At 43.7% G+C, this 105,615-nt stretch overlaps 2 protein-coding genes across 5 annotated transcripts; one reads left to right on the top strand and one right to left on the bottom strand.

The window, feature by feature from the left end:
- Positions 1-45,993: 45,993 nt before the first annotated feature.
- On the bottom strand, positions 45,994-88,934 carry WDR53 (WD repeat domain 53). Of its 4 annotated transcripts, XM_088466661.1 has the most exons (4): positions 88,805-88,934; positions 86,498-86,991; positions 48,147-48,203; positions 45,994-47,717 (listed from the first exon to the last, which is right to left on the bottom strand). In XM_088466661.1, the coding sequence occupies exons 1-4, from the start codon at positions 88,920-88,922 to the stop codon at positions 47,331-47,333; spliced, it is 1,056 nt and encodes a 351-aa protein (XP_088322787.1). In that variant the 5' UTR covers positions 88,923-88,934; the 3' UTR covers positions 45,994-47,330. The 4 variants fall into 4 exon arrangements, with proteins under 4 accessions (XP_088322787.1, XP_088322788.1, XP_088322785.1 ...); XM_088466662.1 differs by lacking the exon at positions 48,147-48,203; XM_088466659.1 differs by lacking the exons at positions 45,994-47,717; positions 48,147-48,203 and adding an exon at positions 82,635-83,700.
- Positions 88,935-89,079: 145 nt separating this feature from the next.
- On the top strand, positions 89,080-95,647 carry FBXO45 (F-box protein 45). Its single transcript, XM_088466862.1, has 3 exons — positions 89,080-89,564; positions 91,129-91,485; positions 92,033-95,647. The coding sequence occupies exons 1-3, from the start codon at positions 89,271-89,273 to the stop codon at positions 92,216-92,218; spliced, it is 837 nt and encodes a 278-aa protein (XP_088322988.1). The 5' UTR covers positions 89,080-89,270; the 3' UTR covers positions 92,219-95,647.
- Positions 95,648-105,615: the final 9,968 nt, after the last annotated feature.

Raw genomic sequence — 105,615 nt, 5'->3', positions numbered from 1 at the left:
ACCAATTGCTTAATTAGTCATTAGGAGGGGTGCTGCCAGGGTTCCAGAGCATTTCCCAACCTTTTTTCTAAAATTGTAAATTTTAGGAAAAATTGGTCATGCTCTATAGGTGCGCAAAAAAACCCTCACATTCACTCAAAAAATCAAAAAGCCCACTCCTAATTGAAGAGCAAAAATCCTACACCTGCAGGAAAACCCAGCGGGTGCGGGATTTTTGCTACTCTTGCCTCCAATTGAATATGCCCCTTTGAGCCACCAAAACTCCAACCTCTTTCAGGGCAAGGTTTTGGCCATGTAGCCCTTTTGCAGCAACATAACTATTTTTTTCTGAGGTTAAGTATAGTTTTGAAAATAATTGGCAAGTGTAGAAGTTATGTGCTATTTAAGAACATTTTCGGAGACTATACCTACTATACTTCATCTGATGGACCCATTGAGTAGTAATTATAGTTTGTACCAGAGATTAAGCATTACACAGAAATGCCAAAGACAAAGGATACTGATTCCCCAGGGGAAGTTTAGAGGCAGTTTCAAATCTTTAGCCTTGAAATAATTACAGTATAACATTTTTGTAGGCCACTCATTCAAATTACTTGCAATAATTAAATTTAATGTATTACTGCCTTACTGGCACACTGAACAATGGCTGAGGGCCTAATAGGGCACATATCAAGCTTGCATTATAAACAAAAAAGATTGGAGCATTAACCCTACTGTATTTACAGTACTTGCCATCAGCCTCCGTCCATCACGTACTGCCCATCATCCTCTATCTCTCTTCATGACTCTCTGCCTCTGCCCATCATCCTTTGCCTCTCCATGTCACCCTCTGCCCAACACCGTCTGCATCTCACTGTCAGCCTCCGCTTTTGTCCATCATCCTCTGCCTGTTACACTCTACCAGTGATGTGCGGTGAGGTCAATGGCTTGGGAGGCACACATGTTGATGGGTCCCAGTGCTGGGAGCCTGTCTCACCCCCTGCTCACTGTACCTCTCCCCTCACTACACTAAGCTTCAGTGTCCATAGATTATCCTACCTGCTCTTGCTGCTGCCCCCCATTCTCAGAGGCATGCCTCTATTAGCTCACTTTCTGTGCAGTTTACTGCATGTGGTGTGGCCCCTCCCCAAGCTCTGCAAGCAGTGTCTGACTTACAGAAGCAAGGCCAAGCTGTTACTACCTCATCTCTCATTTCCCTGCAGTCCCAGGGAGCTCCACAAAGCTGGTGACTGTTACCTATAAAAATGATTACAATAAACAAAGAAGATGTTTATAAATTATAAATATCATCTTTGTATTATTCTAATAATTTTTATATCAAATCTCAGGAGTATGACAGGGGAAGTCCCGCCTCCCCTGCCTACCCTGAGTGCCTGTCCCTGTACTCTACCTCTTTCCATCACCCTCTACTTGTCACCCTCTGCCTCTCCCAATCACTCTCTGTCCATCATTCTCTGCTTGTCACCCTCTACCTCTTTCCATCACTCTCTACCTCTACAGATCACATGCTGCCTGTCACTCTCTGCCTCTTCCTGTCAACAGCTGCACAACACCCTCCTCTTCTTCCGTCACCCTGTCACACTCTGCCCATCACCCTCTGCCTCTGCCCATCATTTTCTACTTATACTTTATAATCCTCTGCCAATGCATGTCACCCTCTTCCTATGACCATGTGCCTATCCTCATCACCCTTTGCCTCCGCCCATCACCCTCTGCCTTTCAATTTCAGCCTCTGCCTTTAACTATCACACTCTGCCTGTCACACTCTACCTCATTACATCATCCTCTGCCTCTCCCCAACACCCTCTGCCCATCATACTCTGCCAGTGGCGTCACTAGGGGGGTGCGGGGGGTGCAGCCCGCACTGGGTGTCACCCTTCAAGGGGGTGACACCAAAAAAAGCTGCACTCACACTCGCGGGCCGCACCTCCAGGGCCGCCATCAGGGGGGGACAGCTGGGCCTAAAGTCCTGGGCCCGGTCAGAAAGGGGGCCCGGAAGGCAACGGAGTTGATAAGCGCCGACGATATATGGTATGAGATGCCGCAAGCCAATCAGGAGCCGCCGCTGTGGTGGCCGGCTTCAAATTCAAACTACTGCTGTTACCTGGGCCCCTCTCTCTATCCGGGAGAGTGTTAGCGGCAGCAGCATGCTTGAAGCAGCAGCCGCAGTTTGACAACTGTCAGCCAGCTGGGAGAGGGAGGAACAGCAGCAGCAGCGGCAGGGGAGAGAGCAGAAGTGATGGGGAGAATCAGTCTGCATCTGCTGCCGGCACGATGGTGAAGAGCTTAGATGGGCAGGAGAAGCTGCTGGGGAATCCACTTCCTATCCAGCTATTCCTGTGGTATAGACAGACCAGGTACAGAGCCTCCTGCTCCCACCTTCACCCTGCTCTCCCACCCCTCACCCTGCTCTCCCACCCTCACCCTGCTCTCCCTCCCTCACCCTGCTCTCCTACCCTCACCCCGGCTCTCCCCTCCCTCACCCTGCTCTCCCACCCTCACCCTGCTCTCCCACCCTCACCCTGCTCTCCCTCCCTCACCCTGCTCTCCCACCCTCACCCTGCTCTCCCACCCTCACTCTGCTCTCCCACCTTCACCCTGCTTTCCCACCCTCACCCTGCTTTCCCACCTTCACCCTGCTCTCCCACCCTCACTCTGCTCTCCCACCCTCACTCTGCTCTCCCACCTTCACCCTGCGTTCCCACCTTCACCCTGCTTTCCCACCTTCACCCTGCTTTCCCGCCCTCACCCTGCTTTCCCCGCCCTCACCCTGCTCTCCACTCTCACCCTGCTCTACCACCCTCACCCTGCTTTCCCACCCTCACCCTGCTTTCCCACCCTCTCTCCCACCTGCTCTCCTGCCCTCACCCTGCTCTCCCACCCTCACACCGCTCTCCCACCCTCACTCTGCTCTCCCACCCTCACTCTGCTCTCCACCTTCACCCTGCTTTCCCCACCTTCACCCTGCTTTCCCCGCCATCACCCTGCTTTCCCACCCTCACCCTGCTCTCCCACCCTCACTCTGCTCTCCCACCCTCACCCTGTTCTCCCACCCTCACCCTGCTCTCCCACCCTCACCCTGCTTTCCCACCCTCTCTCCCACCTGCTCTCCTACCCTCACCCTGCTCTCCCACCCTCACACCGCTCTCCCACCCTCACTCTGCTCTCCCACACTCACTCTGCTCTCCCACCTTCACCCTGCTTTCCCACCTTCACCCTGCTTTCCCACCTTCACCCTGCTCTCCCACCTTCACCCTGCTTTCCCACCTTCACCCTGCTCTCCCACCTTCACCCTGCTCCCCCGCCCTCACCCTGCTTTCCAACCCTCACCCTGCTCTCCCACTCTCACCCTGCTCTCCCACCCTCACCCTGCTTTCCCAACCTCACCCTGCTTTCCCATCCTCTCTCCCACCTGCTCTCCTACCCTCACCCTGCTCTCCCACCCTCACTCTGCTCTCCCACCCTCACTCTGCTCTCCCACCCTCACTCTGCTCTCCCACCTTCACCCTGCTTTCCCACCTTCACCCTGCTCTCCTACCCTCACCCCGCTCCCACACACTCACCCTACTCTATCACCATCACTTCTACTGTATATTATAGATTGACATGTTAACACCCAGCCCAAACTTTGATATTTTTTTTTAACTGGTTTACGCACATTATCCTGAGCAACACCCACCTCTGACAAATTGCCCCACCCACCCAAGGGCCCTGCTTATTTTGTGAGTCCCGGGCCCAACATTCTCTGATGGCAGCCCTGCGCACCCCATCCACAGACACGTCAGCAGTGCACCCACCATCTGCGGCACCAATCACTACCGCAGCCCCGCCGACTCCATAAGCTGGATAGCCCTGCCCGCTGCCTCTGGGGATCTGTCTATATGCAGTTTTAGACACCGGCTGCGGTGACGTCAGGCCTAGGTGACGTCATCAAGCACGCGGCACGCCAGCTCTGCTGGTGTTTCTGGGAGGGTGAAGTAGGAGGGGATCGTGACCTTCGGTGAGCGCTGCCAAGAGAGAGGAGGACAGGACACACCTGGACACCACCAGTGCAGACAAGGTTAGGACAGGTTCCCCGCTGGCTCAGCTGCCAGTGTGCATTGAAATTAGTAGTAATAGAGTATGTATTTAGTTACAGACTTGTTTATTTACCAATTATTCTATATACAGTATATATAGTAATTGGTAAATATACAAGTCTGTAACTACATACTATATTACTAGGTATATAATAATCCTCACTGTCTGTCTTTTAACGGAATAGTATTATTATTTTTTTCTGAAGTAGCAATGGATTGTATTGAAATTACCATTTTTTGTAACAAACAAATAGTTAATTTCAATATTAATCCAGTATTATTTCAGAAAAAAAAAATATATATATTTGACCAAGGCTGTGTACATCAGTGGCCTCACTAGCTGGGAGTGAGGGCTGCACCAGCCTAAAACAAACAACCTCCCCCCCATGCAGTGCTACGGGGGTGGGGAGGGGGGGAGGGGGGGTGACACCATGAGTTACAGCTCCGGGTGACACCATCTCTAGTGACGCCTCTGTACTCTGCTCATCATCCTCTAACTCTTTCCATCACCATCCACTGCTCCCCATCACTTTCTGCCCAACACCCTCTTGCTTCTCCTGTCACCCTCTGCCCATCACCATCTGCCTTTGCCCAATGCCCATCAATCTTTACCTGTCTTCATCACCCTCTGCCTCTCCCTGTCACCGTCTGTTCAGCACCCCCTTCTTTCCCCATCACCCTCGGCCTCTCCCTATCACTTTCTGGACCTCATTCAGATTAATTGCTAGATGCGCTCTATCGCATACAGTGTATGCAAATTTGTCAAAGTGACGCCATGGGAAGTGATCGCTCGCCAAGGCATAAGCACACCCACTTTGGCTGTGCGAGCGATCGCTTTGTGTATGCAGACACCCATTAGCGTATGTAGACACACCCACTAGTGCACGTCATCTCCAGGAAGTGTATTAAAACATTGGTACATCAAGCACCATCGGAAGCAATAGCAGCGCTTGTGGTTACCTTACCCTGCTACAAGCACTGTGAGGACTTCAGTGTAAAAAAACTGGCATGTGACATGTACTATGATGCTGCCTGTTTATTATGCACACCTTAAAAACAGCGTTGAAACACCCAGGCATGCCTGCGTTCGCACCTCCACACCCTTGTTATTAGTGTCCTGCCCCTGTTACCACCCACAAACGGCCTCTCCTGTCACTCATTTCACTGGGCTGTCTTTGCTGGTTGAGCGAGGAGCCTGTGATCGCACAGAGTAGTTTGTGCACATGCAAAACAAGGCATGCGCATGTGCCTTCACAAACCATCGGGCCACTTGCGAGTGCACAGCGCTAGCGTGCGGGTCTGAATAAGGTCCTTAGTCACCAGGCCCGTCTGTAGAGCCTCTGAGCAGACACTGTTGATTTTCCCTAGTGCACAGATTATTATTATTTGATTAACGAGGGCACATGTTATTATTGTTTGATTAAAGGGATACTTACTATTACTAGACCAGGGGTTCCCAACCACGGTCCTCAAGGCACACTAACAGTCCAGGTTTTAAGGCTAGCCATAGTTGAGCACAGGTGACTTAATTAGTACCTCAGTTTTTTTTATTTAACCATCTGTGCTTAAGCATGGATATCACTAAAACCAGGACTGTTAGTGTGCCTTGAGGACCGAGGTTGGGAATCACTGTACTAGACACTAAGATACTGTCTATATTGTTTGATGCTCACATGGTGCACTACTATGTGGCATATTATGAACTCAGCATGGGGCCTAGAAAGTCAGGGGACAAAAGCATTTTTTCACATGGGCCCACCACTCGCAAGTTCCACGACTGGAATAAAAAAAAACATATTTTTTTTACAATTTAAATATATACAAGTGTGTCCTTACACAACTTTGCCGCAGTCATGCCAAAAAGTGCCTCTCTGCTCACCAAGTCCCATGAGACTCTGCTAGCTCCGGGCATCTTTTTTGCCTAAAATGTGTCTAAGGGCTCTATTACTACAGTCCGCATTGGGAATGCAGATTGTAGTGTGATATTACTGACTGAATTCACATTGCGAATTCAGCCAATATCACAAGGATTTACTAAAAATCCCTTGCAGTGACAGAGCTTGCGATAAAGCTCTGGGGCTGATTCTGACCCGCTCGTGAGCGCTGGACGCTCGCAAGCGGGTCGATGGTGCCGAATTGTGCATGCGCATGACGGAGTGAGCTCCGTCGTGCACATGCGCGAGACCCGAATAAAGACGCCCAAGCCGTCATTATGGGTCTCGCACCAAAGGGGGCGTGCTGTCGATGGTGAGTGACAGCACGCCCCCTTTGGAGGCCGTGCTGAGGGCATGGCTGCCAGAGGGAGGCGTCCCCAAGGGAACGCCTACCGTCTGAGTCCGGCCCCACTGACATCAGTAGAGCTCTCTGATAGAGCCAAAATCACTCCAAGGCTTGCGGCAGCGAGACCCTACCGCAGGGTCTCGTCACAAGCCCGATGGTCACGATGGTCTTGACAAGTGCCTGCGCATGCACCGACCGGCCACTGCTAAGCCCCGCCCCATCGCTAAGCCCCACCCATCACGATCGCGACCCCCTTCCCTTAATTACACTTACCTCCGGTGACCGGGGCTCCAGTGATGTCCTCCATGGCTCCGTTCAGCTGATCTCCCATCCTGCATTGGGGCCCGGGCAGCTGACCGAGTCCAAGTACAGGATGGGAGACCAGCTGACCGGAGGGAGGACATCACCAGAGACCCGATCTCCGGTCCATGGACTCAGGTAAGTTATTTTATTTTTTTTAGCAGTGATCAGCGTGTGGTCTTTTTAGACCACACAGTTGATCACTGGGGCCGGATCCGGGCTCTGCCTGTTAGAGCGGAGCAGAAGTCCAGTAACCAGAGGTGGCATTATTATCACAGGGCGTCCCACAGTATTTTTTATCACAATTCATTTTTAGTAACTACCAGACAGATCGCATTTCGAATTAGAATTATGGGAAATGCGATTTGATTACTAAAAATATGTGATAATTAGGACTTGGAGTAGAATTTTATGAATTCTACTCCAATTGCCCTTTAGTAACTTTAGGTGATACTAAAATAATGTGAAAAGGGTGTGAAAACACCCTTTTTCACTTTATTTTAGTAAAAATAATGATAATCAATAGAGCCCTAGGTCACAATGCGATGCAGCTAGGATGCACCAGCAGTCTGTACTGATTAATTTGATATGTGATACTTGTATATCTGTGTCCGACTGAGTCATTAAATCTGTATATGCAAAAATATGAGGTGGTAGAAGTGCTGCACAGGACCTGGCAGCTCACTCTCGCCAGGCAATGCGCTGTGTGGCGTATTAAGGATAGGTGTAACAGGACACATCTGTAGCACATGCAATTCAGTGCTGCAAAAAGGTTGTTGGACAGTATATGTTTCTTAAAGTAAACTTCTTGCACTCTTTTTACAAGGATATCTAATTTATCTACACTGCAGTATATAATTTGTATTGTCACTTGTTTATGAGGGCAGAGACAGAGTGATTTAAAAAAAATAGCATACTGTGGTCTGTCTGCATGAGCTCCACCCCAAAAAAGAGTCTAGATGTGTCACCTACAAATCAGTGCTCAAAGAAGACCTAATTTCCTGTTATAATAAAATAAATAGATGCAAAAAAATACATAATTATAATAATAATTTATACTTCAATTTAAGTAGTATTACAAGAAGAGGCAGAGTATATTGTTGTACTTACTCTGGATATTATCTTGTCCCTATTATTTGCACCCCAAAATAATTAAAGTGGAAAAAAAAAATTTCTGGTGTCACAAAAAATCTGCAGTTTTTTAATAAAACTGCATGGTAAATGCAACAGTCCCTCATTTCCCTAACTCATTGTAAATTCACTTGCTGTAGTGGCAGTTAAGTTCAACTACAGTAGCTAGCTCTAATTATGTCCTGGTGTAATAAATAAAATTAATAATTGATTAGTCGATAAAAGAAGAGCAATCCTTACTAGTGCTAGCAGTCAAAGGACTTTAACATCTACTTTTAAAGGCGGTCAAGGGGAAAAAAGGTTTAAGAAAGGGCTTCTCAAATCTAAACAGTATTTCACAATCTTAAAGACAACATCACCTCTAACTATGAAGGGAAAAGTTATTCTGAAAAACATTGCAAACATACCATATACCAGATGCAGTGGCAACGAAAGGTTCAGACCATGACTTTTCATTGTGAGTGGTAGTCCTGCTACTGATTTTCATGCAACAGAATGCCTATTGCAAAAGCCAGGGTAATACAGTGAGGCATCTTCTGTAACCTCACATGCACCACCTTCTCGCTCTGAGACTAGATGTGCCACCTCTAAAACGGCCAAATCATTGCACAACAAGAACACTACGGCTGAAAAAAAACTATATGTTTACAAACTTCATAGATTTCTAAAGAGATTCTAATGGTTCCAGAAGTAATATGTGTGAGTCTGCTATTTCTGATACTGTAATCCCAGAGAAGCCTCCTTCTACCATTTATGAACCCTCTGCAAATGTGAGGATAAGTAGTGGTAAAAGAAGTGATGATGATGATGGTTTAGACATAGAAATTGAGGATGCTACTTTGTGCAACAGGATGACTAGGATTGTGTATCTGACACTAATGAAGATGCTGTGTTGGAAAAGAAGAAGTTGATAAAATTCAGGAGGATTATATGTTTGTGTCAAAGTAAGTCAGCCACCAGTGGCAGCAGTTCAATCAGTGATAAGAAGAAGGACATTGTAATGCCTGGACATAAGACCAAAAAAGCCACCTCTTCTGTGTGGAATAATTATTACCCAAATGCTGGCAACATTTGTCAAGGCATCTGTACCATTTGTGCTGCCAAAGGGCCTTATTCAGAAATGTACATTCATCTGAGCATGAACATACATCTCTGATGTTTGGAGGACTGTGCCTGTGCAGGACCCATTTTGTGCATGTGCAGAACAGATCCTGCAATCTCGCTCGCTGACCCCCCCAAGCAGCACCATATCTGATGACCTCCTACATTTGCGCTGGAGATGGCTGAATTTGAAAGCCATTTGTGTGAGGCTCTGCAAATCCATCCCTCTCTAAATCAGGCCCAAAGTAAGACGAGGTAGGGACGTTAACCATCTAGGCAGTGAGTTCATGCAAATTATTTATCACAATCTGAAAAATTATGTAAAATGATAACAAGCAGATTAGCATCAGCTACTAGCAGCATGGATAGATTCCAGCAAAATGCAATATCCACCATCAACAAGTTCATCATTAACCACCTCATTAATGATTCTATGTAGTCCTAATGTATCCAATTTGCAAAGGCTAACTGACTCCTCCCCTACAAGATTGGCAAGAAGAATCCTTGCACGATAAGACTGCTGCTGCTGGGGGTTAATCTTCATCACAGACAGGGGCACAGAGAGCTGTCACAGGCCAAGTAACTGACAGGGGCATGACCAAATCCCAGGGAGAATTGGCAAAGCTCCCTCAAATATGTTTTCCATATGGGGAGGAATTGGCATTCACACAGAGGGACATCTGTCCCCCTCAGCATGGCTGCAAAGGGGGACAATGTCCCCCTTAGCAGTTGACTTGGACCAGGCTCCTGCTGGGCCCTTCCAACAAGTCTGTGCCCAAATAATTAGTACCCACTGCCCCTCTTAGTATCCCTGATCACACTCATAAAAGATAAAAAATGTTTTGTGCACACTATAAATTGTTTGTTCAGAATTTCTTAAAATATAACAGGTGCATTTAGGACATGCTTACTATAGGCCCCATTCAGCTGAGTTTGCAAGTCTGTGATCGAATGCACCTGGTTGATGTTTGAGTTGTGCACATGCATACGCACCACAGTGTGTGTGCGCGAATGTGAAAGTGAATGCAGTGGACATGCAGAGCCACTGAAATGATTGACAGGAAGTGCCATTGGGGGGTGGAGAGGTGGGGTGGTCGAAGGAACGCAGGCGTGTCTGTGCATTTGAACACCGTTACAGGGGCATGCATATATTAAGCCCCAGTTATGGCATACACAGCCAGAGATCTAGATGGTAACAGGAAGCTTCACAGTTTGTGAGTAAGGTCAAACTCAACCACAACTGTGCATGTGGGTCCGATGTTGGTGAACATCTAGGTATAGTGCTGTGATCACATTCATTTGCATAATTTTGCAACAAGCAAGAGCGTGCGATTATAGACTTGAGATCCAAGCTGAATGAGGCCCTATGGCCTGTAAAATTTCTGGGCATTCTCTGCATTCAGTAACCACATGTAGAAGATTGCATCAGCTGCAAGAATAATTTGCCATGCCACCAACTGTAGGAAAAGGTGCTTCTATGACTGGAGGACCAGCAACAAGCCATTCATGTGTATACACCATCCATGATATAGGAAGAGGGGGGGACAACTTACCAACTAACTGCAGCTCACTGAAGAATATTTTTTGTTTCATGCAAGCTAATGAAAACATTTGATATAGTAAACAATGAAGTGAATTCAGACACTGCCAGTCAGGCCATACCCTTAATTAAACTACAGGAAAAGCAGCAAGAGAAGTTGATGATTTTATTCAACAATGCCTGAGAAAGCGATCAGGTGCTGTGAAATGCATTGCAATTATAAGTGAGAATTTAATATTTATCTTATGCTTTATGTTTTTGAGTCTGATTTTTATCTTGTGATACTGTGTTTATATTTGTATTTTAATTATTCCTTTAACCATTGTTGTCTACAATAGTGAAAAATATTTTCTTTTTACATTTTGTTTATCCATGACAACAGTGATTTGTAAAATGATGCCATTAATCTAACTAATCATTTGATTATTGTTTATCTATTTTTTTGGGTCGTCCTTTATTTGCCAGTTGCATTCCATATTTCATGTTTAGATAAGATGGTGTTTGACCATTTATATCTTAAGTCCTTAATTGCTAGGCTCCCATTTATAGAGAGGAAGAGACTAGTTTTGCAGAGCGGTAGTGTCACAGTGAAGTTTTGATCTATAAAGTACCCTTCTCGGTGCTACTCTCCTGTTTTCAATTCTATTCCCATTGGGTTAAGTTGGGAAACCCACTAGTTCTCCTTAGGTCACAGAGATTAGGCAGCTGTCTGCGCTGCCCCTATAATAATTTATACATAGCTCAAGATTGTGTGTGTTTGACAGTAAGCATATACTTATACCTTGTATTTTGTATGTGCATGATTTGATTTAATTGGGCCTGTGATTTGCTGGTTGGAGAAGTGTGTTTGTAAACTAACATGCTTATTTTTATTTTTTTTCCGACGCCACTAAACTCTTAGTAGTCTACCTCCAATGACTTGTATTGCCCTGAGGCCTGTGATTGCTGTTTGGAGAAGTGGGTTACTATTATATTGTATATTTTACTAGGTTTTCCCCTTTATGCTATTAGTTCTTGATTAATGTAAACATTCTGTAGCAGGGATGGGCAATAAGAGCCCCCCCCCCAGGCTGCTGTAGAACTACACATACCAGCACACCCTACCACAGTTTTGCTATCTAGTCATGCTGAAATTGTTGTAGGGCATGCTGGGATATGTAGTTCAACAGCATCTGGAGGGCCACAAATTGCCAACCCCTGTTCTACAGGGTCATATAGTTTATTAACCTGCCTTCCTGTCTGCCACCGCTGTGCCACTATATATTCTAGATATACTATATTCTTTGAAACTGCCATGCTGCTCTATTGCTAAATTTAGCCAGTCAGCCTGCTGAAGCCTTTCGCCAATATTGGTGAAAACAATATTGTAAGTAAATAATTTATGAACAATGTACTGACTGGATGATTTAGGATATTTACACTAAATTTCATGTATCAGTCTTCACGCCTGATGTAAATTCTCACCTTCTCATTGCTTCCATAACTCGGAATTTATCATAAATATTCAAATATGTACCACCAAGTAATAATAACACAGACACACAGCAGGGACATTTTTGTTTTAATACACACTCTTTAATACATTTCTTACCACAACTTTCAAATTTTTAGCTTCTATTTCGCTGGCCAATGTCCTAAAGAAAAGGACACTTTTAAAGTATACTTAATAAACGTTACATTTTTTTATAGAATTAAAGATAATCTTTGTGCGCCACCTAAAAGACAAAAACCTACTTCTTGTATTCTTAATATCCACAGCATGCAATACACAGCTTCACTGCTGGGTGGCCAGTGCTCCACTGATTATAACTACAGTGGTGAATAATACAGTAGATGGATAGCGTATGGCACTACAGAACACAATAGAATAGTAAGCCCTGACAGGTGGGCCAATCACATACTGGACGGTACTGCAGAGTGTAAACTGTGTCTTTCATACAGTGTACAGTACTGTAGTAATTCTGCACGGCAGGATTTTTTCGGCAGTGATGTGTGGCACTGACACAGTGATGGCATGCCCTGGAAATTAGTAGTGGGGTTTTAGCAGCGCTCAATGAACTCATCACTGAACCACAAATCTCAGTCCAGAAAGAGGTGTTTTTGGATTACAAACTGACTGTGCATTTTATGGCGCACACTTGCGGCAATGTTGGCACTGTTGTGCTGCTTGGAGTTTGTACAACATGAGACAAGTGAGGAGTCCGCACTAGTTCAAAAAGTATTTAAGCAATAATTATTAACGGGATATTATGTACAAATTATTGTATACCAACATTGTGGTCCATCCCAAGTATTAGAATTTATGGATGACTCTCAGTTGGTGGTGCGCCCATGGGATTTGTGTAGAACACATAAATAAGAAAATTTTTGCAAGAAACAAAAAATGAGAGAAAACGACAAATATGCCTTTGTTGGGGCACTCTTGAAAAAAAATTAATATGCAAAGATAAGCTGAAATATGTTAAAACTTACTGTTTAATAAGTAACCTTAAAATAAGTTCTCTCCTATAGGTAACTAATAGTATAAACAATTTACATAAACAAATAGGGTCAAAAGACTGAAAAAATAACAGTTAGGACCAATCAGGATCAAATTAATAGTTAATTAATGCTATAACCTAGCAAATAGGAGCAAATGGTCACAGATAATATAAGTGTAGCACAATCACAATGTTAAAATTGCACAGATGCAACAATTTATAGTATGTATGGATTCTTATGCTGCCCATCCACTACACGATGCGGGGACGATGGCACGATTACGATACCATCGTCTCCCGTGGGGTGAACTGCATACACTGAACGTTCAGACATTCAGTGTATGCAGATCAATCATCCCTGAACATGGCAACCTGACGGTGGTCATCAGGTTGACCGTCATGTTCGGGCAATGATTGATGTTAAAAAAGACCAGCGGGCTCACGCATTGCTGGTCGTTTTTTAACATTTTACTGCCCGATTTGTGGGCAATTGCCAAGTGATAGAGCGATAATGACCGTCATTATCGCTCCATCGCTAGGTTTAATCGCTTAGTGGATGGGCAACATTAGTCACTCTATAAATAGAATTGACAATAAGAGAATTAATGTTAACATATATGTGCCCATACATAAACACTTAATATTGTAATCTTAGCTAGGTTTTCAAGTATCACATAGGCGGGAATGGGTTTCAAAGAGGTCTACCTCAAAGGGGAAGACACTCGTTGTGTGATGATTTAATCAATAAACAAGAAGAACGCAGTAATGGCAAAAATAGGTTGTGACAGTTGATTTAAAGTGGCAGGTGAGTGAAACAGGAAAAAATAATATAGCAAAAAGGAATATACATAAATATATACAGTATACACCTGACAGGAAACACACCAAAGTAAAGAAATAGTCTTTTTTTAAATTATATAATAGTATTATTTATGAATGGTAGTGGTTGTTGAAGGGGCAGGCTGTACTGTTTGAAATCTTTGGTATGGGTGGTGTGATCACATTACAAACTTGGTGTGCCATCTACATCCCATCCCCCAAAGCAAGCAAGAGCCTTTCAGTAACACAGTAAAGGACATTTTGTTAGCCATTTACGCAGTCAGCTCAATGTCTGCCCTTGCAACTACAGTACTTGTTTAATGAAAAGGAGAGGAATGGTGACCATTGGCAGGACACCATCCCCCAGCCGCTAGGAGAACTGCTGTGCTGCTAGGAGTTTGTACAACATGTTGCTAATGGGTACACATCAGTAATTGCCAGTGACTTCGGCACTGTAGACAGTGGTGGCATGCCTTAGAAATTAGTAGTGGGGTCTGAGCAACAGTGTATAAAACCATCACTGAACTACAAGTCTAAACCCAGAAAGGGGTATTTTTTAATTACAAACTGAGCATTTTATGCAGCACACTTGCGGCAATGTTAGCACTGCTATACCACTAGGAGTTTGTACAACATGTCGCTAATTGGTACACAGCTGTAAATGCCGGTCACTGCGGCACTGTAGAAAGTGGTGTGCAGCACTCATAGAGTGATGGCATGCCTGAAAAATGAGCAGTGGGTACTGTACTGTTTGAAATCTTTGGAGCAGGTGGTGTGATCACATTACAAACTTGGTGTGCCTTCTAGGGTCCTTATCTCCAGAGCAAGCAAGCATGGCTGTTGTTTCACAACTATGCAGCTTATAGCCAATCAGCAGCTGTTTACATTAGAGTAGCCTCTGATTGGCTGATGGCCCGGCAAATGAAGGAAACCTGTGTTTGTGTGTCCATGATAATATTTTTTTATTTTGCCATGTCCTGTGACTCTACTGGACAAGGGGATGAGCTATGCCATTCAGGAGAGTAGCGAGGGTGGGAGCACCTGCTCCAGCACCTGCTCCGAATGAGGGGGAGGCTGAGTGAGGGGGGAGAGCTGTGTATGGGGAGGTGAGCTATGTAAGGGGGAGAGATGTGATGGGGTCTGAATGAGGGGGGATCATTGTGTGTGTCTGAGGGGAGGAGATATGTGTGAGATGGGGGAAGATCTGACTGAGTAGGAAGAGCTGTGTGAGAAATTTATACACTGTATGTATTTATATATATATATAATATGGAGTCCCGAGGCAGTACTTTGAGTAGGGCCCTGTGGGATCTAAATCTGGCTGTCACAGACGTGGGATTTTGAGGCTGTTCCCGGGCTGGGCCTTGGACCTGTAGTACTCAGTTCAGATGCTCGCTGGAGGAGACTTGGTTTGACGAAGTTCCTCCGCATGAGAGGGTGCAGACGACTGGTAGGGGAATGATGTAACATAAAAGTTGCTTGATGCGGCTGGAAAGCCGTATAATGGATGGTGGAAGCACGGACTGTAGGTGCGTCTAAGGAGCCGTATGGTAAAGGTGGCAGCACAGGCTGCTGGGTGCAGCTAAGGAGTCGTAAGGTGATGGTGGTAGCTTGGACGGTACTTGGAGTGGCTGGGAAGCCTTATGGAGATGGTGGTAGCGTGGAAACTACTTGGAGCGGCTGGGTAGCGTATGGAGATGGTGGTAGCGTGCAAGCTACTTGGAGCGGCTGGATAGCTGTTTAGAGATTGAGGTAGCATGGAAGCTACTTGGAGCGGCTGCATAGCCATTTGGAGATGGAGGTAGCGTGGAAGCTACTTGGAGCGGCAGGATAGCCATTTGGAGATGGAGGTAGTGTGGAAGCTACTTGGAGCGGCCGGATAGCCATTTGGAGATGGAGGTAGCATGGAAGCTACTTGGAGCGGCTGGATAGCCGTTTGGAAATGGTTGTAGCATGGAAGCTACTTGGAGCAGCTGGGTAGCCATATAGAGTGGTGACAAAACCTATGGAGTGCAGTGGTGAGGCTCACTTAGTTAGACTAAGGAACTTGTTGCACTGGCAACTTGTGTCAGCCATAGGGAGCCTTTTATAGGGAATGCAGGGTGCTGGTAGGCTGAAAGAGAAGGAGAAGCCTCCTCATTGGTGGTAGTGGAGACAGATGGGCAAATCCAAGATCGCCGCACCATGGACCAGAGGACAGCGCTTCCTGGATGTGAGCAGCAGGGACCAGGCAGTCAGCAGGAGCCGGCGTGCTACTGTGGGGCATAACATAAATTGTGGGCACTACTGTGTGGTTTATTTTTAATTGGTGGAATTACTTTAGTGGTTTGGAATATATCTAGCCCTCCATGTCCCAGTTTGATGCTGTCCCTAATGTCTATTTTTATTTCCCTTTAATTTGTCCCTACATGCTAGACACACCCCCTACCTGGCACACTTGGGGGCATGGCTCCAGGCACCATTGCTACAAGCTACACCCCTGATGCCATGAGATAGGTGAGTATAGTTTTTTATTTTTTGTAGGAATACACACGATCAGATTTTTCCTTCAGATATGAACGATAACGATTTAAAAATCGTTCAGTCGTTCATATCTGAAGGAAAATCGTTCATATCTGACATGCCTGAACGATGGACGATCAACGATGCGCGTTCCCGTTTGTCAGATAACGATATCTGACATCTGATGGGTTTGCAGTCAGACTTGGACGATTCCATTCATTTTAATGTAGTCAAAAATCGTTCAATCGTTCAAATCGTTCAAAACTTTGGTAAAATCGTTCAAATCGTTCAAATCGTTTAATCGTTCAATCGTCCATCTGACAAATCTGACAAGTCTGACAAATCTGACCATGTGTACGCTCCATTACACTGACTTTTCTAAAATGAGGTGGTATTGTGCAGATACTTGTATATAGCATAATATAATGTAATAATGGTGGCAGAACACATTTATAAATTGTTTTTCAAAAATGTACTCAGAACTCACACACCGAATGATTTAATCCTATATTACACACTCAATTACAGCTCTCAATCCATGACAACTATAGCGTACCGAATGACAGGTTCAGTCAGCTAATCATCATGCAGTACTGCAGACATTGCATTCGTTTTTTTATGCATGCGCAGTGCAGTTTAGGAAAAGCGACATCTGGTGCACATAAAGTTGTATTACACTCTCTGGCTTCAGTACGCTACGATATGACTCAATGGGGCAGATGTATGAAGCTGTGGAAAGTGATAAAGTGCAGAGTGATAAATGACAGTGATCTGAAAATAAAACTTATTACAGACCATGCATAAACAGTAGTACTGCACAGGCACAATACAGAAGTTAAGTGACTTGCTAATGCTAATGCGATCACTTATTTTCTAAAACAGTACACAAGCTCCTTTCGGATCCCCTGTCCCTGCATGTGTTTTTTTTATACATTCATGCAAAGTTACGTTTATACCACCTGTAAATGCTTTGTGGGTGTTGGGAAGAGCAGAAGGTGACTGGAGAGACAGTGGGTGACTAAGGAGACAGTGTGTGACTGAGGATGCAGAGGGTAATTGGGTGACAGAGAGAAGCACTGGGTGACAGGGAGAAGCTGTGGGTGGCATTGAGAGGTAGATGATGATAAAGAGAAGCAGTGGGTAGTAGGGAGAGGTAGAGTGGCAGATAGAAGCAGCAAGTGACATGAAGAGGTAGAGGGTGACAGGCAGAGATAAATGGTGGCAGGGAGAAGCAGTGGATAGTTGAGAGAGGTAGAGGGTGTCAAGGAGAGGCAGGGAATGGCAGGGAGAGGCAGAGGGTGGCTGTGGGAGGAAGAGGGTAACTGGGGAGGCAGAGTGTGACTGGAGAGGCAGAGGGTGACAGGGGAAGGCAGAGAGTGATTGGGAGTGGCAGAGGGTGGCAGGCTGAGGAAGTGCATTGCAGAGGGTGGCAAGGGAAAGGCAAAGGGTAGCAGGAGAGGCAAATATTGGTAGGGAGAGGCAGATGGTGATGATGGGACAATGGGTGACAGTAAAAGGAAGTTGGTGACCAGGTAGAGGAAGTGGGTGAAAGGGAGAGGCAGTGGTTAACTAGGGAGAGGCAGTGTGTGACTAGAGAGAGGCAGAGGGTGGCAATGAGATGCAGAGGATGTTTAATTATTGTGTGCCACCTGTCCCCTTTTATATTTAATTAATGTGTGTTTTAACTAATTTATACCACATGCCCCTTAAATGTATTCTTAAGTTGTGCCACCTGCCCTCCCTTATATAATATATTTATTTAACTTGCGCCTCCTGTTCTCCATTATATATTTATTGAAGTTGTGACACCCCCCCTTCACTTACCTTATGTCTTATTCATGTTGTCACCATGGGTCTGGAGATAAGGCCAGCCTGTTACACTAACTGGAACAGTTAGTTGTGGAGGAGGCCAGATTGGGTAGATGAACTGGGGCATGCCGATTGCTTATCAACCAACAAGGTCAGTGTCTTGCTATTTTTTTCATGAAAAAGAAAACATGGCAGGGCAGCATGAGGCAGTGGCAGGGCAGAATGGGGGTCAGCCCTAACTCCCCAAGGTAAGGGGTAAGTAAGGGGGGTAGGTCCCTCAAGGCAGTGGGGCCAACCATACTTCCAGCTGGCTGCTAAGACCAGCAATTAGTTTTATCCTGGGCCTGACCATTTTGTGGAAGGTCAGATTGGCCCAGGGGAAATCTAATTGCTAAGCATGGCATCCCGCAACTGTGGGACCCTTAGTCCCTTGAGGAGGAGGGAGGAGAGAGAAGCCAAAGGGCTGTGTCGAGGCACTGAGGGAAATTAACTCATCATAAAGATCAAAGACTAGAATCAAGTTCTCTTATCCCTGATTCACTACAATTAAGTTGGGTTCATCCCTAAGCACCAAGGATGTGCGGTCAGGGTAGGCAGTGGAGGCAGAGCCTCCAATGTCATACACCCTCCCCTATCATGCTCCTTGTCATGCTCCAGAGTTTTGATATAAAAACTGTGTTTTTGTACATCTGTGCCTCCCCAGCCATTGACCTCTCCCCACATCACTGCTATGCAACATGCCAGGAACCATACAAGGGTATCTACAGTCAATACATGTAAATGTTTCCAGGAAATCACTGGCCATTATTCTATTTTCTATTGCTGGAAAATCGTTTGATAGTTTAGAATACTTTTTCTCACACAATTGATGTTCTTGATGATTCTTTTAAATGATTTTCCCAAGCTATTCCGTAACACATCAGCTAGTATTTGCTTTTATAATTAATAAACTATGATTAATAGTAAGATAATTTGATTAATGCTCGAAAAATAAGCATATACTGTATTATAATTGCTTCTAATTTAATAATCTACTTAACTTGATGATTACAGCAGACAAATATCAACACAGTGTGAAAAGCTATTAGCCTGAGCTCACACACCCCTAATGGTGCGTACACATGGTCATACCAAGTAGATGATCAGGTAACGATAATGATCGTTATCTAATCGTCCTGCATGTATTGGATGATCGTTATTGAAATATCCAACACATGCGTGTTTGGCACCCCAGGTATGCCTGCTTGCGCAGACTACGGACGATGGTCGATAACGGCCATACGTGGCCGCGCATCTACCATCACTTTGTCGTTTGCAGGGGCCAAAAGCTGTCAGATGTTAACGATAATGATAGGATCGTTATTGTTATCGTACAAATCTGACAGCTTATCTGACAGTATGTACGCACCATTACCCACCAAACAAGAACATGGAATGCAATAAAAAACATTTTTCATTTAAATTATTCAAAAACACTAATAATGCCGCTTTCTGCAAAACAAACCAGCCAATCGTCTTAAGTTTTCTTTTCAAACACAAGTGAGCCGAAAGAATAGTACAAATGTTTACAGATCAACTTAACCATTGGAAAATATGAATTTTAAAAAAATCTATTTTAAAGCACATAGTTTTGAGACCTTCCCCCCATCTTTAAAGTAATGGAAATGTTAGGTTGTGAACAGTAATTCCGTATAAAGAAAATATAAGCCACCTAAAAATAATCAGCAATAATATTGTGAGTTGCATTATGCCCAGAAAGAAGCATAGTTAAGCCAGTTCACATCTGTATATACATGTTATTTAATTTTATACAGTTTGCTGTCTCTCAAACCATTATATACAGTTTACATTTTAGGGGGTTGAATACTTTTGAAAGCCACTGTACAGTATATCAGGTAGTTGCATCAGCATGGATTTATTTGAATGAAGAGTGACTTCATACTAGTATTATTTTTTTTTTATTGTTTAGCTAGCCTATTGTTTTAAGCTCAGAATTAAAATCTATGCAATTAAAGTTATAGCAAAACACATAGTAAAGTTTAAAGGTGGTCATAAACCTTTTCACAACATAATATAATGGACAGTACTAGGATAGCTGAGAGAACAAAACAAAAACATGAAACACATACTATACAGTATAAAGGAATGTGCCTATCTTTAAAAATTGTCACAATACATTGACTAAAATAAAAATTAAAGAAGTACGAGTAAAATGTGAAGAATAAAAACAAACTATGGGATGAAAAATATATCAAACAGTAGCATACTGTACCTTATGTCTGTAGATATCTATTAAAAGAAATGACCATATCCAAAGAAACTATGCAGGTAAATGAGCATGACAAAAGATCTAAGCTTTATGTCACGGCTTGGCTCTGTTCTCAGCTTACAAGTTTATCTTGTGCTTATTCGACGTGTTAGGCACTATTGACTTTACAAAAATGCAAGGCAGATTGTTTCCATTCATTTAGTCCACAGGTTCTCAAACTTGGTCCTCAGGACCCCAAACAGTGCAGGTTTTCCAGGTCTCCTCACAGAATCACAAGTTAATCTCACAGAATCACAAGTTAAATAATTATCTCCACCTGTGGATCTTTTAAAATGTGTCCGTGAGTAATGAATACACCTGTGCACCTGCTGGGTGACCTGGAAAACATGAACTGTGTGGGGTCCTGAGTACCGAGTTTGAGAACCACTGGTGTAGAGCTTGATTCAGCAAGGAGCGCTATTCTGCTTGTATGCAACTGCATTGCTAATATCAGAAGTGCTATTTAAATGTGTGCATTCACATTGTGTGCAGAGCCTGACATAAGGATGCCCACTTCCCCTTACTCATATCCGTATACTAGGGAAACATAGCGAAACAATCGGTAACATCGAGTAACATCGGACCCATACGCACAGTTAAGGAATCCCAGACCTCACTCAGGAATTGCTAACTTATGTGCATGCTATGAGACCTCAGGAGGCCTCAGGTAATGCAGTGGCAAATTTATGCATGCCCATGCAACGGCACTGAAACGCAGTGGCACGCCTGCGTTCGTCTGACCACCCCCCCATCACCACCCTCAAATTGCACTTCCTGTCAATCACTCAGCTCTGGGTCTGCCTAGCCACTGCAGACGCAGTTTCAATCACAATTGCAAGTTCGCACATGCGCACTGTGCTGCATATGCATGAGCAGTGCAAATTAATCAACCGATTGCGTGCATATACGCAACTGCGTTCCTTGCTGAATCAAGCCCATAGTCTATGTGTTTATTCCTGAAAAAAATTATAGAAAAACTTTTAAAAAAAAGAGAAGCACTACATTATTTTATTGGAGAAACGCACTGTTCCTACCTAGGTTTTACTATACTGAACATACAGACAAATGAACATGAAAAACAGCAATATTTTACATATAGTATACACTACCTCCTCATCACTACAATGATTACCGTACATAGGGCCTGATTCAGACCCGTTCGTGAGCGCATAGCCCTCGCAAGCGGGTCGATGGTCCCCCACTGCACATGCGCACGCCGGAGCCGGCTGGAGCGTGCACATGCGTGAGCGACAGCAGCTTCATCGCTCCTGGGCTCACTACAAGACTGGGCGGCTGTCGATATTGATTGACAGCTCACCCCATTTTGTAGGCGGGGAGGGGGGGTGGCTATGCAAACAGAGGCGTTCCTGAAGGAATGCCTGCCGTTTGGGGGTGGCCCTACTGACATCACCAGCGATGTCAGTAGTGAGCTTCTGGCTCTATTAGAAAATAAGGGTCTCGTCGCAAGCCCGATGGCCGCTATGGTTGAGACCATCGTGACCATCTCCTGGCCGCTTGCAAAAGCTGTGGGTGGTCACCCACAGCTTAGCAAGTGGCCAGGAGGCTGGCTCCAATAAAAAAAAATGTCCCGATTCAGAGCGAGCGCTCTGAAAGAGCGTCCGGCTCTAAATCAGGGCCATAGTTATAGCTTTAAAAACAAAGGATTATTTACTACAGTACTTGCACTGGTTTGAGTGCAAGTAGTCAGTAGCCTCACTTTGAATTGAGTAACTGAGCTGAAGTAATCAGTAGGCAGGGTTTTTTATCAGGTCATTCCTGAGGTGTGAGTTTGGAGGAAAATTTTGGCATACTCTAAACTATAGAATGCTGCAGGAATATTGTCTAATTAAAAGCAAATTAAATTTTAATTACCCAGAAAAAGTAGCTTTAATTAAAGTAGACATTTCCCAGAAGAAGCTACTGTTACTGGGTAAATGAGACTGGATGTGGAAGATCAACAATATTGTATGCCTGCAGGCAGGGCAATGTAATTTAAACGACATTGTTTGGCAGAGGTTTTTTGCCTGGTTTAATTATGAATAACATTTAACTCCAAGTGATCTGGAGTATTGTTACACGCTCACTTGTTCCATAACAAGTATTCATATATCACACTAATACCCCTTTTACATCAGAGCAAAATCCTGGGTTTTTGCTAGGTCTACCCAGTTCGCACCTCAGTGTAAAAGGGTCCCTGAAAAATAACCCGGGTCAAGTGGCTACCATGGTTGGACCCAGGATGGACCCGGGTAATGGTGCTGTGTAAACGGCGCAACCCGGGTTATCCGACCTGGGTCATGCCTAAAATTAGCTGATTGGTGGTTGTGGAGCAGTCAGCTCTCACTTTTTATGAACTCAGAGGTTGACCTGGGTTCAGTGTGAACAAGGTTGACCTGGGAGTAACCCAGATCGAAGGTGCAGTGTAATACCTCTTTTCCACCAAAAACCCAGGTCCGACCTGGGTTTTTGGACATGGTTCCAACCCTGGTCAGACCCAGGTCAGACCCATTTACACTACACCTTCGATCTGGGTTACTCCCAGGTCAGCCCTGTTCACACTGAACTCAGGTCTGCCCTGCTAAACCTGTGATGTCATAAAAAGTGGGAGGTGAATGCCCCACAACCACCAGTCAGCTCATTTTAGACATGACCCAGGTCAGATAACCCGGGTTGCACCATTTACACTGCACCATTACCCGGGTCAATCCTGGGTCCAACCCTGGTAGCTACCTGGGTTGGATTGCTGGGTCACTTGACCTGGGTTATTTTTCAGGGACCCTTTTACACTGAGCTGCGACCTGGCTATAAATGGGATCTGACCATGTCCAAAAACCCAGGTCAGACCTGGGTTTTTGGTGGAAAAGAGATATAATTTTAAAAAACACAGACCAGTTCTTCCACATCACACTCACAGCCAGAAGTTTGTGATATACATGGAGATTACTGTACTTTACAAACTTGGGTAATAAAGTTAATGCCCATAGTAATGATGAGACGTGTGTTTATTTATTTTCCAATTGTATTACACAGAAAGCATAGATTTTACCAATAATTACATAGGTTACATCCACCTTATGCCACCACCTTGCCCATTAATTGTGCCCTCATCCAGGATGGCCGATGCAGTGCTTGGTCGCCATTTTGTTTTTTGCTTAAATTATGGGCCTACACAGTAGCCACTATTGATCCTAAAGTCTGCAGAAGATGATACATCCTTGAAAAATGTAGAACAAAGGTCACTTGTTTCTGATGATCCAGCAATTATCCATAATGATGTGGATCTATAAATATCTATTCCGAATGGGATTACCACCTAATTTATTGCTAGTGTATAATAATGCATATTAATATAAATCAATACCTTCACTTGGTGTGTAGGAAGTTTCCATCTATAGTACAGTGTTTATCTCCCTTTACTCTCACTATGAGCAATTCTGAAATGGTATATTTCAATACTGGCTACTTCAGTATGTTGTATTTACCTTAACAACATACAGTATTAATCTTTTTGGCATCTAGAGATGTGTCCTCATACACTATTACCGCAGTCATGCCAAACAGCCCTTCTCGGCACACCAGGTACTGTGTAACTTGGCTTCCGCTAATCATCTTTCACATCTTTTTTGCTCGAATATGCATCTTAGTCCCAATGAGATGCGACAAAATTGCTTAACGAGACTGCACTGATTAGTTTCATATGTGACACTTGTACATCTGTGTGCGAATGAGTCTGAATCTGTATAGAAAGTGCTATGATACAGCGGCTAAGATTTTTTTTCACTCCAATTTCCGTTGTGCTTCTGCTGTGACCCAGCGTTTCTGGGACATATTGAGTGGTGTTTCACTGCATCTGCGGTGCCAATATGATGCAAATTTAAAAAAGTCGCTATGATACAATGCTCGGCACAGCTCACACTGCACCAGGTGTCTCGCGCCGCATGGCGTATGGAGGCTTAGGGGTAAATTTACTAAGATTCGAGTTTGGTTGAGGTTTTTTTCTTTAACTCATTTTGACTCGCTCTATTAGAGGCGAAAGCTCACTGGAGCTTGAGGCAGACAAAACCCTACCACTAGGGTCTCGTCACAAGCCCGGTCACCCACAGTTTAGTGAGCGGCCAGGAGGCCAGCTTAAAAAAAAAGCGGCTGCCCTCATTCAGAGCGAGCGCTCGTTTTTTGCGAATGAGGGCCATAATGTAATTAAGGGTAATTACTGTGTGGCATAATGTAAATAGGAGGCTCTATTGTTTGTCATAATGTGAATAAGGGGCTCTACTGTGGCATGATGTGAAATGGGCTATACATTGTCATAATATTAATATGGGGCACTACTCTATGGCATACTGTGAATAATGAGCTTAACTGTATGGCATACTGTGACTAAGGAGCTCTACTGTATGGCATACTATGAATAAGGGGCTCTGCTGTATGGCATACTGTGAATAAGGGGCTCTGCTGTATGGCATTCTGTGAATAAGGGGCTTTGCTGTATGGCATATTGTGAATAAGGGGCATTACTGTGTGACATAATGTGATTAAGGGGCATTACTGTGTGACAATGTGATTAAGGGGCTCTAATATGACATGAAGTGAATACTGTATGGCATAATGTGAATAGGCAATATTGTGTAGCCTAATGTGAATATGTACACTAATGGCAGTATCTGCTGTGCATGGGTACATGTGTGAGGATCTGGTGAGCATGGGGACATGTGTGAAAAGCTGGTAAACATGGGGAAATGTATGACAAGATGGTGAGCACAGGATCATTTGTGATAAGCTGCTGTTTATGGAGACATGTGAGACAAGCAGGTGAGCATGGGGACATGTATGACAAGCTGGTGAGCATGGAGACATGTGAGACAAGCAGGTGAGCATGGGGACATGTATGACAAGCTGGTAAACATGGGGAAATGTATGACAAGATGGTGAGCACAGGATCATTTGTGATAAGCTGCTGTGTATGGAGACATGTGAGACAAGCAGGTGAGCATGGGGACATGTATGACAAGCTGGTGAGCATGGGGACATGTATGACAAGCTGGTGAGCTTGGAGACATGTGTTATAAGCTGGTGGGCACGGGGACATGTGTGACAAGTTGGTGAGCATGGGGCATGTGTGACAAGCTGGTGAGCATGAGGACATTTGTGACAAACTGGTGAGCATAGGGGACATTTGTGACAAGCTGGTGAGCATGTGGAAATTTGTGACAAGCTGGGGAGCACGAGGACATGTGTAACTTGCTGGTGAGCGTGGGGACATGTGTTTTTTGTATAGAAGTATTCCGGTGTTCCCAAGGATCAGTGTTATTTTGGGGAAAAAAAGAGAATGGAAAAAAAATATAGTGTAAATCTGTGATAAAAACCAAAAAAGAAAGTATATAGACATATACTCACCCTTTATAGGTGAGATCAGTACAATGGACACAAATCAACACCGTGGTCCTACGGTGGTTGCAATAGCAATGATGAATCGATCTGGATGGGTCTCAAATCCTGAGAGTAGTCATTATGTGAAGGAAATAACACATGTCTCCACAGTGCAAATCGGTTGTCATCAAGTCAGAAAAATAGTAAATAATATCCTGCTCACCTTATTCCAATTGCATAAGCACCTTAGATATTCATTTTAAATCCTGGTGTCAGTCGGATTCCTGATTAGATAATGAACAACCTGTAGAGATGTGCGGTTTGGTTTTTCTGAAATATCAACACACCCGAACTTAGGGCTTCCAAGTTGTATTGAGTCCCAGTTCAGAATCACTTTGGGGATCCAAGTCCCGAGCCGGGTCTGCTGTCAGTTCGGAACTTGGATTTAAAAACCTCAGGTTTTGGATTGCATGTAAACAGGTCCAAATTACATGATTTTAGTTGTTTTTATTGATATTTATTGATTTTCAAGGAATCCAAAACTGGACCAAACCAGAATCTGAGCTAAAACACTTGAGGACGGTTTTGTCAAAACCACAATATGATGAAGAAAACGTGGGGGTTCACACACATCTCTATATTTAGCATAGCTACAATGTAAAGAACTAGCTAATGAGAGGCTGTACAGAGAGAAATCTAATTTGATTGGCTACTTCAAAATATAGCCCTTGTGGTATGTTGGTGAACTTTATTATACCAATGACATTCATTCAAATGAACTTTGATGCAGTGAGTTTCAATCACTCATATAATATGAGGGGTCTTTGTGAAACAAGCGAATCAGAGGCAAGCCACTTTACATGTTCAGGACCTAGTAAGAGCGGGTCTTAACGCATCTCATGTGGTTTGTTTTATTTCTTTCACATCAGATTAAGTGACAATATGCCCAAATTATCATCATCAAATTGATACATTTGATTACATAGTACAACCTCCTACCACTTTAGAACCACCACATTTATTATGAGATAAATTGTCTTTTTAACATGTGAATATCTGGGGCTACATGTAATAGGGTGAGAGTTTAGAAAATGTCAGAGTTTAACAGTAACTCTCACACTAGTACATTGATCGAGTTGTATGGGAATGGGAATGGGAAAATATCTGGATGAGAGTTTAAATCATGAGGGTTTTCTTGTCTGTCTTTATTACATGTGGACATCATGACTGTATATTACATGTAGACATGCGCATTGGTATGCAGTCGGGAAGCCGGCGGACCTAATCCCGACAGCCGGCTTCCAGACTGCTTAATCCCGACAAGGGTTAAATGAGAGGCGTCTAAATATAGATGCCTGTAATTTTACTGACGCCGAGAGGCCGGTGCCCGGCATCCCGATCGAAGTGATGCCGGGCGCCGAGCGCGGACAGCTGTGGGAGGAGGGTTAGGGTTCCCGGGGGGACTTAGGGTTAGGCACCCTCCCGGCAGGTTAGGATTAGGCTAGAGGGAGGGAGGATTAGGGTTAGGCACCTCCCCGGGGGACAGGTTTAGGCGGCGGGGAAGGGGGGGTTAGGTTTAGGCACTTAGAGGGGGGATTAGGGTTAGGCACTGGGGGGGGAAGGTTAGGGTAAGGCACCCCTAAGGGGGGGTTAGGGATAGGGGGTAGAATTAGGTTAGTGAATACTTACCAAGGGACGATCGGGATTTTCATCCTTGTCGGACTGCCGCTGTCGGGATTTGAAGTCATACCGATTCCTGTGCATTGTATTTATTACATGTGGACAAGAATATTTTTTATTACATGTGGACACCTGGACTGTTTTATTACATATGGAAATCGAGACTGTGTTTATTAAATGAGGATATCTGGACTGTCTTTATTACATGTGAACAACATGGCTGTCTTTATTACATCGTAACTATTTATATTACATGTGGTCATCAAGATTGTGTTTATTACATATGGACACCTGGACTGTCTTTATTACATGTGGACATTGTGACTTTATTACATGTGGATATCTGGACTATTTACTACATGAGGACATCTGGTTGTCTTTATTTAAGAATATCAACACTGTCATTATTACATCTGGACATCAAAACAGTTGTTACTGTATTACATGTGGACAACAGGACTGTTTTTATTAGATGTGGACATCATGACTGTTTTTATGACATCTGGACTGTCTTTATTACATGTTGACATCTGGGTTATCTTTATTGTAAGTGGACATCATGACTGTCCATATTACACTTGGATCGTCTTTATTGCGCACACTAGTACACAAAGGGAAGGTTAAAACAAGCATTTGCATATTAATGCTGCTGCTATTCTGCAAAAATTTGCAGCCACATGCATTAGTGTGCACCTGTGAGTCAGACCTAGAGTGGTAAGAAGATTTCTCAAACTGTTACAAGGAGTACTTTTATGTTAAACCCCTGGTTAGAATTTAAATATCTGTTTAAGAGGATCTATATTTTACAGCTTACCCAAGTGGAATATTGATGATTTCTAATAAAAAGCTACAGATGTGTCCTTACACATCTTTGCTGTATTCGTGCCTAAAAGCCCCTCTTGGTGCTCCAGGTCCCGTGAGACTCTGCTAGCGTCGGGCGTCTTTTTGCCCAAAATGCATTAAAGGACGCACCAGCAGACTGTGCTGATTTATTTGATATGCGACACTTGTATATCTGTGTGCGACAAAGTCTCTGAATCTGTATACAAAGTACTAGAAGATAGTGACTGCAGCTTTTCATTCCAAGTTCCGCTGTGGTTCATATACAGACTCAGGTGCACACAGATGTAAAGTGTTGCTTATCAAATTAATCAGCACAGTCTGTTGGTGCGTCCTCCTCCCGACGCTAGGAGAGTTGCATGGGACCTGGCAGCTCACTCACACCAGGTAAATTGCGCTGCATGGCATATTGAGGCTAGATGTATGAGGACACATCTATACCAAGCAAAGCTGCATATTTTACAAACCAATAAAATAGAGCATATTTGGAGATGAGAAAAATTGCAGAATCGCAAAATGAATCTCACAGCAGCACAGCCCATTTTGCAGCGGTACAAAATTCCAGTGACACAATGTTCAAGTTCTGCAATGCTTTGCCATTCTGTAGTATGACATTCCGCACTGTTCCTGTAAAATCACTTTTTATGAATGGAGCTGGGGTGATGATGGACACATTATTGGGGTTGAACCAGAAACGTACAATGCCAAATTCATACGGTGTGAAATTTTGGAGCCAGATGCAAAATAGCTTTGAATACTTGTTCATCTGTAATCATAATATACAAGCTAGATTCTGATAAATACCAGGGTGGGATCTTACCCATACATGTCAAGGTATCAAACCTATAGGTGATTAGCCAACTCTGTAATTTGTAGTGTCTGAATTTAGATCTACAAGTCTAGTGAGCGGATCCCCGTGTTTTGATTTTGGTTCGAATTCATCATAATTTTTTGATTTTGGTTTTGTATTCCTTTAAAATTGTTGAAAAGTTATTTTAAAAAATTGATGTAAAATCGATTAAAAACAGCTAAAATGTGATTTGGAACGGTTCTTAATTCTGACTTCCGAACTTACTGCAGAATCAAACCGGGAATTGGTTCAACTCTGAACCCCAAAGTGATTCTGAACTTTGACTCGATTCAACTTGGAACCCTTCAGTTTGGGGTGTGTGCGTATTTCAGGAAAACCAAACTGCACATCTCTATAAAAGTCTATAACTGATTTCATATTTTCTTCTAACATAAATGGGATTTGTAAAAAATAGCAAATATGTGTGTGCGTATGAACTTCAGAATGGTCTCTGTGGTTAGGAAGATGTGTGATGCAAATATTGTGTGTTGCTATGCTGACACTCTAATGAGTGCAAATCTTTTGTTAATATACATACAGAAATCCACCCTTTGTCATTACCATACAATATTATTCAACAAATAATAGACAGGCTTTGAATAGCATGAAGAATAATGCATCAATCAAGGAATACATATTTGCTCACTTTTGAGACCTTTCTAATCAGTACAGTACATTTATTTAAACAGAAAAAAAAGGCTTGGATTTACTCAGGCAAGATGATTATTATAAAGAATATACAGAGAGCAATTTTCCCTACACCCACATTGTAATAAAATAAATAAAGTCAAATTGTTTATATAGGTACAGGTTGAGTGTCCCATATCCAAATATTCTGAAATACGGAATATTCCGAAATATGGCATTTTTCATAGCATGACTGAGATAGTGAAACCTTTGCTTTTTGATGGTTAAATGTAAACAAACTTTGTTTAAGGCACAAAATTATTAAAAATAAAGTATAAAATTACCTTCTGGCTTTGTCTATAAGGTTTATATGAAGCATAAATGAATTTCATGTATGTACACAAACTTTGTTTGAGCCACAAAATTATTGAAATATTGTATAAAATTACCTGCAGGCTGTGTGTATAAGGTGTACAGTATAGAAAACATAAATGCATTCTGTGTTTAGCTTTGGGTCCCATTCCCAAGATATCTCATTATGGTATGCAATTATTCCAAAATACGGAATATTCCGCTATCCAAAATACCCCTGGTCCCAATATATGCACTTGTACCTGCCCTTGGCATCTGCTTATATACCATATATGAACATTACAGCCATACAGACATCATTTAATAGAGAAACATAAAACACCGCACAAATTCTACTCGATAACCACCTTATGAATACAAAATAATTATTCTTATCTTAAAATTTTATGTATCAAGGAGGTGTGCTACCTACTACCATTGATTATAGATACAACAAAAACGAAAAAAAGGAGTAGTGTATGGGTGCACTGGTCGAGTGATATATTACTAAAAAATAACTTTTATTGATTGTTTATTAAAATATATATAAATCAGTGTAGGGACTGGCTAGATGGGAATGAGCTTGAAGCGGTGGCCAGCTTAACAAATTATTGCAATATTTTGGAACCAACATTCCCTATGTTCAAAGGAGTTGCAGTTTGAAAAGCATGTGAGTGCCGAGTTTGTATGATATTTTTTATGTAGATGGTGTGGTCACATATCAAGGGCAGCCCAGATGGTCAAGTGCCGTGGATTGAGCCTGTCATTTATTTAAATTTTGTGGTCACACTTGCTAGGGCACCCTGTTTTTCAAATGTAAGACAAACTTTTTTCTTTTTCCAGGTGCTTATTAACTGATAGCCCTGGGTGTGGTCCTGTCTCTTTAAGGCAGGACCCAGTTTCATGTTTAAAATGTATGCAAGCTTGAGCCCAAGATGACAGATCAAGTTCATTTATCTGAGAATCAGTGTAGGGACTGGCTAGATGGGAATGACCGTGAAGCGATGGCCAGCTTAACAAATTATTGCAATATTTTGGAACCAACATTCCCTATGTTCAAAGGAGTTGCAGTTTGAAAAGCATGTGAGTGCCGAGTTTGTATGATATTTTTTATGTAGATGGTGTGGTCACATACCAAGGGTTCCCCAGATGGTCGAGTGCCGTGGATTGAGCCTGTCGTATATATATGTATATAGTCCCTCTAAAGATTCATAGATGGCGAAGTATTAAAAATAGAGATTAAAGAAGAAAATAGAATTTAAAGTATTATGCCAAGGGTTCTGTCACCTAATTTAGCAGACCTATATTATTCTCCTCTATGGAAGTCAATTATTATGTCTGTATGTACAAATTATGCATTTGTGTTACTCAGATTAATAAATCTCTTCTTTATCCCTGTGGCTCATGTAAATAAATATTATATTATCCAGGCTCTTTCTTATCTCATTAATTTATATCCTATAAGTAAGAGATACCATAATAACCATGTGATATGGATGGATATAATACACAATTACTAGGACAGTTCTTGTGTCAAAATGTTGCAATTTAAGTTCTCTCTGTAGTATCAGCCATAATGTATCTATCTCTGCTATTAACATTACTACACTCCTAGTGTGTCAGTCAGAAATATCTCTATTAATTGTGTTATTTATTTCTGCTAATTATTTTTGCTGCACTCTTATTGCGCCAATCAAAAAATAGACAAATACACACTCTTACATACGACAGGCCTCAACAGAAATTATAAACTGATACAAGTTATATCATATATAATATATCTTATTCACGTGGTAATCCTTTCGGCACTATTCAGCTACCTTAGTGACTCATTATTTATTCATCAATAATTCATTGCTTCAATACACTGCTATATCCTGCAATGTCTGCTGGTTTAAAGTAGGAATCATGAACTGACACAGATTATATCAAGTGTCATATTCCCAACCAAGAAGTATAGGCAAATATGAATTATATCACATGTGACGTTTTTTATATCCATCCAATAATTGAGTCAGTGCTTTTGAACTGTTTTCATATTTCAATATTTATTCCTCAATGATTCATTACTTTATGGTTAAAATGACAAATCCTGATTCAATTCTTTGTCATATGCCCATATAGATTAGTGGTGACTGTAGCATTGCCACTTAGTGTTTCACATATAAGGGGATTTTAGAAGATTTAATTAATTAGGATCACATTTATTAACACAAATTAACGTACATCAAAATAGCGTGCACACTTATAGCGCACATTACATCAGTGCTCATGAGTGTTATAATACTTCAAACAAAATGCACATTTACAGAGCAGATTACATCAGTGCTCATAGATGTTATAGTACTTTAAACAGCGTGCACATTTACAGAGCAGATTACATCAGTGCTCATAGATGTTATAGTACTTTAAACAGCATGCACATTTACAGAGCGCATTATATCAGTGCTCATAGACGCCACAGTACATATAAGTGCTTGTAATAATATCAGACACAAGTTAGATAGCTTCTAAATATCGGAGGTTGCTGTCCAATATGCGTGTAATATCTAAGCCGTGATCTGCATAATTTTTAGCATGTGGTGAACAGAGCCCTCAGCATAAGCCCGATGCACATTTCGCCTGCGGCTTTATCAAGGAATCCTGATAAAGCTGCAGGCGAAATGCGCTGATATGTGCTCTGTAAATGTGCATGCTGTTTAAAGTACTATAGCATCCAGCAGCACTGATGTCATGTGCTCCGTAAATGTGCACGTTATTTGAAGTACTATAACATTTATGAACACTGATGTAATGTGCTCTGTAAATGTGCATGTTGTTTGAAGTATTATAACACTCATGAGCACTGATGTAATGTGCTCTATAAGTGTGCACACTATTTTGATGTATGTTAATTTGTGTTAATAAATGTGATCCTAATTAATTAAATCTTCTAAAATCCCATTATAAGTGAAACACTAATAGGGGAATTCAATATGGAGCGATAAGTCCGTTTTTTGCGTTAATATCGCACCTATGACGTCATTATCGCAGGTTTTAGTTTTCCACTGTATTCAATTTCAAAGACTTCGCAGGTTTGAAAAGTCTTTGAAAAAAAATGGGGATAACTTTTCACCACTGAATAGGTGGCGAAAAAAAGTGCAGAATTGGGGTTTAGGGGTGCAGGCTTAAAAAAAAGTTATTTAAAAATAACTGTCAACATTTTTTTAAAAAAAATAGGGACACCCCAAAAAATTAATTTAAAAATTGGGGTGAAAAAAAAAATGGGAAAAAATTGTTTAACAATAGGGAAATAGGTTCAGGGCTATTCTGCAAATATTTGGCAGGTGTATTCTAGAATAGATTAATAGCGGCAGGTGCACAGTTGCAGAATTAAAAAAAAATGACGTTAGGGACATAAAAATATGCTAGTACCCATTTTCATGTACCCCAAATTTGATGGGACCACTTACAAAAACAAAAAAAAAAGCTAAGTGCTCTTCTGCATCACTTCTTCAATGTCAGGAAAAAAACACCTGCCGCAGCTATTTAAATCCCCGACTTTCATTTGCAGGCTAAAAATGGGGGTACCCATAGTGATCCCCCATGTTTTTACAGCTTTAGAGGGGTCCTACAATTTTTTTAAGGAAAATTTCGTAATTTAACGCAAATCCCACTTTGCAAGCTCACGTTTTCGTAGGTTTCATATTGAATACGAGGATAAGCGAGCGCGCACCCGATACTTTATCCCAGGTAAAAGCTCCGATATGAAACGTAAACTAAGACAGCGAAGTTTACGTTTCATATTGAATACCCCTCTAAGTGGCAATACTACAGTCACCACTAATCTATATGGGCATATGACAAAGAGTTGAATCAGGACTTGTCATTTTAACCATAAAGTAATGAATCATCGAGGAATAAATATTGAAATATGAAAACAGTTCATAAGCACTAACTCAATTATTGGATGGATATAAAAAACATCACATGTGATATAATTCATATTTGCCTATACTTCTTGGTTGGGAATATGACACTTGAAATAATCGGTGTCAGTTTATGTTTCCTACTTTAAACCAGCAGACATTGCAGGATATAGCAGTGTGTTGAAGCGATGAGTTATTGATGAATAAATAATGAGACACTAAGGTAGCTGAATAGTGCCAAAAGGATTACCACGTGAATAAGATATATTATATATGATATAACTTGTATCAGTTTATAATTTCTGTTGAGGCCTGTCGTATATACAGTCAGTGCATAAATATTGGGACATTGACAGAATTTTCATATTTTGGCCTCTATTCACCACCACAATGGCTTTGAAATGAAACAAACAAGATGTGCTTTAACTGCAGACTTTCAGATTTAATTTGAGGGTAATTACATCCAAATCAGGTGAACGGTGTAGGAATTACAACGGTTTCTATATGTGCCTCCCACTTTTTAAGGGGCCAAAAGTAATGGGACTATCAACTCAAAAGCTATTTCATTGACAGGTGTGGGCTATTCCCTCGTTATTTCATTATCAATGAAGCAGGTAAAAGGTCTGGAGTTGATTCTAGGTGTGACATTTGCATTTGGAATCAGTTGCTGTCGGCTCTCAATAAGAGATCCAAAGAGCTGTCACTATCAGTGAAGCAAGCCATCATTAGGCAGAAAAATCTAAACAAACCCATCAGAGAGATAGCAAAAACATTAGGTGTGGCCAAATCAACTGTTTGGAACATTCTTAAAAAGAAAGAACGCACCAGAGAGCTCAGCAACACCAAAAGACCCGGAAGACCACGGAAAACAACTGTGGTGGATGACAGAAGAATTATTTCCCTGGTGAAGAAAAACCCCTTCACAACAGTTGGCCAAATCAAGAACACTCTCCAGGAGGTAGGTGTATATGTGTCAAAGTCAACAATCAAGAGAAGACTTCACAAGAGTGAATATAGAGTGTTCACCACAAGATGTAAACCATTGGTGAGCCACAAAAACAGGAAGACCAGATTAGAGTTTGCCAAACAACATCTAATAAAGCCATTACAGTTCTGGAACAACATCCTATGGACAGATGAGACAAAGATTAACTTGTACCAGAGTGATGGGAAGAGAAGAGTATGGAGAAGGAAAGGAACTGCTCATGATCCAAAACATTCCACCTCATCAGTGAAGCATGGTGGTGGTAGTGTCATGGAGTGGGCATGTATGGCTGCCAATGGAACTGGTTCCCATGTATTTATTGATGATGTGACTGCTGACAAAAGCAGCAGAATGAATTCTGAAGTGTTTCGGGCAATATTATATGCTCATATTCAGTCAAATGCTTCAGAACTCATTGGACGGCGCTTCACAGTGCAGATGGACAATGACCCAAAGCATACTGCAAAAGCAACCAAAGAGTTTTTTAAGGCTAAAAAGTGGAATGTTATGCAAAGGTCAAGTCAATCCCCTGACCTGAATCCGATTGAGCATGCATTTCACTTGATGAAGACAAAACTGGAGGGAAAATGCCCCAAGAACAAGCAGGAACTGAAGACATTTGCAGTAGAGGCCTGGCAGAGCATCACCAGGGATGAAACCCAGCATCTAGTGATGTCTATGCGTTCCAGACTTCAGGCTGTAATTGCCTGCAAAGGATTTGCAACAAAGTATTAAAAAGTGAAAGTTAGATTTAGGATTGCTTAGTTTGTCCCATTACTTTTTGCCCCTTAAAAAGTGGGAGGTACATATAGAAACCGTTGTAATTCCAACACTGTTCACCTGATTTGGATGTAATTACCCTCAGATTGTTCTAGACAATGGGGACACTTATGCCCTGTCGATTCTTGAGGAACTACTAAATGATAATTGTGATACCCCAAATGCAATTAAATTATTTGATATAAATGAAAATGAGCACAACTTTAAAATCAAGTCGGAATTTTTTCCTATAAGAAATAAAAGTGCGAATATTGAATGCTTTTATAAATCCACATTACAGAGTTTAAAATCTATTTGTTCGAAATCTAAAAACAATAATTCCAATTTAACAAAATGGAAAAAATAGCCCTTCATGAATTAACTAAAGATCAGACACTAGTAATAAAAGAAGCGGATAAGGGTGGAGGAATTGTGGTCATGAATAGACAAGATTACATGAAGGAGGCCCTCCGTCAACTACACGATACTACCTTTTATCGTGTATTAGACAGAGACCCATCAATTAAATACACTATGGAATATTCTACTCTCATAAATACAGCATTTTCGACAGATGTTATCTCAAAGGATGTACATAGGTTTCTGTCAGTTCCTTTCCCAGTCACCTCTATATTTTATCACCTAACCAAAATTCACAAAAGCCTCACCTCACCCCCAGGAAGACCTATTATTTCTGGCTTTAATTCTCTCACCTCTAATCTATCCTATTATGTTGATTTTTTTCTTCAGCCCCATGTTGCTCGATTAAGGTCTCATCTTAAGGATACAACCCACTTTCTCAATCAAATACGAGAAGTGGAAAGAAACGTATGCCTTTCTCACGCTTGATGTGAAAGCACTATACACACATATTCCCCCATGAGTTGGGGATAAATACGGTTGAAAAATATCTCCTTAGAGATGAGTCCTTAACCGACCAACATCAAGATTTTTTACTTCAAAGTATCCGTTTCATTTTAACTCACAAATATTTTCTTTTTACTGACACATTTTACTTACAGGTGGTTGGAACGGCCATGGGGACCAGATTCGCTCCGAGCTTCGCCAACCTATACATGGGGGATTTTGAGTCCTCCTATGTGTGGAACGGGGGGCTCGGGGGTCTCTGGTACTCTATGGCTGTTACATTGATGATCTTTGTATTATTTGGGATGGGGATCTTGTTAGTGCACAGTCCTTTGTCACCTCTCTAAATTCTAATTCTCACAACCTTTCTTTTGCTTACACATATGACAGAAACCAGATACATTTTCTGGATCTCACCCTATCAATTCAAAATAATAAAATAACTACTACTAATTATTGCAAAGATACTGCCAGCAATAATTATTTACACTTCAAAAGTTCACATTATTTACCGTGGAAAACAAATATTCTGAAAGGACAGTTGATGCATATCAGACGCAATTGCTCTGATCTGGAATCTTTCCAGATACAAGCAAGATCTCTGTGTGACAACTTTCTAGAAAAGGGCTACCCAGAGAACTTATTGAAAAAAGCTCTAGATGAGGTAGAAAAGATGGATAGAGAAAATCTTTTAATATCAAAACAAGCATCGGTACAAATTAATGAGAGAGATACATTGATGTGTAGCAAATATAAAAACAATCTTGCCTTTATTTCTACCTATAATAAATCATACTTTCAAATAAAATGTGCTATAGAGAGAAATTATTCCATCTTAAAATATGACACATTTCTAAAAGATATTTTACCTGAAAAACCAACCTTCATTTATAGAAAAAACAAATCCCTTAAGAACATTCTTGCTCCTAGTTGCCTTAAATCCACAAAAGATCCTGATGTGATAGAACATAGGACCTGGTTACCGGAAAAACCAAAAGGCTGCTTCAAATGCGGAAAAACTAGATGTACAACATGCAAATATATTCTACATAATGCAAAAGAAATCACAACAGCTTATAATGGAAAAAACATAACAATAAAACATTTTATAAACTGTGACACTAGTTTTGTTATATATATGTTATCATGTAGTTGTGAAAATATGAGCTATGTAGGACGCACCACCAGAAGCCTAAAAGAACGCTTTTTGGAAAATAGAAGAAACATCCTAAAAGGAAATATGCTCCATAGTGTTTCAAAACATTATGCTAATGAACATGGCAGAAATGATCATTCACTTAGGATTGTGGGGTTAGAACATATCCCCCCAACCATCAGAAAAGGCGATAGGTTCAGATCTTTATGTCGTCAGGAGCTGTTTTGGATCTTCCAAATGAATAGCCTATATCCAGATGGGCTAAATGAACAACTCTGTGTTCAGATTTTTCTGTATTTCTATCACACTCTATATAATTAATTTTCAGTCCATTTGTCTGATATTTATACATTTATTCAATTATTTCCTTTAATATTAGGGTCTGATATATATATATATATATATATATATGTGTATTAACCACTCAGAATACTATATATATATATATATATATATATATATATATATATATATTTTTTTTTTTTTTTGTGGTCCTATTATATGTAGTATAATTTTAGTGTCATTTCATTTTTATTTCTATCTTTATTTTTGTTTTAGTTTTCATTGCTAATATTAATGACATTTGCATGTAACATGTGTCTACACTGATTAAAACTATTCTTCTTTTTATTATTTATAATCTATTGAATACCAACTGTCTTTACCCCTATGATTAGCTTTTTAGATTAATTTCTAATATTGCTATCTAGTATTGGGCAATTAACTTATATCTATGAAATGATCTAATATCTCCTATTTTTAGTGATATATGTAAAGCTTGTTATATATATATTCATATTAATGAGGTTCTATATATATATTTCCATTTTTGGGAATCTAAATGTTTATTTGTATAATATGCTTCTCCTAACCTGGCTATACATATAATTGGCAAGGTTCATTTTTTTCATCAAGTGTTTTGAATTGACTAATCAATTATGTTAAGTGAGCCTGTAGTGCTATAAATTTGAGACAAAGGTAGTTTACCTACACCTTGACAAAGACGCCTGAAGAGCATTGAAACGCGTAGGTGCCAGCATTGGAATTATCCCTGGACTATCACTGCGACACTCTGATACCCGTTTTGTATGGCAATTACCATTAACGCTGCCTGTTATTTACACGCTTGCCCTGAACCACCTTGGCTGACATACAGCACGGAGATCTCCAATGGCTCAGGCTACACAGGCACTTCCAGTTCCCCACACCTGGGTTGAGCTGCGTTGCTGCAAGCCATTTTAACGCCTGTACAGCCCGTTCCCTCTGCCGAATACAACAAGGGGGGGGACAGTAAACACCAGCTGTGCCTCCCGTGCTTCACGCTGAAAGCTGCTTGCGGAGATCGAGTCTCTCCAACACGGGGATCGCTGCCGCTGGAAATAGAGCCGTCACACGGAGATCCAAGCTCCCTATACACAGGTGAGAGCTTTCCATCGTGACACCGTGCTGCAGACCGCTCACCTCACAAAAGGCAATTTCGGCTAATTCGAAGTATTTCTTCTGCTATTCAAAGGGGACATCCACGATCACTTTTTAATACAGTGGTGGCAAGTGTATCAATTTGTATCATCAGTCCCTGGACACATTTTTTTCACAGCCAGCGGGCCCACAGCTATTCATTTTGGACACTGGTAAACTTACAAAAAGATTGCTAATGTGTTTCAATGTACAGTCATTTTATTCAGATTATCCAGGGATATACCCCTATATATATTTTTAATTGTCAATAAATTCATTTATTTTAATATACGAACCTTGTCATATATTACTTATACCCACTGATACACCGGCTGTCTTTTCATATAGATTACCCTCAAATTAAATCTGAAAGTCTGCAGTTAAATCACATCTTGTTTGTTTCATTTCAAAGCCATTGTGGTGGTGAATAGAGGCCAAAATATGAAAATTCTGTCAATGTCCCAATATTTATGCACCTGACTGTAAGAGTGTGTATTTGTCTATTTTTTGATTGGCACAATAAGAGTGCAGCAAAAATAATTAGCAGAAATAAACAACACAATTAATAGAGATATTTCTGACTGACACACTAGGAGTGTAGTAATGTTAATAGCAGAGATAGATACATTATGGCTGATACTGCAGAGAGAACTTAAATTGCAACATTATGATACAAGTACTGTCCTAGTAATTGTGTATTATATCCATCCATATCACATGGTTATTATGGTATCTCTTACTTATAGGATATAAATTAATGAGATAAGAAAGAGCCTGGATAATATAATATTTATTTACATGAGCCACAGGGATAAAGAAGAGATTTATTAATCTGAGTAACACAAATGCATAATTTGTACATACAGACATAATAATTGACTTCCATAGAGGAGAATAATATAGGTCTGCTAAATTAGGTGACAGAACCCTTGGCATAATATTTTAAATTCTATTTTCTTCTTTAATCGTTAATCTCTATTTTTAATACTTCGCCATCTATGAATCTTTAGAGGGACTATATATATATATATATTTTTTTTTTTTAATAAACAATCAATAAAAGTTATTTTTTAGTAATATATCACTCGTTCAGTGCACCCATACACTACTCCTTTTTTTCATTTTTGTTGTAGCCATACAGACATGCACAGAACCTGGCAGGACAATGGATGGATATTTATTAAACACATTTAGTGGGAAATACTGTGGATTCCCTCAAAATGTAAGCATACCCTGTATGCATTATGGGGGTTCTGCAGCAAATATCGGGGATATCTGCTGTGGTTCCACCATTACTGATTGCAATGGCATTTTGCCATATTGTGAGGGGCTGCTATATTGTGAGATTTACCAAGATTGACACCCAGTAGCTAACACCATCTTAAAATGGTGATAGCCATTTTAGACTATAAGCTACATATCACAGATTTTAATTTTGGTGAATTGTCTACAGAGTATTCAATTAGCATTGACCATTTCTCCAGCACCTTGTAATCAGCAGTTGAATAATTAAACTTGTTGGGTCAATCTGAGGGTGAAACCTGGCTGTGGTTAATTGTAATGACTGAAGGATGCAGGTAATAGAAGGGGTTATATCCATAGAGAGTTAGAGCCAAAAAGGTAGTCAGATTGAGCCAGGGAGTAAAAGTAAACACTGATGAGGTTGTCAAGATAGCCAAGCTTTGTACAAAGCGCACAAAGACATCACCAATGTGCTGAAAGCTTTTTAGCCAAGTCACTTGCATCAATATAGGCGAAATGTCGACCGCCGGCTTCCCAACTGTCTAATCTCGGCAGCGGTCTAATGAAAGGCGTCAAAATCCTGATGCCGGTCATTATACCTACGCTGGGAGCCAGACGCCCGGTATACCGAACGAAGGTAATCCGGGCAGCGGGCATGGACAGCCACAGGGGGGGGGAGGGATAGGTTAGGGGCTCCTGGGGGGAACTTAGGGTTAGGCTCGGGTAAGGGGGGTTAGGGTTAGGCATCCCCGGGAGACTTAGGTTTAGGCTGGGGGGAAGGAGGGGGTAGGTTTAGGCACTTATGGGGGGTTAGGGTTAGGCACCCCTAAGGGAGGGTTGGGGGGGTAGGGGTAATAGTTAAAATACTTACCTGTCAGGATCTTCACTGCCGGCCTTCCAGCATCGGGATTTGAATATGTGAACATATTTCACACCGATCCCCTTTTTTATGCTATTTTTTACAGTATTTGGACATTGAAAATTGTATTTTCAAGGTGTTTCAAATTTAGGGAAGCAAATGGTTTTGTGACTTTCGAAAGACACATATATATCACTATGTATCAACTGTTACAGATGTAAACATATAATATTTCATTGATTTTCACATTTTCCATATGTGAGAGGAATGACAACATTCCCCACCATCCCCTAGGCTGGATCTTCAAAGTCCCTCAAAAGAGACACCACCACCACCACCAGATTCATTACTTGCCAAGAAATCTACAGCTCTCAACATTCTTCAGACAGGACTACAGCAATAGAATACTAATGTATACATGGCGATGCTGCGCCAAAAAAAAAAAACTCTGAGACAAGTACTGTGGAAGACCTGCAATGTCTAGAATCTGGAATAATTCACATCTTGAATCAATCACAGATACTGACATTTTTTTAATACACATTATCCCTGAAGAAAGCTCCTACAGAGTTGAAACGCATTGGAACATTAGTATCAGCACATTTTACTCACATATCTTTTTAAACTAATCTAATAAGTGAATTTGTTTATATTTCACAAACAATGAGTGGTCAAATTATGCCACATAATATGGCTTTAGTGATGCAATTGACATTTGTAAACCTTAGGCTCAGTTGTCATAGGAACTACATACTCCTTCAGCTCCTGCTCCATCTGCTGCTTGGCTCAGCCATAGCCAGATACAGCACCTAGAGCCCACTGAAATGTGTGGTAGCAAACACCTGAAAAACAATATACAGTATTTCTAGATAACATTTTATTTTTGACATATGTGTTTTCAACTTAGTAGCCATATATCTTGAATTTAGGAAGGCATAAAGGGATTAATCTGTCAAGCAGTGTAAAGAGTTAAAGTGTGGACCAGTGGAGAAGTTTCCCATAGCAACCAATCAGCTTCTACTTATCATTTTATAGACTGTACTTGATAATTGTTAGCTCGGACCTAATTGGTTGCTATGGGCATCTTCTCCACTGGTCCACTTCTTCACTCACTGGGCGGGATGCATGAAGCATCGCATACGTGACGCATTCCACCAGTCATCACATGCCGGCATTGGTAACGCCGGTATGCATGACGATCACCGCAAAGGACCGCTGTCGGTAAGAGTGGCCCTTTGTTGTGGAGGGACTTCAGGGTCTATGACCCAGAAGCCCCTCCAGCATCCTTCTGCACATGAGCAGAAGGACACGTTTGCCGTGGTGGGTTCTGGGAGGGATCCAATTGGATCCATCTATCAGCACTCTGCGGAAAAAAGCCCATAGGCTTCCATGGGTAACGCCATCAGGTACCCACGGCAACCAAGCCCCGGAATACATAGCATAGCACTCCGGGGCTTGGTGCATATGAGAAATGTGGTCAAACCCGCATTTTCGGGGTTTGACCGCATTTTTCTCATTGATGCATCTCGCCCACTGTTTGAAACATCAACCCCAGAGTATTGGATATATGTACAGTAGGTCCTTTCAAATGTATTTTACATTTATGATGGTAAACTGTCATGTTATGGTGTAGAGTGCAAAATATGGGGTGTGCTTTAAAATTTGTGGAGCTTGATGTAATCTGAGCCTATTATAGTATTCACTAGTAAATAACAAGTGAACATAATGTGTAGCCTGCAATGATTGTATGTCTATACTGTATATATTACTTATTTACATTACTAACTCTTGCATTGTGCCTGATTAATGACCCGCTGCTTAGTAAATTTAGCCTTTATTTTGCAAATCCCTGCGGATGCCTGGAAAACTGGTACATTTACACAAAAGTAAGTATGTGATATCACAAAACAGAATTTACTCTGGAGAATTGTACTTTCATAATAAACCTTATTAGGTATAGAATTTATTTCAGTGTCTTTCACATTTATCTTATACAAGTTAGGAGTACTTTTAAGTTTGCTGTACCATTTAAATATCTACACATTTTTGTTATCTAAGCTCATAACTTCTTGGACACACTGATCCACATCAATCCTCTTAGGGGTAAATTTACAAAGAATAATGTGTGGGTGTGAAGAAATCACGATGGGTATCTCTGAGACGCGCATGTGTTTTTCACGCTCAAACACACAATTTGCTAAGAATTGTGTTTGCCTGTTTATTTTGATTCGATGGTCTATGTCATCATGTTTGACCGTGTGAGAGTTCAGTAGTATCGGCCAGAAAACAATAGACTTGCCTGCGAGCTGCAGCAGCACGGCACAGATCAGAGTGATCTGTGCAGTGCTTCTGTGTTATAGGTGTAATAAAGGGTTATAAATTAGGAATAATAATAGTGTAGGGTCCCACCCAAAAGCAAAACAACTCTGGTCCCCTGAGCCTGATCTGTAACAGGAAAATTGGGGGAAAGACCAGCATCGGGCTGAACTATTCGGGGTGATAATACCATAAGAGGAGGACACACAGGGCCTGATTCAGAGCCGGACGCTATTTGCACTCGCTCGTTCAGAAAAAGGGGCCGTATATTTAAATAGAGCGCTCGCTCTTTGCGGTCTGTTGACGCCTCTATGTTTGAACCAGCGAACGAAACATGCGCTTGCTATTTTTAAAAAAACGCCCCCTGGCTGCTCGCATCCTACGTCATCTCCACTATTTATTAGATTAATCGAGTACATCGAAAGGCGTATGAACTGCTCGCAGTGCTTGTGGTAGGATTTTCCTACCGCAATCATGCGAGCAGTTCAGGCTAAAAGACAACCAAGTGATGTGGTCGATGACGCTGCTTTGTTAATTATGCACACCCTTAAAACGCCCATTTTGACCGTTTGGCACGCCTGCGTTCGGATCTCCACTCCCCGTTTTCAAGCACCTTCCCCTGTTACCACCCACAAACACCTCATTCTGTCACTCAAATTAGCAGGCATTCGCTATTTTGCGAGCACACAATTTCCGACCGCAATGACTGGTTCACACATGCGTATTACAACCCATACGCATGCGCAGTTGTGCGAACATCGCTCGGAGCAAACGAGCGGCCGCTTACGAGCGGCTCTGAATCAGGCCCACAGTGTGGGGTCCCCCTGCCAAAGCATTCACCAACCCCAAACTGGACAGCCCAGAAAATTAAAATGGGGTGACAAAAATAAAATAGGGTACTGCCTTCTGAGGATCAACCAGCAGCCCAGGGCTCTTCCTCGCACCCCTGGTGGTAGTCTGTGTGGGGGTAACGGGTTAAAGATAGAAATATATTTGTTCTTTACAGTGGGACTATATGTTAGCAGAGGTTGTTAGTTATCATATCAAATCTTCTTTCATACACTGTCAGTAGTCACACACTGTGAAACTCGTACTATTTATAAAATAAACTGGTTTGTTTAACAGCATACAGACATGACAGGTTAATATGAACGACATTACACTACATTATCTTCTTCTTCTAGAATGGTTGCGGATAGATACCCTTCAGTAGATGTACCCGGACATCATCAATTACTATGCATGTGGTCATAGAGTGGGAATAGTAACCTGTGGCGAGCGAAGCGAGCAACCGTGACCAAAGCCTACAAGGGTACAAATATCTTCTTGTCCAGTACTTCATCTTTGCTTTGAATCAGGTAAGTGACTGTGGGCCTGATTCAGAGCCGAACGCTCTGACCAGAGCGCTCGCTCTGAATCAGTGCCCTCCTCCATGAAAAATGGAGCGGCTTCCTGGCCGCTCGCATAGCTGTGGGTGACCACCCACAGCATATGCGAGCGTCCATGATGATGGTCGCGATGGTCTTGACCATCGCGACCATCGGGCTTGCGACGGAGACCCTGCGGTAGGGTCTCGCTGCCGCAAGCCTTGGAGTGATTTTGGCTCTATCAGAGCCAAAATCACTCCCAGTGACATCACTAGTGATGTCAGTGGGGCCGGCTTCAGACGGTAGGCGCTCCCATGGGAACGCCTCCGTCTGGCAGGCACGCCCCCGGCATGCCCACCAAAGGGGGCGTGCTGTCAATCAACATCGACAGCACACCCCCTTTGGTGCGAGACCCGGAGCGATGGAGAGCCCGTCGCTCGCCGGGTCTCGCGCATGCGCACGACGGAGCTCCTTCCGTCGTGCGCATGCGCAGTGGGGGAACATCGACCCACTTGCGAGCGTTCCTGCACTCACGAGTGGGTCTGAATGACCCCCTGTGTATCTGGAGTAGTCATCAGTGTAAGTCACTATATCAGTGGTTCCCAAACTTTTTTGAATCATGGCACCCTAGAGTGTCAGCATTGTTTTCAAGTCACAAGTTTGTTATTGAAAAATTCAGAATAAATGTAGTGACGTAGTAAAGTGAAGTAAATTGTGCTGACCTGTCATCCTTAGGTTTAGTTATGTGGTGGTGGACAGGTTTTCTCTTCATTTTATCCACATATTTACCTTACATTGACCACAAATAATTTGATTTGGTCCTGGACAACCAACCTGAGGCACCCCTGCAAGTAATAATATATTACTGCCCAATAATAGCATAATTTTTGGGGGTGAAAAAAAATTATCCTCAAATTACCCCCAAATCAACTTTTTTGTTAGTGTAGGCACCCCAAATTTAATTACATTTTTTTTCATTGAAAAATAAATGTTTGTCATTGTTTTACATTTTTCAAAAAGTGCCCTCAAAGTACCCCAAAATCACCTATTTTCCTACTTTTTTTGCATATTTCGTTAAATCCATTTGAGATTAGTTAATTTTTATATTTTTTTTGCATTTTTTAAAAAAGCACACATCAGCTATTTGACACCATTTCAAAACCTACAGTACCTTCCTAATGCACACAAACAGCCTTCTATACAGTCCTGCTAATGGAATAATCAATTTTGGGGAGGTCCAAGATGGTCTCTTCACTTTTTCATGCACTTCTCTCACATCTCATTTGGCAGTCAATTCGCAAGCCTCCGCTACGAGTACCGCAAATAGGCATTTATAATTGGATTGGAGAATTCTCATGAGCGCACATTGCTGCAAATTCTGTTAGTTTCAAGAAACAAACTTGCTACCTAATTGGATTGAGCCCAAAGTGCTTTACGTTCGCATTTAAAACACAAAATACAGAAAAGAGAAACATTATTGGTGAAATTCTTGTCGGGGCCGCTATGGTTTTTTTTAACAGCATACAGACATGACAGGTTAATATGAACAACCAGGGGCAGATTGCGCCACCGGGACACCGGGCCGGTTCCTGCTGGGCCGGTCACTACAGTGGCCGACGGCCACCCTCCACGGATCGGGCAGCACTACAGCACAAACGAAATTGGCTATGGGGAGCTGCTGCGCATGCCAGCCCCAGCCACAGCAGCTCCCCCACAAGCCTTTGCGGAGCCTGTCAGTCACCACTGACGATAGCTCCACCTCCAGCCACTCCGAGTCCCGACCCTGCCACCAGGACAAGCTCAGTAACAAGCAGCCTGCCCTGCATGGTGGAAACGCTGGCCAAGCCACAGAGATGCAACGGGCAGCCAAACAGAGGAGTAGCAGCAGGTAAGTATTGGCGGGTGGACGGACATGGACAGACACTGGGGCTGAGGGTTGGTGGCTTGGGACTTATGCTTTGGGCTAGGCCTGGTGGCTGGGGACATGCTGGTGGCTGGGGCTTGATTTTGAGTAGTGGGGTTGGTGGCTGGGGAGTGGGGACTGATACTGTGTACTGGGGCTGGTAGCTGAGGACTGGGGCTGGTGGCTTGGGACTGATGCTGAGGACTGGGACTGGTGGCCTGGGACTTATGCTGGTGGCTGCTGCTTGATTCTGAGAACTGGGGCTGGTGGCTGGGGAGTGGCGACTGATGCTGAAGCTGGGGACTGATGCTGGTGGCTGAGGACTGATGCTGAGGACTGGGGCTGAGAGATGCACACTGGGGCTGGGGGGGAATGAGGCTGAGTGACACACTGGGTCCTGGTGGAATGGGGCAGAGAGACACGCACTGGGGCCCGGTGAATGGAACTCAGATACGCACACTGGGGCCGAGGGAATAAGGCTGAGCGTGGCACACTGGGGCCAGCGGAATGGGGCTGAGAGAGACCCACTGGGGCCAGTGGAGGATTGAGCTGAGATGCACACTGGGGCCAGGAGAATGGGGCTGAGACACACTGGGGTTGGGGGAATGAGGCTCAGTTCCACAGATGGGCCCGGGGATGGAGAGATGCAGTGGGGCTTGGAGAGAAGCAGGTGGTCCTGTGGATGGAGATACAAGGGGGCCTGCATATGGAGAGACATGGAGGCCTGGAGGTGAAGAGACACAGGGAGCCTGGAGAACCACAGGGGTCCTGGAAAGCCACAGGGGGACCTGGCGATGGAGAGACGTAGGGTGTCTGGAGTAACACAGGGAGGCCTAGAGAGACACAGAAATTGTTTGATTAGGTAAATTCACATTTTGCCCTGCACAAAACATTCTGTTACTATATATTAACTGGTTATGATGATGACATTGGTTATGTTTCTACGTAAACAGACATCTTCCAGTCAATGTGATCTCCTACATGAATAATGAATACCAGCTGAAGGTGCTGCCCAGTGAGGCTCAAATTCCTCAGAGGTTCCCCGTTGCAGAGAAACCACCATATAGGTAAGAAAAGACTTTCAAACTGACTGGCCTGTACCTAGTGCAGAGGGATGGGGTGCCCCAAACAGAGTGTATCAATGACCAAGATTTATGTTGCCAACCCTGCTCCCCTCAGTGGCTTGCAAAAGCCCCTCCAGGCCCTAAGAGGAGGGAGTATTCTGCCCTCCTCCACAGACCCCACCCTCTCAACATACCCACCTCCATTAGGGCTGCTTCCAGAAATTTCCCGGGCTGGTTTTCCACCCCAATCCATCCCTGTGAACAACAAACATTACACTACATCTTTAGCTTATTCTAGAATACTCCTGTAATAAACTTTCAAATATATCATTGGTTTTAACAAGGTGCAGGAGGGAGACATTCTTCAAAAGAAGAGAAGTACTAGAACACGAGGACATGCACTGACACTGGAGGGAGGTTGGTTCAAAAGGAAATTTGAGGAAAAGTTACTTCACGGAAAGGGTAGTAGATAAGTGGAATAGAGTCCCATCAAAGGTGGTAGATGCTAAGACAGTAGTGCAATTTTTAAATATGCTTGGGATAGGCATAAGAATCCTTACAAAGAACTGAGGATCACATAGGGTTGAGGTTACCAAAAAATAAAAAAGAGAAATCCAATCGGATCCCTCCCATCACAACCCCCATGGTGCGTGCATCATTCTCCGCATCGGCAGCTCTTACGGAGAGAGCAGTCCTTTGCCGTGTTCTTCATGCATACTGACATTGCTAACTCCAGAATGCATGCGAAGGGTGGCCTGATGCGTCGCATACCGAATGTGATGCGTCATGCATACCGCTCTCAGTCTGTTGTTATATCTCAAAACTACAGTTACCAGAAAGCCTGCCCTGCTACACTTGTAGTACCACAAATACCAGCAGGCCTCTGGCACCTGAATTCCCACTGTAAAGAAAATATAAAAAAAAAACACTACACACACACACCATATGATTTACTGTAGTCCTTTACACACTCACTCTCGTACACTCACTTATCTTCTCCCTGAAGGAAGTCAGTCCCCTTCTCCAGGTAGAATCCCAGTTTTTCTTAAAAAAAAATGAAAAACACGATCCCCCAGACACAACAGCTCCTGTAAGTACATACTGTACTTACAACACTTCTCCAGAGATTGCTGGCCCTGCATATGGCCCTGTCTAGTATGTGGCTGAAGTATTGCATACAGGGTCGCCAAGAGCCACGCTGGGACCGGGTGACAGGGGGCGTGGTCTAGTCGCTGGAGGCGTGGCCACGCCCCCTTAGGGAAAAAAACGCTGAAAAAAATGTTTTTGCAGCGCGCAATGCTGCGCACTGGGGGGGGGGGCACTGTGAGCCCCTCAGCCTGGCGCACAGCCAACGGGGGGAGCAATCAGCATGATCGTTCCCCCCATAGGCATAGGAGACTGCTCCAGTTGCTGCTTAGCAGCTGCAAGCAGTCTCCAATTGCGCGTGCTTGGCTGCTGTGATGTAGAAGGGAGGGGGGCGGTGCCAGACTCGGGCCCCCGCCGGGCCCCACCAGCAAGTCTAGGTAATTTGTACCCACTCCTCCCCCTCTCGGCGCCCCTGATTGCATATGCTGTACATGTATGCAGGGCTGCCAAGATAAGTCTTGGGCCCCAGAACAACTACTTCCCGGACTCCCCCTTGTGGCAAAATGTAAACTAGGGGCACAACAATGGCGGCATAATAGGAACTGTGGCCACTGTGTAGCATAATGTGAACTAGAACACTACAATGGGGCATAAATTTAACTAGGGCACTACTATGTTGTATAAAATGAACAACCGCTGCAGAGGGAGGTGTCCCTCTATAAGCATTGCTACAGGGAACTTTAGTATACAACACACAAAGTTCTAGTTACGCCACTGACTTGACTCGTGTCAATGCTATGCAATGCTAAAATTGGGCAGAGGGCTGGTACCTCTAACCGGTATATACACTTATAATTAGATGTGCAAGCACGTTCCTTCGGATATACACACTCTAGCAGGTGTGCAGACTTATTATATAACTAAATAAAAAAATAAGTGATATAGGGAAGAGAAATGTTTGATATTTTGTGAGTATTTTGCATGAGAAGTTTTCAAATGTCCTCGTCATTGAATAAATATAACTTTCTTACACTATGATCATTGAATATGTCATCCAAAACCATCACAAAAGGGCATAAACATTGACATTTCTCCCCTATCTCACTTTAGAGCCTATTTATTAACCCATTTTTCATAAATTTTAGCAGACAGTAGTTTATGCATATTCTTATGTATTCCCGATATGTACTAACGGCCTAATTCAGGAGATTTCACAGAAATCACCTGCAGAAAGCTAATTACTGTAGTGCTGTAGACTGCAGTCTTCGTAGGCTTACGCCATCCTCAGATGGCTTATACCACTTAAACCTATGGTGGCTTACTCGCAGAAGAAGGATCTTCCGTTCCCTCTCACGCGACCTACGTCTGTCTCCAGAATCTAACAGTGTGCGCATGAGTCTTTCACAAATATGCCGTAATTTGCAGGGACAGCGGTTATTGCTACAGCTGTCCCAGTGAGTTACGCTTAGAAGACAGCAGGGATATTTTTATTCTACATTAAAATACTCGTCAAGATACAGTACAGACTGTTAATAATCGCTGCAGTGCTGCGATTATTAATACATAGAGGGGTATTCAATATGAAACGTTAACTTCACTGTCGAAGTTAACGTTTCATATCGGAGTTTTTTCCTGCGTTAAAGTCTGGTGCGCGCTCCCGCTTATCCCCATATTCAATATAAAATTAACGAAAACGGGAAACTCCGAAGTTGGATTTGCGTAAAGTTACGAATTTTTCCTTAAAATAATTGTAAGACCCCCCTAAAGTTGTAAAAACATGGGGGAACACTATGGGTACCCCCGTTTTAGCCTTTAATTGAAAGTCGGGGATTTAAATAGCCGCAGCAGGTGTTTTTTTCCCGACATTGAAGAAGTGATGCAGAAGAGCACTTAGGTTCTTTTTTTCGGGTTTTTTAGTGGTCCCATCAAATTTGGGGTACATGAAAATGGGTACTAGCATATTTTGATGTCCCTAAAGTAAGTTTTAAAAAATTCTGCATTTGTGCACCTGCCGCTATAATTCTATTCTTCAAAACACCTGCTGCATACTTGCAGAATAGCACTGAACCTATTTCCCTATTGTTTAACAATTTTTTCCCATTTTTTTTTTGCACCCCAATTTTTAAATTAATTTTTTGGGGTGTCCCTATTTTTTTTTTTACTTTTTTTGACAGTTATTTTTTAAATGTCAATCTCAGGGGTGCAGGCTATTTTTTTTAAGTCTGCACCCCTAAACCCCAATTCTGCACTTTTTTTCCGACACCTATTCAATGGTGAAAAGTTATCACCGTTTTTTATCAAAGACTTCTCAAAACTGCGATAAGTCTTTGAAATTGAATAGGGTGTAAAACTAAAACCTGCGATGATGTCATAATTGCGATATTAACGCAAAAACGATGTTATCGCTCCCATATTAAATACCCCTGATAGGGTCTAATTCAGTTTAGGACGAAATTGCAAAGCTACATGCAGGCACCTTTGCAATTCCGCCCTTGCTAATATGTATATAGATGAATGATATATTTATTTATTTATAATCATAAAATACTTATAGTTTTATTGTTACTATTATATTATTTTATTAATTACAGAATAGTACCAGTGCACTGTTATAGGTTCGTATATAATGTATATGTAGAGCCAAAGTCTGAACTTATATTGTAAGACCAGCCTCCTGTGAGTGTGTCCCACATTGTTTTGGTACTCAGTAATTATTATTAATACTGTATAATAATACACTATCCAGTGTATAAGGAGACAATATGTACATACTCTACGGGGGGGTATTCAATTAGACTGCGAAAAGTCGATGACGTCATTTTCGCGTGTTTCAATTATCCCCGTATTCAGTTTCAAAGACTTTTCGCTGGGTCGAAAAGTCTTTGTAAAAAAACAGGGATAAGTTTTCACCATGTTTTACATGGCGAAAAAAAGTGCAGAATTGGGGTTTAGGGGTGCAGGCTTAAAAAAAATAGCCTGCACCCCTGGGAATGTTATTCAAAAATAAACTGTGTCAAAAAAAAAAAAAAAAGTCGGGACACCCCAAAAAAATAACTATTTTTGGGGTGAAAAAAAAACACTTCTAAAATAGACAAATTAAATCCACAGGGGTTCCCTTATATGTGGCAGGTGTTTTCTTCATTGCGCAGAGTAGCGGCAGGTGCATTTTTGCAGAATTTGTAAAAATAACTATAGCGACTTAAAAATATGCTAGTACCCATTTTCAGGTACCCCAAATTTGATGGGACAAAAAAGTGCTCTTCTGCATCACTTCAAAGTCGGGAAATAAACACCTGCCGCGGCTATTTAAAAACCCGACTTTCTTTTGCAGGCAAAAACGGGGGTACCCCATAGCGATCCCCCAGGTCTGGACATCTTTTGGGGGGGGGGTCCTACAATTATTTCCCAGGAAAATTCCCATATTTTTTCGCCGATCAAAGTTTCGCCTGTTCTTGATTTCGCCTACTTTGGAATTGAATATGGGGAACAGCGGGCACGCGCGCGATACTTTTCCGCCTGGAAAACAGGCGAAAGAGGCGAAAAGTCCTGCAGACGAACAGTCTGGACTTTTTCGCCTCATATTGAATACAGGCCTATATGGACAAAAGTATTTGGCCACACCTGTTAATTATTTAATTGTGGAGTTTCAATCAGACCCAATGCCACAGGTGTATAAAATCAAGCACCTAGCCATGCAATCTCCATTTGCAAACATTTGTGATACAAAATGGGTCATTCTAAAGAGCTTAGTGACCTCAAGCTTGGTACTGTAATAAGATGCCACTTTTCACATAAGACAGTTCGTGAAATTTCATTCCTGCTGGATATTCCATGGTCAGCTATAAGTGATATTATTAGAAAGTGAAAGTGTTTAGGAACAACAGCAACTTCGACTGGCATTAAGGTAAGCACAAAAATTGTGCAGCGGGAGCTTAATGGAATGGGTTTCCATGACCGAGCAGCTGCATGCAAGCCTTTCATCACCAAGTCCAATGCCAAGCGTCGGATGGGGTGGTGTAAAGCACACAGACACTGGACTGTAGAGCAGCGGAAACGTGTTCTGTGGGGTGACGAATCACGCTTGTATGGTTGGCAGTCAGATGGGTAAGTCTGGGTTTGATGGATGCCGGGAGAGCGTTACCTGCCTAATTGCATTGTGCGAAATGTGATGTTTGGTGGAAGAGGGATAATGGTATGGGGCTGTTTTTCAGGGTTTGAGCTAGGCCACTTATTTCCAGTGAAGGGCAATCTTAATGCTTCAGCATACCAAGACATGTGCAGACAAAAAACATTGCACAAGAAAAAAATAAACACATTACCCACAGGAAAAAAAATACATACATTGGCCCCCACAGAAAACAATAAAACACATTGTCCCCCACAGGAAAAAAATAAATACATTGGCCCCCACAGAAAACAATAAAACACATTGTCCCCCACAGGAAAAAAATACATACATTGGCCCCCACAGGTAAAAAAAAGAAATGCATTGGCCTCAATAGGAAACATTGGTACCCACAGAAAACAAACACAATGGCCCTGACAAGAAAAAAATAAAACACATCGTCTCCTACGGAAAACAATAAGACACATTGGGCCCCACAGAAAAGAAAAAAAACAAACACAATGTCCTCCAACAGGAAATAAAAAATAGTGAATGTCCGTGGGTTGGAGAGGTACTGTGTCTAAGGGATGGGGGGGTAGGTCGGGGAGTGTATATCGCTGGGTTGAGGGGACTGTGCCTTGGGGGCCAGGAAGGGGAGTGTAGTGTCCCCGGGGATGGCCGGGTGGTTGTAGAGTAGACAGTGTATTTCCCTGGCCGGGTGGTCGTAGAGTAGACAGTGTATTTCCCTGGGGCTGTGGGAGATGGTGGTCTGTGTACATCTCTAGAGCAGGGGGGGCGAGGTTGTAGGGTGGGTAGTGTATGTCCCTGGGCTGGGGATACTGTATATGTATGGGGATGGGGGGCTTACTGGTATGTTCCAAAGGTGGGGTTAGTGGTTAGTTAGCTAGCTTACCTGATACAGTACGAGTTCTTTTTTGTTTGACACTTTCCTGAAATACAGGAATCAGTAACTGCCCAGTGTGACAGGCACCGCAGTTTTCTAAATTAATACTAGAATACTCTAATACCTAGAATTAATACTACAATATATGTGTATGTTATAGAGAGCCACCCTGGCTTCTCATGAATTACTGGGCTGTGTGCCCTCACCCCTACGCTTACTTGTGAAGTTGGGCAGAGGGCAGCACTACATACCACTGAGTGAGAGGCGTCTCCTGGCTGCCGAGGGGTTAAGGTAAGCACCACACGGCATCACCTGATGAGAGGAGACTATCCTGCAGACTCCTGAGCAGTTGCAAGGAAACTGCGCCAGGGATCGGCCGCTGACACCAGGTAGCGCTGCTCTGTAGGAGGCCGGCATCATGTCCTCATTGCTGCTGCACTACTACTAGGCTCCATTCATAGGAAATCCCCACACAGTTCACAGGCGGCTTACATTATAGGGAAGGACTGGTGACTTGCCCTGCTGCATAGCTCATGGGGGGGACCCACTGTAACATACCACATAGACTGGGGGTGCCTGGACAGGCCGCAAAGACTGAGGGAAGGGACGCAGGAGCCAGGAGCTTCCAGTTTGCGTTCCACAGTGGAACGCAAATCCCGGAAGAGCGGCAGCCAGCCCTGGCAGACATATGAGCCTGCCAAGGCCGACAGGCAGTGTCAGCCAGCCCGGCAGAGGAGAGCAGGAACCTTTCCCAGTGGCCCAATCCGCCCCTGAAGCTGTTCTACTGTAGCTGCAAAAGGGAGACCAACTCCATATTATATTATATTATATTATGTATTTGAATACAATGTCATTACAGTCCCTGTTGGTGCAATGGTCAGACATCTGAATACTTTTGTCCATATAAAATGCATATGTCCAAGGCAGTGCTAGGTTCTTCTGCTGCTCCCCAAGTCTTCTGGACTTGCTCCAATGCTCTGGAATGGTGCCCACATGTGAAATTAAAACATTCAGCTCAGGCAGGATGGCCCTACTGCCGCATATAATGGCTTATTGTTATCACTGGTCCTATATATGCAGGAATTATGGCACACAATACACTGCGTATGACACAAAATCATGCTGCATAAGTGCTATTTATGCCCTCTTCATGTCTTGACTACACTTGCTCTATAATCAAGCATTTGGAAATCCCCCTCTAGAAACCCTGCGTTTGCCACTGGTTAAGGTTGATAATCAAGAAGCTGCCATATTGTTAGCACTCATTAGTGCACTGGAGAAGGTAATGATCACTGTCTTCCACAATGCTAAGCAAAGTAAGTTTTTAACTCCGTTTGTGCTGGGGCGGCAGAAGGTGCAGCAACACTCCTGTTGGAAAAGCACTCTCCACCTGACTAGTTTCGTCACTTACCACGTGAGTTTTCAAAGCTAATAAAAGCTTTTCCTCAGGGCTGTTCAGATGTGTCAGCATATTTAAAGATCACGCTGCAAACATGAGCACACATTGATCCACATCATTAGCCGCAGCAACATGCGCCATGCCTCGCGCTGTTTGCATCATGCGTTCCTATGGAGTAGTGAGTGCGAATGCAGAGTGCATACCCGTTCGCGGCTATGCAACATGTTGCATGTGTAGCGCGATTTTCCGCACAAGCGACAAGGATGCAAGAGGACAGATCAGTATGTGTTGATCTGTGTCCATTTCTAATTAGCTTGAAACACGTTGGCAACATATGGCATACATCAGTGGGCCTGATTCATTACGGATAGCAAAATTGCGTACGCATGCAGTTCAACTGCGATAGCAAGCCACCCCACTGCGATCGCAATGCAAACTCAGCACCACACAAGGACGCCCACTTTACCATACGCACATCCGTAATACTTACCATCGCAGCCTCATGCACAGTTGCACAAGCCCTGAGCTCACTCAGAGATTGCTAACATCCACGCATGCTATGAGACCTCACACTGCGTATGGCTATGCAGTGGATAATTTGTGCACGTCCCTGAAACGCCGTGTGAAGGCACTGGCACACCTGAGTTTGGCCCGTCACCACCCACAAACTGCACTTCCTGTCAATCACTCTGCGATGGGACTGCGTAGCCTCTGCGATTGCAGTGGCTAGTTCGTGCACATGCCCTGCGATGCAGACGAATGTGCAGTACGCAACAATCGGCTGATTGTGTTGGTATTAGCAACTGCAATCCAAGCCGAATCAGGCCCTGTATCCATTACAACCCTGTGCTTATGCTGTTTGGTACCTCAGGAAGGATCCGTGAGTGAGAACTCCTAATATTAGCCTTGAGGTGAAGAGGTAGGTTCCAGAACTCCCCATCTTCACTTCACTTCTTTGCTCCCTACTCAGGAGCTATCACTGTACAGTTCCACACAGATTACTTATTCTTAATGTTGTTCATGTACAGTATATGTTTGTGTCAGGGGCGTATCTATAATGGGTGCAGGGTGTGCGGGGAACACGGGCCCCTGGTTCCAGGGGGGCCCTGCACCGCACACCCTGCACCCATAATATTACTTACCTCTCCGGAGTCCCACGTCGGCGCGGGGGTCTGGCGCTGTAAAACGACTAGAAAATAGCCGCGGCAGCCATTTTCCCGTCGTTTGCGCATGCGCAGTACAGGGAAAATGGCCGCCGTGGACATTTTCCCGGTGACCTGTGCATACACTATAGTCTCTGAGCACACTCTAGTGCCCAGAGTCTATAACTCCGGCGCTGGCCCCGCACATCTCAGTGCGCTGCCGGCCGCCAGGCGGAAAGGAGTCTCCGACATGGGCCCCCTCCTCTCTAGAAACGCCCTGGTTTGGGTCGAATGTATTACACGTGGTATTCTTTTTAAATTAAAATTCAGTTTTTGTAACATTTCAAACCATATATATCTGTCTTCTCTTTTGGGGGAAAATTTGTGGAGATTGGAGTCCTGCACTTTGAGAAAGATATTTGCTACTGGTAGCTCATATTTGTGTAGAAACCTTGAAGGAAGATATAATATTGGACTGTTTTTATTTTGGGCTATTTGAAGTGGAACTATCAATTTTATTTATTTTTGTTCATTTTATAAAGGGTTACCAGAAGCGCCTATATCGTTTTTTATCTAGTTATATGTTCACTGTATCACTGCTGTTTGTAGCGGTCTCTGGAGTAGCCCATCTCTCAGTCTCTGTGCCATAGAGCATAGATGTTTTGGAATAAGACTCAGGAATGTACTGTTAGAACTTAGGGTCTTGGTCCAGTAACATTCTCCAGCTGTTTGTCTTTTCAAATTAATTTGGATGAGGATGAATAGTTTTTAGTTTGCACGCTGAGTTCTGATTTTTCCCTCCAAAAAAACGGAACTCAGAAAGAGGCAAAACGTCATCTTGCATGGACAAACATCATCATTCCTGGACAAAAGTCCAGGAATGATGATGTTTGTCCATGCAAGATGACGTTTTGCCTCTTCTGAGTTCCGTTTTTTTGGAGGGAAAAATCAGAACTCAGCGTGCAAACTCAAACCTATCCGAGCCTGCACATCCCTAATAAAAACACATAGTTATACAGTAGGTCTATAAGTTTTTGGTCCTAGTTTGGGTGTGCATAGCTAGTGCTTGGAGGGCTCGTAACTGTCCTAACCTTCAAAACTGGGTTATGCTGGTGAAGGATACGGTGGACACAATTTGTGTACGCTAGTAGAAAATGTGTTACAATTCTCTCTATGTAGTAGATAGATTGACTTACTGAATGCTATTAATTTGGTCGTGGACAAAGACTGCTTTGATGGCCATGTGAGCACGCAGAATTCTTTTTTCATTGCATTTGAACTTTATATTTTGTCACCTGTATATTTCGGTGGAATATATGATGCTATACGTTTGTGCCTTATCATGTGGTTTGTGATTTCTTGCAACTGTTGTATATTGGGAATCTGTTCATTGTTGTTCTTTTGTATTTTTTTTAAATAAATTAATTCACTAAATTAAAAAAAGGAACATTTTGTCATTTCAAATAACACCCTAAACTTCCAAATGGTCAAAGGGTCTGAGAAACGAGCAGTGTGGGACTGGAGCGTAAAGGACCCACAGGGGGAATTCAATGGTAGGGACCCAGACAAGAGCCGCAGTTCACCGAATGGGGTGTGGTCAGCTGTTTGATGATGGTTGGCCAGCCACCAGTGAGCAGAAGGAAAAAAGAATAACTGCTCTGGTCACCTTCCTGAGTGATACTTATTTTCTTCTGTAACAGTTCAAGATGCATGTGTATCATTTTAACTAGTGCGAAACTGATCTCCAACCATTCCCATCATTTTAAAAAACATGGACAATACTATGTGAACCACTGCAAGGTTCATGCAGCTTGCCCTTCACAATAATTCATCCCATACATCCTTGCAGTGAGGACAAATCATAACAGAGCGGGGCAGTCGCCCAAAATTTGGAAAGTCCCACTAGTATCAGGAGAGTTGGCAGACTGTCTTTAATATCCCATACCTGTTCTTTCAGATTTCACTACCTGTAGTTGCTGGTCTGGATAATGGAATGTTGGGGTTCTGTTTGGAAAAGGAATTTATATTATTCACCGAGTGGAAGGCTGAGCAACTAGTAACACTGTCTACAGGCCCTCAACCAGCTCTAACATTAAATCAATATAATTAGCATTCACATTTAGCAAAGCAGCCTATATCTTCTAACAAATCCCAATCGAACAGTATAAGCACCCTAATTCACCAATAGATATTAACCATACATACAATACTCTTTACCGAGGCGAAGCAGGAAGCACTACCGGTGAGATGTGTGAACATCTCACCGGCCGGAGAGGAGGAGCGTTAACTCCCCCCTCCGGCGCTACCCGCTGCAGACCACATCGCATCAGCCTAGTGCTGATGCGATGTGTCAGGCCCGGCCGGCTCCAATGAGCATGCGCGGGATCGCGCAAGTATCGCAAGATCCCCGCGTGCAGCCCTGGAGCCGGGAGCCGCCACAGCAGGGACAGCGCTGTTCCTGCTGTGGGTATAGGCTAATGCCAGGTTATCGACAGCTACAGCCAGCCGAACGGTCAGACGATCTGACCGTTCGTACATAGCCCAGGCTGTCGGCGCTGCTATCTTGTAGATAGCAGCGCCGATAATGACAGGGGCGCATAGCGCCCCTGTAATTTACCGCCCAGACCCCCGATCATACATCGGGGAGAAACTGTATCAGCGCACTTAACGTGCGCTGATACCGTTTCTGGGCTTCATACATCTACCCCAATAATAGGAATCCATATTGGGCACAACACACTGACTGATTCAGTGACCGACTGCTGGGGGCAACAGAGTAGCGAGAAGAGGCTGTGGAGTCCAAGTTGCAGGAGGGTGTGTTGAAGCCTCAATGTTACAAAGTGCTAAGTGGAGCAGCCGCCAATATCCAGGGGAGGTCTAGATGGACTCAGGTCTGACTGGGGCACGGTTTTGCCATGATGGAGACAGGTAGCAGCAGCTCACAGGCAGTGGTTTCTCTACTTTTGCATTGGTCTAATGATTTAATGGTGGGTCAAGTGATACCCAGCCACAGCCAGTGTCTCCTTTGAGTTTGCCATGGTCAACCAGGCACAAATGAGACATTCAGCAGATCAGCCCCAGGAGGATTGTCCTTAGCCAGAATAGCTGATCAGCTTCCTTAGCGTGCTAAAGTCACAACCTTGACTTGCAGGTCTGATGAGGTCCAAAGTAATCAATATGCTCATTTGGGTGCAGTAGCAGCTTTGGGGCCAGCAATGGAGCAGGGGATCCAAGAGACTGTAAACATCTGGGAGCCAACATGAGGATGGAGAGGGCGACTAATGCTTGGGTAGACAGAGCCACAGGCTCAAGTTGAGACAAGAGGCTTGGAGCATTGAGGGCCTGATCAACGATCCAGGGGTGAGAAGCAATGCTATGAAAAGTGATAAAATAGGCCTTGGCATCTCCAGCTTTGTCATTAACAGACAGGAAATGGCTCCTGCTTACCAGATCCAGTCAGCTGCTGGTGTCCGCCAAGCTGTTACTCTCTTCTGGCACCATTAGCCAGCAGCTGTTTAAATTTATGAAGTGCCTGATGTGTGACACCACAGGGGGTGTGATCAACGCCGTGGAAGTGTTACTAATGTTTTGGGTGGGGTGACCAATGTTGAGAATGTGTGGTCTGCACAGGGGGCCTGATTCAGACCCGCTCGCGAGCCCTATGCGCTCGCAAGCGGGTCGATGGTGGCCCAGTGCGCATGCGCACAACAGAGCCGGCTCCGTCGTGCGCATGTGTGAGACCCGGATAGCGGGCAAACCATCGCTCCGGGTCTCGTACCAAAGGGGGCGAGCTGTCGATGTTGAGTGACAGCTCGCCCCCTTTGGTGGGCGGGCCGGGGGAGTGGCTGCCCAAACGGATGCGTTCTCATGTGAATGCTCAGTTTGGGGGCGGCCCCACTGACATCACGAGTGATGTCAGTGGGAGAGATTTCGGCTCTGTGAAAGCCGAAATCTCTCTGGGGCTTGCGGCAACGAGACCCTACCACAAGGGTCTCGTCGCAAGCCCAATGGTCGTGATGGTCTTGACCATCGCGACCATCTTCCTGGCCACTCGCTATAGCTGTGGGTTGTCACCCACAGCTATGCGAGCAGCCAGGAGGCCGCTCTAAAAAGCAAGAAGGCCGGCCCTGATTTAGAGCGAGCGCTCTGTCAGAGCGTCCGGCTCTGAATCAGGGCCTCGGTGTGTGGCATGTGCCGAGGGGGGTGACTAGCACCTTTCTTTAAAAACCTCAATCTCTCTCCCCTCTTCGCTTAATGCGATAGTCTACAAAGAGAAAAAAAAACCTTGTTAATGTGACCATAATATAATATGACAAAAAAGAAAAATGGCTCTTATTGATGATGTAAATGTATAACCCCTCTACTAAATAGCATACAGGTAACTTAGTGATGTCATGAATGGGAAATATCTCTATCTAAAAAAAGAGAGACCTTACCTTAGGGGCATATCTATTAAAATATGTGGTCTGTCCCCGAAAATGAAGAATCCTAATTGCTGCAACTCGCAGCAATAAGGATTCTTGTTCCGCTCGGATGTATCCATTTTAATCGCTGGGACAAGGGCCCTGTCCAGGCGATTAGGAATAAGTTAATGTATCCACGATCACTTTACTTCCATCTACGGACCGCCTTTCGGCTACTAAAAAGCCGCACATGCGTAGTAGCTGCAAGGGTGCCGTAGTAGGAAGTAAATCGTGGATATGATGCGCTTTGGGATGTCCTGCAGCCCACGAAAGATGAATTGCAAAATCCTTCTCCAGCAGGGCAGTCCCATGGCACAAATAGATGTAGGCGAGGCAGATAGCTCGCCTGAAAGTGTTTTAGCTTTCCCAGGGTGGATGAAGCTAAGGGGGGAGGAGTGTGACAGGGTCAGCATAATTCCACATGAGGTAAATGTGGAATATCCAGATCTCCCAGGTTTGGCAGAGCAAAGGAATTAGGATTGTGTAATGTCCAATTCAGGCATGGTCTTAATCATAGTCTGGGAAGGCAGCCGATTACAGACACCTGTGTGAGGCTGGTTTAAGAACTGCAGAGACACTGGGGAAACTGAGCCTGACATTGAAATAGTCGCCCACCTTATAGGCCCGGGGTGGACTAGTGTTAAGGATCTTGGACCTGCGAGTCCACTGAAGAAATATTGCTGTTTTGAAGACTTTGTGTAACATCTTGCCTGTGAAACTGCCATAACCTGTGTACCTGCTTGTGGTGAGCAATAAAGCTACTGATGGATTTTACCCGGTCAATGAAAAAGTTGATTTTGGGCAACCCTAAATATGAAGGCCCAGAAATTGATTTATATTTGGAGTTATTACAGTTTACCCTGGAACATAACTATTTCCTATATGATGGCCGGTTTTATAAACAAACCACGGTATGCGCCATGGGTTCTGCTGTAGCACCTTCTTAAGCGAACTCATACATGTGGGGAGTTGAATGTGATTTGTTTTTTAGCCAAACTGAGGTTGCAGATAGACTATCTCTATATTATAGATATATTGAAGACCTCATAATAGTTTGGACAGGTTCTGAAGAGTTTTGATACCCTAATAAAGACCCATAACAACTCCTGTAGCCCGATTAAGTTGACAACCACTAAAAGTACCACTGATATCCATTTTGTAGATATCAAAATTGAAATTGTGAATAATGAGATCCATACTTCACTGTATACCAAACCCACGGTTAGGAATACCCTTCTTAAATTTGATAGCTTCCATCCAACATCTACAGTTAGGGGTCTCCCATACTCTCAGTTTCTGAGAGTGGGCAGAGTTAACAGCAAGCCCGTAGAGAAAGGGAGGCAATTAAATATAATGGTTACAACATTTTTACAGGGTGGGTATCCATTGGATTTATTAACACAGGCTAAAAAGAAAGCCCTACAATGTAAAAGAGAAGATCTCTTACAGCCAGGCAAACAGAAGAGTTTGGACAAAGTGGTACCATGGGTCACTCAATATAATTTGGGCAGTAAATGTACCAGCAAGGTGGATAAGAAACTTTGGCCTTTAGTATCCTCAGATCCAGACTTACCCTTATTGCATTCATCTAGAATTATGCCTAACTACACTAGAAGTAGAAGTATAAGGGATTGGATAGTTAAGACAGACATCACAGGATTCAAGACTACAGCAAACGAATCTTCCAGTTTTTTCCAACATAAAAAAGGTTTTTCAAATGCCTAGGGTGTACCACCTGCAATTATTTAGTTGCGTGTGAGTATATTCTGCATCCATAAACAGGCAAAAAATTTAAAATTCAGTGGAATCTGACATGTACGTCTAAATTTGTCATCTACGTTCTGTCTTGCCCATGTGGGTTACACTATGTGGGCAAGATAGAACATCAATTTAAGGAAAGAATGGCCCAGCATAGGTCAGCCATTAGGGCAGCCTTGCTTTGTGGCCAAAGTGAACAGCCAGTAGCACGCCACTTTTCTAGGTTGAAGCACAGTATGGCGACATTGAGATATCGCATTGATCACATCCCCGTGTCATTGACGGGAGGAAATAGATCCAAAAAATTGAAAAATTGTTACAATGTGAGTCAAAATGGATTTATAGTTTAGATACCTTAGTGCCCCGAGGTCTGAATGAATCCCTAGGACTCAACAATTTTTTATGGGTCCTACATAAGTCTGATATAGATAATCTTCCTTGCTATGTGTTGAAATTACGAGACTGATAGTAATCACTATATCATTGTTTTTGGCTAGGGTAGTGGTTCTTATACACCTCTTAGAGGTGAGACTATAGTTAGTTAGGGTCCTCCTGCAGGTTTAAATTAAATTATACGATACTAGACTAGATTAATTATTCAATTTTTTAATGCTGAAGGCATTATTGATTCTCTTAGAAGCGATATAACATACATCATAGAAAGGATTGAATTTGGCCATTTTTTTTTCTTCAACAACAAATGGTCCTGTTTTTTATCTGTACTTCAAATAATTTTTTAACACATGAAATATTTTTCTCCACACAGTATATGCTCCTGAGGTCTCGTCAGGCCTTACATGTAGTTTTATTGTTTTACCACAAGATGGCGATCTTTAAATGTTTACGATATATGTTGATGTTCCACATTGCTTAAGCACTTTATGTATGCATTTTTTAGATTTGTTGTTCTTATCAGCACAGGCATTGGTTGCCTATTAACATATGTCTGTTTTCTTGTAATTTATTGAAGTGTGCAATTCATTTTGTTTTCAGTGTCCCCATGGCAACCAAGCCGGGTGCTGGATGACGTCACTTCCGGCTTTCGGATGCCGCGATCGGAAGTGTGCAGTGTCAGCGCCTGCGGAGTACAGTGGGAGACGGCACTATGAGTAAGGTATTTATTGTCACTGTTTTTTGTATTTGCTATGATGTGTGTTCCTGAAGAAGGGGGTCACAGAACCCCGAAACGTTGAATAAACAAGGTTGTTTACACCTATTTGGAGAGTCCTGGTAGTGCTGCCTATATTGCTTGTTGTATACCATTTGGCAAAGTCCTCCGTGGAGGGCACCCTGGGGAAGGTATTGGCCTGCTGTGGTCAGCAGAGTGCCAGTCAAATATTGCGCATAATATTATATAATTATATATATATATATATATATATATATATATATATATACACATATATACACACACACACACATACATACATACATACATACAGTCAGGTCCATAAATATTGGGACATTGACAGAATTTTCAGATTTTGGCCTCTATTCACCACCACAATGGCTTTGAAATGAAACACACAAGATGTGATTTAACTGCAGACTTTCAGATTTAATTTGAGGGCAAGTACATCCAAATCAGGTGAACGGTGTAGGAATTACAACGGTTTCTATATGTGCCTCCCACTTTTTAAGGGGCCAAAAGTAATGGGACAAACTAAACAATCCTAAATCTAACTTTCACTTTTTAATACTTTGTTGCAAATCCTTTGCAGGTAATTACAGCCTGAAGTCTGGAACGCATAGACATCACCAGACGCTGGGTTTCATCCCTGGTGATGCTCTGCCAGGCCTCTACTGCAAATGTCTTCAGTTCCTGCTTATTCTTGGGGCATTTTCCCTTCAGTTTTGTCTTCATCAAGTGAAATGCATGCTCAATCGGATTCAGGTCAGGGGATTGACTTGGCCATTGCATAACATTCCACTTTTTAGCCTTAAAAAACTCTTTGGTTACTTTTGCAGTATGCTTCGGGTCATTGTCCATCTGCACTGTGAAGCGCCGTCCAATTAGTTCTGAAGCATTTCACTGAATATGAGCATAGAATATTGCCCGAAACACTTCAGAATTCATTCTGCTGCTTTTGTCAGCAATCACATCATCAATAAATACAAGGGAACCAGTTCCATTGGCAGCCATACATGCCCACGCCATGACACTACCACCCCCATGCTTCAATGATGAGGTGGTATGTTTTGGATCATGAGCAGTTCCTTTCCTTCTCTTCTCTTCCCATCACTCTGGTACAAGTTGATCTATGTCTCATCTGTCCATAGGATGTTGTTCCAGAACTGTAATGGCTTTTTAAGATGTTGTTTGGCAAACTCTAATCTGGTCTTGTTTTTGTGGCTCACCAATAGTTTACGTCTTGTGGTGAACCCTCTATATTCACTCTTGCGAAGTCTTCTCTTGATTGTTGACTTTGACACATATATATCTACCTCCTGGAGAGGGTTCTTGATTTGGCCAACTGTTGTGAAGGGGTTTTTCTTCACCAGGGAAATAATTATTTTGTCATCCACCACAGTTGTTTTCCGTGGTCTTCCGGGTCTTTTGGTGTTGCTGAGCTCTCCGATGCGTTCTTTCTTTTTAAGAATGTTCCAAACAGTTGATTTGGCCACACCTAATGTTTTTGCTATCTCTCTGATGGGTTTGTTTTGATTTTTCAGCCTAATGATGGCTTGCTTCACTGATAGTGACAGCTCTTTGGATCTCATATTGAGAGTTGACAGCAACTGATTCCAAATGCAAAAGTCACACCTAGAATCAACTCCAGACCTTTTACCTGCTTAATTGATAATGAAATAACGAGGGAATAGCCCACACCTGTCCATGAAATAGCTTTTGAGTTGATAGTCCCATTACTATTGAAACTGTTGTAATTCCTACACCGTTCACCCAATTTGGATGTAATTACCCTCAAATTAAATCTGAAAGTCTGCAGTTAAAGCACATCTTGTTTGTTTCATTTCAAAACCATTGTGGTGGTGAATAGAGGCCAAAATCTGAAAATTCTGTCAATGTCCCAATATTTATGGACCTGACTGTATATACATATAGACATATTTACATATATATAGATTGTAGAGATTATAATATATATATATATATATATATATATATATATATATATACACACATACATACATACACACATATACATATATATATATATACATACACACATATACACACACACACAAAACGAAATTGGGATCGGCACTCACGTGTAATAGTCCAAAGTGTGGAATACCGGGGTGCACTAAATTATTTGAAAGCCTGGCACAAGGGCAAGGCACTGAATACAATGTTGGATAGGCAGCACTCCACGAGCAAAAACGGAAAACACAACTTGTTAAAGCGATGTTTCTGATGTTTTGTTACATCTTACTTCAAGCCTTGTAGAAAGATGTAATAAAACGTATCAAATGTCGCTTTAGCAAGTTGTGTTTTCTGTTTTTGCTCGTGGAGTGCTGCCTATCCAACATTTATATAGAGATATATTACACGAATCCACGATCCGGCACTCAGCTGAGAATATTGATAGTGAGCCGGGTGCCCTCAACAGTCAAACTCTTGATGAGATCACTGTAATACAAAGTCCCACAGGCGGCACTCCGGACAAAGAAAGAAGATAACACTCAATGCGGCATAGCACTTTGTGCCTCATTGAGTGTTATCTTATTTCTTTGTCTGGAGTGCCGCCTGTTAGACATATATGTGTGTGTCAGTGACTACATTAAAATCTTCTTGTCAGTACCTGATGATCTGCAGCAGCCAGCAACAGATCCCCTCTGTAACCCCGACTAGCAGCAGCCAACAGGAGGACTGATCCAGTCTGACACCTCAGGAGTACAGTCCACCACGGTCGGGCAGCCCTCACGGTGCTCACAGGTAGGCTATGGCCGGGCATCTTCTTTCTGGGCGCGGGCCTGTGATAGCAGGGCCGGCTCCAGGTATGTTTCTGGCTGTGCGGTCGCACAGGGGCGCCGGGGTCCAGCAGTAGGAAAGTCCCACCCTCCGCCCCGTCAGTTGGAGTGAATATGTAAGCAAAGGGGGAGGGCACAGTGAGACGGCACAGGGTGCCGAGACACCTAGGGTCGGACCTGCCTGATAGGCTGACACTTCTGTGACGTTGCACATGGCGACGTCACACGGCACAGAGGCTGCGTATTGCCGAGCAGAGTGGGCTAGAAAAGCCCTCCTCTAAGCCGCTATGTGCTATTTCTGTCAAAATTTGATCCGCCACGCACGAGAAAGGGAGGCGCTGTCGCGGCGCGTGGTTGAGGGGAGCGGCGTCCCAGACGGCCACTAGCACAGCAGGACAGCAGATGATGTGGGCCTATATTGATTATGGGGCCTGGAGCTACAGCTCCATCCACCCCTTTGTTAATCCAGCCCTGCCTCTTTGCCTGGACTTCAACTAACCTACCTGGTCAGCAGTTTTCTAGCTCCCAATTTCTGGATATCTTTGTGTTTCAGCGTCCTCCCCCTTCTCCTGGAATCCTCCTTTAAGTCTCTTTGTAACTCTGTGCAGCATTCAACTATCTAGAGATCCAGTTACATTAGTGTCTCCTTCTGGAAAGCCTTGTGGCATGGCTGCAGCATCTCCAGTACATTGGCCCTGATTCATTACGGATCGCTGTTGTGATCGTAACTGCGGTTACGCACGCAGGTCTGCTGCGAAAATATGCTAATGACTGCAATCACAAAGCCGTTACAGAGACGCCCAAAGCCAGCATAGATGCCCACTACTGCTTTCGCACATCCGTAATACTTTGCAATCCTGCATATACAGTGTCTTGCAAAATTATTCACCCCCTTGGCTTATTACCTTTTTTGTTACATTACAACCTGTAATTTTTTTTAATCTGAATTTTATGTGATGGATCTGCACAAAATAGTCTAATTTGGAAAAGTGAAATGAGAAAAATATATATAAAAAAGAATCTTTATAAATAAAATTCTGAAAATTTGTATGTGCACATGTAATCATCCCCTTTGCTATGAAGCCCCTCAAAAGTTCTAGTGCAACCAATTACCTTCACAAGTCACATAATAGCTTCCATATCTAATTGCATCCCCTTTCACAGTCCACACACAACCTCACACATCGTCTTTCTTTCACATCCTCCTGATATTTGGCCGACATTCCGGTGGGACTGGATCATGCTGCCCACCAAGAAAGTCTCCATTCTGGCTGGACCAAAATTGCAATATATAGCACCTATCCTTGTGTATCAATGCCTATTTCCCTATAGATTGTAAGCTTACGAGCAGGGCCTTCCTACCTATATATCTGTGTGTTATTACCTAGTTTTGCTCTATTTATGTTTCCAATTGTAAAGCGCAACGGAATATGCTGCGCTATATAAGAAACTGTTAATAAAATAAATTAGTGAGATGAAGTCCACATGTGTGGAATCTAAGTGTCACATGATCTGTCAGTATAAACCCACCTTTTCTGAAAGGCCTCAGAGGTTGCAACACCACCAAGCAAGAGGCATCACACCATGAAGACCAAGGAGCTTTCCAAACAAGTCAGGGACAAAGTTGTTGAGGAGTACTATTCTGGGTTGGGTTATAAAAAAAATAACCAAATCTTTGATGATCCCCGAAGCACCATCAAAACCATCATCATCAAATGGAAAGAACATGGTACCACAACAAACCTGCCAAGAGAGGACCACCCACCAAAACTCACAGACTGGGCAAGGAGGGCATTAATCAGAGAGGCAGCACAGAGACCAAAGGTAACCCTAAAGAAGCTGCAGAGTTCCACAGCAGAGACTGGTGTATCTGTGCATATGACCACAATAAGCTGTACACTCCATAGAGCTGGGCTTTATGGAACAGTGGCCAGGAAAAAGCCATTACTTAGTGATAAAAATAAGAAGACACGATTTGAGTTTGCCAAAAGGCATGTGAGCGACTCCCCAAACGTATGGAGGAAGGTGCTCTGGTCAGATGAGACTAAAATTGAACTTTTCGGTCACCGAGGAAAACGCTATGTCTGGCGCAAACCCAACACATCCCATGACCCCAAGAACACCATCCCCACAGTGAAACATGGTGGTGGCAGCATCATGCTGTGGGGATGTTTTTCAGCAGCATGGACTGGGAAACTGATTCAAGTTGAGGGAAAGATGGATGGTGCTAAATACAGGGATATTCTTGAGCAAAACCTGCTTCAGTCTGCCTGTGATTTGAGACAGGGATGGAGGGTCACCTTCCAGCAGTACAATGACCTGAAGCATACTGCTAAAGCAACACTCGAGTGGTTTAAGGGGAAACATTTAAATGTGTTGGAAAGGCCTAGTCAAAGCCCAGATCTCAATCCAATTGAGAATCTGTGGTCAGACTTGAAGATTGCTGTTCACAAGCGGAAACCATCCAACATGAAGGAGCTGAAGCAGTTTTGCCTTGAAGAACGGGCAAAAATCCCAGGGGCAAGATGTGGCAAACTCATAGAGACTTATCCAAAGCAACTTGCAGCTGTAATTGCCGCAAAATTTGGCTCGACAAAGTACTGACTTTAGGGCGGTGAATAGTTATGCACGCTGAAGTTTTCTGTTATGTTGCCCTAAATGTTGTTTGATTCACAATATAATAAAAACACAACTTCACAGTTGTAGGCATGTTCTGTGAATGAAATTATGCACACCTTCAAACAATCCATTTTAATTCCAGGTTGTGAGGCAACAAAACATGAAAAATACAAAAGGGATGTGAATACTTTTGCAAGGTACTGTACATCAGGAACATTGAGTTAACCTCACCAAGCTGCGTATGCCGTCGCAGTGGCTAATTTATGCACGCCCATGCAACGGCGTTCAGACAGAAAGGTACACCTGCATTTCTCTGACCACTCCGTCACCACCCCCAAACGCTGACATCCCGTCCCTCCATCTGCGATGGCTTTGTATTTGCATGAGTGATCGCAGTGCGATCTCCATGCTAACTCATGCACGCACAATGCGGTACATACGCATGCGCAGTATGCAACAATCGCCCGTCTGCGTACACTTTCGCAATAGCAATCCATGCTGAATCTGGCCCATAGTCTCTCACATTGCTACTGCTGTCCTCCAGCTATGCCTGAGCTTTAACCCTTGCACTGCTCTAGCAGACCTGCAGTATCTCCAGTGCACAGCCTCTCACACTGCTCCTGTAGTTACACCTGTACTTTAACTCTTGCACTACTCCAGCAGACCTGGATAATCTCTGCTGTTTCTACTTGCCTCATCAATTTCATCCTGTACTAGTCTGGGAACGAGCTCTGCAAGCTCTCTCATGCAAAGGCCATCCCGTCTTGCGGAAGTACTTTGTTCGAGTTCGAATGAAACCTCTTGTGCAATCGCAATGCGACTGCTGCGCACGCAGTGTGACATATGCATGCGCACTGCAATCGCTCGTTCTGCACACGTAATCTCCATTGCGTTCATCTCTGAATTAGGCCCTAAGAGTGGACTTCTACCCTAATGAATGGTAGAATATGATGTAAAGTATAATAAATATCACATTATTCAGATTTGGGATATCCCCCATTCTCCACTTTCTGTCTGGAGTGGACATCATCATTGCTCTTTGCAGTAAGACACAAACATTACAACATTCCAGGATCACAACCACAAGCATGAAGTGTAAAACCTGTAGAGAAAATAAAACTTCAGACAAAACTTTCCACAATTTTTGATGGTTGGCTCTTTTCATTGAAACAGGAATTTGTTAACATCTACTGTAGGAATGGGTATGAAATACCGCCGGCCGGTTCGATTCCCGTCAGCGGCAGCCCGACAGGAGCAGAGTGCGACGCAGCGGAAGCCCGACAGCGCTGGAAATCCCGATCGTGGATAGGTAAGTATCCACTAACCTAACCCCCCTAACCCTCCTTAGGGGTGCCTAACCCTAACTTCCCCCCCAAGTGCCTAACCCTAATCACCCCCTTCCCCGCTACCTAACCCCAAGTCCCCCCCGGGAGGGTGCCTAACCCCGAGTCCCCCCCGGGGGGGTGCCTAACCCCAAGTCCCCCCCGGGGGGGTGCCTAACCCTAACCCTCCCTCCCCCTAGCCTAACCCTAACCCTCCCGGGGGGGTGCCTAACCCTAAGTCCCCCCCGGGAGCCCTAAACCTAACCCTCACCACCCGCGGCTGTCCGCTCGCGGCACCCGGCCTCACTACGATCGTGAAGCCGGGCGCCGGGGAAATGCGGGCGTCTACATCTAGACGCCCGGCAATTCACCCTTGCCGGGATAAGACAGTCGGGAAGCCGGCTGCTGGTATATAGGCAGTCGGCTTCCCGATTGCTTCCCCTACTGTAAGTACAATAAGGTTCTCTTTCACAATGGCTGAGCCAAAAATTATATCTATGCTGATGTTCATTTCTCTCTCGGGTCCAGCTTCAGGAAGTCCATGATATTAGGATATGATATGATGTATTTTAGGAGTCAGCGGATTTCTGGTTTACAAGAGGCTGCTGAATCACATTCTGAGGGGTAAATTTACTAAGATGGGAGTTCTATTAAGAAGTGATGTTGCACGTAGCAACCGATCTGATTAAAGGTATTATCTTCTAGAACAGTGATTCCCAACCTCGGTCCTCAAGGCACACCAACAGTCCTGGTTTTAGTGATATCCATGCTTAAGTACAGATGGTTAAATCAAAATAACTAAGGTACTAATTAAGTCACCTGTGCTCAGCTATGGCTATCCTTAAAGCCTGGACTGTTAAGCTGGGCATCCACTATACAATTTTCTGTCAGATATCTGTCCAATCTGGCTGGTTGGAATGAAAACCTGGTAATGTATGGGAGCAAATGACAATCGACCATTTGCTCACAAACACTGGAAAATAGCCAAAAATGGTTGTTCAGACACATTGGTTAAAAAACACAAAATTGAACCAATTTGAACAAATATTTTTGTCCTTTTTTCAGTGTTTAAATCCATATGATCGACTGTCATTTGCTCCCATACATTACCAGGTTTTCATTCCAACCAGTCAGATTGGACAGATATCTGAAAATTGTATAGTGGATTCCCGGCTTTAGTGTGCCTTGAACCGTGGTTGGGAACCCCTGTTCTAGAAGGTGCTAGATAAATGAGAAGTAGAATCTGATTGGTTGCTATGGTCAACATCACTTCTTAAGTAGAACTCCCATCTTAGTAAATTTACCCGAATCTTAATCCAAAATGCAATTTCCATATTTTAATTAAAGTTGGCACCATCCCATCTGATCCTACTGCTCAGCGCCAGGTCCAATTCAGTTCAGTCGAAAGACTGATAGTGGTCATTTGGCTGCAATTATCAATATGCCGATTGCCAATCTCACCGATTTCAGCACATTATTGAGACTCAGATTTCTTTAGAGGCAAGCCAATATTGTAGCATATGTGGATAGTTTTAGCCTTAATGATAACAATGTATTTTTACTATAGATCCAGAAAGTAATTACTAGGTGTAGAGCACACCCACATTGCAGGAATATCAGATTTTAGATAGTAAGTTGTCCATGAAGACACACAGGTCCGTATTCAATTAGAGGGAAAAGCCGAGATCGGCGATAAGCGTGATGTTTTCGCCTCATTCGCCTGCTTTGAGGAAAGGTCATCGTGTACTTTCACAATGCGCACTCTTTTCGTCCTATTCAATTGCTAAACAGGCAAAAACGTGGACGTATGAATGGGGAAACTAGCGAAAAGGACTTATTTTTGGGAGGAAATCAGTCTGTACCCCCCAAAAAAGAGTAAGTGACCCTGGTAATCAATATAGAAGTGTACTCATAGCTGTAACAAAAGTATTTTGGGTTCCTAAATTGAGTCAATTGGTTGTTATATGCACTTTTGCATTAGTGTGAATAAATGATATGAAGCAATTTCTTTGGTGAAAAATAATTGCTGTAGTGAAATTGGGGGTACATGTGTATTTGAGTTAATAACGAGATATGGTAAGAACTTACCTTTGTTATCTCTGTTTCTACGAAGTCCATAGGGTCCACAGGGTTGACCTTGGGGTATAGCTGGATCTGGATCCATGGGCACCACGCAGTTAAAGCTTTAGCTGCTCCCAGGATGCACTTGGGTCCGTCCTCCTCTATACCCCGCCCCCGGCCACAGCACCTCAGTTGGTAAGCAGCCAGGGCCGGAGGAGGAGACTAAACAGAGAGAAGGAAGACTGGAACACACAAGAAACCATACTCACAGAAATGGGAGACAGAAAACCGGTGACCAGCCACACAGCCCATTTGAAGCCAGGTGCGTCAGGGCGGGCGCCCTGTGGACCCTATGGACTTCGTAGAAACAGAGATAACAAAGGTAAGTTCTTACCATATCTCTTGTTTTCTTCTTCAGGGTCCATAGGGGGTCCACAGGGTTGACCTTGGGGATGTCCCAAAGCAGTACAACTAAGGGCGGGGACGCTCCTGTGCTGAAAGGAGTACCCGGCGCCCAAAGGATGCATCCTGAGAGGCAAAGGTGTCAAACGCATAGAACCTCAAAAACGTTTGAATTGAAGACCAAGTGGCCGCCTTACACAGCTGAACAGCAGAAGCGCCACGTCTAGCAGCCCAAGAGGGACCCACAGAACGAGTGGAATGAGCCTTAACAGAGGCTGGCACAGGTAAGCCCTCCTGTGCATAAGCCTCACAAATAACGGAACGAAGCCAACGGGCTAACGTTTGTTTGTTGGCAGGCCAACCCCTCTTGTGAAAACCAAAGAGGATAAACAAGGAATCAGACTTCCTAACCGAAGCCGTCCGGTCTACATAAATTCTGAGCGCCCGGACCACATCTAAGGAAGTCTCACCAGCTGAAAGATCAGGGGACTGAAAAGCTGGCACAACAAGTTCCTGATTAATATGGAACTTCGAGACCACTTTGGGCAAAAACTCAGGACGAGTGCGGAGCACCGCTCTGTCCTGGTGAAAAATCAGGAAAGGAGGGCGACAGGAAAGTGCCCCCAATTCAGACACCCTCCTGGCCGAAGCAATTGCCAGGAGAAAAACCGTCTTAAATGTCAGCCACTTGAGCTCCACCGCCTCAAGAGGCTCAAACGGAGGACCCTGCAGGACCCGTAGCACCACCGCCAAGTCCCAAGGAGCCACAAAGGGACGCTGGATCCTGAGAACACCTTGGAAAAAGGTGTGAACGTCTGGTAGTATTGCAATCCGCCGTTGAAACCACACGGACAAGGCGGACACATGAACCTTCAGAGATGCAAGGCGTAAGCCGAGATCCAATCCTGACTGAAGAAATTCCAAGATCCTAGAAACTCGGAACACCTGAGGATCATAATGTCTGGACTCACACCACTGAAAGTAAGTGTGCCACACTCTGTGATAAATCCGTGCTGAAGCAGGCTTGCGTGCCCTTAGCATGGTACCAATAACCGAACTGGAGAAGCCCCGAGACCTCAAGACGGCTGTCTCAAGAGCCACGCCGTCAAAGACAGCCGACCCAGATCCGGGTAAAGGCAGGGCCCCTGAGACAACAGGTCCCGACGCTGAGGAAGAAGGTACGGAGCGTCGATGGAGAGGCTCCTGAGATCGGAGTACCAAGGACGTCTGGGCCACGCCGGAGCTACAAGCACGAGCATGCCGCCGTCCTGCTTGAATTTCCGCAGAACCCGAGGAAGCAGGGATATCGGAGGAAACAGATACGCCAGGTGAAACGTCCATTTCACCGACAGCGCGTCCACCAGACTTGCACCTGCGCCTCTTGTCCTTGACCCGTAAACGGGCAACTTGTGATTGTGACGGGAGGCCATCAAGTCCAGCTCCAGCAGTCCCCACCTGTCCACGAGTAGCTGAAACACCTCTGGGTGAAGCGACCATTCCCTGGGATGCACGTCGTGACGGCTGAGGAAGTCCGCCTCCCAATTGAGGACTCCGGGGATGAAGACCGCCGAGATCGCTGGAATGTGACCCTCCGCCCAAGTCAGGATACGACACACCTCCGACATCGCTGCCTGACTGCGAGTTCCGCCTTGGTGATTGATATACGCCACCGTGGTGGCGTTGTCGGACTGCACCTGTACCGCCCTTCCTTGAAGAGCGGGGCCGGACGACTGCAGGGCCCTGTATACTGCCCGCAGTTCCAGGATGTTGATGGGGAGAAGTGCTTCTTCCGCTGACCAACGACCCTGAAGCGACAAAGAGTCGGTCACTGCCCCCCAACCCCGGAGACTGGCATCCGTCGTGAGCAGGACCCAGTCTGGGATCCAAAATGGGCGCCCCTCGACCAGATGAGCTGTCTGAAGCCACCAAGCCAAAGATAGCCGAACGTCCGGAGACAACACCAGCACCTGAGAGCGGATCCGGTGAGGTAACCCGTTCCATTCTGATAGAATCAGCCCCTGCAGGGGCCGGGAATGGAACTGGGCAAATTCCACCATGTCGAATGTCGACACCATGGACCCCAGAACTCTCATAGCCGAATGGACCGACAGGCGGTAACGGCTCAGGCAACTGCGTATCCGCAGCTGTAGGGAGGCGACCTTCTCTGGAGTCAGGAAGATCCTTTGCTGACGCGAATCCAGCAGGGCTCCCAAATGAACCATCCGCTGTGATGGAATCAGGGAGGACTTTTTCCAATTTATCAACCACCAGTGTGCTTGCAGGCAAGCGATCGTCAGGTGGAGATGTTGAAGCAGTACCTCCGGGGAGCTCGCCAGCAACAGGAGGTCGTCCAGGTACGGCAGCAGCCGTACATTCTGGTTCCGAAGATGTGCGGCCATGACCGCCATAATCTTCGTGAACACCCTCAGTGCCGTGGAGAGACCAAAGGGTAGCGCCCGGAACTGATAGTGGTGTTGAAGGATAGCGAACCTCAGATACCGCTGGTGTGAAGATGCTATCGGAACATGGAGGTAGGCGTCCTGGATGTCCAGGGACACCATGTAATCCCCCGGTTCCATCGCCAGAATGATGGAACGTAACGTTTCCATCCTGAACTTGGGAACTCTGAGGAATTTGTTCAGAGACTTCAAGTTGAGGATAGGGCGATGAGAACCATTGGGTTTCTGCACCAGAAACAGAGACGAATAATACCCCGTCCCTCGTTGTGATAGAGGAACGGGAACAATGACCCCTGCTTTCAGCAAAGACTCTATAGCCTCCTGAACCTGTAACGCCTTGGTCTTGTCCTGAGAAGGACTTGTGCAGAAAAACTGGTGGGGTGGTCTGTGCCGAAAAGACAGGGCGTACCCCTGGGAGACCACTTCTCGAACCCAGGCATCCATGGTGGTATTGTGCCAGCACTGGGAAAATAGAAGAAGTCGGCCTCCCACTCTGAGGTCCCCCAGAGGGAGGCCCGTCCCATCAGGCCGCAGGTTTATCTTCCTGCTTGGAAGAAGGGCGCCGAGCACTCCAGGCTTGCTTCTTGGGTTTAGAGGCCGTCTTACTCGCAGACTGTCTCGGGAAGGACTGACCTTTCGCCTTACCCTGAACCCGAAAGGAACGAAAAGCCGAACTCCGAACCTTAGCAGGCAGTGCCGCCGAAGGGAGGAAGGCCGACTTGGATTTAGCCAGGGTGTCCACTATTTTGTCCAAGTCCGGACCAAATAGTAATTCCCCATTGAAAGGTAAGGCCTCCAGACCTTTCTTTGAATCAGAGTCCGCTCTCCAGGACCGCAACCATAAGGATCGGCGGGCAGACACCGCTGCAGCCGATACCCGCGAGGTCAGCAGACTAGCATCTAAAGAAGCTTCTCCAATGTAAGAAGCAGCGTCCCTCATTTGTCCCAACAACGCCCGCGGGACATCCGGAGCGTCGTCCGGGAAGGTATCTTCCAATGCATTGGCCCACCCCTCAATGGCCTTGGCCACCCAGGAGATGGCCATGGACGGTCGGGCCACCGCCCCGGAGAGGGAGTAAATAGACTTTAAGCAAGTCTCAACTTTCCTGTCCGTGGGATCCTTCAGCGAGGATATCGACGGTAATGGTAAGGTGGCGCCCCGAGTTAAACGGGTGACATGGGAATCCACCGCCGGTGGAGTTTCCCATTTTTTACAATGTGCCTCAGGGAAGGGGTAATTAGAAGCCAACCGCTTCTGAGGAAGGAATCTCTTACTGGGCGCCTGCCAAGCTACCGCCATATGATCAGTCAACTGATCCGACAGGGGAAACACCGCAGAAGCCACCTTAGTTTTTTTGAAACTAGGAAACTTCGACTTAGGAACCGGTGCCTCATCCTCTATAAGAAGAATAGCTCGCACCGCCCTAACTAGTGCTCGCACATTAATGGACGACTTGGTATCCATTTCCTGGACCGAGGCGTCCGAGTCAGTGTCATCAGGGACCTCCCCATCATCTGAGGAACCCTCTGAGTCCGATACCTGAGCAGCCCGTGTCATGAGTGGGCGTTTTGAAATCCTAGAAGGCATGTCAGTCTGCAACATTGACTGAAAAGCCGAGGAAGCGGCCGCCAAATTTTGCACGGAGTTGGAGAGCACATCCACCCAGGGTGGAGGAGTCACCATAGGGGCCTGAAAAGGTACCACAGGCTGCTGCGGCACAGGGGAAGCCTGCATATACATAGGCAACCCCGCATAGGGACCCACCGACTGAGACCCAGGAGGACTCCGCAATAACTGCGGGACACCCGGGGAATGGGGGATGGTCGGCTGGGACAACGACCTAGTAGGGGGAGTCCGCAATAGACACCAGCACTTGAGAAAACATCGCCCACGGTGGTTCCTGCGCCAGAGAAGGTCTGGATGGGCCAGGAGCCACCTGGCATCGACTACATAGGCCATCCTGTGACAAATCCTCCCTATCTACTCCTGCAGAACAGCATCCGCAGGAGGCCAACACCGGAGCCACTGAGCGCTCAACCTCCTCGTCTGACATGACAGAATATATTATATATCTGGCACCAGGGTAGAAGTAAAACGCACTCACCGGTGTGCTGAACAACAGCCCACAATATGGCACTGAGTAGCACACAACTGTATGTGACGGACCTCACAAATACGTGATCTATATAAGTGAGGTCAGTAGAAACGCCCCTCCCCCACACACCTGTAGGGCTTGTAGGAGAAGTAAAGGGATAGGTATAAGCTGACAGTAAGCGGAAAATAAGCACAGACACGCAGCACTAGCAAAAGTCACATACCATGCAGGAAGATATACTCACTGCACCTTTCCACTACAATCAACCTGCCCAGATTCAGTGTCTGGGAGGGCTATAGTGCTGTGTACGCTGTCCTTAATCAGGGGAGAGGTACACAGGGGGACCGGTCCGCGTGCTCCCTGAAGATCTGCGCTGCCACTGTGAGAAAATGGCCGCTGGAGACCTCAGAGGAGGAGTGGCCGAGTAGCTGCAGCTCAGCGACGCCAGACTCCGTACTGAAAGGCGCGCTGAGCTGAGGGGAGGAGCCGCTGACAGGGAAGGCTTCCTCCCCTGGCTAGCATATTAACCCCAGGGCTTGCCGGCATCCCGCTTGCCATATATCCCTGGTGGTCTAGTGGTCCCACGGGTTATTCCTCCTCAGAGGGGGAGCCCGCCGCCACCGCTAGCGGCCCCCGGTCTGTCCCCTAGGACCGGGGGCAAAGGACTGCATCTGCAGGCAAAACCCGCGAGCCGCCGCTAATCGGCGACTCGCGGCTTACCTTGTCCCCGGCGACTCCGGCAGCAGTCCAGGGAGGGACCCAGAGTCCGGCTAGTACGGACTCTGGCCTCCCGCCGCGATCCCCAGTGCAGTACTGGCGTCGCGGGGCGCAAGCGGGGAAGGAGAGCGGCAGCGTGGGCGTCTGCATAGACAGCCCGTCGCTGCCACACTAGAGCCTCTGTTTTAAGATAAAAATCTAACAGGCTCTTTTTTTTTTTTTTTTTTTTAAATAAAAATAGAAAGCTTTTGGGGGCTGCTCCTGCAGCCCCCCTGCGCAGGTGACCCGACTCCGGCCGGGCACCAACTCAAACTGAGGTGCTGTGGCCGGGGGCGGGGTATAGAGGAGGACGGACCCAAGTGGATCCTGGGAGCAGCTAAAGCTTTAACTGTGTGGTGCCCATGGATCCAGATCCAGCTATACCCCAAGGTCAACCCTGTGGACCCCCTATGGACCCTGAAGTAGAAAAAGTGCATTTTAAAATAAACTTTATAAAAAAACAGCTGCTGCAATCCTATAAAACACCTGTCCTATCCATACAGCACCCAAAAAGCCTGATCCAATACTAACAACCCATTTTCAAACACTATTTAAATTTTCACCCCAAAAATTACATGCCTTTTTTAGGGGGTATTAAGATCATTTTAGATTTTTTTTGCCTAATTAGTCATTGGGGAGAGGGGGGGGGGGGGGGGGAAGTGTCCAAAGGGTTCTGCTCTAAGGGCCTGATTCAGACCCAGACGCTAAGCCGCGAGTGTTGTCCGTCTGCGCATGCATCGCAGTGCGCAAACCAGTCACTGCGATCGGGAATAGTGCTCTCGTAGCACAAAGACTGAGCACTACTTTGAGTGACAGCGCCGTTTGGGGGTGGTAATAGAGGAAGGTGCTTTTGAACGGGGGAGTGGTGCCGCGAAGAGTTTAATCGGTGTGCTTAATTAGCATGGAAGTGTCATTGTACACGTCACTTGGTTGTATTTCAGCCTGCAGTGATCGCAAGACATAGAGGGCGTCCTTACACCACACAGTGCGTTCGAGGAATTTCCATACCCGGCCCCTTTTGAAGGTGAGCGATTGCAGCTTAGCGTCCGGCTCTGAATCGCCCCTTAAGTCCCCACATTTTTACTCAAAAATAGGGATTTTGCACATCTTTTCTCCTGCCTCTGGGTGGAGAAACTTTTTCGTCTGTTTTTGCCTATGGAGTTCTCACCCAGGCAAAAACGTCCTGGAATTGAATAGGGCGATACTTCGGAAACTGTTGAAAACTGCACATTAGTGATCCAAATGCACTTTAAGGGGTATATTTACTAAAGTGCAGGTTTTTAGAAGTAGAGATGTTGCCCATAGCAACCAATCAGATTCTACTTAACATTTAACTAGCACCTTCTAGAAGATAATAGCTAGAATCTGATTAGTTGCTATGGGCAACATCGACACTTCTAAAATCCCCCACTTTAGTAAATATACCCCTTAAAATGCATTTGAATCAATAATATCCAACGGGCCGTTTTATAAGTATTTATATTTTTATTGTGTTGTCCGGTTTTTCTAGGACATCTGACACTATTTTAATGTACATGCACTGTTATTCCTACCAGCTGAGCCAGTCCGTGGACCCAGCTAGCGTCACTTCCGGTGTGATCTCATCGCAATAACCGGAAGATAGACGCCAAACAACGGGGACCTGGTCGGCATGCTGCAGGAAATGTCCACTCACCTGTAAGTATAAATTGCTTCATTTGTAATTCACTATTTGTGTCCTGAAGACGGGGGTTGGACCCCGAAACGTTGATGCACTGGTAAAGTAAAGTATGAATTTTTTTTCACTGAAAATGGACTGAGAGTGCCACTTTGTTATTTGGAATTATGTGGTGGGGTTCATAGCAACAGGGTGAGCACCTCAGCAGGATATACATACATACATATATACATACATATATAAATACATATTCAATTGTGGCTACTGAAGAGCACACTTTTTTACAGGTTCCACTTCCCTAGGGCTGGTTGGCATTCCAGCCTTGTGTTGAGCAGCATAGGATTGTTTGGCACTATGGTGGAGGGACCCCATGCCGCGTATTCACTCTGCTATAGTGCCACAAACCCTGTAACAGCCTAACACTTGTTGTTGGTAAGTCATGGCCCCCCAATTTTCTCATTACTGATTTAAAGGCCTAGGGGTAAACGTAATAGGCTGTTTTAAAGTAGCAGTCTTGTAGTAGACGAAACCAAGTGGATTTTGCCTACTAAAAGACTGCTACTTTAAAACATCGGTCTGTCTCACGCGGGACTCGCCGATGTCTAAAAGCCGCAGCATTTACCCCTTAATGTTTGTTATCAATTTGCATTGGAGCACCGCACCATTTTTTTTAAATGTTATTTATTTTCTTACGATCTTATAGAAATCTGCGCAGATCCTAGGGGTCCTTGCAATGCTTCTAAGCCACGTATTTTTGGCAAAGGAATCAGGTTTTAGTAACCAGCCAGGATCAACGGCAGCTTTAGCTTAAAATGTCAAAATGACCTTTAGTAAATTCAGTGATTTTGACTGAATTCACAGCAGGTTCCATCGGATTCTAAAGAACACCAAAATCACCACTTTGTAAATACTGCCCCCAGGAAGGTGTCCCGAACTTCCAGACTGGGCATGTGAGGTTCTTCTAAAACGATCTGTTGTAGAGTGGAGTGAAAAATATTCGACTATTATACTATTTCGTTGAGTCTTGAAAGAGCTACATTTGCCAAATGAATACATTGACAGTGTTCACAAATAAACCAAACGTCATTGTGTTGCATGAAGGGCCTTTATCTTACCTTGTGTAGGGTGGACATTGCAGCGGATGAAGCAGAATATCGCATGCCTGGTATTTACGAACTTATGCAGCTTGTAGAGTAATTCAGCCTTTCACATAAAGCTAAACAGGTTTGCACTGTCTCTGGTTGCCTCACTGCAAACCTATCAGAAGCCTAACATATTTTACAATGCTATTATATATTTGGCATTTTAAGTAACAAAATGTATGTACTTAACATAAACATTTAAAAGAAAACACAGAGCCCACAAAGAATAATATTTCACAGCAAGTTTATTAGATCTGGGTGTACCTGTCACACACCCAAGACACTCAATAATAAGTATTATAAGCAAAGTCATATACCATACGATATTATGTACAGTATATCCTCCATAGCAGTGCTTCCCAACTCTAGCCCTCAAGGACAGTGCATGTTTTCCAGATCTCCTAGTTAGTGCACAGGTGTATTCATTACTGGCTGACACATTTTAAAAGCTCTACAGGTGGAGCTAATTATTGCACTTGTGATTCTGAGAAGATCTGTCAAATTTGCATGATTAGAGGTCCCTGAGGACTGGAGTTGGGAAACACTACTCTATATTATGCCTAAAGCTGGCCACACATCTAAAGATTATCTGTCCAACCAGCCAACTAGTTGATTGGTTGGAATGAAAATCTGGTAACGTATGGGAGTAAATGATGATCAGCAATATGCTCCTAAATGCCATAAAACAGAAGAAAATGGTTATTCAGACAAGTTTGTTAAATGTTTGATCCAAACAATTTGTTCAAACAACAGTCTTTGGGCCTGATTCAGACCCACTCGCGAGCGGCTGTCCGCTCGCAAGTGGGTCGATGTTATGCACTGAGCATGCGCACGACGGAGGGAGCTCCGTCGTGCGCATGCGCCAGACGCGACGAGCGAAGGAAAGTCCTTCGCTCGTTGTGTCCGATCAAAGGGGGCGTGCTGTCAATGTTGATTGACAGCACGCCCCCTTTGGTGGGCGTGCCGGGGGCGTGCCTCCCTGACGGGGGCGTTCCCACGGGAACACCTCCCGTCAGAAGCCGGCCCACTGACATCACTAGTGATGTCAGTGGGAGTGATTTTGGCTCTGTTAGAGCCAAAATCACTCCGGAGCTTGCGGTTGAAAACCTCAACCGCAGGCTCCGGCTCGCAATTTCGATGGTCGCGATGGTCTCGACCATCGCGGCCATCAAAAAGCACGCTCGTATAGCCTGTGGGTGGTGACCCACAGCTATACGAGCGTCCAGGAGGACGCTCCATGAAAATGGAGCCCGGCCCTCATTCAGAGCGTGCGCTCTGCTCAGAGCGTACGGCTCTGAATGAGGGCCTTTGTCCATTTTCCGGCGTTTGGGAGCAAATTGCTGATTGTCATTTGCTTTCATACCTTACCAGATTTTCATTCCAACCAATCAACAAGTTGGCTGGTTGGATGTAAGTTGTTCTAGTGTGTGGCCAGCTTTAGTAGATTTACATTGCATATATAAAATTTGTACATTTCTTAGCTAATGTTTTTCACTACAAAGTGCACACTTTCTTAATGCGGGGTATGTTTCTCAATGTACCGAATTCCATACTGACAGATAGTCTTATATAGGTATATTTCAGCAATTGGACAGAAATTATTGCATTACATCCCACCTTTAAAGGGGTATATTTACTAAAGTGAGAGTTTTTAGAAGTGGAGATGTTGCCCATAGCAACCAATCAGATTCTAGCCATTATCTTCTAGAAGGAGCTAGTTAAATGTTAAGTAGAATCTGATTGGTTGCTAAATCTCTCACTTTAGTAAATATACCCCTAAATATCAGTCTCGGTAATAAGGCACTGTATATCAAACCAGTTTGAAGTATTGATTAAAAGCACTTTAAAAGGATATTTTTCTGCAACCTACAACTCGCCTAGTTGATACACGGATATGGAACTGCTTGGATCTGCTACAAGAAGCACCTTTTCTCCCTGAAGCTCCGCTCCTAGAATCCAGTTTACCTTTTCTCCATGTTCAATACACAGCTTTGAGCTGACCCTTGGTGCAGCCTCTGCCATTTGTTTGAATTTGACATTGGATGAGGATTTCTTGGAATTGTGAAGTTTTTGCTGTCCCTGATGTCGTGTGGGGTCATTGCCAATGTTCCACAGACATACTCGACCATCATTGCCTCCCGATAGTAACAAAGTGTGCCCGGTATTCTGTCCGACAAAACAGACTTGAGAGACTCCTTGAGTATGAGCTTTAAAATGTAGCTCTTCCTCAAAACGGGTTCCGGTTATGCGAAAATATCGGATTTTGCCATCTTCAGCACCGCAGCAAAACACATTTCCACAGTCAGACACAGAAAGTGAATGAGCCAGTGGTGGATTGAAGAGCTGACCTGGAGATTGATCGTAATCCATATCTTCTTCATCCTGAACCAAGTGTTGCAGATTTGTGAGCCATAATGGTCTTGTTTTCTGCACGTTCCAGTGCATCACCTACAGTTTAGAACCCATGAAACGTATATAAAGTATTATAAACGAGATTGTACTATTTTCATTCACCTTTCACAAGATAACAAGTGCGAACAGCCTGTTTATACGAAAGCAATGTTAACAAAAATACAAATCTAAAATGAGATTATGATTGGGACAGCCTCAAACAAAATTGTAACAGCTAGTCCAAGACAAATATCTTACATATAATCCTTATGGAACCTTTAAGAACAGGGTAGCCACATATTTGGCACTAGAATGACTTATACCCCTTTCAGACATACTGAGATTCCCGGGATTTTGGCCTGCCTCAGCCAAAATTCCTGGGTCTCATGTCTATGTGAAAGGTACCTACCCGGGAACACGTTCCCGGGTAGCCGCCCCTGCAATCGACCAGGGTTTTTCCCGGGAAATTACCCTGCTTCTGTCTGAATGGTGCTACCCGGGAATTTACTACTCCCGGGCAGCACCAAGCAGCTTTTGCATGTAGCTGACAGCGCAGAGCGTCCTATAGGACGCTCAGCGCTGCTGCTTTGAGCTGACAGCGCAGAGCATCCTATAGGACGCTCAGTGCTGCTGCTCACCACCCCCAGCACCGGCCGGCTGTGCCACAGCAGGCCGCCCGCACTCCCGCTGGACCACCAGGGAAATTAATTATTAAAATAAATGTTAAAAAAATTATAATAAAAAAAAAAAATGCATTACGATTGGCCGGCTTTTGGCTGCTGAATGATGACATCATCATCATCAGCCAGAGAGGGGATAGGCTAGGAGGAGCAGATGGCAGAGAAGAGGCAGGTAAGCAGAAAAACCCTGCTCTTGTCTGAAAGGGGTCTACCTGGGAATTTCCCGGGTAGACACTGTAGTGTGAAAGGGGGGTCTCGACCAAATACCCGGGAATTTGCACAGAAGAAATTCCCGGGTCTGAGTAGGAAATTTCCCGGGTTGTATATCTGAAAGGGGTATATCTGTGGAAGAGCAGGTCAGTGTAGTGGTGCAGGAATGTAAGACTGGCTAGACGCTGATGAGCTAGGATTTTGCAGGCAGACTAATGCTACAAAGATACAAGTTAACATTCTCTAAAAAGACGTTTGAAGGTTAAGAATCTAAGGGAAAGACTGAAAGTGATGGAAGGCTTCATGATGGAGATGCAGTAATAACATTTAAATATATGTGGGACAAGTAATGATATGGGAAAGTAGAAGGTTATGCGTAGATATTGGGCTCACTAGGTACAGAATTAAGCACTCCTTGTCTCTATGGGGGTGATTCAGTTTTTGTTTTTTTAAGCGCTCTAATTTATGAGCACCTAATGTTGCAATTCAATTGTTTTGGGCACCCATTAAGTATCGTGCTTAGACCTTAGACTATTCTAATTAGACCAGGTCTAGCCACATAAAAAGGGCTAAACCCATCTAAAGTCCTGGTTAGGGAGCCCAAACAGCAGTTGGGTGCCACAAACAAGGACTTTAATCGCACATTTCTGCTAACCTGCTCAGGAGGGGACGGGCAGAAATGTGAGAGTCTATCACGCCCGAACTAAGCAACACTTGAATTGCTCCGTCGGGCGCCAGGCACTGACAATTGAATTGCCCCTTAAGATCTTAAATTTTAATTTTGTTTGCTTTAGTAGTGACTTTATGTAGTTAGCAAAAATAGAAAACAGTTGCCCCTGAACACTGTTTGGGAAACAACATTTTATTCCAAGTGCAGGCAGGTTTTCCTTAGCCAACACCACAGCAGGACCAAGCTATCTAGATAGATTAAGCTTTCAGAATGCACTCTGCTGCTCCCAGGCTGGCTAATACCTCACAGTTTTCCTGTGGTTGAAAGATTTCTGCCTGGGAAAGATCAGTGATAAAATAATTGCACAAGGCACTTTGCAGAAAATAAAATCACAGCACGTGGGTCCATACAGTTATAGGTAATTTAACATAGGATGTTAAAAGTAGGAAAGGCTGGAAAAAAAGCTTTATATTTTCCATTTACATAATTTACAGGACCACAATACATTTGTTTATTTACATATGTATTTCTAGCATTATACCATCCCTACAAATGAAAATAAAATACTGATGTAAATGATTAAATATTCTCTGCACACTGCGGTGCCATATTTATGCACTACATTGCATACATATCTAGTTTTATTTTTTAATTCACATGGTAACGGTCACTTTGTAGGTGCTTTTCGGTTCCGAATTGCAACCTCACATAAAAGTATGTTTTTGTTTTTATAAAGAACATATGTTGATAACAATCTGCAGCTTTTTACTATAGCCTAGTACAGGGGGATGTAGTCAGCATGTCGACATTTACAATGTCGACAGGGACAGAATATCGGTCAATGTTTTCGACATCAACACTAAGAATGTTGACACATGGGGGGGGATTCAAATAGGCGTGGTAATTTACCACGGGCTAATTGATTCCCTAGGGCAACTCTTCTCGAGTATGCATGCGCAGTTTGCAACAATTGTCCATCTGCGTGCGTAATCGCCGTTTTTATCCGTAATGAATCAGGCCAAAAGACCACTATTCTGCCAGGATCCCGGTAACCTGTTCTACAGTCAGATATTTCAAACCCGATTAAGGAAAAATGCAAAGCGTGAAGCAACTCTCAAAGATACTGGAACGGATAAAGAGTGAAGATACATTGCGATTAAACGTTTCACGTAATAACCTAGCACCCAGATTGCTGTTACCTTAAGACTGGTACTCCCTATTGAGGAGATTTGAAGTGTTCAGATGTGAATGTGAATCATGTACATGAAAGATCAAGGGACAGAAATGAACGTACCTGCATGTCAAGCCCACATGAAACAAGACACTGCGGCCGGTGTGGTCTAAAAGCAACCGCGGAGCAGATATTAGTATGCCTCTGTAATGTTCTGCAGACTCTCTTACTATCGAGATCCAAGACTTTCACTGCACCAGAGTCATCAGCAGCAGCTAGAAGGCTGTCCGTTTCATTGACAGAAACGTAGTTAATCTCTTCTTTGTTGACACTGAAGTTTTCCACGGGTTCTCCAAATACCCTAGTGTCCAGCACACTTATAGTCTCCCCATGAGAAGCATAGAGCTTAGTGGAAGAAATTGGGGAAAATACAACACCAGTTACGTCATCGCCACCATTCATGTGTAATTTGCCTACAGGATGTCCTTGCTCACTCCAGACAGTAATTTCCCCATCTTCAGCCCCAGAGGCAACAAGTCTGTCTTTGCTGATAGCCAAGCTCAATATCGCAGTAGAGTGACCAGTGTCCCACCTTGCCGTCATTGTACCACTCATATCTAGGTAGGCAGAGGATATTAAAATAAGTTGCATTTTTACGACTTAAATACCATATTTGTTTTTGGTCAGTAAGATGCACTTTTTTGCCCCTCCCCCAAGGCCAGTGCCTTACAGTAAGAATTGGACTTAAACTTTTACCAGCTACCAGCAAGTGAGGTTCTCACTGATGAATACCTCCCCAGTCTTCCCCTTTCTTTTACCTAAAAGTGCTCTGATCGCATGCTGACTCATGGTTGATCCTTCATCGTGGTTAGGATTATGATCAGCATATATGCAGCATTAAAGAGCTACAAATACCTGCACAAAATAGACTATTCCACAGGTTTGCAATTTCTATAGTTGCCAATGTGCTCTCATTTCTATGCATGTAATCTACAGTACTAAAGAATTTTCAAAATATAAAACAAACTAATGTACACTTAATGTAACCTGTACACTATTATCCTCTTTGCATGTACCAAATAAGGGGGGGTCCCCTGCCACAGAACCCCCTTTCTTACTGGAAGTCTGACTCATCACACCAGCTCACTTTGGGGCAGCTACCAGATAATATAATGAGCTGTTCAAATCCTTCAATAGACCTCTAGTGAAGGGTTATAGAGGTAGTCCTCCATTGTATTGCAAGCACTGCGATCCAGTGACCTAACCACATATAATGGAAGAGTCTTGGAGGGACAGTTAAATTAGCCATTTTAACAACAGGCATCTCTTTCCTCTCCTGTTACATTAACAACATAATATTACCAACAGCATTAACATGAATGTAACACATCAAATTCTATCAGCCTCTACTTCTAAAATCAGCAATATTATGCCAGCGATAAGGGACGCTCCTTAATGTTAGACAATAATTAAAGATGCTCTTTGCCTTTAGCAACAGACACCTGAGAAGAGAGCAACCATTGCTGAGAAAAACTAAAATTAAATGCAATTAAATGTCTCGTTATTGGCCTCAAAGTGGGGCCGAATCAATTCAACAAGATGGGCTGCGCACATATCAGCCATTTCCGGCAGTGCCGACTCCATACGTTTTCCCTTGCACCCAGAAAACCTGCGATTCTGACGGGCGCAATGTACTATTCCAGAACAGCACATCGCGTAGAATTGAATTCCCCCCTTTGAGACACACGAACACGACATTGCAAGACAAAATTTAGAGGAGGTGCAGGTAGTTGGGATAAAAAAAAAATGAATCACAAACCGAGCTACCAGGCAATAAATAAACTTAGACATTCAAAATACATTCCCCCTAACTTTTTTTGTATTTTATTTCCAAATTACTTATTTACATCACAAATATGTCAAAGTGAAGATGATCAACAAGTGCTCTCCGAAACTTTCAGTATTTACAGATGTTAGGTGTCACATGGCTGTATGTATGGAGGCCCAGGCTGTGGCTCAGCCCCTACAGCATACTGTGACTTGTTATTCTTTTTATATACTACAGCACATCTACCAGACTGCACAAGTGCCCCCACACCCAGCTGTTGTAGAACTACACATACCAGCATGCCTTGCCAGTTTTGCCATTTGGCTATGCTAAAAGTGTTGTCAAACATGCTGGGATTTGCAGTTCAACAACAGCTGGAGGGCCGCTTATTGCCCACCGCTGCTCCATACAGAAATTAGCATTGACTGTGGCTCTCAAGATGTTGTGGAACTACAAATACCAGCATGCACTGGTAGCCAGAGGCTGACCACGTCTCACAGCACCAGCATGCACGGGTTTACCACAAGCCAGCTATAGAGGAGGGTGACGGTGGAGAGCAGGCGCCTGTCAACGGGCTCTGAGCTCCGGAATCGCACACAGACCTGACCTGGCTCCAGGAGAGTAGCAGAGCAGACTCCTCGCTGTCACAGACTGAATGGCGGCGGCGGCAGCAGCTGACTGTGTTCTTCTCTCCAGAGAGCACACGCGCCACGCCCACATTGGCCAGCTCCATGCTGAAGTCATTACAGCACGCTCTGATTGGTAGACAGTCACACATTTTGTGTGCGACGCATGCGCAGCAGACCACCTCCCTGTGATTGGCTGTCGCACTGTCATAAGGAGGCCGGCCGCGCAACGTAGAACCCGGGAGGGTGAAAGCAGGAAGGAAGAGTTTGGTAGATCCTCTGGTCACCTAACGGCTGATTGGCTGCTCACTGAGTTATTTGTGCGGGCTCGGCCGTCGATTGGCTGCCGATTACGTGATGCAGCAGGATGCTGTTGCTCGGCGCCTGGTGATGAGGGAGTGTGGAGGTAATTGAGCCGCCGGTACCGGGAAATACGGAGGGAATGGCGGCCGCCGCCGTTCCCTCTGCTGCTCCCGCCGTGCCGCTTCCCCCTCCTCCTCCACCCCCGCCGCCCGCCTTAGGCACCGGACGGCTGCCGAGCCGTGTGCTGGAGCTGGTCTTCTCCTACCTGGAGCTGTCAGACCTCCGCAGCTGCGGCCTGGTATGTAAGCACTGGCACCGCTGCCTGCACGGGGACGAGAACAGCGACGTGTGGAGGAGCCTGTGCTTGCGGACCGTCAGCGAGGAGGCCCTGCGCACCGACGTGCTCTGCAACCTGCCCAGCTACAAGGCCAAGGTGAGGGCTCTGCCTGACACTCATGATGCTGGGGCACGGTGCCTGCACACTCCTCCCCCCTGGGCATTGTCAGTAATGGGAACCTTCGTCCACCTCACTCTTATTCATAGCTCTTATGGGAAACGTATCTATTCCTATACAGAAGGTTTCGTAGGGTGATATCTGGGCTCTTGGGTATTGGACAGGGTGCTGCTACCTGGAAAGAATTATTGGGTTTAAACTGCCCAAAGGGTGGAACTCATCAGCCACTGTCCAATGTCATACCCTACCGTCCACATGGGCATAGAGGGGGAATATAATCTGCTGGCGAACAAAGCAAACCCGCGAGGGGACAACTTTTATTTTTGTGGACTGTATGGGTAGGAAAACTCACTTCTGCCCTCACCCCACGTCACTTCCAGGTACAGAAACTGAAGGGGAAATATACCTTCCCTGCGCAGGATGGGTATCCACTGTAGGAGGTGTTGTGTTGGGTGATCCTACTCCCTTATTGGGTTCATGATGGTAGTGTGTTTAACGGTGAGTTCTGATGTTGCCGTTAATTCAAAGCACTGGTATGTTGTAAGGCTGTGGTTGCAGGGGTGCAACAGGTTGGCGGTCCAGAATCACATCACATTATCTATGGTCAATGTGCTAGGCAGAACCAATATAAAAGTACTGCCAATCATAACGTGTGGACAAACAGGAGCAGAATCCTGTCCAGCACCATATAGCTGAACCCAAAGCTGGGTACACACCTTACGACTATGCAACCAAGCGATTTGGTGTACAATATAACAATACATAGTGCTCTGCACAATTAGCCGTATGACAGCGCAATGTCTCGTTACATGCTGCATGCATCCACACCGTAGTTTATTGAATCGTCTCATTGGACGTGCAGGCTGCAGATGGGATTACTCAATAAACGATGGGTCGGACACACATACTATACTGTGTATACGATACATCATTCCGATCAGTGTCGGGATGGTATATCGTATAATGTGTATCCAGCTTAAGGATTACAGGTAAGCACAATTGACTTAATTTAGTTCTTGAATTTTTCAATAAGAAACTTTTGGTCTAGGGCTGATTTGCAGAAAATGCTGATACTCTAGGGTGTCATGATTCAAGAAAGTTTGAGAAATACTGTTGAAAAGAATAAGTTGACTTGAAACACTTAAGTTGCAGGATGCAAGTTGCATTGCCTCAACCTGGATGATCAGTTGTGGTAACTGGCATGCTCCAACTATAGTGCCAACTGCGAGTCTCGTAGCAGCACGCTAAGTCGGAAAACAGCATCGCGGCTGGCACTCAAGTCTGATTTCTGATCGCACCTCAGGAGGCTGCAAGCAGATTCCTGTAGTCTGACTTGATAGCACAGTCAATTGAATATCTCTGGGAGCTCCTTTCTGGGGCTGTTCAATGGTGCATGAATTGAATCACCCCCTATGTGTTTTTATAATTAATAGAACTGGTTTTCAAAAGCACACTTCAGTTTCCTGTAGAAGCAGTGCTCTAAAAAATATGTATTGTCATCCTCAGTGAATCTCTTCATGTAGAACATTCTTTTTAAATGCAGGTTCGAGCCTTCCAGCATGGTTTTAGCTCCAGCGACTGCTCTAGGAACGTTTACATTAAGAAAAACGGATTCACTCTACACCGGAATCCTATTGCTCAAAGCACTGATGGGGCACGTACCAAAATTGGCTTCAGTGAAGGGCGTCATGCCTGGGAGGTATGGTGGGAAGGGCCACTTGGCACTGTTGCAGTTATTGGCATTGCTACAAAACGGGCTCCCATGCAGTGTCAGGGTTATGTGGCACTTCTTGGAAGCGATGACCAAAGTTGGGGCTGGAACCTAGTTGATAATAACTTGCTGCATAATGGTGAAGTCAATGGAAGCTTTCCACAGTGTAATAATGCACCCAAATATCAGGTGAGTAAAAAAGTAGCTCTTTAATTGTAGTAATTCTCATCATAGAGAAACATTTCAAATTAATTATTATGTTAAGCAAGTGATAATTATCTATTTCTTTTTGTGTAGTTACTTTTCCCTAGAGATTTTGGTATTAATCAAGTTACCTGAATAATTTGCAAATAAACTATATTACAAAGCTTTTTATTATTGGTTTTCCATTACCATGCCAAGAATACATTGAGTAATTTGAATTGTGTTGAATCCCTCATGCACAGCATATTGGGGGGGGGGATTAGTGTTGGGATCAATACATCTTCTTTTTATTTTGGGAATCCAGTATTTCCATAATTACATTGTGCATCAGGATATTCTTTTAATTGATGCAAGATAGACTATTTAACATTATTTGTCTTGAACCAAACAAAACTTTATTTATACACTTATATTCTGTAGCAATAATTACAAATATTATAATCCTGTTGATAAACTTGCTAAAAAAAATATATTTTGTTCTTTTGGACAATGTCACAGATGTATTTTATTTATTGTTTTTCTTCAACTGCAGATAGGTGAAAGGATCAGAGTAATTTTGGACATGGAAGATAAGACCTTGGCCTTTGAGCGTGGATTTGAGTTTTTAGGAGTGGCATTTAGAGGACTTCCAAAGACCTCTCTATTTCCAGCAGTTTCTGCAGTGTATGGAAACACAGAAGTGACTTTGGTCTACCTAGGAAAGCCACTGGATGGATGATTTCTCTCCTGGAGTGGCCAGACAGGGGAGGCTATGCATGCAAAGGAGCAGAAAGCATGACCCTCTGTATGGGTACCAAAAAGACAGAAGCAATCAAGGGATCCTCCTACAAAGCCTGGAAGATTTTCCATCTGGTCTTAATATGATTGCGAAGAATCTGTGGGTCACTTTTATGTGTATGGAGATTAAGGGTTTAATTTTTTTCCTACCTGTTGAGAGATTGTTCATTTGTTGGTTTGGTGATTGTGAAACGGAAATGTGTTTTACTGATGGAGTACATATGGACATAGTCATGGGGGAAGTAGCACGTGATGCTCTCCCTACCTACCATTTCCATTCAAGAATGAAATGATTGGAGTTTCCGGTTTTTAATTCTGTTTTTTATTTAAAATGCTCAGGTCTTAACATCAGACCCAGAGATTGTATGGTATTTTATTGCAGATGGGTTTTAAGCCTGTATTTCAAAATGGTACCTTATATTTTTGTTTGTATAACTTTTTTTATTTTTTTTTTAATTTGTTATGCTTTCTTTTTGATTCAAGCTTTGAAGCTGGTCAGGGAATACAATTCTGCCTTCCCCCTTATCTTTTATCTTTTTACTATTGGCTCAGGTCTGGCTTACTTAAAGGGAAATTATCACGTAACCATACGGAAGTATTTTCAAGAGTGTTCTTTATATTCATTAGTGCATCTTTGTCGTGTTTTACAGTGAATAGTGTAGGATTCTCTCATTCCATGGGAAAGTGTATTTTATTAAATCATGCTGTATGTAATGCACAAGTTGAAGTAGGATGGTTGTCCTTTAATTTTAAAGCCGTGAGTCCGAATTAGTGTTTTAGGACATTGTTCACTTTTCATTGCTGAATGTTTCAGAAAAGTTTACAGGTAATATAGGAAGTGTATTAAAAAAAGAAAAAAAGATGAGATCCAGAAACTACATATTAATTGAGACTAAAGACTCGTCTTTGTACTTAAATGACGGAAGTTTTGTTTCTGTAGATCACATTGTAGATTTAACTGAACATGAAGGGGGGATTCAATTGTTTTTTCTTTCGTGCCCAATCTGTCTAAAGTGATGGGATATCTGTGGGCAATATTAAATTTTGTGGGTGGCTCCCATGCCTTTTTCGTCAGTCGCGCCCAGTAGCACTGGGTTTAGATTAGTAAAGCTGCTAAACCTGCACAAAGTGTTTGTTCGTGTCCCCAAACACTAGATTTTCTTTTTGTAAAATTTAGAGCAAAAATCTGCGCACTTGTGGCATTCGCTGCAGATCGGAGGAACAATTGAATTGCTCCATTGGGCGCTCATTACTAACAGCCATGGGCGTCAACAAGTGAGTTTTCCTTCCTAATGATGTAATCTACTGATAACCAACATCAATAGGACATATATATTTTAAACAGGTTCTTTTATGCTATCAATTACAGAGGTTGTAATTTTTAATAACCTTATATTTTAGGCTTTTTTTTACTGCATGCTCTACAGCAGGGGTGGGGACCCTTTTTTCTGCCGAGGGCCATTTTGATATATTTAACACTATTTGTGGACCTGGTGCAGGCCACGCCCCCTCCCTGTGATGTCACAAGGGGGCAGGCCACAATCTCCGGTGATTACAGCAATGCCCGGAGCGTCCTGAGCTGTAAGGGCAGCGTTTTGACCGTCTGAAGCATCCTAAGGACGCTCCAGGCAGCACTGCTGCATAGATTCTGGCTGCAGGGTGCCATTCTAGGCAGCCTGCCAGCCAGATGAGGCTAGCAGAGAAAAGCTCAGAGGGCCAGACTAAATGATTCCGCAGGGCCTTATATGGCCCCCGGGCCTGAGGTTCCCCATCCGTGCTCTACAGTGTAGCCAGTCACTGTTTGTAGTAAGGTAATGTAGAGTCTGCACTCCCCCCTGCTGGTTTAGTGTAATGCTGGGTACGCACTGGCAGATATATTGGGCGATCAATTGACCAGTGTGTACTAGCGATATGTCTGTGAGCAATGTCGTTCAGACATATTGCGTTGGCTATGCTGCGCAGCCGATGGTGGTTATATCTGCAGATATATCTGTCCATCATGCTGTGTGTGTGCCCGTACACTTTCAGGTGTGGGGAGGGGGTCGCAGCGGGAAAAGGTTGTGGTTCAGTGTGTATGAACAACCATCCTCTGCAGATCACTCGATCTGCAGATATATCTACTAGGTGTGTACCCAGCCTAACTGAATTTGGTTCCCTTGACTGACAGTAAAAGACCAATCGCTGCTAGGATAAAAAAAATTCTCCTCCCTTCCAAAATGTATTAGATTTTTAATGCCATGTCACAAGGACCACTGTATGTGGAAGTTATTGTAGGTTAATCTGATTCGATCAGCTAGGGTATGGCATGTCTACTTACAGACCCAGTAAAGGTGCGTATCCATTTGCTGACAATGAAGGACAGAACGTTATCGTTCAGTCGTTCATTATACTCTGCAGAGCCCACACTGAACGATATGTCGTTCAGTGCAGGCAAGCTCCCTCATCCCCGAACATGCTCAGCCTGACGATATAGTCAGGTTGACCGTCATGTTCGGGTGATGAGCGATGCCGACAAAGACGACCAGCAGGAACGCGCATCACTGGTTGATGCCGACATTTTTCTGCACGATTAATGAGCAATTGAACTATAACTGTCCTCTTTCAATCACTAATCTTTCTCGTGTAGTGGATACGCGGCTTAAGACAGGGTTTGCAGGTGGGTTATAATCGTAAAGTTTGTAAAACTGGTCTGTCTTTGCTGGGGGTCACGCCTTTTGAACAAAATAAGTATCTCAATTCTTTATACGGAGGGTCACGTTTCATCCTAATTAGTTTTAGCAGAGCAGGTAATAGACTTAGGGCCGTATTCAATTAGAAGCGAACCGCAAAGATCTGCGAAAAAGTATCGCCTATTGCAACTTTTCGCTTGTGGGAAACTTATCTCCGTATTCAATTCCATCCGCTTTTCGCGTACGCGGAAAGTCAGTGCAGTGTAATAGGCGAAAAAGATTCACCTCTGAATAGCAGGAGAAAAGTGCAAATTTTTTGTTTTGGGGTGCAAGGTGGGGAAACCACTCAGAACCCTTGGGACAGCCCCCCAAAAGACAACTGTCAAAAAATTCAAGGAAAAAATCTAAACACCCCAAAAAAAGTACTTTGAATTAGGGGACAAGTTCGCATACTAGCGAAATAACCCCTTCTTAGAGCAGCCCCAGAACCTTAAGTGTTTTGGGGATTGCAGGTGCTTTTATGAGGGCGGAATTTAACTTTTACTAAAACTTCACTTTAGAGACAATAAAAGAAGCTTGCAACTATTTTCAGGTACCCCAAATTTGACAGGACTACTTATTCTCACCAAAAAATACTGCTGTATGCCATCCTTTACCACTTGTGCAAGGATCCCCCAATGTTTCTGCATTTTTTTTTTATTTTTTTTTTGGGGGGGGGGGGGGGGCGGGGGTCAGGCTGATTTCCCCGATTCTGACACCACTTTCCACCTGTTCTGACTTCCCGTGTCGCCGTTTTTGCATCTTTTGGAATTTGATAGGAATAGGGCGAATAGCGAGTGCACGCATGATAAGTTTCTGCGGCTAAAATACGCAATGTAGGCGAGAAGTCCGGCATGCAAAACTTTTTTTTTTTTATCGTTTACGCGAAACTAATTGAATATGGCCCTATGTGTGTATTCTCATTAAATGTCAGTAGTGGAAGCTAGGATAATATCCCTTCCAAAAAGAATGACCTGCTAACCTTTTAAGCAAGCTTTAGTGTGGTGCACTCTAAACTCATTACAAAATGTTCCGTTACTCTTGTGCAGTGACATTGTTGAAATCGGCCTAAATGGCTGTATCAGTGGGCTTGACCCCTGGCACCTAGCTCAGTAAGATGAGATGGTAGAGTGGGAGGACAAGCTCACCTTGTAAATCCATGTAGCATAAATTTAACAGATTTAAACTAATTTGTGCATATCTCTATGTCATGCTATTTGTAGTTTTAAAGAACTGGGTCAAGAATTGATGTGCATTTATGCTGTCTATATGGAATTATGCTATTTACATAACGGCCATATCTGCTGATTAACGTTATCTGTGACAAACTTGAAAAGTGGAGGGAGCAGTTTGCTGCAGTAAAGTGCGGCATATGAGCTGCTTGAGACTAATCCTATACCATCTTCTATGTTGGTAAATAAAATGTCCACCTTTTCAAATTGACTTTATTGTATTGGCAAATAAGGAAGCTACGTTTCATAGAAACATATAATTTGATGGCAGATAAGCACCTCTTGGCTCATCTAGTCTGATATTGAAAAAAAATATATATATATATATATATATATATATAAAAAATATATATATATATTTTTTTTTAACACTTTGGTAACCTCAACCCTATTTGATCCTATGATCTTTGTAAGGATATCATTATGCCTATCCCAAGCACCACCTCTGGTAGGCGGCCACCTCTATTATTGGAGTGCTGACATTAATTGCTAAACTGTTAGTGTTATTTCCCAGATGTGTTCATTCTAAAGATTTCCCCCTTTCAGGATAGCACCTGTCTTGAATGATTGAAATATTGTCTACCTGAGTAGACTGTCATGTTTGAAAAGGAAAGTCATGCAGGTATGATTTGACATTTTATAAAGTTTTGGCTCCAGTTGAGGAGAATGGAGAAGTTGGCACATCCCCTGCCCCCACCCACCCCTCAGTGGTTAAATGGGCTTGGCCTCTATGGACAAAGAAGAATGTGAATGTAGATTCCAGGAGGGTGCTATCAGAAATCCATAAGTGCATCCTCTGGGCTGGTAACCCAAATCCATTGAATTGGCTCCCTGCCACTTTAGACTGTTGCTAATTCCCTGACTATTGATTTGCCCCCCCAACAATATTTTGAGCGATTTGGCCAATTCTGACGCATCGGAACGCCAAAACGCTCATATTGTCTAGTGTGTACACACGATGCCGATGCGCGCACTACCGCTGGTCATCCATCGCATCCTTAGATCTTTTGTACTTGCAGAAAGATCTGAGGATGTCGTTAGTGATGCCATGCTGCCGAATGCTGCATGGCCCCCTCTAATGCCCCCACCCCGCCATCGCTGCCGGCATTAGCAAGTGTGTATGCACTTGCTGATGCTGGCATCCTCGCTGGTTAAGTCCCACACAATAGATCGGCTGGGTACACATCATTTAATATGTAACCAGCTAAGTGTGGTTTTATTTGTTTTTTCAAATGAGTTTAGAGGCCTAGGGTGCTCTTATCTGTGGGGATTATTAGGCGACAGCTACACATGCAATGCAAATGTCTAAATCAAATTAATCCTCTCTATGCATGGGAACATACTTTCATTGTCTCAACATGTCATTAAATTAATATAACACTTGTACTTTGAAACCAGTTAGAGCTTTGTGTTAACATGAAGAGAAAAGTGTGGCTTATTTACAATAGAAGGTTTTTTTTTTTTTTTTTTTTGTGCTGAACTGTAATTGAAAATGATCCAGGGAGGAAGTCCTTACTGTTTGGCTACTGCGTGCATTTGTATTATAGGACACTTAAAAATATTTTAATTTGAGATTTTGGCTATTTTCCTATATGACTTTTATAGTGCTTTTCACACATTATGTGCAGAAGAAGCATATCAAAAATAGGACATGAGTCAATAGCGCTGCTCCCACCGTTGCATTTTAAAATCCTAAACTCTGTTTTAAACATTCTGGGACACAGAGTTCTTGTGTCAACTTGTGCTACCAGTAAAATAGATTATATGCCTGACAGTGCTTTATATTAAAACTCATCATTAAAGGTCATCTATACCGCATGTTCTACCTTCTCAGTGCTGAATGGGTGAACAGACCATTTTATTTCAGTAACCCCTCTCCCAGCAGCCTTGTGTTTATGTAAGACTGCCATCGCTATGGATGCTGCTACTTGTCTTGTCAGGTTAAAGGCTTTGTTTGGGGGCCTTATATGCTGTAATGAAGAGACTGGTTCAGAAAGAGCTGCTGCCGTCTGTGTGTCTGGCACTATATTACTCTGTCACAGCTGCCATCACTGGCACAGTAGTCTTGGGCATGGTGCAATGAGCACTACTGGAGAGCCTCTGCCTAGTTTAGTTTCTGGAATATATACAGTGATGCTATCAAATGGACATTTATCAGAGGGGAGAATAAATGTAACTAGTGAACTGTGCTTTGATACTTTTCTTTCTGCATTCAACAGCACTACAGATCCAGACTTCAACATCTTTTATGAGCTAATTAATCTGAAGTGAACCTTTTGTGATGATGTAAATACATATTTATTATTTGTCTTGTGGGTTTTTTTTAAGGGAACCTTCTGTTGCTCATTATGTTATTTATCTCTGCCTTTCATTGGGTGATGTTACACTTTTTTTTTTTTTTTAACCTATACTTGGTCATGTGTACAGTCCTGTTGATATATTGGTAAACTTGTTAGTTCCATATTTTGCTTCGATTTCCTAAATATTTCTGTAATTCTGCGCCTGCATTGTGCTGTGAATGCAAAGAACTAAATTTACTTTTGAAAATCATGCTATTAATTATCTGTCCATTATATTTGCATTTATTATACATGGTAAGATGCCAACTACTCTACCTTGCTGTTCCCAATATTCACAAAACAATTTGGCATCTGATTATCCTGTTACACTTGATTGGACACATGATACTGATGTAGTTGGCAAAGGCAGCCATATGTTTTGTTTTGTTTTTTGTTTGTTTGTTTTTTCTCTGAATTGCTTATGGTTTGATACTTAACTTTTTACTGCAGATTCTGTGGTCAATTCAATTAGCAGGCCTCAGATTTTTGTGCGCACCTCTACAGGGGCTAATGAAAATCTGCTATATAGGCGCAATGCGGAATCTCTTTATGGAATGTGATTCACACCTAATGGAGTAGCCTTCTATATGTTAAGCAATGATGAAAGACTGACTCTGAGATACTGTACAGGGTAATGGAAAGTTCTGAGTATTGTCCTCTCTGGCTTGTGCCCTTCCTTGAGCAGATCTTAATTCAAATGAAACGATAAACCTCAGACTGTGCTTTCATATTGAAAATAAAGGGATGTGTTTTAAAGGGAATTTGGTCTGTTCGCAATTATTCATTCTCAATATCTGAGAAGCTATTTGCACTAACTGGTCCTCAATCAAGCTGGCTTCTGGGCAGCACAGCAGTGTGTTGTCAAATTTTAAACAAATTAATTGTACTGCTCTCCCTCATTACTAGCCTCTGGTCCTGCCATGTCTTGCCTTCCATTTCAATATGGAAACCCGGAGGGCATTTGCACAGCTGCCCTACGAACTTTGTTATTGATGTGGTAAGATAACTGCTGTTACATTTTATTAAATAAACTGTGCTTTTCTGTGTCAAATAGCACACACTGCTTGCAATTGTTTTTTGTACTTTCACAAAAGTGCAATATGTTTTTTTTTTTTTTTTTTTTTTTTCCTTGTCACTTGTAAGCAAATAACTATTGACCTATCTCTTGTTTGAATAGGCTTCATAAGACATAGCATTACGGACGAGCTACTGGTAATGAATTGGATGAAAAGCGAAATCCTTACAGTGGATCTATGTCTTAACATACACATCCACTTAGCGATAATACTGATCGATTTGCATGATTATGACATAGTGATCGTGCACAAATCATGCACTTTTAGGTCGGAAATGACCAGCGATGCGCACTCCTGATGGTCGTTTCTGACATCAGTCATCGCACGAAAATGCTGTACAATCTGACGATAACGTCAGATTCAGCCTGGTAGTGGATGATTGATGTGCCTACACTGACTGACTGAACGTTCATTGTAGGCACAGACTGACAAACGACTGCACGATTACACTGTTGTAATCGTGCAGTCGTTTTGATGTGTGCCTTAAGGCACAGTAGAGGCATTTGTTTTGTAGTTTGAAGCAGTATGCAGCCTAATCCTGGGTGTACACTATGCGATATGTCGTTCAGCCGACAAGTGACCTACAGTATCACTAGTGCATGTCTACAGATATGTCTGTGAGTAATGTAGTTCAGGCATATCGCGTTGGGCCCTGCACCACAGCTGATGCCGATATATCGACATGTCTGGCTGTGTGTACGGGCGACCTGCTGACATGTCACCTGGGCAGGCAAATGTAAATGCCTGTTGAGTTGTGATGTCAGTGCAGACTTATTGAATGGCAGATTGGTAAGTGTGTATTGACTTGCCAATCGTCTGCTCTGTCTGTGGAACCCTGGGTCGACAGACAAGATTTCCAGGTGTGGACCTAGTCTAACCAGTTGCTGGCAAGGAGTGGCCTATGTGAGGCATGGCCTGACTTATTCATGAGACTTGATACAGATTTATCACAATTTTTCATAATCTATTGAAATTGGGTTTATTTTGTCACTGATCCAGAAAGAAAACTTAACGAAGTAGACTTGAACGCATCTCTGGACTCCATGCAAGCCCTCCAAAGTAAATCTTGACTTTGTATGTTAAGAAGTTGTATTCTCTGCATCCAGGGCAGATCCCTATAAGTAGGCAATGGTGGGAAGAGATGTCAATGGCCATCCATGGCATTTGCACTCGGTAAGCAGGCCAGTCACACCATGCAGAAGAGGGTGCATCATCGTCCCCCTGGGTGGAATCCTGATTAGCGTACCAGTGAAGTGGAGAGATGTCAACATCCAGGTGGGCATACTGATCAGCAGGCCACCCTGGCCAGAGGAGTTAATCTTCATCTGCTGGCAGCGTATGGCTGCATGGAGCATGATCTTAAACTTTAAGTAGGGACACAGTGGGAGCTGAGATTGTGAGGGTAGAGAGATTTGTGCACAGCTGGCCTACCTGAAGGGTGCTAGTATGCATTGCATGAAAAGTAATATATTATGACCCCACTCACCCCAGGACCAATTAAAACAAAAGGTTACTTACCCTCTCCCTAGAAACAGTGTGATCAGATTTGTGTAGACATGCTAGGCAGGGGCAGCATTAAACAAAAAATACAATTATATTTGTCTTTAACTGTATCCACACTTGTCACAGTCCTCTACCTTACTAGTCACAAAATAAATATAATAGTGACACTGGTGGTCCAGTTATTTTGGCTCTGTTATGGCAGAGGGCTGGAATGATATGGCAGAGGATACAGTTCATATTATATATACAATTTATAAATATTTTCTGTCCACATGTATTGAAATACACCTACATATTACCTCTGTGCACTACATGTCATGTTACACATAATGCCTGAGCGCTGTGCATCTTTGTAACTTTTTACCTTCAAATGTATTATTCTGAAAGTGCCCTGGATACGACCCACAAGCAGTTTCTGCCGATTACAATGATAAGCGGCATGCCTATATTCTGTGTGAGACTGGCTGTATCTTCATGCGTAACGCTATGTTAGTGTCAGCGGCTCAAACCAGACGCATTTGAAGGTAAAAAGTTGCATGAAAAGGCATCTGCCCTACGGAGCCACGGCATGGCGCAACTAGAAGGGCTGTTTAACACACAAGGAAAGATGTAAGTGGACACATCTGTACTGAAAAGATGGGCATAGGTGCCCTTCCCGGCATGTGTAAAAGTGATAATTTACATTATTTTCTTGGGGGGGGGGAAGGTCTGCTGAGGTGCCTAAGTTTTCTGTATATATGTAACTTCCTTCCAAGCCTTAAAGCTTTTCTAATACAAACTTGACTGATTTTCAGCTGCGTTCACACTACCTACCAGCAACCCAGCTAACCACTGCCAGGCTCCAGTACCACTACATAGGTGCGATTTCCAAACAGACCAGCCACCACCAGCAGAGAATTCCTCTGTATGTGTGATTTCCAGACATAGCCATCACCAGCAGACAGTTTCTCATCCTGGGCAGCCAACTCATTGTGGTCTGTAGTGGGTTTATTTGTTTTTCTCAGTCTAACTTCCTTTCAAAGTTTTAATTTTTCTAAAACGCATACAGTACTCTCCATTTGTAGCTCTGCAGCAAGATGTCAAAGTGTTTACTGGAAAATGGAATATTCTGTGCAACTTGTAAAGCAAAGATGAAGAGTTTAATTTGCAAGTGGCTGTAAGTATTTCTAACAGCGTTTTACAGAGACATGTAAATATTGAGCAGTAGAGACCGGGCATCTAGACTGGATGTAGTTTATATGCCAGCTGTTGGGATGCCATCACAGTAATCCCAACACTTGTCAGAATCCAGGTGCTGGCTTCCTGACTGTAAGTATTGGGGTTAGGCTGCAGGGATGGTTAGGATACTTACCGACTGGTCAGTATATGGTCGTCAGGATTCTTGGTACCGGCATCCTGTACCCAACCCATCTGGACAACATGTGAAAGACCTTTTAATTGTGTGAGTATAACAAGTCGTTATACATGCTGAAAAAGTCACATAAATACAGATGAAACTGAAGACAATTAAGAACAGTTTACTGGATAGCTAAGGAACATGTTGCAGAAGCAAAATGTTGGTTCCTGATAGAGCTGCAGGTAGTTAGTGAGTTTTTTGGTTATAGCTTTTGTAGTTAGTGTACAATGACATGTATGTTAATTGCTTACATATTTCACACTTTTCATTAAATTTGAATAAAACAAAATGTGTTTCCTTAAGAAAAGGGAATAGTGTCCTAGCAGGGTTTATCTGCACCATTCCCCAGTCTTGCAAATGATGGACACTGGCAGAAACAGATGGAGAAAATCTAAAAGAAGAACTGCTGTATTTGGCATAATCTGTGATCAATCACGTGATATAGTAAACTACAAAATAAAACATATATAATATAAATTATAAAACGTTACCAGCGAGGGCCTGGGGAAAACAACACTAAGACATATCGCTACTATTGAGGATGGTATAGCTAGTACAATTATTGTTGCTATACTTAATACTTTAAAAAAACTTGCCATTGATCTGAATAAAGGGGTGGGACTAGGCCCAGACAGAGCTGCTGTCATGATGGGAAGAGGAAATGGTGTAGGGGTAAAGCTGGTGAAGGCTGGTGTATTACATGTGAGTCAAATACAGACATGGCCCAATTCATAGTTGTACAGTATTGCACAATTGCTCTATCTTTGTATGCAGTGGCTGTGCAATGCCATAGTTAATATGCTAATGCCGCAGAAGGAGTCCTAAGGAGAAAAGACTCTTCCTGCCGACATTGCAGATACAAGTCTGCCTCCAAAGGTGCAGCACTAGACTGCGACCATCGGTTGTGATGGTCGCAGCCATCGGCTTCCTGAGTAAGACTAATCTAACTGGCTGCTTGAACCGCCCAGCTGGGGTCAGGAAATCTGCGTTGGAAGGCTCAAACCCTGACCTCGCATGCCTACAAAATAGGGGCAACGCCCCCATTTTGTAATATGGACCAAGTCACTCGCAGCCATTGATTGGCACATGATACAGATCCTGCACGTGTGCTGATCAATAAACATAAGAGTTGTATACAAACCATCAAGTTTGTCGACCACTTTGAATCCAGCTCCTAGTTTCTTTTATCCCTCTCTCAGCAGGGCTGGCCCTAGGGGTGTTCGACCTGTGTGGTCGCACAGGGCCGCCAGCCATAGAGGGCGCACCCCTCCCCAACATCCCGATTTTAACGGGACAGTACTGTCACGCTGTTTCACCCGTGGGCCGAAGTGGCCCGCTGGTGGTCAAATTGGGAGGTTGGGGATCCCAATAGCTGCGGTGCTGGACCCCGGAGACTCTGAATAGATGCTGCGCGCGACATCCATTCAGTGACTGGAGAGGGGCTGGGGGAATCCCAGCTAGTGAGGCTCCCCCCAGCCTGACGTTGTTTGGAGGCGGGCATGCCTCCTAATAAAGTCGCTAAGGAGACGTGGCCTATGGTAATTAGGCCACGTCCCAATCGCGTGCGAACATAGGGCACACTGGAGAAGGCCAGCACAGGGTGCTCTGACCACTGGAGCTGGCCCTGTCTCTCTAGTATCCAGAAACTTTTGTAACTGTCCTGTAAGGGAATCCATCTTGAATGAGATTCAAAAAATACATTTCAACACTGATTTTAAATTAAAAACTAAAACCGATTAGGAAGCTGAGCTCCTATGAAACAGTTAGTGCTGTTTTAATATCTTATCTAGCACTAATCGAAGTGTTATACACCTGTTTTTCCTCAGCAATGTGTTCTAACAAGGATGTAAATGGTGCTAAAGCCAAAGGGCTACTTTTCAAAATGAAATTACCTGGTTTTCCTGCTCTTGTTTCCATCATTTTGGATGTCTAGGAGCCCATAAAGAAACGTAATGTATTCGGGTAAAGAAATGTTTTGTTTTCCAAAATCAAACTAATGGTTCGCAGTTGTATATATGCAATTGAGGATCAAAAGAAAACTGCTGGGCAACATGAATTTAAATCTGAAGACTCACTGTGTAATTCAATTCAAATAGTTTATGGTCACTACAACATTAAAAACTGTATTGGTGAAATTACAATGCAATGCACTCACTACTCCAGTAAAAGTTTAAATACACAATAAGAATTTAAACTAACAATTACGGAAGGAAAGAAACTTTTCTGCAACCTACTGGTACGGCATCCAAGACACATGTAACGGTTCTTGGAGGGCAACAAAGAGATAAGCGAGTAAATGGATGATTAGGATCAGAGATGATCTTGTTAGCCGTTGTTATACTCCTCCTAGGAAAGATGTCATCCAACTTGGGCAGAGATTGGCCGATGATTCTCTTAGCAGCTCTCTAGTGTTAAAGCTGCTATCACAACACTTAGAATTCCCATACCACACCGCAATAGCATAAGTCAAAAGACTCCAATATGCAGTGGTAGCAATTCACAAGCGCGGGCTTTGGTAAACCTGCTACTTGAAGTCTTCGCGAGCAGAAAAGGCATTGCTGAGCCTTTCCAACCACAGCTGAAATGTGAGAAGACCACGATTAATTCTCAGTAAAATTCCTAAAAACAATACCACTAACTGTCTCTATCTTCTCGCCATTCAAAAAACAATGGCTGTGGGGTGGTGTTTCTAGATCTTCTAAAAATCGATCACCACCTCCTTAGTTTTCTTACTGAGCAGCATTATTATTCTCCCCTCACTTAACAAGCTGCTTCACCTCCTCCCTATAACCGTCCTCCTCACCCTTACTAATCAAACCCACAAGCGTGGTGTCGTCTGCAAGTTTTACAAGAACATTTGGATTCCATATATGAAGTACAATCAGAAGTATATAAAGAATATAAAAAGGGACTTAATACACACCCTTGAGAGACTCCTACGTTCAGTACAAGTTCAGAGCAGAGTAGGGAAGCTGCTGTCCTTATTCTGACCGTACTATGGTGTCCTGTTCACAAAGACAATATCAAGCATCAATTTGCTGATACTGTCATTGCAAACCTACAAAAAAAAAAAGTTTCCCAGCT

The sequence above is a fragment of the Taudactylus pleione genome, unplaced genomic scaffold, assembly GCF_031769625.1.
Source record: "Taudactylus pleione unplaced genomic scaffold, aTauple2 ptg000066l, whole genome shotgun sequence".
Taxonomy (NCBI): Eukaryota; Metazoa; Chordata; class Amphibia; order Anura; family Myobatrachidae; genus Taudactylus; species Taudactylus pleione.
This window is presented reverse-complemented; position numbering and strand designations above follow the sequence as displayed.

What these genes read in the sequence shown, in the direction of transcription:
- FBXO45 (XM_088466862.1), top strand. Translation starts at nt 89,271, where the DNA reads ATGGCGGCCGCCGCCGTTCCCTCTGCTGCTCCCGCCGTGCCGCTTCCC. An exon ending in TGCCCAGCTACAAGGCCAAG is followed by an intron (nt 89,565 to 91,128) that starts GTGAGGGCTCTG and finishes TTTTAAATGCAG; the next exon opens with GTTCGAGCCTTCCAGCATGG. An exon ending in ATAATGCACCCAAATATCAG is followed by an intron (nt 91,486 to 92,032) that starts GTGAGTAAAAAA and finishes CTTCAACTGCAG; the next exon opens with ATAGGTGAAAGGATCAGAGT.
- WDR53 (XM_088466659.1), bottom strand. Translation starts at nt 88,922, where the DNA reads ATGTGGGCGTGGCGCGTGTGCTCTCTGGAGAGAAGAACACAGTCAGCT. An exon ending in CTCTCCTGGAGCCAGGTCAG is followed by an intron (nt 86,992 to 88,804) that starts GTCTGTGTGCGA and finishes CTGCCTACCTAG; the next exon opens with ATATGAGTGGTACAATGACG. An exon ending in CATGTGGGCTTGACATGCAG is followed by an intron (nt 83,701 to 86,497) that starts GTACGTTCATTT and finishes TCTAAACTGTAG; the next exon opens with GTGATGCACTGGAACGTGCA.